The sequence below is a fragment of the Cervus elaphus genome, chromosome 12 (genome assembly GCF_910594005.1).
Source record: "Cervus elaphus chromosome 12, mCerEla1.1, whole genome shotgun sequence".
Classification (NCBI taxonomy): Eukaryota; Metazoa; Chordata; class Mammalia; order Artiodactyla; family Cervidae; genus Cervus; species Cervus elaphus.
In genome coordinates, this window is record NC_057826.1 from 79,641,239 (window position 1) to 79,779,526 (window position 138,288).

A 138,288-nucleotide genomic window follows, 5' to 3' on the forward strand; every position below is an offset into this window, starting at 1 on the left:
GAGCCTCTGCTTGCCTTTCAATTATGGGGTCTGGCCACTCTGTCCCAAAAGATTCCCCTCTGGCCTGTGTTCTCAAAAATCTCAAACCACTCTCACTCACTGAACTCAAAGCTAACCGCTTAAAGCAACTCTATACACAGATTTGGCCTCAATATCAATTAGGCAATCAAGACCGCTGGCCTGAGGTCGGCACATTTGACTTTAACATTCTCCAAAATCTCACTGACTTCCTTAAACGAAATGGCAAGTGGTCGGAGATCCCCTATGCCCAAGCCTTTTGGGCTCTTCGGAGCAGGCCCTCCCTATGCCAGGCCTGCTCCACCCACGAAGTCCTTCTATGCACCTTGCCTCCCAAGCAAAAGAGCTCTTCTTCCTCAACTAACCGCAGACCGCAACCTTCTGCACCCCTAGAGTTCGACCCCGCGGACGAGCCCCCTCCCTACCCGCCACCCCGCCACCCCTCTCCTTCCCCTTCATCCAACTCACCTACTGGCACTGAAACCTCTCCTGACTCTCCCTCAACCCTGCTACCCCATCTCCCCGACTCCCCCTCCCCGCTTCCTTCCCCCCTGCCACACGGTCACGGTACCCAGCACATGTTTCCCCTAAGAGAGGTTGCAGGACCAGAGGGCCCCACCCGAGTCCATGTGCCATTTTCATTGTCAGATATGAGCCAGATAAAAAAAAAGTTAGGATCATTCTGAAAAATAGATACAAAAAAAAATTCCTGAGACTCTCCCAGGCCTATAACCTCACATAGAGTGACGTATATTATATCCTAAATGCCACTCTCACCCCAGATGAAAAAGACCGTATCTGGCAAGTGGCAAAAGCCCATGCTGATCATTTACATAACCAAGACCGGGACAGCCCAGTTGCTGATGAGGCTGTGCCTCAGTTAGATCCCCACTGGACTTACCAGCCCGGTGACCCAGGTATCAGGAGACTTAATCATATGATCACCTGCATTCTAGAAGGAATGCAGAAAAATACTCATATCCATGTCAATTATGATAGAGTCAGAGAAGTCACCCAAGGGGCAGACGAAAATCCAGCCTTATTCTTGGCACGCCTCACAGAGGCAGTCCAAAAGTATACCAACCTAGATATCACTACCCCTGCTGGGTTACTGTACCTTCATGTTCAGTTCATCAGCCAATCTGCCCCTGACATCAGACGCAAGCTTCGCCAACTAGAAAAGGGCCCTGAGACCCCCCAGAGAGACCTTCTAGAAGTAGCCTTCAAGATGTTCAATAATAGAGAGGAAGAGGCTAAGAGAGAAAAAGAACGTGAGAGAAAAGCTAAATATGCCCTTTTGGCAGCAGCAATTAAAGAAAGAAATCAGCCTGGCCCAAGTCATCCCAGAACGGGTCTTAAGACTCCCCCTGGACCCTGCTTCCGATGCAACCAGTCAGGACACTGGGCAAAGGCATGCCCAAACCCGCGGCCCCCGACAAAAGCATGCCCAACCTGTGGCCAATGGGGACACTGGAAGATGGACTGTCCCCGGGAGTGCCCTGGCACCCCTGGGGAGGTCCCCACCTCCCAGACCTGGAGAGTGGAATGTCCACAGGGACGCCCTGGCGCATCTGAAGAGATCCCCACTTCTCCCCTGAACCCCAGCCCAACTCTACAAGAATTGTTCCAATGATGGGGCCCGGGTTCCAGCCCCCCGGCCCGTGTCTTGAACACGAGCTCGGAACTTAGGGTAGACGGGGTAGTGGCCGGAAAAAAGACCTCTTTTATAATAGACACTGGAGCCACTTTCTCTCTCTTAACTTCCTACTCTGGCCCAACTCAAGACTCAGAAATCACAATCAAGGGGGTCTCTAGAGTTCCCCTAAGGCCAAAAATCAGCCCTCCATTACTCTGTCAATTTAGAAAATCAACCCTTATACACTCATTCCTTATAATGCCTCAGTGCCCAATGGCACTTCTAGGGAGAGATTTGTTATCCAAATTGGGGGTCTTTATTACCATACCCCCCTCGATATAGTCTCTATATTCTGCATGCAAATGGCACCTGGACAGTCCCTATCCCTCACCCCTGACCTTCCCTTAGATCTACCTGCCTTAGACCCCCAAGTCTGGGACACTGATCACCCCTCAATAGCCAAACATCATCCCCCAGTCCACATTACCCTAAAAGACCCCTCGACTATAATCACCCAACAACAGTATTCTCTCACCCCAGAGGCCCACAAGGGACTTAAGCCTATCATAGACTGTCTTCTTCAAGCCTCTATCCTAATTCCTACCCATTCACCACACAACACCCCTATTCTGGCAGTAAGAAAGGGACCAAACTCTTGGAGACTGGTCCAGGACCTGAAAAAAATCAATGAGGCTATTATGCCGACATTCCCAGTAGTCCCTAATCCTTACACCCTTCTGTCTACCATACCCCCGACTGCAACCCACTTCACAGTATTAGATCTCAAAGACGCCTTTTTCACCATCCCCCTCCACCCCCTCTCCCAACCTCTTTTCGCCTTCACCTGGCAAGACCCCGAGACTCACGTTTCCCAACAGCTAACATGGACAGTTCTCCCCCAGGGGTTCAGAGACAGTCCCCACTTTTTTGGACAGGCTTTACAAAAGGACCTACAGACTCTCAACCTAGCCCCGAGTCATCTCCTCCAATACGTAGATGACCTCCTCCTTTGTAGCTCAACCCAAAAACTCTGCCTCCAACATACTGCCAAACTCCTTGGGGCCCTAGGATCCTGGGGTTATCGGGTATCCCAATCTAAGGCCCAAATAGTCCAGACAAAAGTCACCTACCTGGGACTTTCCATATCCCATCAACAAAGAACTATTCCCCCAGATAGAATCCAGGCCTTAATTAACTGTCCACTTCCAAAAACAAAAAGAGAACTCCTGTCTATCCTCGGCCTCCTAAATTTTTTCCGTATCTGGATCCCCAACTTCTCCCTCATTGCAAAGCCGCTCTATGAGGCAACTAAAGGATGTCTAGATGAGCCCCTCTTTAATCGTTCCTCGCTGGCCAATCCTCTTCACCAACTCACCCAGAGCCTCCTCCGAGTGCCAACTCTCCACCTGCCAGATCACACCAGACCATTCTTTCTCTTTACACATTCCAACCAAGGACAGGCCCTGGGGCTTCTATGTCAGCGGGCTGGAGACAGCTGGGCTCCCACAGCCTATCTGTCAAAACAGCTGGACATGGTGACCAAGGGGTGGCCTCCCTGCATACAGGCCATGGCTGCTATCGCAGCCCTCGTACCCGAAGCAAATAAACTCTCTAGACATGCCCCTTTAACAGTCGGTTCTCCACACACCTTCCGAGACTTGCTGTCACATCGGGCTTTCCTCTCCCTTCCCCCTTCCAGGGTACAGGTCCTACATGCCTTTCTCCTCGACCCTCAGCTCTCATTCTCCCCCTGCTCTCCCCTTAACCCCGCCAGCTTATTACCCACGTCCTCTACAACAGACTCCCTCTTACATACCTGCAGTCTAACAGTAGATCTTACCCAAAACCCCTTCCAACATGTAACAGATCAGCCCATCCTAGACCCAGACACCCCACACTGGTTCGTTGATGGCAGCTCTCAAAAATCCCCGCCGTTTGCAGCAGGATATGCCATCATCCAGGGAGACCTTCGTCACAATCATAAAACACAGACAATTGAAGCTTCACCGCTGCCACCTCACACCACCTCCCAACAGGCAGAACTGATAGCTCTCACCAGAGCTTTAACTCTGGCTAAAAATCTAAGAGTTAACATACACACAGACTCCAAATATGCCTATAACATACTTCACTCAAACATCCTAATATGGAGAGAAAGAGGTTTCCTAACCCAAAAGGGATCCCCTATTATTAATTCAGACCTGATTCACAAACTTCTAGAGGCAGCACTCTTAACAAACAAAGCCGCTGTCCTCCACTGTAGGGGACATCAAAAGGGAAGTCTCATATCAGCCTACAACAATGTTGCAGACCAGAAGGCAAAAGAGATAGCACTGTCCCATCCTTCCCTCCAGTCCCCTGTCATCTTAGCTCTGACTCCACCCGACCCTCCCACCACCAGAGAAATCCTCTCTTATCTACACTCACTTTTCCATCCCTCATCCAAAACACTCCAGCAGTTCCTCCGTAACCACTTCCCCATATCCAATGCTGACCAACAATATTTAGATAACCTTACCCGCTCCTGTCAAACATGTCAACGTACTAACCCCAATTCCAACCTTAAACCGACATCCTTTCCAACCCATCAAATGCGAGGCAGCCTCCCAGCACAAGACTGGCAGATAGACTTTACTCATATGCCCCCGGTCCGGAGAGTCAGATACCTACTAGTCCTTGTAGACACCTTTTCGGGATGGGTAAAAGCATTTCCCACTACAAACAAAAGAGCCCACACAGTGGCCCAAATTCTCCTCACAGAAATTATCCCCAGGTTTGGGCTGCCTTCATCCCTACAGTCTGATAATGGCCCAAAATTTACATCCAAGGTCACCCAACAACTTGTCCAATTCTTACAGATACCCTGGAAATTTCACATTCCATACTGTCCCCAGTCCTCAGGAAAGGTAGAAAGGATGAATAGAATAATCAAAGAAACCCTTACCAAATTAACCCTCGAGGTACATCTGGATTGGACTAAACTTTTACCAATTGTTCTCCTCAGAATACGGGCTTTGCCCAGAAAGCCCCTCGGGCTGAGCCCCTTGGAGGTGATGTATGGAAGGCCCATGCTCCCTCCTGGACTCCCCCCGGACCTCCTCCCATACCAAGCTTCCTACACTCCCCTCTGCTGGCGCAACTCCGCAATGCCCTCTGGAGAGACGTCAACCACAATCTGCCTGCCCCTGACCCCCAAGCCTCCCTGCCCCCTTTACAAATTGGGGACATGGTCTATCTGTCTGATAGTCCCCAGGGTGACCTAACCCCAAAGTGGCAGGGACCATTCCAAGTCATCCTCCTTACCCCAACTGCAGCCGAGAAGGTCACCTCCTGGGTACACCTCTCTCTTCTAAAACGGGTCACCTCCAATCCTGCGCTACCCTCCTTAAATGACACCTATCAAGTCTCCCTCACAGGACCCACCTCCTTAAAATTCACCCGGCGACAACCCCTGTCAACCATCGGAGAGGACACTGAATGACCTAGACTCTCTTCAACCTACAACTGTTCCTGACCCAACTACTACAAGACCTCTGGATCAGCGCCCCGACAGGAACCTCCTTCAAAGACCTGACTACACTGGTGTCTCAACTGTGGCTCCAGGGAACCTTCTATAACCTGACTCCAGACAAAATTGATTTCTTTACTCTCATTCTCTACATCATTCTACATCCTAATGAGCACTGTTCCTCCTCAGATTCAAATAACCATCAACTTGGGGCCTTCTGCCCCTCGCCCTGACTGGCCTCTCCCTGTCTCTCTAACCATAACTGCACTCCTAATCTTAATCCTTGCTATAGGCCTAGTAACTGTCTCCCCTCAGGATGTTCTCACCGCAAAAAAGGGAGGGACCTGCCTTTTCCTAGGAGAAGACTGCTCCTATTTTGTTAATGAAACGGGCATAGTCCAGGGCCGAGTCAAAGAACTTAGAGACAGAATTGAACGCCGCAGGAAAGAGTTACAAAACCTTTACATTCCCCAAAACCTGTTCCAACAGATACTCCCTTGGTTGCTCCCTTTCCTGGGACCATTGGTACTTATCATTCTATTCCTCTTATTTGAACCCTGTCTCTTTAATCTCTTTCAAAGGTTTCTCCAAGAACGGATTCGGGCCATCTCTCAAAATCAGGTCAAGACCATTCTTCTTCTCGAGAGCCTCACCTCAAGCTCAGAAAAAAGAGACTGTGGGCCCTAGGACGATCCTCCATTCCAGACCCAAAACCATCGCCCCTATCCAGCAGGAAGTAGCCAGAGAGATACGGCGCCCTTTTTCCCTTTTTTTTATGATTTCAGGGTCTGAAATAAAGGAGTCTTTTGGGCCTAGAAAAGAGAACAACAGTCTCAAAGGCCCCTTGCTGAATCATCTAACTTCGGAGAAAACAAAGCATAACTTTAGTTCCATCCTGATGCTCCAGGCCAGCTGCATCTATCTGGGACTTATCACCCCCTGTCCGGAAACCTACCACCCCCTACACCCGCCCAGAAGACTTATCACCCCCTGCCCAACTACAAGTGTCATCTCAACAAAAGAATACTCAAAATATCCCACTTGATTGACGTTTCCCTTATCGCTTCCACAAACCTCCCTATAAGTATGAAGCCTCCCTGATCCCTTTCGGCGCTCAGCCTGGTCATTAGGCCGACTGTCGCCCCTCCTTGCCTGAATAAAGGTAACCTACTTCTGTTGAGGTCGTCTTTCCTTTTCTGCCTCGCTGGAACCATGCCTTACAGATAGTGAACATATGTATCACATCCGAAACGTCCCTGTACCCCCTTTCAACCTTTCCCTCTGCCTTTCTATGCTATTTTCCCTTTCTTGGCAACCACTAATCTGCTTTCTGTCACTTTAGATTGGTTTGCCTTTTCCATTTTATATTAATATAAATGGAATCACATAGTATGTGTTCTTTGTTTATCTGATCTCTTTCACTTAATGTGATTATTTTGGGATTCACCTCTGTTGTTGTGTGTATAAATAGTTTAGGGCTTCCCAGGTGACACTAGTGGTAAAGAACTCACCTGCCAATTTAGGAGACATAAGAGACATGGGTTTGATCCCTACATTGGGAAGATCCCCTAGAGGTGGGCATGGTAACCCACTCCAGTTTTCTTGCCTGGAGAATCCCATGGATTGAGGAGCACGGTAGGCTACAGTCCATAGCGTCACAAAGGATTGGGCATGACTGAAGTGACTTAGCATGCATGCATAGTTTATTCCTTTTTATTGCTGAGTAGTATTCTGTTGTACTGCAATTTCTTCATCAGTTCATCTGTTCGTGGACAATAATTTTTGGCTCTTACAAATGTACATGTCATGTACAAGTCTTTGTATAGGCCTATGTTTTCAGTTCTCTCAGGTGAATATCTAGGAGTGGAATGTTCAGTCATATGATAGGTATATTTAACTTTTGAAGAAACTTCTAAACATTTTGTCAGTGTGGTTGTACCAATTTATACTCCTACAACTGATGAGTGAGCCTGCACTCACAGGGGATGGTCCACCACAGAGAGTCCCAAACAGACCTACACCAAGACATATTATAATAAAAGTTGCAAAAATTAAAGGTAAAGAGAAGATCCTAAAGGCAGCAAGAAAAAGAAAAACATTTAATAACTAGATAACCCTCATAAGACTGTCAGCTGATTTCTCTACAGTAACACTGCAGGGCAGAAGGGAATGGCAAAATATATTCAAAAGTCTTAAAGGGAAAAATCTACATCCTAGAATACTCTACCCAGTAAGATTATCATTTATAATAGGAGAAATAAATAATTTCTCAGATGAGCAAAAATTAAAAGAATACAGCAACACTAAACTTATCCTAAAAGAAATATTGAAAGGTCTTTTCTATATAGAAAAGAAGCAAGAAGATATAGGAAGAAATAAATCATAATTGGAAAGTAAATCACTTAAATTAGCCAGTATAGAGATCAAAGGGAAAAAAATACCTATTTGTGAAAGTTATGATAAAAAAAAAGGAACAGCAAAAGGTTAAACAGGAAAATGTGAGAAAAAAAAAAAGGACATCAAAATCATAAAATGTAGGAAAGGAGAGTCAAAACATGCAGATTCTTCTTCTTTTTTTTTTTTCCAGAATGTGTTTGAGCCTCAGACAAGCAAAAACTAAAAGAATACAGCAATACTAAAGGCTGTATGACTATCAGCCTAAAGCAAACAGATACAGGAAGGGGTTAACATACTTGGAAAACAGGGCAGCCACAAATACAAAGCATACAGTAGATTGACAAATGCCAAAAAGAAGAGAAAACAAGCATGAAATAAAAGGAAATGATCAAACCACAAACAGAAAAAGAAAGAAGCAGAAGAAGAAACAAAGAATCAACTGGGAAACAAAGTTTAAAATGGCAATAAATACGTATGTATCAATAATTACCTTAAATTCAATGGACCTAATGCTTCAATCAAAAGACATGGAGTTGCAGACTGGATAAAAAAAAAAAACCACGAACCTACCATATGCCGTCTACAGGAGGCACACCTTTGGGCAAAGGACACACATAGGATAAAGTGAGGGAATGGGGAAAGCTATTTCATGCAAATGAAAATGACAGGAAAGTGGTAGTTATAATACTCACATGAGACAAAATAGACTTTAAAGCAAAAGCTATAAAGAAAGATAAAGAAGGACAATATAGAATGATAAAATGACCAATCAAGAAGAGAATTTTATTAATACACTCATCAATATAGGAGCACCCAAGTACATAAACAAATACTAACAGACATAAAGGGAGAAACTGATAGGAATACAGTAGTAGAAGATTTTAACATCAAAGGACAAATTTTTTTTTTCAGGACAAATTTTCTAAACAGAAAATCAATCAGGCAACAGAGATCCTAAATGATACAATAGAACAGTTAGACTTAATTGATGTTTTCAGGACATTACACGTCCCCCCACCCCCCAAATCACATTCTTCTCAAGTCCACATGGAACATTTTCTAGGACTGACCACATACTAGGCCACAGAACTAACTTCAATAAATTTAAGAGTATAGAAACTATTTCAAGCATCTTCTCTGACCACAATGGACTAAAACTAGAAATCAACCACAAGAAGAGAAAGGACAAAAAAGTCCAATTTCATGAAGACTAAACAACATGCTACTAAAAAACCAAAGGATTAACAAGGAAATTAAAAAATACCTTGAGACAAATGACAATCAAAATGCATACAAAATATATGAGATGTAGCAAAAGCAGTTCTTAGAGGGAAATTCGTAGTGATACAGGCCTTCCTTTAAAAAAACAAGAAAAATCTCAAGTAAACAACCTAACCTATCACCTAAAAGAATTATAAAAAGAAGAAAAACAAGACCTAAAGTCAGCAGAAGGAAGAAAATAATAAAAATCAGGGAGGAAATAAATAAAATAGAGATTAAGAAAACAATAGAAAAAAATCAATAAAATCAAGAGCTGGTCCTTTGAAAGGGTAAACAAAACTGACAAACCTCTGGCCACACTCAACAAGGAGAAAGGAGAGAGAACCCAAAAAAAAAAAAAAAAAAGAAATGAAAAAGGAGAAATTGCAACTGGTACTACAGAAATTAAAACAAACAAACAAAAAAAGAACAATTATGTGCCAACAAATTTGACAACCTAGAAGAAATAGACAACTTTCTAGAAACATAAAGACCAACCAAAACTGAATCAAGGAGAAACAGATAATTTGAACAGACCAATCACTAGAAAAGAAGTAGAATCTGGAACTTAAAAACTCCCTACAGGGACTTCCCTGATGGTCCAGTGGTTGAGTCCATGCTTCCAATACAGGGGCTGTGAGTTTGATCCCTGGTGGGGGTACTAAGATCCTATATGCCATCTGGCACAGCCAAAAAACAAAACAAAACAAAAACTCCCTACAAACAAAAGTCCAGGACCAGATGACTTCACAGGTGAATTCTACCAAACATACAAAGAAGACCTTATACTGATTCTTCTCAAACTCTCCCAAAAGATTGAAGAGTTGGGAATACTTCCAAAGACATTCTATGAAGCCACTCTCACACTGATACCAAAATCAAAGGTACCATCAAAACAGAAAATTGCAGGCCTATATCTTTGACAAATATAGATGCAAAAATTCTTAACAAAATATTACCAAACAGACTCCAACAATATATAAAAAAGATCATATACTATGACCAAGTGAGAATCAACCCTAGTTCATAAGTGAAGAAAGCAAAAGTGAAAGTCGCTCAGTTGTGTCCAACTCTGTGACCCCATGGACTATATGGTCCATGGAATTCTCCAGGCCAGAATACTGGAGTGGGTAGCCGTTCCCTTCTCCAGGGGATCTCCCCAACCCAGGGATCAAACCCAGGTCTCCCACATTGCAGGTGGATTCTTTACCAGCTGAGCCACCAGGGAAGCCCCAAGTTCATAAGGATTCTCCTTTTCTCTTAGTTCTGCTCTCTCTCCTGTCAAAATGTTCCTCTTTTGCTTAAGTTATACGGAAGCCAGATTCTGTTGCTTCCAACCCATCATCTCTTATGGATAGAATTGTTTTGTTACATCGCCTGAATTATTGGTTATTGTTAAACTTTCTTATTAGTTTACAACTTTCACCTTTACATTTTATCTCCCAATTATATAACATGTAGCTGGAAGGAACCCCTACATATCAGAGTGGTTTGTTACACAGCATCTGCCCAGGCTTGAGGTCCAGGACCGAGGTGATGAGATCTGGGCCCTCGTGCCTGAGCTAGTAGCTGTAATGGAATGAGACTTTAAGGTCTTATGGGGAGAGGATGAATGTGGGAGGAATGTGGATTGTTACGACCAGATGGTGACTGATTTAATTTTCTAAAGAAGACCATGTGTATGTGTTTACTGCATTCTATGTGCTCTTCTTCCAATGTAACTGATACTTCTACCCAGAGATGGGGGGTTTATGTTCTCATCCCTTGATTCTGGCCAGGGGCTTGTGACTTTCAAGACTAGGACATGGGCTTCCCTAGCGGCTCAGTGGTAAAGAATCTGCTTGCCAATGCAGGAGACATGGGTTCAATCCTAATCCCTGATCTGAGAAGATCCCACATGTCACAAAGCAACTAAGCCCATCTGCCACAACTGTTAAGCCTGTGCTCTGGAGCCTGGGAGCCTCAACTCCTGAGCCCACATGTCAAAACTACCGAAGCTAGAGCACCTAAGAACACTTGCTCTGCAATAAGAGAAGCCACTGCAATGAGAAACCCACGCACTGCAACTAGAGAAAAGCCTGCACAGCAATGAAGACGAAGCACAGCCAACAATAAGTAAATAAACGAAAAAAATTATATATATAAAAAAAAGACTAGGTCATGAAAAGAATGTAGCTTCTACCTGAAGCATGCTCTCAAAGCTGCTGTTTTGTAAGGAAGCCCAAGCCACACCGAACAGTCATATGTATGTGGTACAACCAGTTGTTCTGGCTAGTTTCATCCAACAGTAAATGTCAGTAGCTAGACATGTGACAGTCACAGCTCCTAGCCTTCAAGTCCCTCACCAGACGTTGTGGAGCAGATTAGCAGCCTTCCTCGCTCCTGAATTTCTTACTCATAGAAAACCATGAGAGATAACAAATAATCATTGTGGTTTGAAGGCACCCAGTTTTGAAAGTGATTTGTTATGCAGTACTAGAAACTATTACAGTAAAAATGTGAAGTGTTTGTATTTAAAAATTTTCAGTGAAGGAGGCACCTGAAAGCTGTTAGCTTCAAGGAGAAATAAAAACATATTGCAATTTTTGGAACTTACTGTGAAATGGGATTGTTAATGAATTGTGCCAATCTTTTCCTTAGATTTTTTTCTATCTATTGCTTTCTGTGAAAAATATTTTCAAATTAAATATTTAGTCATGCTGCTGCTAAGTCGCTTCAGTCGTGTCCGACTCTGTGCAACACCATAGACGGCAGCCTACCAGGCTCCCCCGTCCCTGGGATTCTCCAGGCAAGAACACCGGAGTGGGTTGCCATTTCCTTCTCCAATGCATGAAGGTGAAAAGTGAAAGTGAAGTCGCTCAGTCGTGTCTGACTCTTAGTGACCCCACGGAGTGCAGCCCACCAGGCTCCTCCATCCACGGGAGTTTCCAGGCAAGAGTACTGGAGTGGGGTGCCATTGCCTTCTCCAATATTTAGTCATAAAAAGGAATAAATACTGGTATGTACTACCAGTGGATGAACTTTGAAAACATTAGGCTAAGTGGAGTCAAATTTATAGGGACATTAAAGTGAATTAGTGGTTTCCAGGGAGAAAGGGAAATGGGAAATTCGGAGTAACTGCTAGTAGGTACGGCTTTTGGGGGTTATGAAAATATTCTGGAATTAGATATGGTGATAGTTGCACAGCCTTTTAAATACACTAAAACCTACTGAGTTGTACATTCCAAAAGACTGAATTTTATGGTATATGGATTATATCTCAAAAAATTAAGACTATTAGAGTTTTCTTTGATCAGCCATAAGTGAGACAGATCAACAAATCTAGCTATACTGTCTACATGTGAAGATCAATTTTGACTATCATTGACAAATTTGTAAAAATTAAGACCTGGAACAGAAATTGTAATGTTATAATTCATTCTTATGACAGATAAATATGTAAGTATATGTATTTCCTTTATATTTAAAATAAAAATTATATGCACAAAATTACATTAATCTGTTGCTTTTTTCCTGTCTTGTACTGCCATATATATATATATAAATGTAGATAATCTGTAACTATATGCCATGTATATCTATATGCCATATATATAGATATATTTAATTGCCTTATTAAACATATGAGCATATGAAGTCAATAAAAGAAAATTATTCTCCATTTTTTCTGGTTATTATTGTTTCATACATGATTAATACTGAAAATCATATAGATAGGGTTTAAAAATTATATGCTTCAGTTATCAAATGTGTAAAGTATGTCATTGATGTTAATACTGTCATTGAGAGTCTAAGAAAAAAATCAAGGTCTACACTGGAATGGCAATGAAGGGAATGCAAAGGAAGGAGATAGATAAGTAAATATAGATAGATAGATAGATACTCTGTAAATAAAACAGATAGTTCTGTACAGTTGGGGGCAAGGAAGAAGAAGATGTCAAGTATAAAATGTATTTCCAACCTGATAATAACCAACAATTCTTGGAGGCTTGATCTATAAATATAGGCACCCAATGCCTAGAAATGCCTCTACACGTAGAAGTTCCTCAATACATATTTTTTGTTTGAATGAAAGACCTTAGATAGGACACATCTTACTTACCTCACCGATTCTCCATCCATCTTTTTACTCCACCTATTACTATGGCAACCAACTGCTTGCCCCTGTCACCTGAGAGTACCAGCTTGCAGGTATAGCTCCTATTTCTTATGGGGCTTCTTTGCTGCAGCACTGTGGAATACCTACCGTTTTCTGACACTTGTGTAAAGCTGGAAGAGTGAGGGAACAGTCAAAGGGGGAACTTTTGACCATTGGGAGTGAGGGTGAGTGAATGAATATCCTGTCTCTGGAATCACATACTGTATGGCTCCACAGAAGGTGCTCAGTGGGACAATGTTCCAGATGTGGATGGCTTTTCCGCTTTCCCATTTCACTCTTCCCAATTCCCCATTTTTGTCCCCTGTGGTTGCTCTCCCCAATAACCTACCTGCATCTCATTCTTTTTTAGGGGGTTGATTTTTTGGGGGAAGGCCACTCTAAGACAGATTCCTACATAAAATGTGGTATAGTAGAATTAGCACTGGACAAGGACCCAGAAAACCTGGGTTCCAGACCTAGCTTTCTCACTAATCTCAAATGAAGAGGGGTGTTTTTATTACTATTTTCAGATGTACATGTACTGACAGGAAAAGATCTCCAAGTCATTTGTTAACTGAGAAAAAAAAAAAAAAAGCAAGTCAAGAAAAATGCTTGCAACATGGTCTGACATACACAAAAAGGGCAGGCATGCGTATGTGCATGCTCAGTCGCTAAGTTGTGTCTGACTCTTTGGAAACCCAGGGTCTGTAGCCCACCAGGCAACTCTGTCCATGGGATTTTCCAGGCAAGAATACCAGAGCGAGTTGTCATTTCCTCCTCCTTCCCAACCTCGGGATACAACCGGGGTCTCCTGTGCCTCCTGCATTGATAGGCGGATTCTTTATCACTGAGCCACATGGAGAGCCCAGGCATGTGTGCATATACAGGCTGACAAACTTAGACAAAACGGCGGGGCAACACAGCTTCCTATATATTTTTGTATGGCTTGAATCCTTTACAAGGAGACTGTATTTTTGTGTAATTTAGAAACAACAACAACAAAAGTCCACTTCCAAGGCCGTTGAGTCACGCTTGTGAAAGTGGAGGGCAGAAGTCAACGCTCCAGGAACACAAGGTGAGAAAAAGGAGCTGTGCTCAGATGTGCGCGCTAGGGGACCGCGGATCAGGGACCAAGGCCCGGCGGTCGAGAAACCGGACCCGCGGGAGGGAGGGCTGCTGGGTCTTTGTGGTCGCCAGGGGGCAGATGTGCGGAGAAACCCAAACCTACAACTACCCACTCTTTCCCGAGCAGGGCTTCGCAGAAGTCATAAATTCCATCCCTTAGCTGCAGTTCAGACAGATCCGAGGGTTTTCAGAGTCGAGGGGAGCCCCCCTCCTCTGCCCCACGAGGAGAGCTTGGCGCGCTGAGCAGTCTGCAGGCTCGTTCATACCACATTTACGCGCAACTCTTTTCTCCGCCCGCACCCCACCTCCCGGCCCCCACCCGCAGAGGGGAAATTGAGTCACTGGAAGGCGAGGCCAGAGTCTCCAGGGGAATGGGCGCCAACGCCAGTCCTCAGGGCCTTCCAGATGCTGGGAGGGGAGGGAGGGACCTCAGCAAAATACACAGAGTCGGGTGAGGGCGGGGGGAGCGGCTGGCTGGGCAGGAGCTGAGCCAGACACATGGAGAAACGCTGCCCAGGATCAAAGGAAATATGACATTTGAAAAGAATGCGCACGTCTGCTAGTGCTGCGGAGCGGAGCGGGGGGGTGGGAGGCCGGGGAGTGCGTAGGCGGCGTGTCGGGGATGGCGAGCTAGAGCCGGGGCAGGGTCTCTACCCCTGCCCGCCTTGCCTCTGCTTCCCACGGCCCTCGGTCCGACTCTTAGGTGCGGGTTGGCAGTCCGTCTCAGGATGCTCCTCACTGTCTCTCTCCTAGGGTCTCTCCTTTCTTTATTTCCATGATGAAGCTGGAAGGGAAATGTAACCTGAGGCGACAAACCAAAGCGGGGGAAAAAAAGAAAAAAAAAAAAAAATCAAACCAGGCCACCTCCCCGCTCGGCCTCGCAACATTCTTCTCTCCCCGCCGGCCTGGCTTCTCCTCCCCGCCCCTCCGGCGTCGCGGTCCTGGGCTCGCCGCCGGGGCAGCTCCGCACGTCACTGGGGTCCCCCGGGGCTGGGGGGTCCCCAGGGCGGGCCAGAGGGAGGGCGGGAGGGGAGGGGGGCGGGGAGTCGCCTCTGCTGCGGCGGAGCTCGGGCCGGCCGGGCCAGCCCTCCCCTGCGCCCCGGCCCCGCCGAGCCTGTTTCTCATTAGAGTAGCGGGCGCGGTCCCGGCCCGGCTCCCGAGTGTTTGTAAACGTCTGAGCGGAGGGCGGTCGCTTAACCCCTTCGGTGCGGGGCCCGGGCGCAGCTGCGGGCTGGGCCCTGAGCTGGAGGTCTTTAGACTACAGGTAGCTGCGGCCTGCTTGCTGATAGGTTTGTAGCCTAAGGTCTGCGTAGGGGGCATGGTGCCGACACCCAGGCCCCCACCCTAACCGACCGGCATCTGAATAACTAGTTTCGACTTAAATCCCTCTCACACAACAGGACCCCATTACGCCTGTCCTTTCTAGGAACTCCAGTCCAAGTCTTTCTTCCTTCTCCCGCCCAGGTGACAGGTGTCCAACCCAGGGGCCCACCCGGTCTCGGGACTGCGGGGCGCCGGTAAACCTGGCCAGGATTATCAGGAGAGCCGGAGCGGGATGCCATCGGATCCGAGATTCATTCCCGACTAAGGTTCTAGGGAGGAGAGAGCCGGCTTCCCTAGGAGGCTAGTTAATGGCCCCTCTGGGTGGCTGGGACTAGGGCAGCAGTAAAGTCCGGCCTGGATTGTCGCCCATCAGGAGTCATGGACCTCTGAACAGTGCCTCAAGACCAATAACTCTTCCTAATTTTGGAGGGACGAGGAGAGATGGACCGGTGGAGGGGCTGGTTCGGCCAGGCAAAGGCTTCCTTCCAGAAGGCTTAGGCGGGGCGGCCTCAGGCTAGGGACTTCAAAGGAATGGCCTTCTCCACTTCAGAGCAGCCTGGAGCCGTTCTGCACCCCAGAGCCTGGTTGGCCTTAGACGGAGGGAAAGGGGAGAAGAGGTGGTGCTTTCTTGCTAGTTGCTGGCTGCACAACTCTTCAGAAAGGGTCTTCCGTGGGCCGTCTACACTGTGGGCTCAGGATGTGGCCCCTTTAAGGCATTCGGACCCAGAACCCCCGAACTCAGACTAAGTTGGGGATTGCGGTGGGACTGCGCCCTGTAGGAAATGATTGTCACCACTGAGGGCCAATAGGCATCATTATGGTCCTACCAACGCTGGAGAGACCGTTTTCCAATTCAGTTTTGTTCTTTTCTTTCTTTCTTTTTTCTTTTTTTTTTAAGGGGGAGGGACTGGAGAGAGGACAGAGGGAGGGAGAGAGGGAGGGTTGCGGGAGGGAGGGGGCACAAGGGGCGCGTGGTTTTCCCATCTCATCCCTGGAGGAGGGGCTGGAGCATCCCCGGCAGCCAATCAGAGACAGGTTGGGGGGGCACTTTGAAGAAGTTTGGGGAAAAAAGTTTGGAAAAGTTTCTATAATAACGAGGGGGCGTCCGGAGGGAGGCGTCAGCGGCGGAGGAGGGGGCGTCTCAGAGAAGGGAGGGAGGGAGTCGCCGGTCAAGACACTGCAGCCTCCAGAGATCCCCCCTCCCGCCCAGACCGAGACCTGGGGGCTCCGGCCGGACCCATGGGGGCAGCGAGCTGCGAGGATGAGGAGCTGGAATTTAAGCTGGTGTTCGGGGAGGAAAAGGAGGCCCCCCCGCTGGGCGCGGGTGGGGCGGGGGAAGGTCAGTGCGGGGCTGGGAAGGGGTCTGGGGCTCCGTGAGGGCGGGAATCGGGTGTCCTGAGTCTGGGGGCTTCAGGGGAGAGAGCCTGGGGTGAGAGATGAGGGGGTCAGAGGTTGCGGGGAGTCGCGGGGCTCGGGGGGATCTGCGGACGTGAGGCTGGGGGCCCGGCACCACTTTCTCCTTTTTAGGTCGTGACTGGGGTGGGGGTGGGGGTGCCGTTGGCTGCGCGCCGCCTCTCGGCAGGGCCGACTGTCACTGGGATGGGGGGCGGGCGGGAACAGCGGTCCTGAGAGCCCAGGGCGCCGCCAGGGAAAGGGGACGTTGCGCTCTGGAGCCTGCCCCTCGGGGACGGAGCCCTGGGCCCGCAGACAGGACGCCAGGGGCTGGGGGCGCTCTCAGGCCCCGCCAGGGCGCCCCTCCCCCTCCCCCGTCTGGCCGCAATGAGAGGCAGATGGCTGGGATTGAGCCGGGGGCGGCGGCCGCCGCTCGCACGGAATCCGCGTAACCAGCGCCCCCGCCCCCCCGCGCCTCGGCGGGCCGGCGCGTAGCACCCCCTTCGCTGCACCCCCGCCCCCGGATTGGGGGGAGTGAGGGAGGAGCCACCTTCCCTCGTCATCACAGCCCTGGAGCCCCCCTTCCCCTGGCCACCGTTGCGATGGCAACTGGGGCTCCTGCCAGCGCCGTTTGGGGGTTTGGGAACCGCTGCTAATTGGGTTCATGTGTGAGTCGCCCCCAGCCCAGCCCAGTGCTTCCCTAAACACGCCTCCAAACCCAGCTCCAGCCCCTCTCGACCCGCCTCCCTTACCTTGAGACCCGCCCCCTGTCTGGTACCCCAGGTCCCAGGGCCAGAGCCCTGAGGTTCTCTGAGTAGGAAAAGGTCCGGCACTTCTGGATCTATCTTCTCCACCTTCCCAAGTCCAACTCTGCTTTTGTCTTTGTGGCTCTGAAGGGCATCTCAGAGACCTCTCTTTGATGAGGCGGGGGTAGCACATCGGCTGGGGGTGGCTGCCCACTCAAGGAACCTAGACATCTCACCTGCCTCTTTCTCTGCCCGCCTTCTGTGTCATCCCTGTCTCGGTCTCCTATCCTTTCCACAGAACTGGACTCAGAGGACGCCCCACCATGCTGCCGTCTGGCCCTGGGGGAGCCCCCTCCCTATGGCGCTGCTCCCATTGGCATTCCCCGGCCTCCACCCCCTCGGCCTGGCATGCACTCCCCACCACCCCGCCCGGCCCCCTCACCTGGCACTTGGGAGAGCCAGCCAGCCCGGTCAGTGAGGCTGGGGGGGCCGGGAGGGAGCTCCGGGGGGGCTGGGGGAGGCCGTGTTCTTGAGTGCCCCAGCATCCGCATCACCTCTATCTCTCCCACTCCCGACCCACCAGCTGCGCTGGAGGACAACCCAGATCCCTGGGGGGAGGGCTCCCCCAGGGACTACCCCCCACCGGAAGGCTTTGGAGGCTACCGAGAGGCAGGGGGGCAGGGTGGGGGCCCATTCTTCAGTCCAAGCCCGGGCAGCAGCAGCCTGTCCTCCTGGAGCTTCTTCTCGGATGCCTCGGATGAGGCAGCCTTGTATGCGGCCTGTGATGAGGTGGAGTCTGAGCTAAATGAGGCAGCCTCCCGCTTTGGCCTGGGCTCCCCACTGCCCTCACCCCGGGCCTCCCCGAGGCCGTGGACCCCCGATGACCCCTGGAGCCTGTATGGTCCAAGTCCTGGAGGCCGGGGGCCAGAGGATAGCTGGCTACTCCTCAGTGCTCCTGGGCCCACCCCAGCCTCCCCACGACCTGCTTCTCCATGTGGCAAGAGGCGCTATTCCAGCTCGGGAACCCCATCTTCGGCCTCCCCAGCTCTGTCCCGCCGAGGCAGCCTAGGGGAGGAGGGGCCTGAGCCACCTCCACCACCCCCCTTGCCTCTGGTCCGGGACCCTGGCTCCCCTGGCCCCTTTGACTACGTGGGAGCCCCATCGGCCGAGAGCATCCCCCAGAAGACCCGGAGGACTTCCAGCGAGCAGGCGGTGGCCCTGACTCGGTCTGAGGAGCCTGCCCCGTGCAATGGGAAGCTGCCCTCGGGAGTAGAGGAGGCCGGGGCTCCTCCTGGGGGTCCTCGGAAGGAGGTGGCTGGCATGGACTACCTGGCGGTGCCTTCTCCACTGGCTTGGTCCAAGGCCCGGATTGGGGGACACAGCCCCATCTTCAGGTGAGGGTTGTGTCTGATATCACCACTGTCTCCAGCCATCCCACCCAGAGAGCAGGAGAGTCAAGGGATGAATTGAGAAAAAGATCCTAGCGCACAGAAAAGAGAATCTGCTACCAGCTTGGCTGCTGCCATTCACTCAGTTTTAGGAAGAATTTTTTAACATGCATCTCCTTTGGACAGATGATTTGCCAAAGGTCAGTCACTCCCTGTATGTTAATTAGAAAAAGCCCCTGGAGCCCTAGAAGGACCACCTAGGTAAAGGAAGAATTCCTCTAGTCGTCCTCCACCCCCAGCTTTGTGCTGGATCCTGGGCTGAAATTCTACCCTGCAATAGGCAGCAGGAAGTCCCCTTTCTCTAACTCAATTTCTTGGGTCTGACTTGTGGCTTAAAAGTATATCTGCAAAATTTGAATGAAGTAGCATGTGTTGCAAGTCAAAGAATTCATGTTAAAACAAGCAGTTCTTACTGCCCTTCTACACCTCTCACCCTCAAAGAACCGTGTCTATTTCAATAATCCTAAGTCTTGGATATCAGATTGAGCTGGTTTCATCCAGAAAAATTTCCTGGGGGAAAGAAACCTTAACACCCATTCCTCTGGGTTCTTTTTTTTTTTTCCCTCTGGGTTCTTGTAGGGCAGGGTTTCTCAACCCCAGCACTCCTGATATTTTGAGCAGAGTAACACTTTGTTGTGTCGGTTGTGCTGGACATTGTAGGATCTTTAGCAGCATCCTGGCCTCTATCCACTCTCCTAGTTGTAACAACTTTTTAGTTGTTTCCAAACAATGCCAAGTATCACCTGGGGGGCACTTACCAGTTGAGATCCCCTGGCCCAGAGTGTCTGGGTGCTCACTACAGGGAAGTTACACATCTGTATCCCCCTGCTCTCTGGAACCCACCTGTCCAGCTCCAACTAGTGGAAAGTGCGCTGGCCTGGGAAGGGATGCGATCAGTCCCGGCTCTGTTAGTTGCTGGCTTGCTTAGCCCCCTGTGTTCTACTTGAAATGCAAGATCTTAGCTCCTGATTGCTAGACCAGGGATGGAACCTATACCTCCTGCAGTGAAAGCTTAAGAGTCCTAACCACTGGACCACCAGAGAATTCCTTGAAATTGTGCTTCTTTATTTGACTCTTCCCATCCAGGCCTGGGAGGATTAGACTGGGCTTGGGGTTCCTCTGTATCCAGGGGAACCCTTGCCCCACCCCCACCAGACCCAGTGTTCAGAGCTGGGAAGAAGGGAGTCTCAGTCCTGGTGTCCCCCACTCCCCCATCTCGAGGGCCTCTGAGAGGCCTGTCCCCTATCGCCCCTGCTTCTAGGCTTGTGGACCGTTTTACCGCCGCTCTGACTTCCTTTCTCTCAAACCTACCCCCGCCCCTTCCTCACACCCCTGGGAGTTGGGACCCAGGGTTGCCCTGATTCAGGTCTGAGGCTGCGGATGATCAGTGCTCTTCTCCGGGTCTCTCTCCAGGACCTCTGCCCTGCCCCCGCTGGACTGGCCTTTGCCCAGCCAGTATGAGCAGCTGGAGCTGAGGATCGAGGTGCAGCCCAGAGCCCACCACCGGGCCCACTATGAGACAGAGGGCAGCCGGGGAGCTGTCAAAGCAGCCCCTGGTGGTCACCCTGTAGTCAAGGTAAGTGGTAGAAGCCAGGCCGGATAGCCTGTCCCTTCTCCAGTCCCAGGTCCCTGCAGATTGGCCCCAGCTGTGCAGACCCATGGCACTGCCCTTTCCCACACTCCCTCTCAGCAATGACCCTGCAGGCGGCCTGGGGGAGGGACTGGTGCTGGGGGAGGAGGGGTGTACTTCAGGGACCCGGATGTACTTTCTACTCCTCTGTCCCTCCACCCCCACTCCATTCATCCCATGGGACACCAGCCTCCAGTCTACTCTGGAAAATGGTGGGCTGCCAGATGTGGGGGAGGGGTTAGGCTGAGGCCAAAGTTCACTGGGAGTTAGGTTGTCTCTGTTGAGTTGGGCCAGTCTCTCTTGGAAGATTTTCCCCTTCACCCAGCCCAGTTTGGGCCTCATTCCAAGAATAACACTGTGAACTCCAGGCCACATTTTCTCCCCAACTGGTGGAGAGTTGGTGCCCAATCCCCCCTGGGAATCCCTTCCAGGATATCCTTTATCTTTCACTCCTTTGGGTTGGGGGGGTGGGGGGGTACTGAAAACTTAGGGGTGGATGAAGGATGAGACAGGGGAGATTTCAGTTGGGTGGCCTCTGTCTCCCTCCGCCAGCTGCTAGGCTACAGCGAGAAGCCACTGACCCTGCAGATGTTCATCGGCACCGCAGACGAGAGGAACCTGCGGCCTCATGCCTTCTATCAGGTTCACCGTATCACCGGCAAGATGGTGGCCACAGCCAGCTATGAAGCTGTAGTCAGTGGTACCAAGGTGTTGGAGATGACCCTGCTCCCTGAGAACAACATGGCAGCCAAGTAGGTTCTCACTCCACCTCCTTTTAGTCTTTGGGCTTTAGGACTAGCCTTTTCCATGGGGCCTAAGCTAGGCCAACTCTTCCTCTCCCCAGAGGAGCTAGACATCATCCCTAGGAGGTGTCAGGCCCTCTTATTATCTAGGGTTAAAACAGCCACCCCCATAATCTCCCAGAGAAGGTCATTTAGGGCTTCAGATGGAGGGTGGGGACTCCTCTCTCGGGAGGCATCCCCTTCTGGCCTCAGATGGGAGGGCTTGCCTTCTGTTCTTTGGCTTCAGCATTGACTGTGCTGGAATCCTGAAACTTCGGAATTCGGATATTGAACTGCGGAAGGGCGAGACGGACATCGGGCGCAAGAACACACGCGTGCGGCTGGTGTTCCGGGTACACGTGCCCCAAGGCAGCGGCAAGGTTGTCTCCGTGCAGACAGCATCAGTGCCCATCGAGTGCTGTGAGCAAAGAGGCCCTGTGCCATCCTTTCTGTCTCTGGCTAACGTCTTATCTGTGTGTCTGTCTGCCCATCTCCTCCGCAGAGTATGCCGTGCCTGGCTGGTCCCCTAAGGGACCCAGCCTTTATTTCTATTGTGGATGGGCTGGGGGGAAGTGTTCTATTTTCCCCCGGCTGCAGATTCGGCCCCTGGGCTGGACCAGAGCAACCCTAGCCTCCATCTGCCCCTGGGCAGCCCCTTGTTGGCCGCTCTCTCCGCCCAGGAGGGGTTCCTTACCTGGTCTGTGTGACCCCAGGAAGACTGTTGTTTTTCTTGTGTGTCTGCCGCTGAGGAGGGCTCCTCCAGGCCCTGTGGCAGTTATCCTAGGCAGGGTGGGGGCGCAGGAACCTGTCCCCTCCATAGCAGCCCAGCCAGGCCTCTCCTGCACTGCTCTGCAGCCCAGCGATCAGCTCAGGAGTTGCCCCAGGTGGAGGCCTACAGCCCCAGTGCCTGCTCTGTCAGGGGTGGGGAGGAGCTCGTGCTGACTGGCTCCAACTTCCTGCCGGACTCCAAGGTGGTGTTCATCGAGAGGGGCCCCGGTGAGTACCCAGACTGGGAGGAAGAGCTTGGAACGGGGAGGGTGAACAGTCTCTGAACTAGCAAGTGGAGCCTCAATTTCCTTATCTGTAAAATGGAACGGAAAGACTGCCCTTCCTCTTATACTGTCTGCTTCCCATGCATATGACAGCCATCTGAAATGCTCAAGATGGCGAATAAATGTAAGAAATACACATTCTTTTTATTAAAGATGAGTCAGCTGTGGGCTAATTTACCCCCATGTGGACAGGGAAGATGAGAAAGGAAGAGGTGACTTATACCCTCACTGCCAGACCCTGAGCCCCTCCTTAGTTTCGGGAATGGCAGCAGAACTATGACGACAAGAGCCTGTGAGGCACCCCAGCATAGAGCTGCAGGGGTGGAGAAGGGAAGACTGAGGGGTCCAGGTACACCCCGCCCCCGACCTGAGGCTTCAGCTCCCCCCTAACCCTGCCTGCCCAGAGCCCCAGCCTCTGACTTCAAGTTTAGCACCCTAGGACCATATCAGAGCGGAGTCAGAGGTTCTGAGTCCTGAGACTTGGAGTTTTATTGACTCCCTTCAAGCTGAGACACTTTCCTATGCTTGAACTTCCTTCCAGCTCTATCATGGGAGGGGATGTTTGGAGTTGGGTGGGAGGGCTCAGGAGTTTTTGCTGGTCCCTGGACTGGTCCTGCCATTTCTCTTGGCTCAACTGATGGCTTGCGATCTTGGAGACAGTTTTAAACCCGGCCTGTTCCATTCGATTGAGTAAACATGCAGTGGTCCCCTCTGTGAGCCAGGCTTTGTTGGGGCCTTCCGAGTCTGGCCTTAGCTCAGCAGGAGGGGAAATGGCAGAGGCCTGGGCAGTGGGCAGGGACTGTGGGGCTGGGCTGGAGCTCCCTCTTCTTTCTGCACAGATGGAAAGTTGCAATGGGAGGAGGAGGCCACGGTGAACCGGTTGCAGAGCAATGAGGTACCCAATGTTCCTAGGATCTCTACCCTGGGGGGGTGGGGGGGGGGGGGGGAGAAGTCAGGAAATTCTCAGCTGACTCCCTTACCTTGGGAGTGGACTCCAGAAGCTACCTGTTCTTTGCTAGAGGAGACAACCTGGCCATTCTGGAAGCAGGGACACCTCTGGGGGATGAATTTTGCTCCTTTGCAAATGGGAAAAGCCAGGAGGTGGCGTTTGGGCTGAGCCTAGATCCCAAACGGCTCCCTGCCTCATCCTCTGCTCCTCCCCAGGTGACTCTGACCCTGACCGTCCCCGAGTACAGCAACAAGCGTGTGTCCCGGCCAGTCCAGGTCTACTTTTACGTCTCCAATGGGCGGAGGAAGCGCAGTCCTACCCAGAGTTTCAAGTTCCTGCCTGGTGCGTTCGGGCACAGCCCGTGGTGGTGGGATGGGGATGTGGGGGTTAAGGCAGGGACAGAGGGGTGCAGTGCCCCGTGGGGAGGGGCTAAGGGGTGGATGAAACCCGGGCTGGAGAGGTGGGGTTGGCGGGTGTGTGGTGGGGAGGCTGCCAGCCCTCTCACCAGCATGTCCTCCTGCTTCCCCTCCATCCAGTGATCTTCAAGGAGGAGCCTCTACCGGATGCATCTCTCCGGGGCTTCCCCTCCGCATCGGGCCCCCCCTTTGGCTCTGACATGGACTTCTCACCACCCAGGCCCCCCTACCCCTCCTATCCCCATGAAGACCCTGCTTATGAAACTCCTTACCTGTCAGAAGGCTTCAGCTATGGCACACCCCCACTGTACCCCCAGACGGGGCCCCCACCATCCTACAGACCTGGCCTGCGGATGTTCCCTGAGACTGGGGGGACCACAGGTTGTGCCCGCCCACCTCCAGTCTCTTTCCTTCCCCGGCCCTTCCCCAGTGACCCCTATGGAGGACGGGGCTCCCCCTTTCCCCTGGGGCTGCAGTTCCCTCCTCCATCCCCCTTCCGGCCCCCACTGCCTTCATCCCCACCACTTGAAGGCCCCTTCCCTCCCCAGGGCAGTGTTCGCCCCCCACCTGCTGAGGGATACAGTGAGGTAGGGCCAAGCTACGGCCCTGGGGAGGGGGCTCCGGAGCAGGAGAAATCCAGGGGTGGCTACGCCAGCGGCTTCCGAGACAGTGTCCCTATCCAGGGTATCACGCTGGAGGAAGGTGGGTGTGGGACCCGGGGCTGCGAGTGTGAGTGTGTGCAAGAGATTGCTCTGCATGTTTACTGAGGGCTGGAGTTTGGCTTTCCAGAGACTGGGGCCAGTTGGAGGGCCTCAGGAGGCAAGTGCCTGGTGCGTGTGGCCAGCTGACTCCGGCTAACTTAATTCTGAAGGGGGCAGGGAGTACCCGCCCCACCCTTCTCCTGCCTAGGCCCCCGACCCCAGATCACAAAGACACAGGGCTAGAAGTACTTGCAAGACCATTCAGTCTAGCTCCCTCAATTTGCAGATTCAGGCACTGAGTTTCAGAGAGGGGCAGTGGTTTGCTGGTGTTCCAGTCAAGTTTTCCCTTGTCTCACCTCCCCCCAAGCGTGGTGACTGTGGTCTTGAGTGGCAGTGAGGACACTTATTTCACCTCCTCTTCTTCCCATCGGCTACACCCACTTCCGGCCCTGCTGACAGTGCAGGCTGGGCCAGCAGGAAGGGGCTGGCATGAGGGCCCGAGAGGCCACGTGGACGGAGTTGAGCAAGATTTGATTGAGAGCAGGTGTTAGGACACAGCGGGGAAACTGAGGCCCAGTGGAAGAGAAGCCAGCCAGAGCAGGAGGAACCTAGAGGCATCCTAGAGGGAGGCCTGCCTGGAACGGATTGGGGGTCTCTGGAAAAGGAGGCGACCTGCCCCGCTCCCAGTCTCTCAACTGCCCCTCCTTTACAGTGAGTGAGATCATTGGCCGAGACCTGAGTGGCTTCCCTGCACCTCCTGGAGAAGAGCCTCCCGCCTGAACCATCGCCTGGCACCCCGCCCCCAGCCCCACCCACTTTCCCTTGTCCTGGGGCGGTGGTTCCAGAGGCTTGGGGGCCAATCTGGTTCCGTTTTCCCCAACTCTTGCCTCCTCTCCCTGGCCCTCCCTCCCCTCCTCTAGCTGAGGTGTGGCCCCCGGTCTGGTGCTGCCTTGAAGGGGTGGGAGCAGGAGAGTGTGGAGGACTGGGGTGGGGGTGGACGCTGGGTGGGGCCCGCACACGAGGACTGGAGGATTGCCAGGAGCGAAGGCCCTGTCTAGACTGTACAGGCCTCGGCGTGGGGAGGCCCAGACAGGCTGGTGGCTAATAAACTGCTCGCTGACTAGTGCTTCCGGCTCCAGAACTCTTTGGAAAGAGAGATATGGGGCAGCTTACTCTAGCCCTGGCTGGAGGAAGCTTAGAACCTGGTAAGGGGTGGGCTGTGGCTGGGAAGACCACATCCCAGAGTCATGATGCAGGGGGCTGGGGAGGTTTGAAGGGTCCCAGAGGCTCCTTAGGGGGTTTCTTGGGTGGTGAGTGGTAAAGAATCCGCCTGTCAATACAAGAGACACTGGTCTGTCCCTGGGCTGGGAAGATCCCCTGGAGAGGAAACGGCAACCCACTTCCATCTTCTTGCCTGGGAAATGCCGTTGGACAGAGCTGCCTGGCGGGCTCTAGTCCATAGGGTCGCAAAGCATCAGACACAACTTAAGGACTAAACAATACCAACAACAGAGGCTCCCTCTAACCAGTCAGAGCGAGGTTGGGAGCAAGAGCTTGTAAACCTCTCCTCCCTGGGGATTCAGATTCCTTTAGGAGCTTTGGGAAAATCTATGTATTTTCAAGTTACTTTCTCTTACTACCACTGAGATGATTCTGATTCATAGCCAGGGTCAGGAAACACTCATCTAGTCCCTCTCCCTCATTTATCAAGGAGGACTCAAAGGTTCAGAGAGGGAAATGGACTTGCCCTTTTCACACAGATAATCAATAGCAGGTTGAACGCTACACCCCTGGGCTCCTGCCCCCAGCTCACCCTCAGATGTCCTAACCCATGGGGGTCAGGCCCCTGAAGCTTATTTCTCTGGAGCAGAGTAGGGGCTGAGGGAGGGGCATGGGCCCATCCATACTCTGGATTCTCCCCTCTTTGGGGACTGTGAAGACATTTGGGAAAGATCTATGCTTCAGAGGCAGATTGAAGGAAGCTAAGTGGCTCCCCAGAAGCCCTGGCATTGCCTGAACTCCGGCCCATTCTATATGTGCACCTATCACACTGACAAGCCCAGCCTGGGAAACCTGGATTGCCCCCTGTCTTGATAGCCTAGGGGGCCCAAGTCCCAGTGAGTTGGGGAGAGCCTGGCACACAGCAGGGGGTCATGCCCTAGAGATATTCAAGGTATTAGGAACATGTCTTGCCTCAAGGCTGGTGACGCCTCTCTATGTCCAGTGTGTCCAGACAGGCCTGGCAAGTCCCCATGTGTTCAGGGGTGGGTGTGACAGAAGCTGGCTCTGGAATGGAGGACAAGAGAACCAGGGTGACCTCTGGTCTGGTCATTGCTGTTTTGCAATGAATTTCCTTTATCTTCCTGAACACAAACTGCTGCGAACCAGACTGACATCAGGTGATTGCCTTGCTGGGGCGTGGCTGCTCCTCAAAGGTATCCTCCAGCAGGGCTACTGTGGTTACCCTGAGCTCCCACGGCAGGAGGGACCCAGGGCATGCGTGTCCTAGCCAGCACTCTTCAACTCCCCCTGCAAGATCTCTGACAGGGGATGCATCAGCCTCTGTGAATGAAAGGCTTTAGCGATGAGGGCTCATTGCCTCCCCAGGCAGACTGTTTTACTCTCTGCCAGGGCACTGCCATTCATTCACTGCCAGGCATTTATTGAGCAGCTACTAAGTGCCAGCTAGTGGGTCCTGGAGGACCCCATATCCTCATGGGTGACAGATTAAAAACAGTGCATTATAACTCAACAATTCAACTCAATAAAGTTTTCTTATACAGACAGTATGTCAGGTGGGGGTGGGAATAAATAATTTTAATATGGGATACAGAGAGTAGGGATGCTCCATCCAGCTGTGGGGGTCAGAGGGAACTTTGGAGGTGACTTCTTTTTTTTTTTTTTTTTATTCCCCCATCCCCAACTCCTGGAGGTGACTTCTAGACCGAGTTCTGAAGCATGACCTGGGGGTTGACTGGGCTGAGAGTGGGGCAAGGGCAGGCCAGGCAGTACCCCCAAATGGACTATATCTGGAGGGAGGGCCCACAAATCAGGGCTTTGGCACACTCATAGAACTGGTGAAGTTCTAGAAGTTGGGGTGCCGTGAGTCGGGACCAGGAGGAAATAGCAGCTGGATTCTGGGGGGCTTTGTAGCCATAGTGGGAAACCTATCCAAAGGAAAAGGGCGCTTTTGCACTAGATGGTTGGACTTAGGCTTTTCCAGTAGTCATGTATGGATGTGAGGGTTGGACCATAAGGAAGGCTGAGCGCTGAAGAACTTATGCTTTCGAATTCTGGTGCTGGAGAACACTCTTGAGAGTCCCTTGGACAACAAGGAGATCAAACCAGTCAATCCTAAAGGAAATCAACCCTGACTACTCGTTCGAAGGACTGATCTGAAGCCGAAACTTCAATACTTTTCCAGTGAGTCGGAAAAAACCCTGATGCTGGGAAAGATTGAAGGCAAAAAGGAGAAGAGGGCGGCAGAGGATGAGATGGTTAGATAGCATCACTGACTCAATAGACATGAATCTGAGCAAATTCCAGGAGATGGTGAAGGACAGGGAAACCTGGTGTGCTGCAGTTAATGGGGTTTCAAAGAGTCAGACCTGACTTAACGACTAAACGACGACAGCGACAGGTTGGGGTTGGTACAGTAGATTTGCCTTACAGTTCTTCCTTCTGCTTCCTTGTGACTGCCGTGCCAGGGCATTGTTCTGCCCTCTGGGCCCACAATTTAAAGGGCCCACAATTCTAACCCCTCTTCCCACTAGACTCCTAAAGTAGGTCAGCTCTCAGGGTCATTGTCTCTTCCCAGGTTCCTACAGACATCCAGCTCCCTGAGGCTGGAGTTGGGGGAGAGAGGAGAAGGAGGGTGGATCTTCGGTTGGTGCCAGAAAACATTTTCTTGGCCAGGGTTTCTTGAAGTGTGGTCTGAGGATCACTTGTGTTTGAGTCATTAGGGAGGGTTTTTGGTTTTATTTATTTTTTCATTTTTGTTCTTCATACAGATTCCTAGGCAACCCCTGATCTATTCTGTTGTGTTCTCTGGGGGCAGGCCTGGGTTTCTGCCTTTTAAACAGAACCCTAGGTGATTCTCCAGGGCAAGGAAGTTTGAGAACTAGAATTGCTTGTCAATTAAGGGTCATTCCTTCCCACTTCAGGCTCTAAAACAGCTCCCTGCCCCCTCCTGGGGCAGATCTAGTCTGGCCGACTCTGGGTGGAAGGTCACCCAGAGAGGTGTACTGACGGGAGGAGAAAGGCACAACATTCTTGACGTCGCAGCTCAGCACTCCCCTCACCTGGCTCTGTCTTGCTCCTTGGACAATCTGAGATGGTCTCTGGGCAGCCTGGAGTTTTGGTGCAGGACGAGCTGCCCTAGAACTTTCGAGTCTCCTTTTCTGGCTGGATGTCTGGACCTCTAAGACATGTGGGGAGGCAGGCTGGGCAGGCTTCCAGGTGGGTTTGGGCTCTGCTTGGAGCACCCCTTGCCAGACTTGGGAAGTGTCGGGAAGAAGGCTGCAGAGGAGCAACATCTCACACACCTCCTGGAAACTCCAGACGCAGTTTGGGAAGTGTGCAGGGGGTTGGTGTATTTTTGGGAGATGGTTTTAATGGCATCATCATCTGGTGGATTCCACAAAACATTTCAAGAAAAGAAAAGGGAAAAAAAGGAGATGGGGAAGGAAGCTCTTGACTATACAAGATGTAAAGATATAACAGTGTGGGTATTCCTTATAACATTAAGCATAGACTTGCCATGCAATACCTCCAGCAATCTCTTCCCTACATATTGACCTTGGTAAACAAAACAAAAAAAAATGTCCATACAAAAATCTGTTCCCAAATGTGTATAGCAGTTTTATTCATTAACAATGGAAAGAACCGAGATGTTCTTCAGTGGGTAGACAGATGAGTGTAGTATGTCCAAGTGGTGGAATGTGTGCGTATGTGCCAAGTCACTTCCGTCGTGTCCAACTCTGTGTGACTCTATGGACTGTAGCCTGCCAGGCTCCTCTGTCCCTGGGATTCTCCAGGCAAGAATCCTGGAGTGGGTTGCCACGCCCTCCTCCAGGGGATCTTCCCGACCCAGGGACTGAACCTGTGTCTCTTACATCTCCTGCATTGAGGCAGGTTCTTTACCGCTAGCACCGCCTGGGAAGCCCCATACAGTGGAATACTACTCAGCAATAAAAATAAATGAACTACTGATTCATGCAGCGATATACATAAGCATTAAATGCACTTTGCTAAGTGAAAGGAGCCACACTCAAGTGGCTGCATTTTGTGTGATTCTAGTTACATGACATTCTGAAAGAGGCAAAATGATAGAGACAGAAAACAGATCAGTGATTGCAGGGGAAATACTTAGAGAACAAGATGTTGTTGACTACAAAGGGATCGCACATGGGAATTTTCAGTGTGATGGAACTGTTCTGTGTGATATCATGATGGTGAATACATGACTCTATGCCACTTTTCTATGTCAGGATCTATAGAACTCTACAAAGACAGAACTTAATTGGATACAAAACTATAAAAAGTCATTCAATCCTGGATAGAATACAAAATGTAATATATGAATTTAAATGTATTATGAATATAAATGGAAAATGTGGGGGAGGAGCTAAACAAATAGTTTTGGAAAGCAATGTTTTGACTGGATACTGTAAGACAAAAGGAATCATACATAAAGATTGTAGCTGGTAAATGTATTACAGGTTAACAATTCTGAAACTACTTAACTTGTATACTAGTGTTGAACAATAAGTAAATAAATTGTAGTGAGATAGGTTTTTCACTGTCAGAGAAAGAAGGGGGTGGTTAGCTTGATGTGGGGTGTAGAAGGCCAGAATAAACTTTGCGGTGCTGGATTCAAGTTGGAGATATCAGTATGAACTCATTCTCATTTTACATATATCTATATCTATGTCTATCAGCATAACATTATACATGTTATAGAATATATATATAATAGAGCTATATAAATATCTACATAGACCAATAATTCATAGGTACCTCTATGATATATATGTACATATTACATACACATAAACACACAAATAGATGCAGAGATAAATATAGATATTGTGTGTATATCGAGGTTAATATACACACATATATTTGCTAGCTTTGTCTGCCAGGAAAGCCTAAGATGAGTGGCACTCCATTAGCAATGGAGACACCTAGCATCCAGTTTTTGGCTTCTAAATACCATTCTCCAATAAAAGGAACCAGACTTCTTTGGAAAAATGGCTAATTCTAGAACTGGGACAGGGAAAATACAAGATAATTCTGGAGCAATTTACATTGCCAGAGAGTAAGTGCCAAAAAAGCAAGGCACCTATTCAAAAGACACAAGAGCCAACTCAAATGATGTTCCAGTGGCCAAAGCTGAAACAATTTGAGCAATGTAAAAAGTAATGATAATATTAGATTATAATTCAAATAATAAAATAAATCTCTGTAAGTCCACACTGCTACAAATAAATGATTGACTAAATAACTGAGAGAAGGGACAATCTTTTCAGAAAAAAATTTCTCTTAATATATGTAGAAGGAATAAGGGAAATAGGAAATCACCATTAGACCATGGTAGTAATAATTGCTATAGGCAAGATCCATTGATGAGTGCTAAAATCAGTAGGTAAAACTTTAAGGAAGACCAGGATATTTGTAAAGCCTCAAAGTATCTGCTCCAAAATTAGCCCTGCTAATTACTGTGAGGGTTTTAATGTACTGTTCCAAATTCTTTGATATCCCTTGCTCTAGAAGATGGAGCTTAATACCTCTTGCCTTGAATGTGGTCTGGACTTAGTGACTTGCTTCTAACAAATAGAATATAGAAAGGGAAAAATAAAAACTTCACAGTAGAGAAACCAGGCAAATACCACCTTAACCAAGCAATCAAGGTTAACATCACCAGCAATAAGTCATTTGATATCAGGGGTCCCCTGATATGATGCGTTAAGAATCTCACATAACCTCCATGATATTCTTTCCCCAAACCCATAACTTCAGTCTGTTCATAAGAAAGCACCAAAAAAGCCCAAGTTGGCAAGCATTCTACAAAATATATAACTGTGAATCTTGAAAAGGGTTGAGATGTTTATCTTTGTTATAAGGAAAAACACAAACATGTTTATACACTGACGCCAGTGAGGGAGTGAAGCTGAAGCTCTAGTAAGAGGAGGGGCAATCGGTTCTCACGCGTCATAATTTTCTCACTTTTGTAGACACAGCCCCTTTGTCTGCTGCTCCCAGGCCTTGCAGCCACTGGATGTGTCGCAGGCACTTTGGATGCACTTTCCACTGAACAATAAATGCCTGGTTTCTTCCCTTCCCTCCCTCTAGACAGTTGCTGTTTGTGTCCTTGTCCAGGCTGGAGAACCTGAAGAAAAGAGATCCCTTCCTTCCCAGCGGGTTTCCCTGGTGGCTCAGATGGTGAAGAATCTGAGACCCAGGTTTGATCCCTGGGTAGGGAAGATCCCCTGGCGAAGGGAATGGCTACCCACTCCAGTATTCTTGCCTGGGGAATTCCATGGACAAGGCTACAGTCCATAGGGTCGCAAAGAGTCGGACACGACTGAGCAACTAATACTTTGACTTTTTTCATTTCCTTCCCAGCAGGACCTAGCCGATCTTCGAGTCCAGAGTCCCGCTTGGCTGTGCCCTGGGGCAGGCGGTGGCCCTTTCCTCCTAGTGACCCAGGAGTGAACAGCGCCCAGGAGCGCTAGGAAGGTGACAGACACCAGGGGGCAGCAGTAACAAGGGGGAGGGTGGGTGGGCAGATGGGAGGAGGAAGGTTAGAAAAAGCAAGACCTTGTTCCTGTTCCTACCAACTTCCACGCTGTATCATTTTCTTCGGTTTCTCAGACCATCCCTTGAAGATCAATTCCCCTTTCTAAGAATTTACGGTCATGTGGCCCCTGAGAATCATAGATTTGCCTGTTAATTGTGTTTTTTAAAGAGAGCTTTCCCTGTTTTCTCTACTAGATTGTAAGGTCCTAAAGAGCAGAGTCAGTGTTTATAACTCTGTCTCTCCTTGCACAGTGAATAATAAAAGCTGCCAGTTTTGTGATGCGTGTTAGGAGGATACATTATATGTTTTAACTCCATGCTTGCTGCAAACAAGGTTCAGAAATATGTACAAGAACAGCAGCAATAGAAGTAGATAACATATGGGGAAGGCTCACTCAGCACCAAGCATCTCATCAAGCCCTCAAAAAGCCCACCTCATTTAATCCTCTCCCAACAATCCCAGGAAGTTGTTCTTATTACTATTACCCATTTCACAGATGAGGAAACTGAGGCACAGAGGGCTTAAGTAATGTTGAGAGTCACACAGCTCCTGGGACAGAGCTGGGATTCACAGGTTAGCTTGTAACTCCAGGTCCAGCAATGTTTTCCACGACACTGCAGCTGGTTTCTTATTACATGGGTGAAATCAGATGAAAAGTAAACATGCAGGGTTGCCTTCAAATGAGGCAGACAGACAGTCCAGATATTGAACTTCAGACTTGGAACCAAAGGCCCTGGGATTCATGCTCCCATTAGGATATCACTCATTTTTTAAGTAGTGAAATGCAGAAGTTGGGCTGGTCCAAACAGTGTCTGAGATTGCTTCCAATTCCAATGTGCTAGAGTTTTATGGTATGATGGGAATGCCAGACCATCCCACCTGCCTCCTGAGAAACCTGTATGCAGGTCAAAAAGCAACAGTTAGAACTGGACATGGAACAACTGACTGGTTCCAAATTGAGAAAGGAGTATGACAAGGAAGGAGTATGCTGGATATTGTCACCCTGCTTATTTAACTTACATGTAGAGTTTATCATGTGAAATTCTGGGGTGGATGAAACACAAGCTGGAATCAAGATTGCCAGGAGAAATATCAATAACTTTAGACATGCAGATGACACCACCCTTACGTCAGAAAGCAAAGAAGAACTAAAGAGTCTCTTGATGAAAGTGAAGGAGGAGAGAGAAAAAGCTGGCTTAAAACTCAACATTCAGAAAACTAAGATCATGGCATCTGGTCCCATCACTTCTTGGCCAATAGATGGGGAAACAATGGAAACAGTGAGAGACTTTATTTTTTGGGCTCCAAAATCACTGCAGATGGTGACGAGAGCCATGAAATTAAAAGATGCTTGCTCCTTGGAAGAAAAGCTATGACCAACCTAGACAGCATATTAAGAGACAGAGACATTACCTTACCGACAAAGGTCTGTATAGTCAAAGCTATGGTTTTTCCAGTAGTCATGTATGGATGTGAGAGTTGGACCATATAGAAGGCTGAGCATCAAAGAATTGATGCTTTGAATTGGAGAAGACTCTTTAGAGTCCTGCAGACTGCAAGGAGATCAAACCAGTCAGTCCTAAAGGAAATCAGCCCTGAATATTCATTGGGAGGACTGATACTGAAGCTGAAACTCCAATACTTTGGCCACGTGATGTGAAGAGTTGACTCATTAGAAAAGACCCTGATGCTGGGAAAGATTGAAGGCAGGAGCAGAAGGGGATGACAGAGGACGAGATGGTTGGATGGCATCATCAACTCAGTGGACAGGAGTTGGAGCAAGCTCCGGGAGATGGTGAAGGACAGGGAAGCCTGGCGTGCTGCAGTCCATGGGGTCGCGAAGAGTTGGACATGACAGAGCAACTGAACAACAACAAGAACAAGAGCCTTATGTAACAAATGGCAGAGTGCAGAGGAGACTACAGAAGGTGACCTTCCTTCTCAAGATTGCTAGATAAAATACAGGGTATCCAAGCCCTGCCCCCAACCCCCCAGTCCTTCCCTGATAGGGTGGAGTGGGGATGGGTAAACAGGCTGGGTGTTTGTAGAGATAAGGGGCAGAACTTGCTTTGAACCTTCACTGTGCCCCCTCCCCATCCATTCTTATGTCCTTTAAGGACATTGCTCAGTCTCAGAGAAGTCTTCTTCATCCCTTATCCCTCATGGTGGCAACAGACAGAGGAAGAAAGCTACAGAGGCATACCATTTAGATTCAACCAGGTGCTGAAACATCTTATCACCCCTAACATGAGTGAAAATACAGAGCATGAAAGGTTTTTCCAAGGCCAATGAGGTTAAACTCCAATGCCATTTTAGGTCGTTTTGGTATTATTTTCTCCATTCTGAAAAATGTTAGCACTTCCAACTTAGCACCCCACTGGCTACTGATGATAGCCTCACCTGATTTGGGGGGTCCCCCAATTTTGAGTGGCTCTGGCTACGCTCTATTTCCTGCCTCCATCAAGACTCCGCATTGTTTCTCTGAAGTTGTAGTACAGAGAGTAGAACAAGAGGGTGATCTCTTGTTCTCCGAAACGTGACGCTGTCATAAAAATTTGCTCTGGTTTCATTGTTCATTGCTGTGCTGTGCTTAGAAGCTCAGTCATGCCTGACTCTTTGAGACCCAAGGAACTTCAGCCTGCCAGTCTCCTCTGTCCATGGGGATTCTCCAGGCAAGAATACTGGATGGGTTGCCATGCCCTCCTCCAGGGAATCTTCTCGACCCAGGGATCGAACCTACATTGCAAGCAGATTCTTCACCATCTGAGTCACCAGAGAAGCCTTCAGAAGGAAGTGGGAAGTTGTATTTGATTGAGACCTCAGACTTCAGATAGGGTTTTGACGGGTAGAGGAAGTGAAAGAATAACATGGACAAAAATTCAGAGTCTGTGTTATCTTTGTGCAAAGTGGATGATCAGTATGGTCTGAATGTTGGGAAGGTGAACAGTGCATTTGGGGGTGGAAGGACATCAGACTGGGCTGAGTGATTAGTCCTGTAAGCTGGGTAGAAACATGATGTTCAGATAATATGCACTGAATTTTATATCTCATATTTTAGACTTCCTTTAAGATTTACTATGAGCAGTAGTATTAACAAAACCACTAAGAGCTAATGATTGTCAAATATTTGCTATACATGCTAGTAAGCACTTCGGACTTCCCAGGTGGCACTAGCGGTAAAGAAACTACCTGCCATTGCAAAAGATGTTAGAGACACAGGTTCAGCCCTTGGGTGGGGAAGAGCCCCTGGAAAAGTGTATGGGAACCCACTCCAGTATTCTTGCCTGGAGAACCCCATGGGCAGAAGAGCCTAGTGAACTACAAGTCCATAGGGTCACAAAGAGTCAGACACGACTAAAGTGACTCAGCATGCATGCAAGCACTTTATGGTTTTTATCTCCTTTAAAGCCCCATAATCTCCCATCTCCTTGACAAGTAGTATTATCATTGTCTCTTTAAAGATGAATTTGGGATTCTTAGAGCTAGGATGTCATCTCTGGACTATAAATATCAGAGCCTATGCTTTTAATCATTATATTCTGCTGCCATCACCAAATGGGTTCCAGGGATAAGAATACTGGAAAACCATTGGTAGGAGTTACTGTAAATGTCTGAGCAAACTCATGCCACAGAGAAAGTGGCATTCCTCTGTAACCTGGAGATCTGGATTCCGAGTCAAATCAGGGCTGAAGGTGGGGGGACGGCCTGGTGACCAGCAGACTAGTGTAAAGGTCACTTCCATAGCCTGGGCAAATGGTGTCTGTGGCTTCTAAACCAAATAAATATCAGAAGATAAGGGCACATTCATGGGTCAGATAAGAAGAAGCAGTGAACGAATTGTTTGCAGAACACTAATGTAAGCATGCCACTTCCTTTTTAGAAAGCTTGTAGGCTCCCTACTGCCTGAAGCTCTGAGTCGCAGCGTTATTACATTACGGTATACACATATTTTTAAACAGGGCCCTAATGTGGCCCTAATGTAAACTGTGGACTTTGGCTGGCACTGATGCATCAGTGTTGACACATCTATTGTGACAAAAGCATCACACTGATGTGGGATGTGGCTAGTGGAACGTATGTGAGTGGAGGAGGCATGTGGGAACTCTGTACAGTACTTTCCACTCAACTTTGCTAAGAACCTAAAACTACTCCAAAAATCAAGTCTCCATGTTCAAAATAAGGGGGAGTGTTAATTTCTGAGGTCAGTTTAGGAAACAGGCAAATAAAGTTAATTTCTTAAAGAAACTGCAGGACTTACAGCATTCCTTTCTTTCCTAACGCTTAATACAATTACAATGAAATACTTAAGTTGTCCTTTTTGTTCAGTGCTAGAGATAGGCTCCATGAGAGCAGGGACCATGATCACTGATGCACCTCTCGTACTTAGAACACCATTTGGCACACGGTGGGTACTCACTACTTACTGGATGAAGAGAAATCCATCTACCAGACTTGATGACAGGCTGGATGGGAGAGGCCAGGGAGCAGGAGGTGAACATAGCTTTGGAGTAGCTTTAATTAGTCATAGCCTTGTTAGAGATCCTGCTCCAAAGCTCCCCACAGCCTATCCTGCTTTGTTTGACTTGTGCTGGCCTCTGACCTCTGGAGCCCCGCTTGGGCAGCTGGGCCCCCCACCATCAGTGGCCTTCAGGAAGCCCACATTTGCTCCAGGACCCAGTGTGCTGTTTCCCCCACCAGACCTCCAGCCTCTCCATAGCTATTCACCCTAAAAATCCTTCCACCCAGCCTCAAAGCCCCAGCCCCACACCCACAGAGCTCTGAAATATTGCTGGTCTTGGTGTTTTGCAACAATTACCCAAAGTGCACCAGTGTTTCATGGCCATAAATACAAGGAAAATGTGGGAGGGGTCCACGGGTGGCCCTGGAAAACCAGGGAGCGGATCCTCACAAGCCCCGCCCCAGGCTTGTTCTAGGGAGGGCTGGAAATCTGCCAGGACTGAGGCAGGCAGAAATGGCCCTATCTGGAATGATGTCGGGGACAGAGACTCTCTTTGCCAGCTCAAGCCAAGATAAACAATAACCCTAAAACCCTAAAGCTGGTCTTTGTTTCAGGAGAGTTCAAGAGAGATGTCACTGAGAAAATTCTCAATAACAGACAGAATCTATTCTTTAAGTAGTGATATATTTGTATAATATCAGCTATGCCTTCTTCCTGTTAGCATTAAAAAACTCTAAAGGCAGTGTGTGCATGCTCAGTCGTGTCTCTTTACAACCCCATGGACTGTATGTAGTCCACCAGGCTCCTCTGTTTATGGGATTTCCCAGGCAAGAATACTGGAGTGGGTTGCCATTTCTTTTTCCAGGGGAACTTCCCAATCCAGGGATTAAACCCAGGGCTTCCCTGGTGGCTAAGGTGGTAAAGAATCTGCCTGCAATGCAGGAGACGTGTGTTTGATCCCTGGGTCAGGAAGATCCCCTGAAGAATGGAATGGCAACCCACTCCAGTATTCTTGCCTGGAGAATTTCAGGGACAGAGAAGCCTGGCGGGCTATAGTTCAAGGGGTTGAAAAGAGTTGGACATGACTGAGCAGCTAACACTTTCACTTGCAACACTCCCACATTGCAGGAATATTCTTTACCACTGAGCCGCCTGGGGAGCCTATACTTGTTCATGAAAAAATATTTTTAAAATGTAGAGGACTCAAGCAGAAAGTGGAACTCTCTTCCAATACTGCCTACCCACCCCCACTACCCTCACTTTAAAATCAAGTTCTATGTCTTGTTTTGCAGCCTGTGCCCTGCTCCCCCACTTTGAGGAACTGGTCAATCATCTCCCTTCTTATTTTTATTGGCCATGTAATTTTCCATGGTCTGAGAGCACCATAATTCTGGAGAACAACCTAAGCAGGCACAGCCTTTAACACAGCAATTCTATTTCTAGGAATCTGTCCTACAGAAATGCCAACACCCGCTGAAAGTCTGTATTACCTGAATGTTTGCCAGCAGTGAAACATGGGAAACAGTTTGTTAATTTGTCTTATAATTGAGGAGAGACAGGGAGCAAATGTTTTAGGTATGAGAAACTTGGCTTTGGTAACTCTGTAGAAGAGATAAAGGGCCATTATCAGATAGAGGACATGGGTTTCCTACAAATAAAAGTTTCCTTTAGGGGGAGTCCAAACAGATAGTATCAGGCTACCTAGACTCCTGAGGTCTAAGCCAATGGAAGGGACATTTCAGACAGTAGACAATTTTTTTCCCCAAAAGATAGAGGGTAGCAAGGGATTTGGCATTTTGTTTATTATTTTTGGTATAAAGCATAAAAAAATCAAACTAAATTACATGTTAGGAAAAGCATAAATGTCACAAACACTGTAACATCCAGAAAAATATCATGGTATTTAAAAATTCTTACTGACTGCTGTGCAGTTCATATGACCTACACCTCGGTGTGACCAGCCCAAATGTGGTGATACAGTGGGCAACAGGAATATTTCTGGAAGCCATTTCGACACAGGGACCCCAAGCAATAACTTGGTTCTGTGGGGGAGGTTACTCTAGGCCATATAAACCCATAACACCAACCTGTAATTAATGTGTCTCCAACCCACCTTCCACCTGGCCAGGAACCCCAAATGCACTTGGCTGCTCTGATGCCACCTGACACAAGCGGACATGTGACAGAGGGGAGTGTGAAAGGAAAGACACAGTGGTCTTATCAATTGGGGTTTAAATATCTTTTGCAGATTTTACAAAAACACAAGACCTGAGCACACCTGGCCAGGGCCTGTCCCAGGGCCTTAGCAGTGGCCTATGCGAGGGAAGAGCCCAGAAGCCTCAGCTCCCTTAGGGACACAGTGAATGAAGCTATGGGTGTGGGTCCTGGCAGATGGATTAGGGCAGCCAGCATCTGATGGTACGCTCAGCCCTCCTTCCCTTGAACTTGGCTTCACAAAGTTCATCATCAGATGTCTTGGACATACTTCCATATTAGGGCAAGTAGAGGACCTTAATTCTCAGTTCAGTTCAGTTCAGTCCCTCAGTCGTGTCCGACTCTTTGCGACCCCACGGACTGCAGCACGCCAGGCTTCCTTGTCCATCACCAACTCCCAGAGCTTATTCAAACCCATAGAGTCGGTGATGCCATCCAACCATCTCATCCTCTGTCATCCCCTGCTCCTCCTGCCCTCAATCTTTCCCAGCATCAGGGTCTTTCCCAATGAGTCAGTTCTTTGCATCAGGTGGCCAAAGTATTGAAGTTTCAGCTTCAGCATCAGTCCTTCCAATGAATATTCATTGGAGTGAATGGAAAGGAAGGAAGGAATGGATTGGAAGGAAATCAGGAGTGATTTCCTTTAGGATGGACTGGTTGGATCTCCTTGCAGTCCAAGGGACTCTCAAGAGTCTTCTCCAATACCACAGTTCAAAAGCATCAATTCTTCAGCGCTCCGCTTTCTTTATAGTCCAACTCTCACACCCGTACATGATTACTAGAAAAACCATAGCTTTGACTAGACAGACCTTTGTTGGCAAAGTAATGTCTCTGCTTTTTAATATGCTGCTAGGTTGGTCATAGCTTTTCTTCCAAGGAGGAAGCATCTTTTAATTTCATGGCTGTAGTCACCATCTGCAGTGATTTTGGAGCCCAAAAAATAAAGTCTGCCACTGTTCCACTGTTTCCTCATCTACTTGCCATGAAGTGATGGAACCAGATGCCATGATCTTAGTTTTCTGAATGTTGAGTTTTTTTTTTTTTGAATGTTGAGTTTTAAGCCAACTTTTTCACTCTCCTATTTCACTTTCATCAAGAGGCTCTTTACTTTTTCTTCACTTTTTGCCATAAGGGTGGTGTCATCTGCATATCTGAACTTATTGATATTTCTCCTGGCAATCTTGATTCCAGCTTGTTTCATCCAGCCCAGCATTTCTCATGATGTATTCTGCATATAAGTTAAATAAACAGGGTGACAATACACAGCCTTGATGTACTCCTTTCCCAATTTGGAACCAGTCTGCTGTTCCACGTCTAGTTCTAACTGTTGCTTCCTGACCTGCATACAGATTTCTCAGGAAGCAGGTCAGGTGGCCTGGTATTCCCATTTCTTGAAGAATTTTCCACAGTTTGTTGTGATCCACACCGTCAAAGGTTTTGGCATAGTCAAAACAGAAGTAGATGTTTTTCTGAAACTCTCTTGCTTTTTTTGATGATCCAATGGATATTGGCAATTTGATCTCTGGATCCTCTGCCTTTTCTAAATCCAGTTTGAACATCTGGAAGTTCACATTTCACGTACTGTTGAAGCCTGGCTTGGAGAATTTTGAGCATTACTTTACTAGCGTGTGAGATGAGTGCAATTGTGGAGTAGTTTGAGCATTCTTTTGCACTGCCTTTCTTTGGGATTGGAATGAAAACAGACTTTTTCCAGTCCTGTGGCCACTGCTGAGTTTTCAAAATTTGCTGGCATATTGAGTGCAACACTTTCACAGCATCACCTTTTAGGATTTGAAACAGCTCAACTAGAATTCCATCACCTCCACTAGTTTTGTTCATAGTGATGCTTCCTAAGGCCCACTTGACTTCACATTCCAGGATTTTTGGGCTCTAGGTGAGTGATCACACCATCGTGGTTATCTGGGTCATGAAGCTCTTTTCTGTATAGTTCTTCTGTGTATTCTTGCCACCTCTTCTTAATATCTTCTGCTTTTATTGTTGTTGTTGTGTTAGTCACTCAATCGTGTCTGACTCTTTGTGACCCCATGAACTGTATCCTGCCAGGCTTCTCTGTCCATGGAATTCTCCAGGCAAGAATACTGGAGTGGATTGCCATTCCCTCCTCCAGAGAAACTTCCCAACCCAGGGATCGAACCCTGGTCTCCTTCCTCACAGGCATATTCTTTATTGTTTGAGCTACAGGGAAGTCTCATACAATTTCTGTCCTTTACTGTGTCCATCTTTGCATGAAATGTTCCCTTGGTATCTCTAATTTTCTTGAAGAGACCTCTAGTCTTTCCCATTCTATTGTTTTCCTCTATTTATTTGCACTGATCACTGAGGAAGGCTTTCTTATCTCTCCTTGCTATTCTTTGGAACTCTGCATTCAAATGGGTATATCTTTCCTTTTCTCCTTTGCCTTTTGCATCTACTTCTTTTCTCAGCTACTTGTAAGGCCTCCTCAAACAACCATTTTCCTTTTTGCATTTCTTTTTCTTAGGAATGGTCTTGATCACTGCCTCTTGTACAATGTCAGGATCCTCTGTCCATAGTTCTTCAGGCACCCGTCTATCAGATCTAATCCCTTGAATCTGTCACTTCCACTGTATAATCATAAGGGATTTGATTTAAGTCATACCTGAATGGTCTAGTGGTTTTCCCTACTTTCTTCAATTTAAGTCTGAATTTGGCAATAAGGAGTTCATGATCTGAGCCACAGTCAGCTCCCTGTCTTGTTTTTGCTGGCTGTATAGAGCTTCTCCATCTTTGGCTGCAAAGAATATAATCAATCTGATTTCAGTATTGACCATCTGGTGATGTCCATGTGTAGAGTCTTCTCTTGTGCTGTTGGAAGAGGGTGTTTGCTATGACCAGTGCATTCTCTTGGCAAAACCCTGTTAGCCTTTGACCTGCTTCATTTTGTACTCCAAGGCCAAATTTGCATGTTACTCCAGGTATCTCTTGACTTCCTACTTTTGCATTTTGACCTTAATTCTACTCTCCACCTTTTTTTTTGGATAATAATATTTCATTATGTGAGTCCACATTTTGATTTTTTCCAATCTGCCATAATAAATGATGCTGCAAAGAATATCTTTGGTCATATATATTTTTAAAGTGCAAGTGAGAATACATTTGTAAAATACTATCTTAGAGTGCAGTTGGTGGGACACAGAATATATCCAGTTAAAACACCGCCAATTGATGGATATTACCAATTGCTGTCTTTGGAGTGAGGTCATACCGGCAGGATACAAAAGTGGCTAACCCCATGTGTTAACAAACATTGCTGATGCTTGCCACTTAGTAGGTGAAAAATGCTGTCTTGCTGTGGTTTTAATTTGCACTTCTCTTATTTGGAGTGAAGAGGAGCATCTTTTTAATATGTTTAAGAACCAATTTATATTTCCCCTTTTGTGGACTTTTTATAGCCTTTGTTCATTTTTCTGTTGAGTTAGACTTTTTCTTATTGATTTGTAAGATCTGTTTAAATACCAAGGAAGCTAGGTCTTGGTCTGTGACATAATTGGCAAATATGTTTTTCCAGCTTTTCATTTTGTCTGTTGACTCTGCTTAGGGTATTTATTTTCCCATGGGAAAAAGTTCTATATTTACGTAACTGAATGTATTGAACAAGTTTTTAATGACTTCCACTGTGGTGTCATTCTTAGAAAGTCATGCTTCTCCCAAATATAACAACAACAACAAAAATTCTCCCATAGTTTGTTGTAGTATTTTCATGATGTTATTTTTAAAGTTTTATTTCTTTTATTATTTTTGGCTGCATGGCACTTTGATGCTGCGTGAGGGCTTTCTCTTGCGGCAAGCAGGGGCTACTCTCTAGGTGCGGTGCTCTGGCTTGTCATGGCAGTGGCTTCTCATGTTGCGATATGTGGTCTCTAGGCATGCGGGCTTTAGTAGTTGTTGTCCATGGGTTTAGTTACCCCGTGGCATGTGAAATCTTCCTGAACTAGGGATTGAACCCATGTCCCCTGCGTTGGGAGGCAGACTCTTAACCAGTGGATCACCAGGGAAGTCAATGTCATTTTGATATTTAAATATTTGATTCTTCAGGAATTTGTTTTGTTCTATGAAGTGTGGTTTTGTTTTATCTCAGAAAGCTATCTCATTGTCTCAAGATTATTTATTAAAAAATACATGGCATTTCCACTGACTCAGGGGCTATCTTTGCAATTATACTAAATTCCGAGATGCAGTCTAGATTCTTCTTTTCTAGATTTTTAGTCTGTTCCATTGAACAACATGTCTATTCATGTACCAGTTACATATAGTAGCTTCATATGTTTTGTTTAGGGACTTTCAGCTTCCAGAACTTTGAGAAAATACATTTCTGTTGTTTTAAGCCATGCTAGGGAAATTAAAATGGAGGAAGTCTTGTTCATGCTTCAGAAGCAGGAAATCAGGCCTCTGACCTGCTTCTGACCTGCCTGGATTCCATGTTTGCCGGCAAGCACAAGTCAGGTGGCACTTTAGATAAGATTGGGAGTGGGTCTCAGAATTTTCTTGAGCCCTTGAGGGTCTGGCTAACCCCCCAGGGTCTAAGAAGTCTTGTGACCTTTTCCCACTGGGGACTCCAGATTATTGTTAATAAGGGACCTACCAGCTGTTGTTCAAGTCTGGATGTTGGTCAACATAATTTGGCGATGTATGTGCTGTTACTTTTCTCTGTTGTTTCTATTTCTCTTCTTTTAATGACTGTATATTGAAATTAAAATGAATAATCCTCTATTAAATATTGAAATTTTTTGTTGTGTGTGATGAATGTTTCTTTTGTTAATGAATCCCTCAAAACTAAAATGAAAGTAAAACTTTCAGCAAAACAAGCCACCCAGTTGGGGTAATTTGTAACAGCAGCTCCTCAGAAAGTGATACAGTGAGAGAGCTGGGGTTTGTACACAAGTTTTTGTGAGTCCTGTGTTCTGAATAAGAGTGCAAGGGTATTCTTCCCTGTTCCTGAGAGAGTGCTGGTGAGGGGAAGATCAGTAAAAATTCAGCTCCCTGGGACCTCATTAGCTTGTGGTTGTTAAGGGATGAAGGGGTATGCTGACTGTTCTCTGTCCCTTCCAGTCTTCCTCCTTGCTGTTCTCCAACCTTCCCTATGTCCTGGAGGCAGACGTCATGGCCAGCTTGACCCCACTGCCTTTGTTTTTTTATGGAGTTTGGCCCATGCTTGACTACTGGCAGGATGTTGAAAGGTAGCTCCCTTTCACGGGTCCAGCTTGTCAGTGGCTCTGCATCTTTCCTTAAGACCACAGATCATATCTTGTGGCCTTTGGCAGCTCCAGCTCTGGCCCGTTGTTTGGTTCCCCTATTCCCTTTAAGGCTTCCAGGTATTCAACCTTTTTCCCTAAACAAACCCTAGAGTACTACTGGTTTTCTTACCAGGCTCTTACTGGCTTTTCTTAATCCTGCCCACATCCTCATAAAAGACCCATTCTTAAAACTTCCTTTAGCCTTGCCTTTTGAGGGGATCATGTGTTTCCTACCCAGATCCTGACCAACATGGGGAGCCCCTGCTTAACCCCAGTTTCCTCAGCTCTTGTCTCCACCTGCTCATTTGGAACCACCTTAAGTGCTGTTCTTCCACGTGCCTTTGGGAGGTCATTTCTGCCCTGATGGAAGCCTTCTAGGCGTGCCAACTGCTCGGGCACTCTGGCAAAGTTAAAGAAAATCCTGTCTCCCTCCTTGGTCACTCCCTCACAAAGGTCCCAAGCAGGCTGACTGGGTCTCAGGGCTCCCCACCTTCCATCCCCAGGAACTGGGCTAGGTGTAGATCTGGGCTAGGCAGGGAAGTATCTGAGAGACAAACCTCTTTTCCCACTAGAGCCTTGGAGGGATAAGAAAGATTCTATTACTCTGTCAGTCTCACAGAGCAGGCCCCTCCTTTAACCAAGACAGCTTTCTCCTCTGAGGCCTCTTATTTCTTAGGCAAACAGGCTCCTGGCAGGGTGTGCTATCCTATTGTCAGACATGCCCAGACAGACCTAATTCTACTTACACTTGGGCTGGATGCTTGTGTGGAAGGTTGAGAAGGTAGATTTGGGCTTAAGGGAGGAAGGGTTCCAATGCAACAAGTTTTAACCCAATATTCTAGGCAAGAAACCACTAAATGTATTTGCATTGGAGAGAGAGTGAGGTCAACGTTGGGAAGAGTCTAGTGTGTTGTCTTCTCAGTGTCTGTGCTCTTGTGCTCCCTCTAGCTGAAATATCTCACCTGGGAGGATCCCTTTGGGAACTCTCCACCATCACACCTTGTTTTATTCTCAGCAGAGCATTTCTTATTCTCTGAAATCACAGCTGTTTTCGTCTTTCTTCACCCATTCCATAAGGGCAGGATGCTATCTTTCTTAGTCAATGCTATACTCCCAGGGCCCGGCTCATAGTAGACAATCAATGTGTGTTGAATTTGTTGAGTGAATAAATGTGTTTGACCCAATGAATGAATTTAGATGAGGAAGACTGGAGCGATCAAGGGACTTGGTTACCTGCTAAGGGTACATCAAGTTGGGACTAGAACCAGGCTATATAACTATATCTGCTATATCTAAGGGAAAAACAGGAGTGGGGGATGGGTTTGCAGGAAGGATGAGGAGAGCCCCATCTAGGCGATGGGCTGGTGGCAGTGAGCTGTAAAAGGACAGAACGGGACTTCCCTGGCAGTTCAGTGGTTAAGACTCTGCACTCCACCGAAGGGGGCACAGATTCAATCTTTGGCTGGGGAACTAAGGTCTCATATGCCATGCGGGGCGGGCGGCAAAAAAATAAAAGGCTGGGAAGGAGGGGATCTCTGGGAAGGTATTATGATGTACTGGCCAGAAGTGAGGTGGAAGAAAAGACAAGATCAAGGTAGGGAAAATGAAAATGAACTGGGTGTCTACTCGGTGCCTGGTGATGTACCAGGTATGGTACCCATGTGATCTAATTTACAATCCGTGGCATAGGTATCATGGTTGTTGTTGCTCAGTCACTAACTTGTGTCCGACTCTTTGTGACCCAGGCTTTCCTGTCCTTCACTATCTCCTGGAATTTGCTCAAACTTGTTTCCACCGAGTCAGTGATGCTATCTAACCATCTCTTTCTCTGCTGCCCCCTTCTCCTTCTGCCCTCTGTCTTTACCAGGATCAGGGTCTTTTCCAATGAGTCAGCTCTTTGCATCAGGTGACCAAAGTATTGGAGTTTTAGCTTCAGCATCAGTCCTTCTAACGAATATTTAATAGGTATCATTATCCCTATTTAAGGGAAATGGAGATGCAAGAGTTCAAATAAATTACCCTCTTTTTACCCACTTATCAAGTACCTGATGCCGAAGTTTGACCTTGTCCTGCCCTCTGCATGGCCCCTTTGAACATAAGATGAAACCTGAGAGTTTTCCTTCAGGATGTCACTGTGCCTGCAGTTCACAGTCAGTTGGAAGAGGGCAACAAGAAATAAGTGTTTATTCAGGGAAGGAAAGGGTGGGGCATAGGTATGAGGCTGTCATTTGCTTCAGAGGAGAAACTGAGGCACAATAAAGCAGGGGCTTCTTCTGATAAAGGGAGAGCAGTTAGAAGTGGGAAGAGTGGAGAGAGATGCAAGCTCCACTGGAGGGTCTTCTGCTGCAAGGCGCTCTGGAGGGGCAGCCCAGGGACAGCAGACCTGGCAGAGCAGAAGGCCCTGGAGCCAGAGATGACATAGATCCCCTTTTCTGGATTCCAACCTAGGGATGAGTAGGAGCAGAGGTGTGGCACAGGAGGGGCTGAATCCAGACCAGAGCACTGGGTGTGGGCCCCTCTCCCCTGCCCTTTCCTTGCAGTGGGGGTGCCCCTGGCTCTTTGCCCGTACAGAAATGTGCCGTGGCCCCTGAGCCCAGACGTCCCAGGGCAGGCCTAATGTCCACTGCCCTTTGTCCCCATAGGTACGCTCACGTCTGTCAGACAGAGGCTCTGGGTTTGGGGTTGGAAAAGGAAGTTCCCGGAGGCCCAGGATGCAGACTCTGCCCTCCACAGAGCCGGCTTCTGTTCGGGCCACGGGGCTGCAAAGGTGTTCTTTGTGTCCGGAATGCCTCCAGAGAGGGATGTTGGCGGCAGCCCCCCAGTCCAGGGCTGGTCCCTGACCACCGAGGCCTAGCAGCTGTCTGGCTGCAGGTCAGGGGATGAGGGAACCCTCGGAGGTTGTCAGCAACCAGACCCTCACTCCCATCCTAAAGCTTCCCCTCTCGGCTTAGCTCAAACTTGCTCAGAAAGGCTTTCACAAACAGCGCAAGTCTGAAAACTCCCGAAAACTCGGGCGCTCTCCCCGCCCCTCCAGCCCTGGGGGCTTCAGGAGGGTCTGGGCTGCCTGCCAGCCCCAGGCTGTCCCCAGACTTAGGGGAGGGGGGGTGCGGAGGCGGCGCTTTTACCCTCTCCTTCCTGCTCGGTCTCCGGCCCGGAGTTTTCCTCAGGCCCCAGCCTCCCAGGCTCCCCACCCTGCTCTCCTTTAACCCTTTCCTGCGAGGGAAGGAGGGGCGCGGCTCTCGGTTCTCTAGGGAGGCCCAGGAGGCGGCAGGGCTGGCCGGAGGAACGCAGAGAAAGGCCGGGTCCCCGAAACCAAGCCCCCTCTCCCCCACCGGGGTGCCCTTCCTTCCTCCCCCTCCCGCTGGGGAAAGGGGAATGTGGAAGGAAATTAACTTTGACCCCCGGATTCTGGCTCTGGGCCCAAGGCTTGAGTGGAAGGCAGAGGCTTTCAGGACCCCCGCCCCCGCCCTTCCCTCCCCGCCTTCCCCCGCCCCGCCGCCTCCCTCCGCGCCCCTTTAAGCTCCCGGGCAGACGCAGCTAAAGTTCATCCTGGAGGGACTGGCGCGGCGGTGAAGCGGGGGAGGCTGGGGGCGGAGGGAAGGGCGGCGGGAGCCCGATCGGTCCCACCCCCGTTGCAACCCCTGGCAGGAAGAGATTGTCGCGGGAGCCGCCGCCGAAAGGCTCGGAGCTCCGGGGGAAGGGCGCCCGAGCCGCGGCGGGTGGGTGCGCGAGCCGGGGGTGGGGGGTGTGTGTCGGGGGGACCCAGGCCGAGGCGGGGGCGCGCCGCCCGGAGGAGGGGGCGTGGCCTAGGCGCCTCCGGCCCGGGGACGCCGGTGACACTGTCGGCTCCTTCTTCCAGGGGCGGGCGGGGCAGCCATGCTCCTGTCCGGGGGCGACCCTCCGGCGCAGGAGTGGTTCATGGTGCAGACCAAGTCGAAGCCCCGGGTGCAGCGGCAGCGGCTGCAAGTGCAGCGCATCTTCAGAGTCAAGCTGAACGCTTTCCAGAGCCGCCCGGACACCCCCTACTTCTGGCTGCAGCTCGAGGGACCCAGGGAGAACATGGGCAAAGCCAAGGTAAACAGCGTCTGGCCTCCTATCACTTCCAGCCAGACCTTTCTCCCGCCCTTCGCCCGCCTTCCCTCCCCCTCCGCCCTCCCCCCTCCCAACCCGGGGAGACAAGGGTCCCCAGGGGCGCCCCGACCTGGACCGGGCAGTATGGCGGGCAGGTACTGGGCCATGCCCTGCCTCTCCACATCTGCAGCCTTGGGTCCTTCCCTCTGGTTCCTTCTTTCTTTTCTGCCCCACCCCTCTGTTGCGTGTCACTTCGGTCCCTCAAGTGTGTTGAGAAAGGCTCTGCGTCGCGTGTCCCCCCAGGAGCCTTCTCTGGCCAGAGGCCCGCGTTTACAGACTATTCCTCCATCAGGGGAGCAACTTAAGGTCTGGTATTTCTGTAGTCTGTGCAGCATACCTCTTTGTTCTCCACCCAGAGGCTGGAAGGCCCAGGTCTTTCTGCCTTCTTGTAAGTCTCCTTAAATCCTGGGTTGCGCCTCGGAGCCTGAGTGCTGGGACTGGAGGGGCCATTAGAGACTCCGCTAGAGAAATGCTGGCATTTTACTGATGAGGTCCTGGGGACTGGAAAGCGTCAGGGGCCTCCTGGAACACTTCGGGTCGGGTAGGTGGGGGTGGCAGGGGCTCTGGGCTCAGAGCCCCACACTCTTGATGCCCTAGGCGGCCTCTTGCAGGGGCTCAGGGGCAGGGGTGCAGCTGCTCTGGAAGGCAGCAGGCTTTGGGGATGGGTGGGAATCCTCTGGGAGGAGGGCTGTGGGCTTCAGATGAAAGGGCCTGCTGTGTGGGGCTGGATGCTGGGCAGGCCAGGTCACCGTGTGCCTTTCTCGCGTCGGCTCTAGCTTCTCTCCCCCGCTTCTCCTCCACTTGGGCCTCTCAGGTTCCCTCTGACCCCCAGTCATGGCCAAGGTCTCCCTCTTCGCCCAGATTCCCTTATCTTATCTTTTCCCGGTAGAAATACTGCAGCCTCCCTCAGCCCCAGACCACCCTTCCCCTCCATGCACCCCACCCCACCCCAACACACTCCCCTTCCCCGGCTGGGTCTCTGCCAGTATCCTAATTGGTCAAGGCCATGGGTGGGGGAGGCCCAGAACACACTGGCCAGTGGACAGGCAGGCTAGAAAGTTCCTGCCTCAGCCCCTCCGCTGAGCTGCTTCGTCAGCAGTTTATCCAGTTCTAACAGAGGTGCTGGGGGAGGGGAGGGTGTCTGCCCACATAGCAGATGTGCAGGAGCTCTGGAGATGCAGACTTTTCAGTAGCTGGGATAGGCGGGTTAGCACGAGGAGCCTTTGGGTTGTTTGGGGGTCTTAATCTTTTTGTTAATTTGAAAGACACCCACTCACCCTTTTGTGAGACTGGGGGTGTCTAGCTGCCCTGACCCCTGCTTACATCCTTCATCAGCTTCTCCAGGCTCAGCTCCTCCTGCTCCCACTGCTGCCTCAGGGTCCCTGGGGCCACTGACTTTCCCTCACACCCCAGGCCCTGCTAGTGTAGCCAGTGGCTTTCTCCAATCCCCCCCACCCCGCCCCCGTCCTTTCATCTCTTTCCCACCTGTTTTCTCCTGGAGAAAAGCACAGTTTAAGATGGAAACAACATGAGGGGTTTTGGATAACTCCCTCCCTTATTGTAAAGAACGAGCAGAAAGAAGGGATGAGTAGAGCTTTGGAGCAGGAGGGCAGGGAACGTGGGGAGGGTGAGGTTTTGTTCTAGAAGTAGGAGATCTGGGCTCAGTTTGCTGTCACCAAGTTAACTGCTGGGACAGACGGGTGTGGTGGAAAGAGCTGGAGATTGGGGTTTGCTACCTTCTAACTGGCTGACCTGGGTCAAATCACTGACCTTCTCTTGAGTTTATTTCCTCATCTATAAAACAAAGTACTAATACTCACTTCATGGAAGAGTTGTCAAGAGTCAGCTGAAATAATGCACGCTTATTTTTGCAAATGTGGAGAGTTACAGGGTAGAGATGTCAGTAAGTGTTGTGGTTAGCTAGCTGTATAACTTTGAATGAGTTCTTTTCCCTCCCTGAGTCTGTCTCCTTGTTTGTGAAGTGAGAGGCTTGGATGAAATGCTTTCTAAGGTTCAGCGATCTGCTGCAGAAAAATTTCCCATGTATAAGGATGTCTTGAGCGGCTGATTGGTGGCTTAGTGATAAAGAATCTGCCCGCAATTTGGAAGACCTGGGTTCAGTCCCTGGGTTGGGAAGATCCTCTGGAGGAGGAAATGGCAATCCACCCCAGTATTCTTGCCTGGAAAATTCCATGGACAGAGGAACCTGGCGGGTTACAGTCCATGGGGTCACAAAGAGTTGGACATGACTGAGCACGGAAGAAGAAGGCTGTCTCGGGGTTTCCATGTAGAGGTGCTGTGGCTGACCCCAGTTCCAGCTGTAAGGACACAGAACCATGCACCTTGACAGTGAGTTGATATACACAGCCAGCTGGCAGAGAGAGCTCAGTGAGACTGAAGCTTGTGGGATGGAGAAGGGGTGATGGATGTCCTGTCAGTGAGGGGAGAAGTGGTCAAGAAGGGTACGGGCTTCTTTGGAGAAGAACTCGGGTGTGTTTATTATATGCACTGGTTTTCCAGGAAATCTCCATAGAACTCGAAAGTACCTTTAAGTAGTTTTCTTGTGGTGGGATTTAAAAAATAATGAAGGCATTGCTGGAAATCACATTCCTAGACAGCAAAAACAAGCCCTGGGGAGGCGTGGCCTTTCTGAGGTGAAATCAGCAAGTAGAAAGGAGAGTTTTTAGTTAATGATCCCAGTCTCTCAGCGATAAGCCCTGCTCAGCTCTTCTGTCCTCCTTGACAACGGTGTGAAGAAGGGTTGGATGCTGAGAGGACAGGGGACAGTTCGAGGCCACTCTTTTTGGAGACAATGGAATGAGGTGATGGGGAGCTCGGACTGAGATGGGGAGCCGAGGGACAGGGAGTGGTCTGCTGACTCTGGGCTTGGCTGTCAGGTACGAGTTGGCCTGTCCTGTCCCACAGTGACTGTGAGCCATGAAAGCGGTGGTGGCCAGGGGTGTGCTGAACCTGGCTCCTGCTGACCCATTGTTGAAAAGTCTTGAAAGTTTTTGAGCCAGCGGAGTCCTATTGACAGTTTGAAGTCAGCCAGGATGGGAGTAGTTACATCACGGAAGTTGGAAAATGCTACAGATCAGGACTGCCCTCCCCACAACTGGCTCCCCACAACTTACCAGCATGCGTTAATTGTGTTGTGAGCACCTGATCCTTCTTCTTTAATTATTTGTTTTTATTTATTTTTTAAAGAAGATGCTTGCACATATATTTAGCTCTCTCCCTCTCGAGCTTCCCTCCCACGTCCTTCCCATTCAATCCTTCTGGGTCATCACAGAGCACAGAGCTAAGCTCCCTGTGTTGTACGGTAACTTCCCACTGGCTGTCTATTTTACACGTGGTAGTGTATATACGTCAGTGCACTCTCTCAGTTCTTCCCACTCTGCATATGTGTAGCTGATTCATGTTTTGTACATCAGAAACGACATTGTAAAGCAATTATACTCTCATTTTAAAAAGATGCTTATTTACATTTATTTTTATTTAGTTTTTGCAGCATGCGGGATCTTAGTTCCCTGGCCAGGGATCGAAGATCCCCTGGAGAAGGGATAAGCTACCCATTCCAGTATTCTTGGGCTTCCTTGTGGCTTAGTTGGTAAAAAATCTACCTACAATGCAAGAGACCTGGGTTTGATCCCCAGGTTGGGAAGATCCCCTGCAGAAGGGGAAGCCTACCCTCCTGTAATGGAAGCAAGGATTCTTAACCACTGAACTGCCAGGGAAGTCCCTCCTTTATTTTGAACTTAATTTTTCTTTATCAAAATAATACCTAATTTAAAAGTCCAGCAGATTTGTAAAAGTCCACAGGATAATGCAGTGATTCCCTGCTTTGTCCTGCCAACTCCCTCTTCTGTGCTCTTCCTTGTGGAAAATATCTGTTCTGGCATTTATACATCTCCACATTCCTAAAAAATACGTAGATCCTGTATCTTTGGATTAATTTTAGAAACCTTTTTACTTCCTATTATTGTAGGTGGGGCTTCCCTGATAGCTCAGTTGGTAAAGAATCTGCCTGCAGTGCAGAGACCCTGGTTTGATTCCTGGGTGGGGAAGATCCCCTGGAGAAGGGATAGGCTATCCATTCCAGTATTCTTGGGCTTCCTTGTGGCTCAGTTGGTAAAAAATCTACCTACAATGCAAGAGACCTGGGTTCGATCCCCAGTGTGGGAAGATCCCCTGGAGAAGGGAAAGCCTACCCACTCCAGTATTCTGGCCTGGAGAATTCCGTGGACTGTATAGTCCATGGATCGCAAAGAGTCGGACACGACTGAGCGACTTTCATTATAGGTGAGGATTTAGCTCCTTTATATTGCCATCCCTTTTTTCTTCCCAATATGGCTATATTTCATTTTCTGTTAAATCTGTATTTATTATTTGCAACATTATGCCCATCCAAATATCACTCACATCTAAACATTGAAGTGTACTCTGATTAGGTTTTCTATCTTACTTTTCAATTTTTCTGAGGTAAAGAGCTCAACACCCTTCCTGTTTGTTTGTTTTCCTTTGTACCGATTGCTAATTCTTATAACTTTCAGTAGCTTCTCACTACAATTTTCTGCACGGATAAGGTTTTGATTCAAGGTGGCCTGTTACAGATTTTTTCCTGGGGGTGTCCTTCTTTCTGTCTGGTCAGGCTTGCATGGCTATCATCCTGAGACTCCTGTTTGCTGTCATTTTCTTGGCATCCTCTTGCCCTTTTTCTTTGTTAAACGCTGTGTTTCCTGAACGCTGTGTCTTTGTCTTGGGTTGGTGGGGCGCGTCTGTCAGTAGCGTCATTAAGTTAAAAAGATGGTGCTGTGCTAAAGATCATGCTGATAACTTAGGTCAACCTTCCTGTTTCTTGAATTCCACTCTTCAACCTGAATTAGTTGTCCTCTGTGCCTCCCAGAACAATGCTTGATACATATTAGATGCTCAGTAATGATTTCTTGAATGGATGAATACATTCTGAAATTTCTCTCCACAGTCATTCTGGAGATTGTCTTTGCTTTTTCGCTAAGTTGGGTCTCCTTTCTTGGTTTTTCCTTTCTTGATTTGCTGGAAAATGCTCTTCAGTAGCGTCCTGAGAAAGGCTTTAGAGGAAATAAATTCTTGGGGTTGCATATCGGTGTATCTCCATTGCATATCTGAAGGTCACTTGATTGACAGTTTGGCTGGTATTGAATTATACATGGAAGATTATTTTCCTTCAGAAGTGAGAAGGCATTAATCTATTGACTTCTTGCTTTGGGGACATCTGAAGCTATTCTTGGTCCCTGATCCTTTGATGTGAAGCATTTTTTTCTCTCTGGAAGTTTGTAGTTTCCCTCACTCTTCTGAGACGCCCCAGAGAGACCCTTTTGTGTGGGTATCTGTCTTCATCCATTGTTGGTTACTGTGGCTGAATCTCTGAAAGAGAAGAAGGAGTTTCTCTGCACTCATTGCTCACTGTAGACCTCACTGTTGGCCTTCCTCTCTTCCTCCATGATTTTGTGTGGTACCCACACTCTCAAGTACACTCATCAACTTCTGCAGAACAAACTTCAGTGGGTAGGGTGGTACTTGCTCAGTGTTTGTGCAGTGGGGTAGGTGGGCTCCCAGATCTAACTGCTCCTCACACAACTTTATCTTAGTCCACCTTTTATTTATTTTTTTTAAATTTACTTGGCTGCACTGGGATCTTCGTTGCAGCTTGTGGGATCATCAGTCTTTAGCTGTGGTACGTGAACTCTTAGTTGCAGCACGGGGGATCTAGTTCCCTGACCAGGGATTGAACCCAGGCCGCCTGCGTTGGGAGCATGGAGTCTTAGCCACTAGACCACCAGGGAAGTCTCCTAAGTCCACTTTTTAAAAAATGTTCTCCTTCACTCCTAATTCTGGAGTTTTTTGGTGCTGCCATTTTTATTTATTTATTTATTTATTTTTAGCTTTTTGAGTATTCTGCAGTGTAATTTGGTGTGCTTCTAAAAAGCAGACAATGAATGGCAACTGGCTTATGAGAAAGAAGAATCCTAAGTCAGGACTGATAAAGTATACAGCAGTAGTAAGCTGTCTGGTGGTATTATTTTTTATTTAACTGACACATTGACCGATGACTCACAGGACACTGGGCAATATATTTTAACAAATACACAACATTTTTCTGTGTGTACTTTGTCCCTGCATCTTCTCTACTTCTTCTCCTCTTGGAGAAAAAGGTCTGGGTTGGCTTAAAGCAGGAAATTTGCTCCAGATATTTTCTGGATGTAAATGCCTTTATCTGTTTTTTCTCTAACTCGCCATTGGCTTCCTTAGTGGCTCCATGGTAAAGAATCCGCCTGCCAGTGCAAGAGATGCAAGAGACTGGGTTCTATCTCTGGGTCAGGGAGATCCCCTGGAGTAGGAAATCACAACCCATTCTAGTATTCTTGCCTGGAAAATTCCATGGACAGAGGAGCCTGATGGGCTACAGTCCATGGGGTCGCAAAGAGTTGGGCATGACTGAATGACTGAGAACACACACATATATATAGACAGCATCATGGTTAAGACCTCAGACTTTGGAGTCAGAATGCCTGAGTGTCCCAGCCTCTGTCTGTGTGACCTCAGACATGTGTCCTTTCTTGCTCACCTAAAACGGGGAGGATAGTAATTTCCACATAGGTCTGAGAGAGGAATCAACGAGTTAATGTATGTAAAGAGCCTGGCACCTAGCAAGTACTCAATAAATATCAGTTCAGATTTATTATTTTGAAAATTACCTCATTTCCAATATATATTTAAATTTATTTATTTCTTTATTTATTGGCTGTGCTATGTGCAGGCTGTTCTCTGGTTGTGGCGAGTGGGGGCTAATCTCTGTTTGCAGTGCGTGGGCTTCTCGTTGCAGTAGCTTCTCTTGTTCCCAGGAGAACAAGGTGGCTCTAGGTGTGCCAGCTTCAGTGGTTGCAGCCCCCGGTCTCTAAAGCACCAGCTCAGTCGTTGTGGCACATGGGCTTAGTTGATCCGTGGCATGTGGGATCTTCCCGTGGCCTGGGCCAGGTGGAAGAAGTAAGCGCAGACCTGAGCAACCTTGCTCACCCGCCGCCTGGGAAGGGTGAGCCTGACCAGGTGGGATAACTCTTATAGGTCTGAACACCGTGAACCCCATGTGGTCTTGGGGATGGCTGTTGGAGATCCAAAATGGAGATTTGCTCCTTATGGATCTGTCAGGGGGAGACAGGGCGAGGGATGACTATCAATGACACAGGGGTGAGGAGGGGCTTGGGGATGAATGCAGTCATCAGGGCTGGCCGATTAAGAGGGAATTCCCATGGTTCCTCGGAGCTCATGGGGTCATGCTGGTGGAACTCAGTCAGAGAGTGGAAGAACCCAACCTCTTCCATCCCAATGCCCTCTAAAGACTGAGTGTGTGAGCCCTGGAAACATGAGGATCTGGTGCCCAGACAGCCAGAGGCCTCCCTTCCGGCTCAACCATTGTGTATATCTGTGGGGATCCCTTGGATACCAGACCAGGGACTTATCTTCTCCTCTGTCTCCTCTGAGCAACAGAGTTACCATGGTTACAAGTTACAGGTTGTGCCAGAGACCTTCTGCAGGGGGATTAACAAGAATCTCACAGGATTACCCCGTAGTCACTTGTAGTCAACCCAAGGAGGCAGAAAGAGCTCTGATTTCAGAGTCGGACAGATGGCAGCTGTGGTCTTCACCCAGTCATCCGCGGACTGTGTGTCCCTGGGTCAGCGATATGGCCTTTCTGAGCCTGCAAAATGGGAATAGTCTGTACCAGGCTCAAGCGAAGCACTTCCTTTGTGTTAACTCACTGAAACTTCCTGATAGCCTAATGAGGGGGGAAACCATTATCCCCATTTTACAGATGAGGAAACCTAGGCACAGGGAGAGTTAATAACTTGGAGGGTACTCAGTCATGTGCCATCTCCCTCCCCTCAGCTATTGCACAATTCTAGAACACCAAGGTAGGACTGGCCCTTGGGAGTGTCTCATTTAATCCAGCTTTTTACAGGTAAGGAGTCTGAGCCCCTGAGAAGGTGATACATTTTTCACAGTAACCCTAACGTATTGAGGTCAGGTTGGAACTAGAACCAGAACCCTTGTCTCCAAGCCCAGGTACTCCCCTCCCCCATCTGTCAAAGCTCCCTGGAAAGAGAGGAGAGTGTGAGAAGGGAGGACTAGGGAGAGAGGGCTGGGCCCTGGGCAGGAGTTGGGGGGGCGGGGATGGGTCATTCGGCTCATGGTGAGCAGGGGGAGCGCACGTGCTTAGTGAGGGGAGTGAGCTCTGGTGACGGGCTGGCTTCCTTCGTGTTCTCCCCACTGGCTGCAGGAGTACCTGAAGGGCCTGTGCAACCCGGAGCTATGGAAGGAGGTCCGCTACCCGGCGGCTCTGCACTGCGCCTTCCTCGGGGCCCAGGGCCTCTTCCTGGACTGCCTGTGCTGGAGCACCCTGGCCTACCTGGTGCCCGGCCCCCCGGGCTCCCTAATGGTGGGCGGGCTGACCGAGTCTTTCATCATGACCCAGAACTGGCTGGAGGAGCTGGTGGGGCGGCTGCGCTGGGGCCCAGCCCCTTTGCTCACTCCCCGCGGCATCTGGGAAGCCGAGGTGACCCGGGCCTTCGGGGCCCTGGTCTGGATCCGTGGTGACCAGTATGCCGGGGACCTGCTGCAGCTGCCCCCAGCAGTCCAGGAGCTGCTGCTGAGCCTGGTGCGGGATGCTGCAGGCAAGGAGGACATCATCCAGTGGCTCAGCCGCATCGGCACCTCCGACTCCCACTCAGACCCTGAGCTCCTGATCTGCCCAACCCACCAGCAAAAGGAAGGTCCAACCATGGCGGCCGTGGGAGATGGTCCTGGCCCCTTTCTGGAGATGGGGAGCCCAGAAAATTCAAAGAGATTAACCAGCCTGGGAGCGACAGGGGCCCTAATCTCGGGTACCCCAGGCTCGAATACCCAGCAGGAGACAGCCAACCAGCTGGTCCGGTAAGTTCTGGAGAATCAGTTTGGCTTATCTCCTGTTTCTGCACCCCAACCCCAGGGAAAGAGTTCGGGACCTAACTCACCTTCCCACCTTTCCAACAAACTCGGGTTTCCTCCAGGGTCACTTCCAACAACCAAGGTGGTATGGACTGTGCTCGCGAGGAAGGGTCAGTGCAAGCCGGCAGCAGCCAGGACCCCGTGGATCACACCCAAGCCTCGTCCCAGCAGAGGCAGGTCCGGAGAGGGGAAGACAAGCTCCCTCTCCAGCCTCCAGTATCGGCCCTGAGTGTGTGCTCACCCTGGAAGGCCTGGACCCCAGGGCCAACCTTTGCACCCCTGTGGCCAGGGGCTATTGCTGCTACCTTCTGGAGGATCAATGAACTGCATTCTCTTCACCTGGCCTGGCTCCTGTCCCAGGCATGCTTTAGTTTCCCTTTCTGGCAGAGGCCACTGGGCCCCATTCAGTTCAAGCTGCCAGGGCAGAATCCTTTGCCCTTAAACCTGGGATGGAAACAGAAGGAGCTGGTTCCTCTGCCCAGTGTGGAAAGCTCAGATTGTACACCAGACGGCGGGCCGGGAGGAGAGGCAGCCCTACAGAACTGCCCAAGGCCAGAGACCCCTAAAAACGTCATGAGTTTACTGGTGGTCTCAGGAGGCTCAGGGGTAAAGGATAAGTCCATCCCAGGACTTCCACAGATAGGGCCACCTTTGCCCTCTACACCCCAGCTCCAAGCCAGAAGTGAGCTGGGGGATCAAGAAAGTATGCCCTGGGATTGTAAGGGGCCAGAAGAGGAGCCCGTCCCAGTTCCGCCCCCTGGGCAAGGCGTGCCTGCTGCTCCAGGGGGGCTGACAGCTCCGTCGGGACCTGACTCTAAGACAGTGCCTGAAACTCTCAAAGTGCCCGTGGCTGCCGCAATGCCCACAGCTCAAACCCCACCCACAAGTCCAGTGCTGCCTGCAGCCCCCAAAGTGCCTGAAACCCAGATGACGGCGGCAGTCCCTGAGGAACGTGCAGCCTCCAAAGTGCCTTCAGCTCCAACAAAGCCAGCGGCTCAAGTGGGGCCCACAGCACAAAAGGCAGCTCTGGGTGAACCAGCGCCCGCGGCTCCCCAAACTCCCACAGCCCAGAAAAGGCAGGCAGCAAAAACATCGCCTGCAGGTCCCCAGACATCCAGAGCCCAGTCTGGGCCTGCCCCTAAAACCGGACCTACAGCTCCCAAAGCCCCTGCTGCCCCCCAGACTTCCAGAACTCCGAAAACACCGGCGGCTCAGAAGGCACCCACAGGTCCGGGGTCCACCCTGGATGCAGGCAAACCCATCAGTGAGGGCCAGCCTCCGTCCAGGGGCAGTGCTTCCTTCCTGAAGGGCCAGGGGCAGGCTGGAAGTCAGGGGCCACCATGCAGTGGCACTTCGACTCCCAGTGGCAAGCGCCAGCCTCAGGTGGAGGGGCTCCTGGGGGCTTCTTGGGAGGGGACCCCAAGGCAGCCGACTCGCCACCCACAGGCCAGCAACACAGTGACCAGCTTCCAGAGGTACCACGAGGCCCTGAACACACCCTTCGAGCTGGACCTGTCAGAAGAACCCGGGAACCCGGAGTTGCGGCGGGTGGTCATCGACGGCAGCAGCGTGGCCATGGTGTGAGTAGGCATGGGCCTGGGTGGGCTGGGACTGCCGGGGAGCTCAGGCAGGGCATCCCTGGGGTGATAGACTGCGGGCTTCCTTTCTCGATCTCTGTATACGGGTGACATGGGGTTCAAGTGGGGGAAAGAGGGGAGGGAAAGGCACATGTTGAGCAGCTACCGCATGCTGGGTGGTGCTTGCGAAATCGCAATAGCAGCCTTCCAAGGCGGATTTCTGTTCTCCTTCCTTGATAGAGGCAGAAACAGGCTCAGGGAAGTGATGGATCTTGCCCAAGCTCCCAGAGCCAGTAAGGGACCCTTCCGGCCTTTGGGTTCAGATCTGCCCAGGCCTACAATCTTTCCCTTTCAGCCTGCCTCACTCACATAGCAGGGGGCCTGTAAACCCTAGTTTTCAAATGTTCAGCCCAACCCTTAAGGCCCAGCACTGATCTCTGTGAAGATTTTCCTAACCGTGCCAACCTGTAGAGACCAGCTCCCTGCACAGCACTTCCTGCCGTATATATATGTCAGCATAAATACATGCAAGGTGTCTTCATTTGCCCATGTCGTAGAATAGTTATTATCTGTGCTGAGAACATTGCCAGCACACGGTCATGGTCAGCAAATGTTTGTTTGCTTCCAGCCCTAAACTGAGCTGTTTGGTTGTAGAGGTTGCCCTCTTCCTTTTGCCCTGGAGGCCCCTACACACACACACACACACACACACACACACACACGAGCAGGTGAGTGGACCCAGTAGGTGCTCACTGTTTGATGAGGGAGGGACGGGGGAGGGCACTGTTGGTGCTAATGCTGGTGCCCTGGCATTTCTGATGCCCTGTGCTGTCCCGGGCTGGCTCTGAAGGAGGGGTGGAGAGGCCGGGCCATTCCTAGGGCAGAAAATTGCTCCCTCACTGGTACCCCTGACCCCTAACCCACCCCTAGGCACGGTCTCCAGCACTTCTTCTCCTGCCGGGGCATTGCCATGGCGGTGCAGTATTTCTGGAACCGGGGACACCGAGAGGTTACCGTGTTTATACCCACCTGGCAGCTGAAGAAGAATCGGAGGGTGAGAGGTGAGCTGTCCCCTGCCCCCCAGCCCCTCCAGTGTCAGCACGCCTTCTTTCTCCTTGCCTTTCTGTTCCCATCAGAGCCTTTTCCTCTTAGCGCTTCCTCTGACCATTGCTGTCTTCTGCCTTTCATCTCCAGAGAGCCACTTTCTGACAAAGCTACACTCCCTCAAGATGCTTTCAATCACCCCCTCCCAGCTCGAGAACGGCAAGAAGATCACCACCTACGACTACAGGTGTGTGGCTTTGCAGGCCTTCTCTTGTGGGGCCCCGGGCTTGGGCTGCACTGATGTGGGAGGCAGAGTCTTGCTTCATCTGCTCTGGGGAGATGGAGGCAAACGTGTCAGAGGGTCATGTGAGAGAGGGAAGTGTGGTGCACCGGCCCTCTGTAGGCAGAGGGGAGGAACACAGAGAGGAAATGGCTCCAAGCTGGTTCTATTCAAGTCCAGGGACTGTTCCTGAATTTGGGACTCGGCAATCCCATTTCTGTGAGTTAATAGGCTTTCCTCCCCCATCAACTATGGGCTGAAACCCTCGACTATCTTTGGATGGGACTAGCCCAAGTGACTCCTGGTGCTTCAAGCAAGCTGCTTCCCCCCAGCAGCTGATTCGGGTGCCAGTTTGGGTTGAAGCTCAGGTTTTCTCAAGGAATTGCTGCAGTCTTTTCCTCCCACCACCCTGGCTCTGGGAGGAGGTGTGTGTGTGGCTGGAGATTCGCTCTCAAAATGGAGTCAGACTGCCCCTGCCTCCTAGCTAAAGGCCGAATGACTCCCTATTTGTCAGTCCTCGGCGCACACTCAACATCCCTGCACGTCCAGTGTGCACAGGGGAGCCTGTGATGCTGCCTCTGTTGGGGGCAGAGAAGGCCCTCCCAGCTCACTGGCTCTGGGCTGGAGTCGATGCCCAGCAGGCACAGGTCTTGGCTTCACTTAGACACCTCCCATGCAGGGCAGGGAGAAGTTCTGTTCCTCCCTAAGACATGATATCCACTCAGCCTTCAGGTTTGGGTGGGCCAGTTCAAGCATCCTTCCTTCAATAACTGGTCCCCTGCATAAGGTCTTTAAGTGCTTTTAATTCAGGCCTGGCTTTGAGGGAAGACGGCTTTTCTGTGGGGCTTCCCAGGTGGCGCTAGTGGTAAAGAACCTGCCTGCCAACGCAGGAGACTTAAGAGACACGGGTTTGATCCCTGGGTCGGGAAGATCCCCTGGAGGAGAGCATGGCAATCCACTCCAGTATTATTGCCTGGGAGATCCCCTGGACAGAGGAGCCTGTCTGGTCCCAGTCCATAGGGTTGCACAGTATCGGACAAGACCCGCGACTTAGCACGCACGGCTTTTCTGCAGAAGGGCCCTCTGCTGGGCACTTTTGGAATTGCATGGTCGGGGTTGCCAGAATGGCTCGCTGCAGCAAATGCTGAGAAGTAGGTAGCCTTTGCTTTCTTTCCTGGTCACAGCCCTCTTTCAAGAAGTGATCCTTGGAAAAATGGATTTGTTTACTCAGGTAGGTATTTTTACATGTGTATAGATGCATACATATGTATATAAGTGTGTCTTGGCATGTACATGAATGTTGTCAATTGGTGAAGAAAAATCATGGAGTATTGGGTATTAATATCTGCTGTGTAGCAGGCACTGAGCTAGACACTTAAGTGTATTGTCTCATTCAGTTTAATTCTCACAGCAATCGAGGGTAGGTACCTTATGTTTGATCAACAGGTATGGAAACCGAAGCAATAAAGAGGTATGTGTGGATGTGGACAAGGCGTGGGTTTCTGTGTGTGTGTCTAAGCATGTGTATGTGAATGCCTATGTGTAATATAGGGGTCTTTGTTTGCATAGACAGTTGGGGGATGTGCATCTCAGGTTGCCTTTCCAGGGGCTCATGGCCCTCCAGCTAGCTGCATAGACGAGGGTGGGCTCTCAAGCCCTGGCTATCAAGGGCAGTGTTTTTGTCCTACACTTCTCAACAGGAAGCTACAAATTTAGTTTCTCAGAGGACTGGGGAGGTGAGAGGCTGGGCACTGGGTCCATAGCGACTCCCCCTCTCCCCGCAGGTTCATGGTCAAGCTGGCGGAAGAGACAGATGGCATCATCGTCACCAATGAGCAGCTCCACGTCCTGATGAATAATTCCAAGAAACTGATGGTCAAAGACCGGTGAGGCAGCTTCCATGGGATTGGGCTGTTCCTTCCCCGTGGGTGCCGGACAGCCCCTGGCAGGGGGGTTGGAGGCAGGGAGACGGGCCTTGGAGCGGTACTCACCAGCACCTGCTGGGAGGATATATTGGTCTCAGTTCTTGTGGAGATGCCAGCTGGCAACAGGGTGTGGGTGGGTCAAGGGCTCCGTAGTGACCTTTCTTCCTCTGTCCCGGGCCCAGCCTGCTGCCCTTCACCTTTGCGGGGAATCTCTTCATGGTGCCGGATGACCCCCTGGGCCGTGATGGCCCCACCCTGGATGAGTTTCTGAAGAAGCCAAACAGGTAATGGGCTGGACCTCCCCAACCCCCTGCCACCTCCCAGCTCCTCCTGGGACTGACTGGAAGCTTCCCCATGGTGCTAGCCAACATTTGTTTAGTGCTTAATACTGAGCAGAGCGATTTGACTTTTTCAGGTTCTTTGTACTTCCACCCACACCTGCGCATCCGTAAACTAATTACAGAATGGTTTTACAGTTTCACAATCTTGCACACATGCTTTACTACTGTACGTATCCTTCCCCAGCTGGCCTCTGTCCCCATTTTTGATTGTTTTTCCCAGGTGCGCACCATGTTAGTTCATGTGGCTGGCTTTAACGTCCATTCTCTATTCCGTTGCATGAGTGCCCGACAGGTTTACGGGGTGTCTGATGGGAGGCCATGTGACAGCTTCCGTGTTATGCTGTGGGCACCCGTGCTGCGGTGAACCACCTTGTTCTTCTTTCGTTGCATGCAGGGGGAGCTGTGTCTTGAGCATATACCAAGAGGAATGTTTTTCCACGTGTCTTTCCCCCTTTGACCCTCACAGCTTGAGTTAGACACATGTGATCACTATCCTTGTTTTACAGACAAGGAATCTGAGACTCAAGTACTTCCCCCAGTTCACTGTGCTGGTGCCAGCAGAACTGATTTGTAGTAACTCCGTTCCTCTGGCTTCCGCCCACTCTGAGCCTCCCAGTTCCCTGGGTCCAGCAGGGGACTGTGGTCAGCACCTTCTGGGCGGGGCACTGCTTCCTGGGTCAGGTGCCCCAGTCCCGTTCCCCATTTTGAGGAAAAGTGCTGCGGCCAAGGTCTGTGTGTTGTGCCCGCCTAAGCCCCTTGTCAGGTCTCCTTCCCTCTCTTGAGCTCCCCTGGCTTGCTCACCCTAGAGTCTGGTTGGAAGGACCAATCATCTAATTCTTATCAAACCATTGGCTTAAAACTGCTTGGAAATGTCACTTGGTCAATGAGATTTTGATTAAATAAGCCTTCAAAGCCCAGATGAATATCTGACATTGCAGTTTAGTGGACGCTGGGGCTGGAGGGAGTATCTGTGGACAGGTTGTGCTGTGTGGGAGGCTGACCTGGCCTCAGGGGCACTCAGCCATTTAGTTTCACCACAGGTGGCCTCTCAGGCAGGCTGGCCCCCACCTCCTCCAACAGACCCTTCTGCCCTGCTGTTTCGGTGTAGGTTGGACACCGACATTGGCAACTTCCTGAAGGTGTGGAAGACCCTTCCTCCCAGCTCGGCCAGCATCTCTGAGCTGAGGGATGACACGAGAGAGTCTGGCCCCCTGGAAAGTCTGCAGAATGTGGAAGAAGTCAGGGAGGAGGAGGAGGTGGAGGAGGAGGAGGAGAGAGAGGACGAGGAGCAGAGAGAGGAGCAGGAGATGCAGAAGCCGGCTGAGGAGGAGGAGGAGGACCTGGACTCTTCGCTGATGTCCGTGTTCAGGGCTGAGTGCCCTTCCCTCTCAGAGGAAATCCTCAGGTGCCTCAGCCTCCACGACCCCCAGGACGAGGCCCTGGACATTGATCTCCAGCCGGCGGTGGCCTCTCCCTCGCTGGGCATCCCCTGGGATGGAAAGGCTCCCTGCCAGCAGGTCCTTGCCCAGCTGGCCCAGCTGACCATCCCCAGCAACTTCACCGCCCTCTCCTTCTTTATGGGGTTCACAGACTCCCACCGGGACGTCATCCCCGACTATGAAGCCCTTGTGGCGCCCTTGCACGGCCTCCTCAAGCAGAAGCCGGACTGGCGATGGGAGCTGGAGCATGAGAAGGCCTTCCTGGCCCTGAAGCGAGCCCTGGTGTCCGCTCTCTGCCTGTCCATCCCCAACCCCCAGCTGCCCTTCCACCTGGAGGTGACGGTGAGCCAAGTGGCCCTGACGGCCGTTGTATACCAGGAGCACTCGGGGAGGAAGCACCCTGTAGCCTATACCTCAAAACCCCTCCTCCCCGACGAGGACAGTGAGGGCCCACAGTCAGGGGGAGACAGCCCCTACGCCGTGGCCTGGGCCCTCAAGCATTTCTCCCGCTACATTGGGGAGACCCCCGTGGTCCTGGACCTTTTCTACGCCTCCCGGACCTCTGTGGACCCTGAGGCGTGGGATGGCCGCAGGGTTGCCAAAGCGTGGTTGATCAGATGGGCCCTCTTGGTACAGGACAAGGGCAAGAGAGCGCTGGAACTGACCCTTCTCCAGGGCCTGCTGGGGAAAAACCGGCTGCTGACTCCCACGGCTTCCATGCCTCGGTTTTTCCAGGTTCTGCCTCCTTTTTCTGACCTGTCCACTTTTGTCTGCATCCACATGTCGGGGTACTGCTTTTATCGGGAGGATGAGTGGTGTGCTGGCTTCGGTCTCTATGTGCTGTCTCCCACCAGCCCCCCTGTCTCCCTCTCCTTCTCTTGCTCCCCTTACACCCCGACCTATGCCCACCTGGCGGCCGTGGCCTGTGGCCTGGAGCGTTTTGGCCAGTCCCACATGCCCGTGGTTTTCCTCACGCACTGCAACTGGATCTTCAGCCTCCTCTGGGAGCTCCTGCCCCTTTGGAGGGCTCGGGGCTTCCTCTCCTCTGATGGGACCCCACTACCTCACCCAAGCCTGCTCTCCTACATCATAGACCTCACCTCTGGCCTCTCGTCCCTCCCGTTCATCTATCGAACCTCCTACCGGGGCTCCCTATTTGCTGTGACGGTGGACACCCTAGCCAAGGAGGGTGCCCAGGGGGGCGATCAGTGTTGGAATTTGCCAAACGACGTGCCCGCCCCTGTAGTGACTCCCCGTACCCTGTGCAAGCGGCCCGACTTGGTGGCGTTGCAGCGGAGCGACAGCACCCTGGCCGATATCATGGCCAAGCTGCAGGCCGGGCAGAAGGTATCCAACTCCTCACCCTTCAGTTCTGCCTTTAGTTCCCTCAGCCTCGACAAAGAGAGCGGCCTGCTTATGTTCAAGGGAGACAAGAGGCCCAGGGTCTGGGTGGTCCCGCGGCAGCTCCGGAGGGACCTGATTTTCGCTGTGCATGATGGCCCCATGGGGGCCCACCAGAGGCCCGAGGAGACCTATAGGAAGCTGCGGATGCTGGGGTGGTGGCCAGGGATGCAGGAGCACGTGAGACATTACTGCAGGAGCTGCTTGTTCTGCATCCCCCGGAGTCTCCTAGGCAGTGAGGTGAAGGTCATTGAGTCTCTGTGGCCCCTCAGGTCCACCGCCCCCTGGTCCAACCTGCAGATTGAGGTGGTGGGCCCGGTCACCGTCAGCGAGGAGGGCCACAAGCACGTGCTGATCGTGGCTGACCCCAACACCCGGTGGGTGGAGGCGTTCCCGCTGAAGCCTTACACGCACACGGCTGTGGCCCAGCTGCTGCTTCAGCATGTGTTCGCCAGGTGGGGCATTCCCGTGAGGCTGGAGGCTGCCCAGGGCCCCCAGTTTGCCCGCCACGTCCTGGTGAGCTGTGGGCTGGCCCTGGGAGTTCATGTGGCCTCCCCGAGCAGGGACCTCCAGTTCCCCTGCCTGACGAGCTCCGGGGCCTACTGGGAATTCAAAAGGGCCCTCAAAGAGTTCATCTTCTTGCATGGCAAGAAGTGGGCGGCTTGCCTGCCTTTGCTGCACCTGGCCTTCAGGGCCTCCTCCAGCCAGGCCTCGCCCTTCCATATCCTGACAGGGGCCGAGGAGAGGCTGACCGAGCCCCTGTGGTGGGAGATGAGCAGTGCGAACATTGAAGGGCTCAAGATGGATTTATTCCTGCTACAGCTCACAAGGGAGCTGCTGGAGCTCCACTGGAAGGCGGCCGAGAAGACCAGCGAAAAGGCAGAGAACAGGCGTTTCAGGCATGAGAGGCAGGAGAGGGAGTGGAACGTGGGGGACCAGGTCCTCGTGCTGTCCCTCCCCAGGAACGGCAGCAGTGCCAAGTGGGTGGGCCCCTTCTATGTCGGGGACCGGCTCAGCCCGTCCTTCTACAGGGTCTGGGGCTTCCCCACCCCGGAGAAGCTTGGCTGCATCTATCCTAGCAGTCTGATGAAGCCCTTTGCCAAGAGCGTCACCCCGCTGTCCTTCAAGGTCTTGGAGCAGTGAGCTGGAGCAGTGGGGGAGCCCCCTCCCAGGGTCCTGGGCTGCTGCTGCTAGGTCTCCCCCTGCCCCCAGGCACGCTCTCACAGCCTCCCCACCCCTACCCCCGGGACTCTTCACTGTGCCTTTTATAGAGAAGTTACTTCACAAAGCTTTGCTGAACTGCCTTGAACTGGGGACCAGCGTCCCGATGAAACATCTCCCCAGTATGGGGTACTGGGAGAATCTGCTGAAGGCTATCAGATGTGGGCCTCTGGCAGTTCTACCCTGGGGAGCAGAGAGTTCCTTTCCCGAGGTAGGCCGGGTTCAATGTCTCTCCCCAAGTGAGAATGTACACACACGTACACACACAGCCCGGAATCTTACTCCTGGCTGTCCTTACCATGAAATGGTGTGGCTCTGGACCTCAGAATTGAAACCACATTCCCCTGTCAAACAGAAACCCCGGATACGGGCTCCTCCCCCATCTGTCCATTTGGGGAACCTTTGCCCTTGAAGCCGTAACAGCTGAGACAAATCCATGCAGTCTAAGGAGAGGCGCCCATCCTCGGGCTCATGGACCGCCTTCTCAGGCCAGGCTAGGCCTGCCCATTGATCAAGGAAGGACTGGGAGTCCTGGGCCCCGAGGTTTAGAGCCTCAGGGGAGGCTAGGTGGGAGGATGCCAGCCAGGTGGGCTCGTACTGCCCGTCGGCTCTGGAAGGGCAAGGGGGAGAGAGTCAGCCTACCTCATTTGACTCCAGCCAATGGAGACACTCCCTGACCCTGGCTTTAAGGACATGGACCCTACAGGAGTCAAGGATCTCGATGCCAAGTGTGGCATCTCTACCTGAAGAGCTGCTTTGACTAGACCAAGGGGCCCAGGCCTCTGTTTTGGGTTGGCGGGGGGTCACTGAAATGAGCAGTCTGGCACAGTGTGGTGCTGGTGTGGCTCTTCATTCCAGCCCCACCCCGAAACCCACAGCCCCCTCCTCCCACCGCCCCTGTGCGCTGCATCCCCGGACCCTACAGAGTATGGCTGCTTTGTCTGGGTTCTCCCATCCCGCCCCAGTCCCCTGGATTTGCCTTCTGTGTAGAGACAATCCTGGCGCCCCCCCGCCACCCCCCAGCCACTCTTTGCAGAGATCACTCACTGGGAGAGTGCGTCTCCCACAGGTGTGTGCCTTCACTCACCCTCTGGATTGCTGCTGTCGCCAACAGAGAGGGTTCGAGGTGGGGGCCAGCACTGTCACTCTGGCTGAGCCTCTGTGCAGTTTCATTTCTCCGAAGCTGAGCCGGCCTCCTTGCCTAGCTCACGTTGCCAAAACACTTGATATTGTTGGAGCCAGAGTAGTACTTGCCATCAAGTCCAATTTGCTTGTTTTACAGCCAAAGAAAGAGGCCCAGAAAGGGGAAGTGACTTGCCCAAAGTCATACAGAGTTGGTGGCTGAGCTGGGACCAGGATTAAGCTTCTTAGTTTGCTGTTCACTGTAGGTGGGGGTTCAAGTGAGAGAAGCTCTTAAAATCCTGTACCCATCTTCCCTCCCAACTCCCCATCTCCCAAATCTTGTAGGCAAACTACTTAGGTGTTGCCCTTAAGCCATTTCTAGCTGTTAATTCTGTCCAGGAAAGAATGATTGGGTGACAGCTGAGACACTGAAAGGTGAGCCGTGGGGTTTTTAGCTGATACCTCTCTCCCCCTCCTCCTCCCCTGCATGTCCCCCTCTTCTTCCCTTCCTCGTCCTCCCTCTGATGGTCTGTTCAACCTCATTCTCCCTCCCCAGTGCTGTACCCATTCCCCTGTTAACCACATTTATGATATTATACCTGTTTGTGACCTTTTTTTTTTTCCATTTGATTTGTCAATAAATGGATCAAAATGGAGCTCATGTCCAGGTTTTTTGTTTGTTTTAACTTTAGACTCAATTATGGGCTTCCTGGTGGCTCAGATGGTAAAGAATCCACTTGCAATGCAGGAGACCTGGGTGGAGAAGATCCCCTGGAGAAGGAAATGGCAACCCACTCCAGTGTTCTTGCCTGGAAAATTCCACGGACAGAGGAGCCTAGCGGGCTACAGTCCACGGGGTCACAAAGAGTCGGACACAGCTGAGCAGGTGGGAATGAAGATGAATGAAGGCTGGTGTAAGAATGGTATCCATACTGAACCAACTTGGCTATGTCAGAAACACAGCAGAACTAGGTTTGAATACTGACTCCATGGCTGCAACCTATGTGGTCTTCTCCTGAAGTCTTGGTCTCCCCATCTGTCTACTGCAGGCTAACAATTTCTAAATTACGGGTGGTGCAAGGATCTTATGAAATAATCCATGCAAAGATTGGCTCCTGTGGTGCGGGGTATGGTGTAAGCCTTAATCACTGGGATGGACTGGGTGTTTGTGTCCCCTTAGATTTATAAGTTGAAATCTCAGCCCTTAGTGAGATGGCATTAGGGTGTGGGGCTTCGAGGAGGAGGTAATAAGGTTTAGATACGGTAATGAGGGTGGAGCCCCCAAGATGAGATTAGTGTTCTTGTAAGAAGAGAAAGAAATTGGAGCTCCTCTCTCCACCACTTGAGGATACAAAGAGCAGATGGTCATCTGCAAGTGAGGAAGTGGGCTCTTATTAGACACCTGATTTGCCAGCCCCTTGATCTTGAACATCCAGCTTCCAGAGCTGTGAAAACTGAATTTCTGTTGTTTTTGTTATAGCAACCACAACAGACAAAGGCAATTACATAGCTCATATTTCTCTTCTTCCTGTCCTAGAACACTGGCTGTTATTGCCCCTCAGGCTCAGAGACCTTCCTAACCCTGGCCAAGCTTCCACACTTCAGGTGTCTGCTTCTTGCTGCTCTTCTCACTTGTCCACTCAGCACTGGTGGGGGGATCGAGGGGCAGGAAGAAACCGTCCTTCCTGAGAACTCCCCGGCCCACGTGGTATTTATAGAGCATCTACTGTGTGCCAGGCCCTGTCTAGTGCGGAGTGAGTGGAGGCAATGGGAGTGGCATGGTCTCTGCCCCTTTGGGGCCCACTGCCAGGTCAGGGAGGCATTTCAGCAAGCAAATACAGTGCAGAGTGGTAAGGGAAGTAGCGTGGTGTAGGAGCCCACAGCACAGGAGCCTGAAGCCTCCGCTCACACATGATCCAGAGGGGTCTTGTCTTCCCTGACCCCCTTCTCTGAAAATAACGCATGTGCTCTTAGGACGGGGCAGCAAGAGAAAGGTTCATAACTCCTAAGAGGAAGTTGATCCAGAAGGGGCTTGGCAAAATCACTACTTTCTATTCAAGAAAACTTTAAGCAATACTCCTATTTTACACACATCGGCTTATATGCCTCCTGTTGGTGAGATTTCCCTTCTTTGCTGTTGAACAATTTACAAGAATCTGATTTGAGATTCCCCCTATTTTTAGAGGAGCAAATAAAGAAGATGGTTCCACAGTTGACCACTGTGGACACTGCAGACCACTAGTCACTGCTTTTCTCCTTTATACCATCACAATTTCCTTTTCTCATTTTGGGCACTGGCAGCTGAGTTTCCCAAGTCTCAACCACAGAAATTACAAAGCCAACAGACAGTCCCAGATATAAACAAAATATAGAGAACATTCTATACTGTATCACATTAAAAAATACTTAAATTACTAACATAACATTGTAAATTAACTAAACTACAATAAAAAAATTTTTTTAAATACATAACTATCTGGTGAGATGGGCACCCCCTAAGCCTTGCTATACTGTGTTTTCCTAGGGACTCTTTATGATATCCTTGTGTTTCTGGGTAGAAGTAAACACATCTGAAAGAAAGAAGCATTATAACAGGTAAATGGCAACAATAAAACAATACAAAAATCCTACCCACTGTAAAACGATTGTCCAAGAATCCTTGGGACATGCATCAGTTTTGACTTGTTTCTTAGTTCCTATGGTAACAGTAACTTACATATATTAGATACTTGGTCAGTGCTTTCCAATCCTGTGGGATAGATACAATGTTTCCTCTGTTTTGTAGAGGAAGATAATAAGGCAAAGGGAAGTTGAATAATTTGCTGAAGGTCATGTGCAGCTACTAAGTGAGAGGCTCCAATGCCCACCACCTTCACCACCATGTTCACTGTTTGTCACACAAGTATATTCATTTTGTTGCTAGAGTTACTTTCTCCCCACTAATCTATGGCCTCTCCATCTTTTGTTAATGTATTCTAGTAATATACATTCGTATAATGTATATTAAGATTTCTCCATTTCAGTTTGGTCCAGATTAAGACAATTTACAAATTAAAACAGAGCTGGTCTACTTAGTTGGGTCCAAGAACAATTCTCTTGGCCCTGATCAATTTTGACTCAAATGTCATGCCCTTGATTTCTGAGCCATAATGAGAAAAAAAGCTATTTCGAGTTGCTGTTTAGGCATTTTACAGTATAATGACCCAGAGTCTGGACATTTGGATAAGGACTTGAGTTTAGGATTCCTGTCCCAAATTACCACTTGCTTTTCCCGGGGTACCTTGGAAAATGACCATTTAGAGTTGAACCTGTGTAAAGTTAGTGACCTGAGCCCCAACCACCTTCTATATAATACGCTCTTGCTAGCCTGTTCACATGTGAACCGGGGTCAGAGCACTGCCCTTCCCCTTGCTCGTCGCCTCCCTTTCCCTGCTCCTGGTTTCTGGGATCTGTAAGTAATAAGTCTTTCAATTTTACTTCCTTTGTGGATTGTACTGTACCTTCAAGCAAAACGACTGCAGGTTTTTACTTCCCCAGCTGGGCAACCGAGGGAGTTACTTGCTGATCCTATGTGGTGGCTTGTGCCTCCTCATTTAGCAGATCATAATCTGCATATCCTTAATTTAATGTACCAGCTACATGTCCCCCAAAACATAAGGGGTGCCATTTTCCCTCAGTTTAATAAATGGTGCTATTTTGTAAGTTTCTACATTCCTGTAGATGGAGAAAAATGAATCAAAGGAGACTGCAGTGTCTGGATTGCAAAGGACCTAAAAATATCTCATTAAGGAATATGGATTTGATCCTAGACCCTCGCCCTTCCCCCACAATCCCCTAAAGGGCTTTAAGGCAGTGAAGTTCTTCTAACTAGATCACTATGGCAACCCCAGAGTGAAGAACGGATTCACTAAAGGCCAAGGGGCCAGTTAGGAAGCTTTCCTAGAACTCTATCTGGGATTTCAGTAGTTTGAGCCAGGATGGGTGGGAAACAATGGATGGAACTGATGGAGCTGAGTGACTGGATGGGGGTTGTGGGAGAGGGAGGAAGGATTGTGGCTGGTATTTCCTTGGGGCAACAGGGATGGTCCATTTTTGGACACAGAGAATAAAGGAGGAAACAGATTTAGGGATGAAAGACTAATTTTAGCAGGTTTACTTTAAGGTGGGATAGGCAATGTACAAGTCTGAGATTTAGGAGGGAGGTTCTGGAGATAAAAAAAAAAGTGGAAGTTCCATAACGAGTCAGATGGAGACTCCTGCTTTTGAGATTGTGTCAGGACAAGAGGAATTCTAAGACAGAACCTTGAGAGAAACTGACATTTAGGAGATGGGCCGCGGTACAGGAGCCTGAAAAAGGCTTCAACAGAGTTGGAGGGAGAGGCCAGAGCGTGTGCAGTCAGGGAAGTGGGGGCAGGGGAGTGCTTCTAGAAGGAGCGGGTGGCCAACAGGGTCAAATGTTAGGGAGAGCCTGAGCGACAGAGGACTAGATGATAGTGACATTAGTGACGTGGGAGTCCTGAGTGACCAGCTGAGGGCAGTTCAGATAGAGCAGCAGAGGCCACAGTTGACTTAAGGGGTGAGCAACCTGTGCACATAGATATCTGGCTCTAAAGGGGAGGAGAGGTGACGCTCACTAGCATATAAAGCTGAGGGTAACTACACGTCTACCACTGTTTCCACATCCATCTCTTTCTGTTTTAGATTTAAGAGATTCGAGTCTATTTAACAGCTAAACAGAAGGAGGAAGAAGGGAGGGAGACATCGAACCTACAGGAGGGAGGAGAGGAAAAGAAAAGGCTATGTTTGCAGGAAAGAGAATCCACGACTGGTGGATGGAGATAGCTGCCTTGACGGAGAGAAGGACACGACTTCTACTGAGTCAGATAGGAAGGAGAGATGAGGAGGACGGTGAGTTTCTGTTTATGCTGGTGGGAGGGTCTCTCCTGGGGTTTCTGCTTTCTCAGTGAAGCAGAGTGAAGAGTCTGCTGCGGGCGGTGGGGGCAGAGTTGGAGGAGTAAGAGGTTTAAGGACAGAACAGAAGTCTTCAGCTGGATTCTGGGGAGGATGAGAAAAGAAGCTGGCAAAGAAAACCACAGAAGAACTGCTGGGAGGATAGAGGACCAGGGGCAGCTAGAGACCATGGATTTAGAACCACAGCATATCCTTCAGCAGGACTTTTCTTGGTAGCAATCAGCTGCCAGGGCGTGGGTGTGGAGAAGGTGGACAGTTGGATTCTATTCTTAGGTTCCTTAAAGTCCTAGGAGATTTTTGTGCCTGAAGAGGAACACTAGCCACCATCTGTGCTTTATTTGTTGTCTAATTTATTTACTTCACAAAACTACTTATGCAAAAATTGTCTATATATTTAAACACTATTTATATAACCAAGTCAAAATCTATACATTTTGCAAATCAAATTATCTAAACATTGACCACAAATTTAAATCTTCCTACACATTTCAATAGAATCATCATTATAAAATGTCAGCTTCTCTACATGCTTCAAACATTTTGGTAAAGCACATGTATAAGGATTATAAACTTTTTTACACTTACACTCATTATAAAACTGGGTTTGTAAACCCAAGAGGACATTATCTCAATTCAGACCAATTATTGAATTTAGATATCCAATAGAAGAATATTTTCTCAGTGAGATGATGTTTTGAATTGTTAATCAAATTATTAATTATTATCATTAATTATGAATTCTTGGTTGGGACTTGGGAACTACTTGACCTTCTAAGATGATGAAAATATGAGCCAGTGTTTATCTTATACATCACTGGAACTTTTCAAGTCCACACTTTTCCCATGAATTAGTGTAATGTAACTGGATACTTTCTCTTTAAATTATTTCATGTTTAAGTGTAATGATTATAACATGCAGATGTCTCAAAGATGTCCACACCCAAACCTCCTGTGTTTAATGGTAAAGGGACATTTTCTATGTAATTAAAGTTAAAGGTCTTAAAATACAGAGATTTCCTGGATTATCTGTGTGGGCCCAACCTAATCATATGAGCCATTAAAGTTAGAGAATTTTTAAAGTCAGAGACATAACCTAAGGGTAGGTCAGAGAAGTACTGTGAGAAGTACTTGGCCTGACCTTTTTGGCCCAAAGATTGATGGGTAGGAAACTCAATCCTACAACTATGAGGAACTGAATTCTAAATGAGCTCGGGAATGGATTCTTTCAGTTCAGTAAAGATGGCAGCCCTGCCTACGTGACCTAATGAAATCCCGAGCAGAGAATCCAGTCATGCTTTGCTGGACTTCTGACCTATAGAAACTGTGAGATAATAAATCAGTCAAAGTGTGTTAAGACACTAACTTTGTGGTAGTTGTTACAGGGCAATAGAAAACTAACACAATAACTTTACTGACATCATTTACAAATTTATTTAGCTCATTTATATTTTTACAAACTCCCCCAATACCCCCAATATTGCTGTTTTCCCCAATATCCAATCTCCCCTTTTTTCTTATTATATAACTCCTGACATTTAGCTGGATATGGCTGCCTGGAATAAGGACTTATTTTCTAGCCTTTCCACCCCTACCCGATGTGGATATATATGACAAAATTCTAGCCAATGAGATGCAATCAGAATTTTTGGATGTACCTCTCAGAAAGCTTCTTTTAAAGGAAATGGGTGTGTCCTTCCTTCCTCCTTCCTGGGGACTGTAAGGCTGATATAATGACTGGAGCTCAAAGAGACATCTTGGGTCAGAAGGTGATATGCTAAAGGCGGTGGAACAGCAAGAAAGGAAATGGGGCTGTGATGATCATACAACTGCCATCCACTCCGGGACTCTTTATTTGCAGATTCTCCTATGTGAGGCAGAAATAATCTACCATTTTGTTTAAGCCAGTATTATTTTGGGTTTTATTGTTACTGTAATCTGATTATAATTAGTAGGGTAGTATAGAGGCTTTCTTTCCCAAGAAATGAAGGATCATGTTTGAGCAGTGAGCAGTTATCTTTTGGATGTTTGACTAATTCATCATCATGTAACACACTGCTGGAATTTCTTCCTTCCTAGTTGTAATATATGACCAGATGGTGCCAATCAATCTCTTTCATTTTTGGTGCAGTTCCAATTTTTTCTGGAATTACTCAGAGCACTCTTGATCCACCCATCCCTACTTATGCAGATAAGAAAAATAAATGTGCCTTATGAATAAATATAATATCTGCTATATTTATACTCTTCTACTTATCAAAATTAACTAAAAATATCCTATTATGGTCATACTTCTTCACTCAGTATATTAACTACATTTTTGCACCTTGTATAGTTGCTTTTTTCTTTTTGAAAATCACAACAGAGTTGTGGATTTTAAAAATTCACCTTGTTCCAATTAACTATATTATTTTCCTTTTGATTATCAAATTGTCACAAATTCCACAAAGGTCAATTTGTGGAAGCCTATTAAAATTGGCTCCTTTGCCTTCGTAGATCTACCCTATACATTAAAAAAAAAAAAATCTTTGCTTTTCACCTTCACCAGTAGGTTCAAGGTCTAGAGTTATTCATGGCATGGAACTATTCTCTGAGGGAGCCTGAATCCCTTTAAAGCTGAATAATATTTGAGGCAAAGATCCAGGTGCTAAGAATGCACGTCAGATTTTTCCCTGATGTTGTTTCACGCTACTTTAGTGATAAAGTTTGAAAAAGTAATTTCTTTTGGAAAACCACAACTTCACATTGGTATTTCCTATTTAACTCAAGCACTACCAAATCCTTTTTTATTTGACTCTAACATACAATTTTGCATTTACTGTCTCTACAACATACCTTCTTGTATCCTGTAATCCCTGAACCTAGCTGAAACAGCATCTTCTCTCTTTAGCGATCCTATAGCATCTCACCGCCCATCATTCTCTAACTACTTTACTGATAGGGTCGTCCATGCTGGGCCAATGGGACAGAGAGGTGAGACAGAGTTTATAACACTGGCAGGAGAGTGGCTGAAGAGACGCACCATGGAGCCCAAGGTAACAGGAAGTCTGAGAAGGAGGATAAGATGCCATAAATCAGGAGAAAGAAGAGAGGTTGTGGGATGTGTGAAATAGGAACAGTGAAGGTCAGTGAGAGAGCTGGGAGGAAGGAGGTGGTGGTCAGAGCATGAAGTGATCGAACTTCAGACTATAAAGGTAGAGCAAGGCTAGGAGGCAGCCACAGTCACTGATGTGTTCCATGCCTGGAGACCTACCCTGGCCTGTGTGTGACCCACCTCTATCTCCAGCTGCCAAAAGAAGCTCTGTATACCTGCTCTCAGCCAAAGCAAACATACACACCCCATGTCTTGGGTGGAGAGGTGAGGGCCAGAGTCCATCTGGGATCTGCCACAAATAGATGCCTGGGTTCACCGTCTCCTGGCTGCCCCAGTGTACATGGAAAGTGTGTACTGTGTTCAGGCTGGGTGCATGCCCCCTTCCTGCTGCACCAGTCACGGGCTCTCGGCTGCTCTGCCGCCCTCCCTACACTTCTGCTAGTGGCTGAGCCTCCCTCCTGCCCTGGCCCACGCAGTGCTGGCTCAGCTTCTGACTGCAATGGCTGAGACCTGTGATGCTGGCACTCCTCACAGGAAGGAGCCTGCTGGGTATGCTAAGGCTGGCCCATCTGGTCCCACGCAGGGGCCTGTCAGGCTCACCTGAACCACCTGTTCCCAAATAGCACCAAGCAGGAAGCAGGGGTTGGGGGGTGGGGGACAGAAAGAGCAGAGTCTGCAAAGTAGCACAGGTCTCCCTACCTGCCAAACCCTGCCCTGATCCGAGGACTGCAGTGGGAGGCTGGGGGGGCAATTGTGGGGGTGGAGTAAGAAGGGCAGGTCCTGAGACACCAGAGCTCTACTCCTCACCTTGGATGTCTGGCACAGGGTCCCATGCAAGCAAGTGGAATAAAAATGCAGCCAGAGAGCATCTCTCTCCTGCCTTAAAGACACTACTTCTGGGGCAGAGGGCAGAGGGCAAAGGTCAGGGGCTAGGTTTCCATCCTTGAAAGGCTTGAGTCCTCAGAGTGGGAAAATAAGGAAGCCAGAGAAGCTTGAATATTTCCAGCCACCCAGCAGGTTCCCTCTACGCAGGCGCAGAGATACCCGGTCTCCAGGGTCCAGGGGCAGCAGCACAGAGCTGGTGGCCGCCTCCCGGGTCACATCTGGATCGTTGGCAAAGGCCGAGACGACAGGCCATGTGTTCAGCATCAGGCTCACCTGGGGAGGGGAATCCAGTTAGCACCTCTCCCTGGCCCTCATCCCAGGAACTCCACTCCCCTCCTTTACTCTAGCCCCAGAGAGACACTCTGGAACCTGGGGCTCAGTGCGCCCTCCTGGATGGCTGAGAGGTGGCCAGCACTGGACTCTGTGCCTCCTTGACAGTCTCTGCTAAGCAGGCCCTGCCCCCACTTGCTCCTGGCCCTCCAGGATGTAGGTTAATGGAGGTCTGCCTGGGGGTCCCCTGCGCTCCCCTCCTCCCTTCCCCTCTTGAGCCAGGGATGGGACAGGGCCTAGGGTTCAGGTCACCTGGACAGTTTGGCGGTTGTACACCTTCACCACATGGAATCGGAAGCTGTAGACGCCCCGCACAGGGGCCACGAAGGAGCCAGAGGTGCGGTCAAAGCCACCTCCCTCGTTCACCAGGACCTGTGGGAAGCAGACCCTGCTGAGTGGGGCTCGGGGATGCCTGGGGCTCCGAGAAGCCACGGCATTGGGGGAAGGGGCAGTGAGTAAGGAAAGGAAGGGGTGGTAAGTAGACTAAACAGGAAGAATGGACAGATTGAAAAGAAATGATGAGAAAGGGAAGAAAGGTATGGTGGGAGTGAAGGGAAAGCAGACAGGCAGCGGGCCCCACAGCAGGGCCATTTCCTTAGCAGCAGAGTGGGTTTGGACAGTGATTCCAGGTCTTTGCCGGGTAGGGGCGTTACCTGGTCGAAGTAGATGGCTCCACTGGTGCCATTGCTGATCTCCCCTGCGGGCTCGTGGTGGTGGCTGCGGACTGCAGCAAATGCCACTCTTCCAGGGGGCCCCTCTCCCAGGGCTGCTCCCCCTGGCCCTCCTGCAGCAGCTCTGCCGGGCTCACAGACCACCAGGCACTCGCCTTCCAGGAGGACTGGCTCTGTCCCCTCCTGGGCCCACCCGGCCCTCAGGGCCAGAAGTGTGAGGGCCAAAGGCAACCCCAGGCTGAGGGAGGGACGTGGCGGCCAGGGTCGCTTTGTTCCCAGCATGGCTGAGTGGCTCTGTGACCCACAAACCTTCTCTTTCTGCTCCTTGGTTCTTCCTGCCTCTCCCACAGGCTCTCACCACCCCTCAACCTGCTTCTCAGCACTCTCTCTGGGACTCCTGGTCACCTGGTCTTGGCGTCTCTCTCCATCCGTCTCCATGCCCCACGACTCGGTCCTGCCTCTCACTCCTGCTGTCACTGCAGTTCCCTCCTCCTTGGCCGGGCACAAAATAACAGCAGCTGGGCTTTGGGAGGGAGAGGAGAAATGAGACAGCCAGACAGGAGGGCTGCAACCAGAACCCCAGGGCAGCCCCCTCCGGAGAGCACTGCAGGCTGGAACTGGGACCACAGAGAACATGGGTGTAAGATTGTGAGTGCACGTGTGTGTGTGTGTGTGTGTGTGCCCGCATATCTGTGACATTCCCTTCCTCTTCACTCCTCCCCTCTTCAAAATCCTTCACAAGTCAGCAGCCCTCTTAGCAGTATCTTTTCCACTGTTGGAAGAAAGGGAATGTTCTTGTGTTTTCCCCCTAACTGTTTTGGTGGAAAGTGCTTGGGTCAAGGGGTGTCACTATCCTGTGACCCTGGGCCAGTCTTTTTCTTTCCCTGGTCTTCTATATTGTTATCCGAAGGGACTGCATTCGTCCCTTTAAGGCCCTCTTCACCTCCATCTCTCCATGAAGTGGTTCCTCATTCCTGAGAAACAACTGCGCGGAGCGACTCAAAACTGCGCGGAGCGACTCAAAACTCCGAGGAGCGCGAGGAGCGTTGACCCGGCAGGCTTGCAGCCGCGGCGGGCGAGGGGGCGGGGCGGGGCGGGCCGGCGGGGGGCGGGGCCGGGGGCGGGGCCCCGATTGGGGCCAGGGCCGGGGCCGCGGCCGGGGCTCGGGCCGGGGGCGGGGAGCAGCTGGCTGCTGGCGGCTGGCGGGGGCGGGGGCGCGCTTCGCGGCTCGGTGCTGGCCCAGCCCCGGGAGGGGCCCAGCTGACTCCGCCCCTGGCCAGGAAGTGACTCAAAAAACTGTTTGTGATGTGGGGAAGAGAGGTCCCCGTTGGGTGAGGAATCGGAAAGGCCCGCCCCGACTCGGGCCCCCCGCCCTTCTTCCCTGGGCCGGGGGCGCGGGCGAAGCTGGGGCCGGCGGGCACCGAGCGGCGCCGGCGGGACCGAGGCTGCAGCGGGCGGCGAGGCGGGTAGGCGCGCTCTCCCCCGCGCCCGGGCTGCGGGAGCCAGAGGGCGCAGTGCCGAGCGCAGGCGGGGGGCGGCAGCCGCCAGCGGCCGTGGGCGGGGCCCGGCTCGGCCCCTCGGCCCAGCGTGGGGCGCGTGGCGCGACCGAGGGGGGCAGCAGAGGGAGGGGGAGGGGTGGGAGTGGCCAGAACCTCGGAAATGGCCGACGAGGGACCCCAGAGGAGAACCCAGTTCAAGCCCTGGTGAGGATTCATCTCTAAAAGGCCGTCTTGGACCCGGAGGTTGCAGAGACCTGGAGGAGAAGGGCTCTTTCGTCACCTGTCCACTCCTTCTGGCCTCCAGACCCAGCTGGATCCTCCTCCCCGTTCCTGCTCAGGGCCGTGGTCGTCATTTCCCAAAGGCCACACGGCCATCCCAGATAGACAGTCTTGTTTATCCGTGACTTCGTCTCCAGGGAGAAGGCCCCCGTGTCCAGATAATCTGACATTCCCTCCCTATTTTAACTAAACTGAAGTTTTGGTTACCTCCTGGGTTGTTTACAGGTTTGATAACTAGGTGCGACCTGTTGATAGCTGGTTAGGCTAGGAGACCAAGATTTGGGCTGAGGGGACATCAAGGCTCTGAGCTGCTTTCCCTCTTTTCAGGGTTGGGCGGCCAAGCAGCCATGCCTACCTGGGGGGCCGGCTCCCAGTCCCCTGACCGCTTTGCGGTGTCTGCGGAGGCCGAGGACACGGTGCGGGAGCAGCTGCCCCACGTGGAGCGCATCTTCAGGGTGGGGATGAGCGTCCTTCCGAAGGACTGTCCTGAGAACCCTCACATCTGGCTGCAGCTGGAGGGCCCCAAAGAGAACGCCAGCAGAGCCAAGGTGAATGCCTCTCCTTGACCCTTCCGGGGAAGCAATGACTCCCTCCCCCGTGGAGGCAGGAGAGAGGAGGGGCTGGGGAGGATCTTCGCTTCTTGCTTGTCTCACTGGCCCTGAGCTTTGAGGAACTTGCACGTTCTCTGTCCATAGTTTTGGTTTCATTTCTGCTGTAATGACCCAGGTTCTGCCAGGGCTTGGAAATAAGTGATTCAGGTCAAATCAGTTTGTACTCTTTGGGAGAACAGAGATAATCTGGTTGGGCAAGCAGGCCCCACCTAGGAATTCACTGTGTGGTGGGAGGCCACATTGCTTCCTCTGGAGTTAGTCAGGGCTTCCAGTAAGGCACCACCACTGAATACTATCCTTGTAGTCCTAGTTTCAGTTTCCTTATCTTTAAAGTATGAATAATAACAGTATCCACCTCACTGAACTTGCTGTGAATGAGATAAAGCACGTAAGGCATAATGCATGACTTCTGTAAAAGTTAGTGTTGATGATCGTTGTGATGGAAATATGCAACATACGTACACACACATAAATGTTTAGAAGAGACGGCCTTTTAACCAACAATATCTTGAGTTGAGTTCTAAATGGAAATTCAGCCCCAGGTTGTCACCTGAAAAGAGAAAAAGTGAGTTTCTCTATCCTCTTTTAATCCCCACCTTTTTCAGGATCTATAGGGCTCCATTTCTCTGCCCAGGCATCCTGGAGCTCAGGAGACAGCAGTGGGCCTGCAGGGGCTATCGGACCATTTAAGATTCCAGCAATCTCCTTTTTCTTCCTACTTCCCTTCCCTCCCTTTTCCCCCAGGAGTACCTGAAGGGTCTCTGTAGCCCGGAGATACAGAATGAAATCCACTACCCACCCAAACTGCACTGCATCTTTCTGGGAGCCCAGGGCTTCTTCCTTGATTGCCTGACTTGGAGCACATCTGCCCACTTGGTGCCGGGAGTGCCCGGCTCCCTGATGGTCAGTGGCCTGACTGAGGCCTTCGTCATGGTCCAGAGTCGAGTGGAGGAGCTGGTAGAGCGGCTGAGCTGGGACTTTCGTCTGGGGCCATCCCCTGGAGCCTCTCAGTGTGCTGGAGTGCCGAGAGAGTTCTCTGCCCTGCTGCAGGCCAGGGGGGATGCCCACACAGAGGCCCTGCTGCAGCTGCCCCAGGCCATCCAGGAGGAGCTGCTGAGCCTGGTGCAGGAGGCATCCCGGGGGCAGGGGCCCCAAGCATTCCCATCCTGGGGGTGGGGCGGCCCAGGTCCGCTGGGCGCTCAGCAGCAGGGAGTCAGGACTCCCCTGGGTGACAGTGGAGTGTCTCTGGACACGGGACCTACAGGGTGGCAAGAGTCAAGGGGAGAGAGACATGCCGTGGAGAAGGAGGGAACAAAGCCGGGTGGTGCCAGGGAGATGGATTTGGGGTTGAAGGCGTGGTTCGGGGAAGAGACCTGGGAGAGACTAGTGGCCTTCAGGCCACAGTCAGGAGGAGGAGAGGCCGGGCAGGCAGGGCCTCTGAAGGGGAAGGCCCTGGGGAAGGAGGGAGTTCCCCAAGAAAGAGGAAGGCTTGGGGTCCAGGGCCAGCCTCCTGGTACCCAGGGCCTCTATCAGAGGGCATCTCAGCTCCGGGGAGCCTCCCTCCTCCAGCGGCTCCATAATGGGGAAGCCTCACCTCCAAGAGTGCCCAGCCCCCCACCTGCGCCTGAACCCCCGTGGCACTGTGGGGACCGGGGGGACCGCGGAGACCGGGCAGACAAGCAGCTGGTTGTGGCTCGAGGCCGGGGGTCTCCGTGGAAACGAGGCACCCGGGGGGGCAACCTGGTGACTGGCACACAGCGTTTCCAGGAGGCTCTCCAAGACCCTTTCACCCTGTGCCTTGCTAACGTGCCGGGCAAGCCAGACCTCCGCCATATTGTCATCGATGGCAGCAACGTGGCCATGGTGTGAGTACCTGGTGGGGCTGAGGGTCCCAGGGAGGGGGATGAGGTAGAGATGGGCAGTTGTGTTCATCTTGGGGACATGTGCCAAGCGGCGGGCAGTCCAGCCAGGCTGCCAGGCCTCCACTCTAGGGCCCTTGAGTGCTGACCCCTTCCCACTGCAGGCACGGCCTCCAGCACTACTTCTCCAGCCGGGGCATTGCCATTGCCGTGCAGTACTTCTGGGACCGAGGCCACCGCGACATAACTGTTTTTGTGCCTCAGTGGCGTTTCAGTAAGGACTCCAAGGTCAGAGGTGAGTTGGGCCTGGTCTCTTGTGTCTGCGGATGGGCCCCGCGTTCACCTCGGGGGTAACCCCAGTGTGCTCCTCTGTTTCTCTAGAGGGTCACTTCCTGCATAAGCTGTATTCCCTCAGCCTGCTCTCCCTCACACCCTCCCGGGTCTTGGATGGCAAGAGGATCTCCTCCTATGATGACAGGTACTTGCTTCTCTCTTATCCACAGACTCGACATTCAGGGAGCCTGGTGGGAGACTGAGGGGGAGACAGAAGCTCTGGCCCCTTCACACTGTAAGACTTGAGTCGTGGGAAAAGGGCCACTTCTCCATGTGCCCCTATGATTGGGGAGGTAAACCTGCCCTGCAGACAGGATGAGATGGATGGTGGACAACTCTGTTTCATCCTTCACTTTTTCACTTATCAAACTAAAGGATGCTTCGTATTTATATTAATAGTACCATCTTAATGGTACTATTTTCTAGATGGTAGTACCTTACCATCTAGAAAACACTGGTTTAATGGAGACATGGGAAAGCCGGTGATAGGAATAGCTAGCTGACAAATGCCTCTTACAACCTAGATGTCCAAACACATAGAGAAATTCTCCAACCTTCTGGAAAAACCAGAGTAAACGATCCAAATAATGATAAATAAAGAATGGATTCCATGCATAATACGGCTGTACAAAACATGGTATTTAAAAGAAGATAAGTGAAAGATCAATGGTCTTAGAATTTGAAGGTCTGAATCTGAGTTTCCTTGCGTAGTCATTGTGGATTCTCTTAGTGGATTAACCTCTTTGTCTCAAGTTCCTCTTCCATTCATTCATCCTCCTTGTGAATGTCAAAAGAAGCTAAGGTATGTGCTTGCCTCACTCAAGGTGCTCTGCTGGAGGACAGTGATATTCTTTAGTTTTTCACAGACTCAATCAAGTGTGGCAGCGTGTCTTATCTCCATTGTACAGAACTGGAGACAGTGGGTCGGAGTAGTTAATTCTCTTGGCAAAGGCTATGACGTGGCAAAGGAAGACCGAGAACTTAAAGCTGCTAGATGGCCGAGAACTTAAAGCTGCTAGATGGTTTACTTGAAGAACACAAGACACATGTCCTCCCTGGTGTACACAGTGTGGGAGACAGGTGGATCTTACCTATTATTATTTTTTTTAATAGACTTTTTCCCCTCCCTTTGGCTACACTGGATCTTTGTTGTGGCATGTGGGGTCTTAGTTCCCCCAACCAGGGACTGAACCCTCATTCCCTGCATTGGAAGGTGTATTCTTAACCACTGGACCACCAGGGAAGTCCCATGGGTGGATTTTAAAAGCTAACTAACTAATTTGAAAAAATTATGGTGGTTAAGTTCTTTATTCTCTAGGATTCTCAGTTTTAAATTAAAAAAGAGTTCCCAAGCTGTACTGATTATATATTTTGTTTTTTCAAATGCTTAGCTTTTACTCCCTAACAGGTATTCTACAAAAAAGACAGTTCACATTCTCCCAATGCAGTTCTGTTTTATGCCTAGATTTCACAGGTTATCTGAAATAGAGAACCTTCTTTACATGCCAGCATTGACACAATTAAAACTGAAGGTTGAGTCACTTGTAATAAATTTTGAAGACATGTGTCTGTACAGTTGTATAGGTCCTGATAGGCAGAGGTACAATATAAATTTTGTATTTTGCCTAGTTACAGTGAAAAACACAGTGACATGTAGCACAGACCTACTGAATACTGTGGAACAACATACGATCTAATGTGATAATAGTACAATTATCTTTAATCTGAAAATACATGTTGTGTATTATATGATACCATATATAATGTTATCTCTTTAATTTGTTTCCCAGACAGAAGCTCAGCCAGACATCTGTCATACTGAATCCTGATTAATGTCCCCTCTATACCACACTAGGGCTTCCCCGGTGGCTCAGACAGTAAAGAATCTGCCTGAAATGCAGGAGACCCAAGTTCCATTCCTGAGTCAGTAAGATCCCCTGGAGAAGAGAATGGCTACCCACTCTAGTATTCTTGATGGGAGAATCCCACTGACAGAGGAGTGTGGCAGGCTACAGTCCATGTGGTCACAAAGAGTTGGACACGACTGAACGACCAAGGCTATACCACACTGTTTTTCAGATACTGACTGCCTGTGTGGTACTAGGTGTCTGGCCTACCGAAGGAGGCAGGAATCAGGGAAGACTCGATTCGTCACTTCAAAAAGCCCAAAGAAACTGTAAATCAAACACTACAGAATTCAGAGGAAAGGCATCTCCCTTCTGGCTGGGGTCTTGTGGGAAGGGAAGGATTTGAGAGTTTTTGCTGATTGACAAGGATATTGGATGCATTGGATCTCTTGGTTTCTAAACCTGTTAAGGACTCATCTCGTGAGTTCTACCCCAGTCCTGTGGAATCAGAATTATAAAATGGGGCCCAGGCATCTGTTTTTTTGATGCTCCCCTTGAGATTCCTCTCATCAGTTAGGTCTGGTTTCCTTCCAGATGGAGGGAATAAAGGGAACAGTTTGAGAAACATGAAAATCAGACAGCGCAGGGCATGTTTGAAGAGCAGGGTGAAATCTGATCATTGATTTTTTCAGGAGCTGTGAGTGCCTTAGGGAGGGAGAGAGGAGATAAGGCCTTAACAGTGGCTTGGAGCTGGTTGCTAGGCCTTAGCTGCCAAGCCTGGGATGTGGAAACATTTGCTGGATAAAGGGCAAGTTTGGAAGACTTGTGTAGGGGAAGAGCAAGTTCTCTCAGGGGAGGAGAGGCTGGAGGTGGTAAACGGCTGGGGGCAGGAGACCCCCTTATCAGGAGGCTATGCAGTAGTACCTCAGTTGCGTTGTCCAAGTAGCTCAGGTGGTAATGGCAGGACTGGAAATGAAGGAAGCAGAGTGGAAGGCCTCAGGGGAGGCACATGAGGGATCTGTGACTGATTCAGGGGGAGCGGGGAAGAAGACAGAGCAAGGGCTAGGTCTTTCTGTCTCATATTGACAAGGCACAGAGTGTTGTGGAGGGTTGTGGTGACTGGAGGGGTTGCTCTTGGGAGACATGGAAGGGTTCATCTTTGTTTTCTTCCTAACCCATGGCGCCTGTATCCAGTCAGTCATCTGGTGGCTGGTTCAAGGTGAGGGGCCAGATCTCCATCACTAGAAGTGCGTCATGGGCGTCGATAAAGTGCTCTGGGGTGGGACCTTGTTGAATCCCAATATGGCTGCTGTGGTTTTTGAGACAGGTTCATGGTGAAGCTGGCTGAAGAGACCGACGGGATCATTGTCTCCAACGACCAGTTCCGGGACCTGGCAGAGGAGTCTGAGAAGTGGATGGCAATCATCAGAGAGCGGTGAGGGAGCCCTCCCCTGAGAACAGGGCACAGACTCAGACCTTTCTCTAGAACCAGCTCTGATCTGCCACCGGGTGAGGACTCTGGGAAGGGGCTGACACCACTTTGCGAAGGATGGTAGCCGGCAGCTTCTGATGGTGTTGGTCTTAGCTGTCCGGGCAGTCGGCAAGGGCCGCTCTGTGACCACACATTCTCTGTGCCCATCCAGCCTGCTGCCCTTCACCTTTGTGGGAAACCTCTTCATGGTGCCGGATGACCCCCTGGGGCGAAATGGCCCCACCTTGGATGAATTCCTGAAGAAACCGGTCAGGTAATGCCCTGCTCTTGCTCTGCAGGGGCCTAGCAGGCCTGGAGAGTCGGGTGAAAAAATGACTCAATCCAGGGCAGCTTTATTCTATAGTAGTTCAGGTTGCCTGGGCTCTGGCCCAAGGAATCCTGACGGCAGACCCTTCAGGCTGGGAAGGAAGCTCCCGCTTCCTGTTTTCCCTGATCAGTGTGTTGAACGGAGTTATTTGGTAAATGGTTGCTTTTACTCATAGCTGGTTGCATTGAGTACGCCCTCTGCTGGACAGAAAGTAATTATTAGACTAAAGCGAGGTTGACCATCTGGTTCCAAAGGAACCATCCATCTTCCCTGCAGAAGAGGGTTGATACTGCCACTCGGAGGTCAGTTTCTAGAACTTCAGGCTCGCTCACTCTAGGATGCTTCTCAGCTCATTCTGTTCTCTCTGCTTCTTCCCAGGGCACCGGGGTCTTCTAAGCCTCAGCCTTCTGCCAGGGGCGTCACAGAACACAGTCATCAGCAGCAGGGGAGAAAAGAAGAGGACAAAGGCAATGGTGGCATTCGGAAGACGCGGGAGACAGAGCGGCTCCGGCGCCAACTGCTGGAGGTGTTCTGGGGCCAGGATCACAAGGTGGACTTCATCCTGCAGCGTGAGCCGTACTGCCGGGACATCAACCAGCTCTCTGAGGCCCTGCTTAGTCTCAACTTTTGAGCCTCACCTGTCTGAGTGGCCGCCCCCCCGCTCAGCTCCAGTCTTACCCAGTTCAGCTCATCCTGAGGGTCCCTCTGCTGCTCACACCCTGCCCCAGTACCCCCCCCGCCCCCCCGAGTTGGTGCTCTGTGTCAGAGGTTCTGAGGAGGAGCATCCGTAGGTGAGGAATGCTCTTGTGTGGAGCACTTTGGGGACAGGTCCGTGACGTGACCTGATCTCATCTTGAGTCAGGACCTCGACCAGCTCTCAGGAGGTTCTTCTAAGCCTTAATTTCTCAACCTTGCCTTATGCAGGGTTTCTGTAGGGAGCGGGGGCTGCTGCAAGGGGTGGATGCCGGAGACTGGGACTGCTGGCCCCTCCTCCATGCCGAGCTGGGGGTGGAGGCTAGGCTAGGGTAGGTGGGAGGGGAAGGGAGAACAGGTGGCCGGGAAGCTGAGCCTTTCCTCCTTGTGGCTGCTGCTCTGAAGGCCAGAGGACAGGAACGCTTCCCAGGCCTGGCTGGGCTCCTGGGTGCAGCAAAGGGAATGCTGGCCCCTGGAAAGGCTCATGTTCCGGGGTCTGGGTCACAGTGGGGCAGCAGCGAGCTGGTGGAGAAGGCAGAGGGAGACTTGGCTTCTGGTCTCAGCTGTGCCTGCCTGTGACCTTGACTGATCTTGGTCTTTACTTCTGCCTACAAGTCGGGGGTAAAAACGCCTGTTGGGAGGAGAGATGAGAACGTGGAGGAAAACCATTTGGACGAAAGGTACTTGGACCAAGTCTCAGGTGTGTCTGTCTGTGGTTGCACAGGCTTCTTAACCAGAACCTCACTTTCAGAGAGCTGAGGGTCCTCTGTCCCCAGGGCCTGTGTCCTGGATTTTAACACTGCATCCTCAGTATAATGTGCCCTGTAATGGCTGCGTCCCTTTTGGGCAACCCTCCCCGCCCAATCCACATTTACAGAACAGGTAATTAGGGTGACTGCATTACCAGTAAACTCTCAGGGTTTGTTCCTCTCAATGGCAGCTCTCCTGTTGCATCCAGGTGTTTGTTTACAGATGAACGAATGTGTTGGATAGTCCCAGTCTCTGGTTAACGCACTTGCTCGAGCGCGGAGCAGTCACCAAACTGATGAAGCCATGTTCTGTGAGGACAATGACCACGTGACCTGACCCTAGCATTTCCTCTACAGAACAGCTATGTCGCATAAAGTGAATCCCACTTCTGCTCCATGTGTGCGTGTATGCGGATGGGAAGGGTTTATAGAGGTTGTACCTAGAGGAACTAATCTGGAAAACGAAAACGGAAGAATCAGAGTCGGACCAACTGCTGTCACCTCAGGACTTTCTCTGTCCACCTTGGTTCCTACATGTCATTGTCCTGTATCTGCTTGAGGTCCTCCCGTGCCAGGGAATCTACGACCTCCGAGGCAGCACATTCATCCATAGCCAGTACTAGTCAGCCCTTCCTTTAGCGCAGCCCTAAATATGCTTCTTTGAGGCCAGTCATTCCCTCAGGAACAGTACAGAGCCAGGCAACTTCCTAGAGTCCAAGACCAGATAAAGAAGTAGGACAGGTGCCTCTGGCTTCAGTGCTTTCTGAGCCCTATAGCAAATCCCTGGACAAGGCTCTCTTTTTAGGCTCTGACTTCTGCTGCCTGAGTGATACAGGGAGTTGAAATCACCTGAGATTCTCATACCAGCAACTAGCATGTGGAGGTGAATGATGGAGGAGGTCCTTGGGGCCCTGTGTTGTCACCCCACCCCATGGGTGAGGTATACCCCACTGAGCAGGGCTGGGGGGCAGTCGTACTGGGGAGAGACTAGTTGGGGCGGTGACTGATTCAAAGACAACCCACGGTCCCCTCAGAAGAAACAAAATTGGTTAACATGGTCTGAAATGGGGGCTAGGGGAATTACATCTAGTCAAACTCTGGCAGAAATCAGGGTTGATAGAGGGAGATGGTCCTCGATGAATACTTGGGACTCTTTTCCCCTGAAATGTTTGAGTTTGTAGTTTTTGATAGGTTCTTTGTACCTTTCACTTTCAATGCTGGTGGATGTGCAGTGGGCTTGAGGTAACGTCTGCCCTCTGGTTGACTAAAGTGGCCTGAGATGAGAGGCAGGTCCTTAGCTACTGACAGCCCTAAGCTTTGCACAGCTTTGTCCTGCTGCAGCTTGATGAACAGGCTGGTGTGTGGTTGTTTATCAATTCACCGCTGTCCAGTGACAGACCAGAGGCTGTCCTAGCCTCTGGCCTTGTTTCTTCCCCTGCTGGTATCCTAACAGCATTGTGTGAACAAGGAAGTGTGCAGGGTGACCACAGAGCCCACTGGAAATGGATCACTGTTCCTCTTGCCTTCTCACTTCTACCTTTGTTATAACCTTGTGCCTCAAATTTGTTGCCAGCTCTTTTGGCAGTCAAGAGATCAAGAAGGGAGATGTTGCCTGTTACCATTTTCAAAACTCCACGTAAAGGAGAGGGTCATCTTGGATGACATTCCTTGAAATAAATTTCAGGAGAATCTAGAACAAAGAGATGAGCTGAAGCTAGTCAGTTAATTTGTCTTTATTGCCTAAACTGCAAAACATTCTCTGAATACCAAGGAGGAGAAATGGGGCAGGAACAGGACACACAAGGAGACCAAACTTGGATATTTATCTATAAGAAGTTGAAGAAGTTAAGGTCCCAACATAATGCGACTGTAACCCTGAAATAGCAGAAATCTCTCAGTTAAATAAGGTGGGGCAGTGGGACAGTGAGCAAGAAAGAGGGCTTAAGAACCAGATAGCTTTCAGTCTCGAGGAGAACCCGAGCTTATGCAGTCTCTCACCAGTAAGCCCCTGCTGAGGAACAGGCCTCAGGCCCTGCCTTGAGCCTCCCCATTTAGGCTATGATTTCCTTCAAGGCGGCTCCCAGCTCTGGGAAAGAATACTGGTAGCCAGCAGCCAGTGTCCGCCGTGGGACCACCTTCTGGCCCTCCAGCAGCATGACGGCACGTTCTTGCCCAAAGACAGCTTGTACCACGGCACTGGGGAGAGGGATGAAGGCTGGGCGGCCCAGGGCTGCACCCAAGGCCCGGGCAAACTCAGCATTGGTAGTGGAGGAGGCGGGAGCCACTCCGTTCAGGATCCCCTGCACATGGCTTGTTTCAAGGGCATGGGCCAGGATTCCCGCCAAGTCTCTGATGTGAATCCAGGGGAAGAACTGGTGGCCTGAACCAATGGGGCCCCCCAGGCCCAGACGGAAAGGCAACAGCATATGACCAATGGCACCGCCTCCACGGCCCAGCACAACCCCTAGAGCAGGCAAGAAGGATGGTACAGGGAGACCCCTCGACCTCCAGGCACCCCCAGTGTTCCTCTCCGCTTTCCCTTCATCACCCTTCACCTATACTGACTCTGCTCTGTGGCAGGTGAGGGCTCTGGCTCTCTTTGGGATGTCCGTCCTCCCACCTGCAGGTCAGCCAGAAGTGGTGGCATCTCCTGTGAGCTCAGCTTCCCTTATCCCCAGCCCCTCCATGAAGACATTCCAACCCCATCTGATACCCAGACCCCTTGTTCTCACCAGAGCGCACCACCACCTGGCGTGTAGAATCTCCAGGAAGCCTGGCTGCAGCTTCCCATTTGGTTACGAGGTTGGAAAAAAAGTCGAAATCCCCTCCTGGGCTGTCCTCATCGTACTCTGCAGTCAGGCTGGGCTGGTAGTAAGCTGCCGGTGGAACAGCACTGGTTTGCCCTGGGTGTCCTTTGTCCCATCTGGTCCTTTGCAGTCAAGGCTCCCCTTACCTCACCCTCCTTGGCACCTTGGGAATCTCTCCATGGGTAGTCAGAGCCATGGATATTTTCCCCTACAACTTCTTCATGAGCTGACCTGTTCCTGCCTTGGAGTCATTCTTATCTTTCATTAGAGGGCTAAGCTGAGACCGCCAGAGTGTAGAAGCTAAGAACAAAGACTTCGGTGCCAGGCTGCCTGAGTTTTAATCTCAGCTCCAAAATTATTGTTACTTTAGGCAAATTACATAACCTCTCTGTGCAGAATTTTTACATCTTTAAAATAGGAATAATACCTATCACATAGGTTTCTTGTGAGGATTATGTGGAATATGTGCAAAGCACTTAGAATAGTGACTAGCGTATATGTATATATAGTGTATATAGTATATGTGTGTGTGTAGATATATATGTCTACCCTGGTGGCTCAGCGGTAAAGAATCTGCCTGTAATGCAAGAGACGTGGGTTAAATCCCTGGATTGGGATAATGCCCTGGAGAAGGGAATGGCCACTCCAGTATTCTTGCCTGGAGAATCCCATGGACAGAGGAACCTGGCAGGCTACAGTCTGTGGGATTACAAAAAGTGGGATACAACTGAGTGACTAAACGTGTGTGTGTGTAAATTTGGTCCCGGAGGCAAAATACAAAAACTGACAATTCTGTTCCTAAAGCTCTCTGCTATGAGAAATAAGGGACCTGGGAGTAGGTGGGGCTTTCTCAGACACTGGGAGCAGTGCCACTCCTCTCACTTTCTCTGAGGTCCCCATTTCTCAGTGAAAGTACACAAAAGTCAGGAGAAATATGTGTGGAATGAGGGCCTAGGTAGAGCTTGTGCCTGGAAAAGACCAGCACTCTGCAGCCTGAGCTACCCCTCACTGGACTGCCTCCTTTCCTGGGCTAGTCTAAGGGCTGGTGATTTGGGGGGGCGGGGGGGAGCCTACCTACACCTGTGACTAAGACCCAGGCCTGGGGGGGTTCTGGGGCCTTGGCTATGGCTCCAGCCAGCGTTTGGGTGGTCTCCAGGCGGCTGCTGAGAACTTCTTTTTGAAAGGCTGCATTCCACCTGCAGGAGAAACATGCGTGCATGCATGCTCAATCATAGGAGAAACACGGGGGAATAAAATACCACTAAATACATGCACATACCCTTCCTTCCCTCTTTCCCTGGAGCCCATCTATATCCACGCCTAGTAAAGCCCTCATTGCGGCTTAGAGAAACGGTCCATCTCTCCTGTAGAGGGAAAAGGCACAGGTACTTGGGGGCATCCTGAATGGGGAGTAAGGTCCACTGACGGAGTGGGAAACAGGGCAAGTGAGTGTGGAGAGAGGGTGAGGGAACGAGCAGTTCGGAATATGGGTTGAGTTCTCCATCTGCCAGCCCCAATCTCCACAGCTCACAAGTTCCCATCAGAATTGGCCCTCTGCTCTAAGAATGTCAGTTTCAGGGCCCGGCTGACCTGCGGAGAGGGTTGAGGATGTTCTCTCCTGCCAGGTTGACTGCAGCATCGCAGCGGGGCAACCCCGACGTCGTGAGCTCATCCTGTGGGAGAAAGCACACAGTGGCCTCGAGGCCTCGCTCGGCGCCACCCAACTAAGCCTTCTTCCCATGTCTCCAGAATATGGACATACCCACGTGATCCGATCTGGCCCTGGCTTTCGGGAGATCAACGTCACTTCGTGGCCCCTGGCCTTGAGCAGCTGGGTTAGGGCTGTCCCAATGAAGCCCGTCCCGCCACCTGATCAGAAAATGCGAGGTGTTTATCCTCCCGGGGGGGCCTTCCGTCCCGCATGTTGCCCCCTTCTCTGGTGCCCTCCCATCTGACTTCAGCTTTCTCTCCTCCTTGCCCCCTCCCCGCGATGCGTGCAGGGTGAAACACAGGGTCTAGGGAGATTCGGCCCCTAGGGCTTGGAGCCAAAGGCCAGGTAGCCTGTGTACGAGACGGTGCCCTTTCTCAGAAACAGTCTCCTAAGCCCTCAATTTCTGGGTGTATCTTCTTTTACAAACATGCCCCCTCCCGCCCCCACCCCCTTCCGGCCCTCCCTCACCCACAAGAACTCGCATCGCGACCACGACCTAACGCGCCTGCGCAAGGTTTAGAGTGCGCCTCCTCTAGGACGCCGCTATAGCCTTTTGCGCATGCGTTTTTCCGGGAAGCGAGCTCCGGTTGTAGGGTGGGCCTGATTGGGGCTGGGCGTGGCCCTGCCTGGCGACCCGGAAGATTTCGTAGAGAAGGCGGTATTTTTCATTGCAAGGCGTGGCTGGGACCAGGCAAGGAGGCGGGGACGGGGAGTAGACTGAGGGGACGAGCCAAAGAGAAGAGGCGGAGGAGGGAAGATCTTAGCGTAGAAAAAACCTTTGACCTAAAGCCCGAAGCTACTCAAATCGCCGAATTCTGTATGTCCACTCCAGTGTTCTTGCCTGGAGAATCCCAGGGATGGCGGAGCCTGGTGGGCTGCCGTCTATGGGGTCGCACAGAGTCGGACACGACTGAAGCGACTTAGCAGCAGCAGCAGCAGCAGCATTCAGTTAGATAGATCAGTAGTCCAAGAGAATCTGTCCAGCGGTACAATGGATTTCTTTCTACCCAGCCTATTATTTTACCTTTTCTTCTGCCTGTTCCAGCTCCTTGCTGTCGGCATTTAAACGTCCTCAAGTGCTCTTCTACTTAAAATAATCCTTCTCCAGCACTGTTCTTCCTCTGCTAATGTCTTCATAATCAAACTTTTAAACTTTAAAGAGTGGGGTCTGTTCTCTACTTCTACTTCACATCCGCTGGCTTTGCCTTTAGCATTCTCTGCCCCGCTCATCAAAACTAATGCCTAGTTTTCGTTTTTCTTGACCTCTGTATTGCTGGACACTTGCTGACTCGTCCCTCCCTTTGGAAATGCTTGTTTCTCAGCCTCAACAAAAGTCTTACTCTCGGTTGGGTCTTTTGCTTTTCTTTTTCAGTCTCTGTTGCTTGCTGTACCTCCAGGTCTTAAAATGTTGATATTCCTCGAAGCTGGGGCCTAGGATCTTCATCTCTTCCCATTTTGCACTTTCTCCCAGGTGTGTATCTCTGGGAACTCAGTTACCAATTTTTAAACATAAGACTTCCCAAATCACCTGTGAACCATAGAGCCTGAGAGGTACTGAATTCTATAAAAACTTCCCATTAGATATCTCTTCTTGGATATCTAAAACTCTGTTGACTTTCAGTTCAGTTCAGTTCAGTCCCTCAATTCAATTCAGTCGCTCAGTCATGTCCGACTCTGTGACTCCATGAACTGCAGCACGCCAGGCCTCCCTGTCCATCACCAACTCCCAGAGTCTACCTAAACCCATGTCCATTGAATTAGTGATGCCATCCAACCATCTCATCCTCTGTCATCCCCTTCTCCTCCTGCCCTCAATCTTTCCCAGCATCAGGGTCTTTTCCAATGAGTCAGCTCTTCGCGTCAGGTGGCCAAAGTATTGGAGTTTCAGCTTCAACATTCCTTTCAATGAACACCCAGGACTGATCTCCTTTAGGATGGACTGGTTGGATCTCCTTGCAGTCCAAGGACCTTTCAAGAGTCTTCTCCAACACCATAGTGCAAAAGCATCAATTCTTTGGCGCTCAGCATTCTTTATAGTCCAACTCTCACATCCATACATGACCACTGGAAAAACCATAGCCTTGGCTAGACGGACCTTTGTTGACAAAGTAATGGCTCTGCTTTTCGTGTCCAACTCTTTGCGACCCCATGGATGGACCGCAGCACACCAGGCCTCCCTAACCATCACCAACTCCTGGAGTCTACTCAAACTCATATGTCCATTGAGTTGGTGATGCCATCCAACCATCTCATCCTCTGTCGTCCCCTTCTCCTCCTGCCCTTAATCTTTCCCAGCATCAGGGTCTTTTCCAATGAGTCAGCTCTTTGCGTCAGGTGGCCAAAGTATTGGAATTTCAGCTTCAACATCAGTCCTTCCAATGAACACCTAGGATTGATTTCCTTTAGGATGGACTGGTTGGATCTCCTTGTAGTCCAAGGGACTCTCAAGAAACTTCTCCAACACCACAGTTCAGAAGCATCAATTCTTTGGTGCTCAGCTTTTTTTATAGTCCAACTCTCACATCCATACGTGACTACTGGTAAAACCATAGCCTTGACTGACAGACCTTTGTTGACAAAGTAATGTCTCTGCTTTTTAATATGCTGTCTAAGCTGGTCATAACTTTTCTTCCAAGGAGCAAGCACCTTTTAATTTCATGGCTGCAGTCACCATATGCAGTGATTTTGGAGCCCAAAAAATAAAGTCTGTCACTGTTTCCATTGTTTCCCCATCTATTTGCCATGAAGTGATGGGACTGGATGCCATGATCTTAGTTTTCTGAATGTTGAGCTTTAAGCCAACTTTTTCACTCTCCTCTTTCACTTTCATCAAGAGGCTCTTTAGTTCTTCTTTGCTTTCTGCCATAAGGGTGGTGTCATCTGCATAACTGGTTATTGATATTTCTCCCAGCAATCTTGATTCCAGCTTGTGCTTCATCCAGCCCAGCATTTCGCATGATGTACTCTGCATATAAGTTAAATAATCAGGGTGACAATATACAGCCTTGATGTACTCCTTTTCCTATTTGGAACCAATCTGTTATTCCATGTCCAGTTCTAACTGTTGCTTCCTGACCTGCATATAGATTTCTCAAGAGGCAGGTCAGGTGGTCTGGTAGTCCCATTTCTTGAAGAATTTTCCACAGTTTGTTGTGATCCACACAGTCAAAGGCTTTGGCATAGTCAATAAAGCAGAAATGGATGTTTTTCTGGAATTCTCTTGCTTTTTTAATGATCCACTGGATGTTGGCAATTTGATCTCTGGTTCCTCTGCCTTTTCTAAAACCAGCTTGAACATCTGGAAGTTCATGGTTCATATATTGCTAAAGCCTGACTTGGAGAATTTTGAGCATTACTAGCATGTGAGATGAATGCAATTGTGTGGTAGCTTGAGCATTCTTTGGCATTGCCTTTCTTTGGGATTGTAATGAAAACTGACTTTTTCCAGTCTTGTGGCCACTGCTGAGTTTTCCAAATTTGCTGGCATGTTGAGTGCAGCACCTTCACAGCATCATCTTTTAGGATTTGAAATAGCTCAACTGGAATTCCATCACCTCCACTAGCTTTGTCCGTAGTGATGCTTCCTGAGGCCCACTTGACTTCACATTCCAGGATGTCTGGCTCTAGGTGAGTGATCACACCATTGTGATTATCTAGGTCGTGAAGATTTTTTTTGTACAGTTCTTCTGTGTACTCTTGCCACCTCTTCTTAATATCTTCTGCTTCTGTTAAGTCCATACCATTTCTGTCCTTTATTGAGCTCATCTTTGCATGAAATGTTCCCTTGGTATCTCTAATTTTCTTGAAGAGATCTGTTGACTTTGCTTACTAAATATCTTCTAGATCCATCTATTTCTATCTGTGCCACCATTACTCACCTTCAAGTTATTAATATTATCCTCTTTGATCTATTTTCTGCAATAGTTTCTTTAACAGGTCTCTGTTTTTGCATGTTTTTTTCTCTCCAAACTGTTCCACACACTGAAAAGCTGAATGAGTTTTTAAAAATATGTGGGAGGAACACTGTGTGGCATAAATTCCTGTTACAAAGTTCCTGAATGTGCTGGATAGACTTGAACTCATCTTCACTTTAATGCGTTGTTGAGTTAACTAAAAAATAAATCTCCAGAGACCAAAAACAAAGTGTTCTTTGCGACTGAGGCTACCTTATGGGTTGCCAGACTATCTTTGTAACCCAAAGGCTTGGTTGCCAGACAGTGCTGGGGAAGGGGCAAGGGTGAGGAGCTGTGGGGAGAAGCGGAGGAGTGTTTGCTGAATCAGGTACCTTTAGATCACAGATTCAGGAGGGTGGAGGTCCATCAATAGCCTCATGGAGGTGAGGTGGGAATCTCCTAGAGCTTTGTGCTTCTTGTAAGAGGGGATATACATACAGAGTGGGACAGCACTCTGATCCCAGCCACCATTCCTCCCTTGGGAGGCTGATGGAGAGCAGGCGCTTAATGCCTTAAAGATGTTTTTGTTTGGGGTTCTGGGGATTGGTGGGTCAGCTTCTCCTTCAGCCTCTGCTTTTTCAACTGACGTAGTTAGATTAAACGGTTCGCAGATCTCACAGTCTGTCTGACACATTGGCAGTTAAAACGTTCAAATCTGAGCCAGATAACAAGACATGAGAAATTTCCATCTGCACATCTGGGTGGAAGGGGAAGTGCAGCTGGTGCCCTTCAGGAAGACAAGGGTCCCTCCTGAGTCTGTTGTAATCATAAGGACTTCATTCATTGAAATGGAACTGTTTCCCCCACAGTTGCTTCCTGAAACAGCAAAAGGAGCTGACCACAGTCCCTCTGGGTAGTCAGGCCATCACTGTGGGGCAGGACAGGAAGCCAGGACGCAGGGAGGTATCCTTCCTTTAGCAGGGGCTGGGGCAGGACAGGATGGGGTGTTTGCTGGTGACTCTGCATCTTCCCCCATGCCAGCTCTAACTGTGTGAATGCCCTCTTCATTTTGTTTGGGCAACTTCTCTCAGGCTCTGGGATATGACTTGTTAAATTCTATTCACATCATCACTTTTTTTTTTTAATCTGCACTTTCTCTCAGGCTCTTGGATATGACTTGCTAAATGCTATTCACACTATCATTTCACGTACTTTCTGATTAAAATATGATAGAGCCAATCAACCAAAATCCTTACATGGAGACCCAACAGATAAAGGACCCTGGAACCCCTCTGGCCTCCCTTTTTAACACAGTCTCAGACCCTAGAGTTTGTGGTGATAGAAACAATGTCGCCTGAGCCTTACCTTCTGTGGAGATGCCAACTCTTCTCCTCTTCTCTTCCCTCCATGAAGATTTCTAGATGTTACTCTCTCCAGCCAGACCACGATCCAGGCATCTATTCCCAGTGGGGCCTTACTCTGGAGTTGATACTTTCTCACCTCTGGCATCAGCCCTGTGTCTTTCTGCTGTTGCTCTGGCTCTACCATGAAGACGAAGTGCCCTTGAGATCTGTCTTTTTCTTTCCAGATGCTCCTGTGTGTTTGAGTACTGGAGTGTGTGTGTGTGTGTGTGTGTGTGTGTGTGTGTGTGTGTGTGTGTGTGTGTGTGTGTGTGTGTGTGTGTGTGTGTGTGTGTGTGTGTGTGTGTGTGTGTGTGTGTGTGTGTGTGTGAGGGATTGACCTTTGGTCAGTCTGAAGGGAAATGTTTAGCATGAGTCGCTCTTGTTGCACCACCAGAGGTCTCAGTAGCCCAGAAATTCCATTTCCTAGCCATTCAAAGGAAGGACTATGTTGTGATCTGAGCCCAGGTTGGAAAAGAATTTCCAGACATGAGGAAGAATGAGAAATGAATAGAGTTTATTGGAATGGGAGAAGACATTTGAAGAGCGGGCCACGTCAAGGGAGAACTGAGCCTTTTAAGGGTTAAAGCAAATTTTTATAGCCTCAAAACAGAAAATTCCTGCTGCATTGGTGGCATTAGGTCATTGGTTAGGGTGCTATAGGGTGGATATTTTTATATACTATGGAGTCAGGGAGCTGGCCGGTTAAGATTAGGGGCACTCATGGCAACAGTTGCTAAGGGGCTTGGTCAGTTCTGGAAATAACCTTGGTCTAGAGCTCCACATCTGTGACCTTGGTACAGGGCTCCACAGGCTACAGGCTGCAGATTGTTTCCAGGGTTCTGGCTCTGGGCTGTAAAACAGCCATCGGGAGACTTTTCCTGGTTTTGTTTCTCCCTGACTGATAGTACAGCAAATAGACAAAGGCAGGAAAAGCCAAGCCAGGTGAGAGATATGGTCCTGCTAGTTCATTGCTGAATTGTGAATCTTTTTATTTCTTTGGTAATTTACTAAATTTTGCTAGATGAAGCACAAGCTGAAATTACGACTGCCGGGAGAAATATCAATAACCTCAGCTATGCAGATGACACCACCCTTATGGCAGAAAGCAAAGAAGAACTAAAGAGCCTCTTGATGAAAGTGAAAGAGGAGAGTGAAAAAGTTGGCTTAAAGCTCAACATTCAGAAAACTAAGATCATGGCATCTGGTCCCATCACTTCATGGCAAATAGATGGGGAAACAATGGAAACAGTGACAGACTTTATTTTTTGGGCTCCAAAATCACTGCATATGGTGACTGCAGCCATGAAATTAAAAGGTGCTTGCTCCTTGGAAGGAAAATTATGACCAGCTTAGACAGCATATTAAAAAGCAGAGACATTACTTTGCTAACAAAGGGCCGTCTAGTCAAAGCTATGGTTTTTCAAGGATATGAGAGTTGGACTATAAGGAAAGCTGAGCACCAAAGAACTGATGCTTTTGAACTGTGGTGTTGGAGAAGTTTCTTGAGAGTCCCTTGGACTACAAGGAGATCCAACCAGTCCATCCTAAAGGAAATCAGTCCTGAATATTCATTGGAAGGACTGATGCTGAAGCTGAAACTCCGATACTTCGGCCACCTGATGCGAAGAGCTGACTCATTTGAAAAGACCCTGATGCTGGGAAAGATTGAAGGAGGGAGGAAAAGGGGATGACAGAGGATGAGATGGTTGGATGGCATCACCAACTTGATGGACATGAGTTTGAGTAAGCTCCGGGAGTTGGTGATGGACACGGAGGCCTGGCGTGCTGCAGTCCATGGGGTTGCAGAGTTGGACACTACTGAGCGACTGAACTGAACTGAACTGTTAAATCATAATGCCTAGCATGTCATTAACCCATAAACATTATGTTTATAATAAGAATAGTACTTTCAACATTATTCAGTCTCTAAGTGCTTGGCACCACATAAGCAAAAGAAAGTGGAAATCCATTCTATTTAATTATTATTATTGAGTAAAGCACTTAAAACAAAGCTTGACCCCCATTGTTGTTGTTCAGTCACCCAATCGTGTCTGACTCTTTGCGACCCCCACGGATTGCAGCACACCAGGCCTCTCTGTCCCTCACCATCTCTCAGAGTTTGCCCAAGTGTATGCCCGTTGCATTGGTGATGCCATCCAGCCATCTCATCCTCTGATGCCCCCTTCTCCTTCTGCCCTCAATCTTTCGCAGCATCACGGACTTTTCCAGTGAGTCAGCCGTTCGCATCAGCTGACCAAAATACTTAAGTTTCAGCTTCAGCATCAGTCCTTCCAAGGGGAGTATTCAGGGTTGATTTCCCTTAAGATTGACTGGTTTGATCTCCTTGCTGCCCAATGGACTCTGAGGCGTCTTCTCTAGCACCACAGCTCCCTCATGGGTCCTACTGCCTCCCATGGTCCTAAATAAATAATATTCGGGGCGATGGACCTTAATTCTGGGAATCCCAAACCGGAGCAACAACCCACCCCCTGCGGCCTGGCAGCCCCGCCCCTGCGCCAGAGCCGCGCCTGCGCACTGCCCGGCAGGTGTTCCGCGAGCTCAGCTACCGGCTGGCCGCCGAGCGCGCTCTGAGCACAGCCGGCAGGCTCGCTGTGTGCTTGCTCGCGTGCCACGCTCTCGCTGGGCACCACGGCCTCGTCTTCTGCCTCCGCCACCCTAGTCTGCACACCCCGGCAGGCAGCCCACTTGCTGTATTTCAAGGGGATACAGCATTCACGCCTCCCTCCGCAGGCGGCCTTTCATTGCTGTCCAGGCCAGAGGTGCCCGGCCGCCCAGAACATGGCGAAGTGGGAGCAAGTCCTGATCCTCGAGCCGCTGCTCAAATCCTGAGGAAACGGCCCGCCTCCCCGCCCGGGCTGCGGGTTGGGTCACGAATTTAAAACGGAGGTTTGAAGCCCTCTGTGGCAAATGAGCGGCATAAGAGGGCTTATCTGATTTACCGGGACAAAATTCCAGAGGAAAGGACATGGATAGGCATATAAGAGTGTAGTGGCCCTGTATGTGAGGAAGGCGTAGATCTTGAAGTGAAAACTTACCAAATGTCTATGGGAGGAAATAACATTCTTATGTGATTCTCAAAATCACACTTGCTTGTAATGTCTGCTGATTGTGTGACACAATATAGTCTTAGAAGTTACTTTAGAAGACAAATCATTGCCAGATGAATAAAACTTTATATATTCATTGGCCTTCTAGAACTATTTGGCATCCTTTTTAGGAACTCTGGAATGAGTGGGTGAGAGTGAGAGGCAAAGTATACTTTTATGATTCAGGGTGGATGGAAGAGGGGAATGGGGATGTGGAAAAGCAGACCACTCTCTTTTGTGGGTCCCCTAACCAGACCAGAGAGTGCAAAGTGAGATTAGAGAAGCTGTTAATTTAACACAGACTGGACGATTTGAGGAAACAAAGGATGGAAAATGCCTTTTTAGGGTGGAAATTAGAGGTGATGTTTTTACACAAGATTTTAGGTTTTAGAAATAGACTGCAATATAAACCATACCAGGTAATGGTGTTTACACTCAGTTAAGTGAAACATCCTTGTGGGAGAAGGGAGATAACTGAGATACAATAAGAAGATTAGTCAGTGAAAAGTTGAAAGATACAATATCAAAAGGCAACAACCCATAAGAACCCTACAAATTAAGAAATAAATTTCTGGGTTACTGTTTTCAGGCACTTAAATTTTCCTTGGTGGTTAACCAGCCTAGTCAAAAAGGCTGCTATAGGTAAAAATACCCCTTTTAAAAATATGGTGAAATTGGCTGGTTGGGGAAAAAGAGAAGTCACTGAATAGTAAGAATTAGATGGTAACTAGAAATAAGGCAACCAAAACACTTGGACTCAAAACCAACTTAACAAAAAACCCTCCTAAACCTTTAATTACAGTCTAATGCTGACATAACTCAGTGTGAACACATCTATGTAACCACCACCCCAGTCAGGACGAGCACATCCACACACCCCCCCACCCCCAGAAGCTCCCCTATTCCCCAACCTCGGCCACTGTCTTGAATCCTGCCTCATTGATCTTCACCAAAGGTAGGTGTCTATTTTGACTTTTAATACCATAGATTAGTTTTGTTACTTTCTGAGTTTTATAGAGATGGACTGACAATAGGTCTTCTTTTAAATCTGCCTCTTTTCTTCCCCTCAACATTATGTTTGTGAGATTTGTCCAGGTTATTGTACATACCAGAGGTTAATTTTTATTGGTAGTATCCCATGAGATATTACCATTCCACAGTTGTATTTTTTCCTCCTACTGTTGATGGACTTTTGGGCTGCTTTCAAATACACTGTTGTTTTGAGCATGCTTGTTTATGCTTTATGATGCAGATATTTCTTTAGGGCACATTCCTAGGAGTGAAATTGTTAGGTGAGGGGATATGCAAGTTTTCAGTTTCCCGATTGAGGCTGTCAAAGTGGTTGACTCAGTTTACACTCCCTTCCTCACTAGAAGAGTTCCTGTGGCTCTCCTTCCCTAAACTTGTATTATCAATCTTTCTAAGCCATTATGATGATTGTGTAGTGATAACACATTGTAGTTTTAATTTGTATTTTCCTGATTACTGATAAGATTGGGTGCCTTTCACGTGCTCAATGGCCTTTGGGATATCTGATTTTGTGAATGTCCTGTTCAAGTCTCTTGTCAGTGTTTCTTTAGGGTTGTTTGATTTTTTCTTATTGATTGATGGACATTACCTATAAATTCTGCACATGAGCCCTTTGTTGACATATGTGGTGTATAGATCTTCCTCTGTGGGGTAGCTTGCCTGTTCACTCTCTTAAAGGTCTCTTTTGATGAGTGGAAGTCTTTCTTATAATCTGATTTATCAAATAATTTTCCCTTTAAGACAGTAGTTCTCAACTGGCGGTGAGTTTCAGGTGAAATACAGGACCCCTAGTTAAATCTGAATATTAGATAAGTAGTGAAAAAATTTATTGCCTAGGAAATTTTTGGGACACACACTATTTTTGTTGTTGTTGTTGGAGCTGAGATTCAGTTTTACCAGGGTGTTCTGTCCCCCTCCGCAAATGGCAGCAGTTCCCCTGCAGGAGCCATTTGGCAGTGTCTTGGAGACATTTTTGATTGTCATGACTGAGGCTGTGATGGTGGTGCTTTTGGCATCAGTAAGTAGAGACCAGGGATGCTGTGAAACATCCTATAATGCACAGGACATTCCCTACAACAAAAGCTTATCCTGTTCCAAATGTCAGTGGTGCATGGTTGGGAAACTTGCTTTAAGTTTAGTGATTTTTGTGTGCCTCGAAGAAATCTTTCTAAACCCCAAGGTAATAGAGATACTCCTGTCATGTTGTCTAAAAGTTTTATTATTTTACCTTTAATGTGTGGAACACCTGGTATTGATTTTTGTGTGTGTGTGAGATGAGGGTCAAATTTCACTTTTCTCAATAGATAGTCACTTGGCCCAGCAATATGCACTGGAGTGAGTGTCCTTTCCTACTGCCCTGCACTTCCTCCTTTGCCTAAACCAAGTATCCATGGATGAATGTGTCTTTTTTCTGGACTCTGTTTCATTGCTCTAACTGATTGTCTGCATCATCACATTGTACTAATTACAGTAGATTTAATAAATCTTGATTTCGAGGGATAGCTTAGATTGGGTTTTCTGAGAAACAGACACTGATACAAAGATTTGAGCACAAGTAATTTATTTATGATGTGATTCTTGGAAGGGATGTGGCTTTAGGACTGTCAACCAAAGACATGAGAGACAGAACAGGCCAAAGGACTCAATGGAAGTTTCTCTTAGGAACTGGGTGCAGACAGGAAAAAGCTCTATTTTCCACTCACCTCCTCAGATCCACCCTCCACCTTGCTCTGGGACCCATTTTTTGCCCTGCTTCTAAAGTCCTCCTTGGCCTTTGGTTTTCAATTTGGATTGGCAAGCGGGGGCACTGACAGGAATTGGGGGGCAAGGGAAGAGTGAGATGGTGGAATTTTCCACTCAGCCCCTTTGTGCCAGAGCATCGGTTGTGAATCCTCCCACAGCCCACGGCTCCTGTGCTGCAGCCCCAGCTGGAGCTAGCGGAGGCAGAGCTTCAACTTTCCTTCTGAAGTCCAGGAACCTCTCCTCCCCCAAGTCCGCTCATGGCCAAGGGCAGTGGTGGCTTCTCCCTCTTGCCAACTCTGGGGTGCGTCACCACCTACTATTGCTTTCCTGTAACTCTGCTCCCTTTATAAATAGATCCTCCATTAAACTTTTCCTAAATTATTCTGGGCAACTGTGCTGTTGAACAGACACACCTGACAGACACACGCTTTGAGGCTGCTGCTGCTGCTGCTAAGTCGCTTCAGTCGTGTCCGACTCTGTGCGACCCCATAGACGGCAGCCCACCAGGCTCCCCCGTCCCTGGGATTCTCCAGGCAAGAACACTGAGTGGGTTGCCATTTCCTTCTCCAATGCATGAAAGTGAAAAGTGAAAGTGAAGTCGCTCAGTCGTGTCCGACTCTTCGAGACCCCATGGACTGCAGCCTACCAGGCTCCTCCGTCTGTGGGATTTTCCAGGCAAGAGTACTGGAGTGGGTTGCCATTGCCCTCTCTGACTTTTTGAGGATAACGGCCCAAAGAACAGATTGATGTGGTTGTTCCACAGCCCAGAGGTGGAGCTGGTGACGGAAACATTCATTTGGTTGTGGTGTGCTTTTCAGAGCCAGTAGCCCCAGCAAAGATAAGCTCATGTGTGAGATGAAAATCAGGAGATTTTCATCAGGAAAACCATTATGAAAACTAGGAAAGAGCTTATTGTCCTATCTACCCTTGCTAATGACACAGTTATTGATGAGAAAAATGAACCCGAAGTGATGCAGGCAACTCCTCTTCTGGGGAGCCATGGTTTTGGATAGCCCTAAAGCCATGCAACAGAAACAAATTTCCCAAACTACAGAAACTTCCAAATAAACTGAAAGCCCTGAAAGGTTGAATAAGGACAGAAGCTGTCCATCATTTAATAAAAGACATATACTTAGTAAATAATAGCTCCAGCTGCGAACCATGTAATCTGGCCAGAGATCTGTTATCTTCTCCATCTCTGTCTGGCCTGGTAGACTGAGATGAGATGTTCAGTCATGTGAGAAGAGGAAAAGTCCAGGGTCTTCCCAGGAAAAACAAACCCTGCCTTAGAACCCCCATCAGTTCAGTTCAGCTCAGTTCAGCCGCTCAGTCGTGTCCGACTCTTTGCGACCCCATGAATTGCAGCACGCCAGGCCTCCCTGTCCATCACAAACTCCCGGAGTCTACTCAAACTCATGTCCATTGAGTCGGTGATGCCATCCAGCCATCTCATCCTCTGTCATCCCCCTCTCCTCCTGCCCCCAATCCCTCCCAGCATCAGGGTCTTTTCCAATGAGTCAACTCTTCTCATGAGGTGGCCAAAGTATTGGAGTTTCATACTAACACAAATTTCCCCCACCCTTACAACATACTCAGTGCTGGATCTTGGCACATAGTCAGAAAAAGCAGTTTTGTTTTTTTTTTTAAGTTTTATTTATTTTGTGGCCATGCCTCACAGCCTGTAGTATCTTAGTTCCCTGACCAGGTATCAAACCAGTGCCCCTTGAGGCAGAAATGCAGAGTCTTAACCACTGGACCGCCAGGGAAGTCCCTAGTCTCCTGACTTCTGTCCCTGCCTTTTTGGTAGAACCCAGGGTAAATGGCTGCTTTGGACTCTGACTGTTAGTGTTTGTCCTGGGTAGGTCCTGGGCTGTTCTTTTCCATGGCATGGGGAAATCCTCTTATATCTGAGCTAATTCTACTCTAGATGTTGTAACATTTTCCTTCCTCTTATCAGACCCCAGCATCTGATATCCGGAGCAGTGGCTTTCTCTGCATCTCTGAATCAAGTCTACACTGGTTGATCTTGTTTTTTCTGGGTAAACTAGTTGATTAGTGTGCCATCAACAGCTTTTTCCACACTGTGTCCAAGAAGAGCTTATTTTTTCTGGACTCACGGCCCTGCAGAGCAGCCCTGGAAGAGGCCAGAGAGCTGGCCCATGATCCTCACTGAACAGTTCTTGGACTGCGCTGCCCTGGGCAGGGGATATGGCCTTGGACGAGAGCAGCTCCTGGGGAGGGACTGTGGGCCCCCAGCAGGCCATGCTCACCCTGACCCTGCAGGGTTCCTACCGCTGTGCAAGCACACCTCTCTGAGCCTTCTTCCGAGGGTCCCCAGGCCTGGTGCTTGGACACCTTTCTAATATCCTGAACTTCCTCATCTACTGGGGAGCTCCATGGTGTGTCCACATCTCTCTCTGAGCAAGAAATGGAGGCTTTAGGTCCCAGTTTCTAGAACTGTCACTAAGTACTTTACATGTGCTGCTGACTTTAATTCTAGGAGGGGCATTAGCTGTTATCCCCATTTTATGGATGAACAAACTGATATTCAGAAAGGTGAAATGAATGCTCAAGGTCAGGGTCAGGATGTACCCTAGGTCTGCCTGGTACCTTTACTGCCCTGTGACTTTGCCTCTCACCATCCACCATTTTCTTATTAGCTGTGTCATCTTGAGGAGGTCGCTTAACCTCTTTTGGCCTCACTTTTTTTGAAAATAAATTCTAGTCTCTGTTGTGACTCCCTCTGAGGATTGTTTCTGTCTGACTTCCAAGGAGACAAGACATAGTAGACCTTGTGCCTGGGCCTATGACCCTGCTTCTCTGACTCCCTGGACCCAGCCAGCTTAACCTCACCTCTGTTCCCCCTCATCCAGGCCCCTGGTATCTCTAGGCCCCTGATCCAGAAGAGGAGGAGGAATGATGGGGGGTGGGGTGGGGAAAGATCTCATCTCTGGCTGCTTGTGGTTTTCAAGATTGACTTGTCACCTTTGTAGTTTCTCTTAATGCTGGGAATTATGCAGGACTGCTGTGAATGATCATATGGTGTATGTGCTGGGGCTTTGCCAAGGAAGAAGTGGGGGGTTGAAATCCAGCCCACGCTGGGCACCTCTTGCCTGGCTCAAAGGCACCATCTGCCAAGAGGATGCATCTGCCCAGAGGGGACAGCCTTTTAAAATTCTTACAAAGGCCACACAGAGGTTCGCTGTGGGCTGGGAATGTGTTGGCTTTGCAGGAGCCCAGGGCTTGCAGCTCAGCCCTCAGACCCTGGAATCCAGATGGAGAAGGGGAGTGAGGAGTAAACCCCAGATGCAGGGGGTTTACAGGAGCAGTTCCAGAAGCCATTGGAATCCCTCTCTGGGAGCTGCCCAGCCTCCCAGAGACATGCAGAGGGATTCTTAAAGCCTTCGGCTCACTTCTCCCTGCAGACCTCTGCACGGAGGGCCCCATTCCAGACTGAACTCCCTAGAGCAACCACAGTCAGTCACAGACTATGTTTTTACTTGCTTCAGAGAAGTTACTTCCTTATTCATCTCTCCCTTCCCAGTCCTTTCTGTATGGCCTCCAGACTAACATGCCTCAAACCCAGACTTCACTACATTCCTTCCTTCCCTGGCTCAGAAACTTGTCCAGCATTCAGTGTACATGATCTCACACACTCACACACACACACACACACACACACACACACACACACACACAGAGCAATCTCTCCAAGGCCAACAGCTGCTTTCTCTCAGCGCACATGATCTCACACACACATAGACACACACTCTGTCTTTCCAAGGTCAACGGCTGCTTTCTCCTCCCTAATTTTAATTTCCCTTTGACCTACCACCTCCTGTCCCCAGGTCTCACCTTCAGACCTTTGCCTCCTGGATCTGTATCCTCACCCACTCCTTTTCACTCTCTAAATAGCGGCTTCCCCTATGGGCTGCACAGAGCCCCCCTCATTCCGGGCAGAGGACCACTGGCTTCAGGGGGTGCTGCAGGCCAGGTAAAGCAGCTCCAGGGTGCAGCTTGGTGCCTCAAGTGCCTTGAGGACTGGATTTGAAGCAGGTGCTCTGTGGGGCCTGCACCAGACAGTAGCTTCCTGTGTGATGGGGGCTCCCTGGCGGGACTTGGGGGCCTGAGGGTGCTAACAGCCTTGGCAGGGAGGCCAGAGGTCTCCAAGCAACAGGAGGAAATAAACTACAAGTGGCAGACTTTATTCCCTTCTCTGTTGACACCTGGTTCCTCCTGAACTTAACTTTTCTTAAACTTTGAGCTAACCAATGCAGTTTTTCCTATGGAAATGTTTTTCTTACATTAATGAAACTATGTATTTGCTTTGGAATCTGCCTTTCTTCAAATCAGTTCCACCTAAGGCTATCTTTTTTTCTTTTCTCAAACCTTGGGCTGATAATGGCTCAACAAACCAGTATTCATGTGAATTGTTTTATGGCCAGGGATGACACATCTTGTGCTGCTCTATCTCAAAAGTGCATATTGTGGGAGAGGGGCCTGGCGAAATTCCCTCAGCCTTGAGGTGTCTCTCATCTGATTAGCAGCTCGCTAACAGACATAAAATGGGCCTTGCTAAAAACTAGCAAGTGGGCATTCTTTCTGCCGTCTTTTGATGTCTATGTCAGAAGCTTTCTCTATCTCTATCATACTTTAATAAAACTTTGCTACACAAAAAGCTCCGAGTAGTCAAGCCTCATCTCCGTCCCCGGATCGAAATCCTCTCCTCTGGAGGTCATGAATCCCGGCGTAGCACATGGCTCACAACTGCAACCTTTCAGGCCCTTCTAGCTGTGAGTGGGCTCCAGGTCCCCCAGAGGCGCCCAGGACCCCCTGTATGGGAGGATGAAAGGTGGAGAACTTGCAGTTCCTGGGGCCCCTTGGCCCCTGCTGTTGTAGGATCCCCAGGAGACCCCAGCCTGTAAGCCAGACGGCACACTTCTAGAGCCCAGAAGGTAACAGGGGCCGTGACTAAACGCTGCTCACCCCCTCCCCCTATGCTCCAGTCACTGGCCACGTGTGGCTACTGAGCACTTGAAATGTGGCTCATCCCAGTTAGGATGTGCTGAAAGTGTAATATACTAGTTCGTAATAATATTATGGATATATTGGGTTAGATAAATCTTTTCACCTTTTTTTTTTTAATAGTTTTAATGTGGCTGTACTCCTTTTCCTATTGGGAATCAGTCTGTTGTTCCATGTCCAGTTCTAACTGTTGCTTCCTGACCTGCATACAGGTTTCTCAAGAGGCAGGTCAGGTGGTCTGGTATTCCCATCTCTTTCAGAATTTTCCACAGTTTATTGTGATCCACACAGTCGAAGGCTTTGGCGTAGTCAATAAAGTAGAAATAGATGTTTTTCTGGAACTCTCTTACTTTTCTGATGATCCAGCGGATGTTGGCAATTTGATCTCTGGTTCCTCTGCCTTTTCTAAAACCAGCTTGAACATCTGGAAGTTCACGGTTCACGTATTGCTGAAGCCTGGCTTGGAGAATTTTGAGTATTACTTTACTAGCGTGTGAGATGAGTGTAATTGTGCGGTAGTTTAAGCATTCTTTGGCATTGCTTTCTTAGGCATTGGAATGAAAACTGACCTTTTCCAGTCCCGTGGCCACTGTTGAGATTTCCAAATTTGCTGGCATTTCACAGCATCATCTTTCAGGATTTGAAATAGCTCAACTGGAATTCTATCACATCCATTAGCTTTGTTCGTAGTGATGCTTCCTAAGGCCCACTTGACTTCACATTCCAGGATGTCTGGCTCTAGGTGAGTGATCACACCATTGTGATTATCTAGGTCGTGAAGATCTTTTTTGTACAGTTCTTCTGTGTATTCTTGCCACCTCTTCTTAATATCTTCTGCTTCTGTTAGGTCCATACCATTTCTGTCCTTTATTGATCCCATCTTTGCATGAAAAGTTCCCTTGGTATCTCTAATTTTCTTGAAGAGATCTCTAGAGACATTACTTTGCCAACAAAGGTCTGTTTGGTCAAGGCTATGGTTTTTCCAGTGGTCATGTATGGATGTGAGAGTTGGACTGTGAGGAAAGCTGAGTGCCGAAAAATTGATGCTTTTGAACTATGGTGTTGGAGAAGACTCTTGAGAGTCCCTTGAACTGCAAGGAGATCCAACCAGTCCATCCTAAAGGAGATCAGTCCTGAATATTCATTGGAAGGACTGATGCTGAAGCTGAAACTCCAGTACTTTGGCCAGCTCATGTGAAGAGTTGACTCATTGGAAAAGACCCTGATGCTGGGAGGGATTGGGGGCAGGAGGAGAAGGGGATGACAGAGGATGAGATGGTTGGATGGCATCACCGACTTGGTGGACATGTGTTTGAGTAAACTCCAGGAGTTGGTGATGGACAGGGAGGCCTGGCATGCTGTGATTCATGGGGTCGTAAAGAGTCAGACATGACTGAGCGACTGAACTGAACTGAACTGAATGTGGCTGTTAAAATATTAGAAAATACAGTCACATTGTATTTCTGTTGGACACTGCTGGTCTGGGTGTAAAAAACATAGGAGAGGACCTTGGATGGCTGTTCACACTGTGAAACAGGTGATGTTTAGGTCTAGGTTAGAGGAAACAGGCAACACATGGAGCCCAGACCATCACAGGTGCCAGGTGTGGCCCCAGTGCTGCTTTGGGGCGGGAGGGCATGGCTGGTGCAGCTGCTTCCTGCTCTGGGTGCATCTCGGAACCGAGCCTCTGCTGGTGGGAATGGCAGCATCCTGGGTGTCTGAGCGCATGGTGTGTGCAGACGAAGACCTGTGAGTCTGGGGAGGAAGCTAACAGATCCTTTCCAGGTGGATCTTGTTACATTCTGAGAGGTGACTCATCCAGACCCTGCTCCCCTCAGGCCACCCTGCATAAATGACCACCACCCACAGCAAATCACTCTGAACCAGTGTGGGGAGACTAGGGGTGGGGAGGAGGGGATTCCCAGCCAAGAACTGGGGCGTGAAGGAGGCCATGGTGCTCACTGCATCCACCCACGGGGCTCTGGAGCTGTCAAGAGATGCTTTCAGGGGGACCCTGATGGCTTTTCTGTCCTAAGCTAATTGTCAGTTCCCAGCAAATCTGCAGCCAGAGTGAAAGGCTTAGGACTTCTGAGAACCACCACCAACACCAGATTCCTTCCACCACCCTGTTCAAGTCCCCCAGAGTGTCTCTGGCCTAGCTAGAGGCTAGGCTTCTTCCCCTGCCATCCCTCCACCCCAGCCAGAGCACAGGGATTGCAGAATGACTCTATGGGCTGGCAAGGTGCCTTCTCCCTGGGGCAGCCGGGCCTTCCAGTGGAGTCCTGGTTTGTGGAGGAGGTGCGCCCTCTGCAGGACTAACGTGCAGGCGCAGGTTCCACAGCAAGGAGGTGTGGTGGCTGGTTCTAGAGCCTATACCTTGCAGCTTTGGGAAGACACAGTCTTGAAAAGGCCTTTCCTCCTGTGGCTGCTGCTTCTTGGGTTGCAGAATAAATGATCATTGTTGTTTTTGTTCAGTCGCCAAGTCGTGTCCGACTCTTCTCGACCCCGTGGACTGCAGCATGCTAGGCCTCCCTGTCCCTCACCATCTCCTAGAGGGTGCCCAAGTTCAGGTCCATTATATCAGAAATGCCATCCAACCATCTCATCCTATGTCAGCCCCTTATCCTCCTGCCCTCAGTCTTCCCCAGTATCAGGGTCTTTTTCCAGTGAGTCAGCTCTTCGAATCAGGTGGTGGAAGTATTGGAGCTTCAGCTTCAGCATCAGTCCTTCCAATGAATATTCAGGACTGATTTCCTTTAAGATTGACTGGTTTGGTTTCCTTGCTGTCCAAGGGACTCTTGAATCTTCTCTAGCACCACAGTTCAAAAGCATCAGTTCTTTGGCGCTCTGCCTTCTTTATAATCCAGCTCTCACAACCATACATGACTACTGGAAAGACCATAGCCTTGACTAAATGGACCTTTATCAGCAAAGTGATGTCTTTGTTTTTTAACACACTGCCTAGGTTTGTCATAGCTTTCCTGCCAAGAAGCAATCATCTAATTTCATGTCTGCAGTCGCCATCCTCAGAGGCTTTAGAGCTCAAGAGGAGGATATGTTACTGCTTCCACCTTTTTCCCTTCTGTGTGCCATGAAGTAATGGGGCTGGATGCCATGGTCTTGTTTTCTTTTTAATAGCTTTAAGCCAGCTTTTTCACTCTCCTCCTTCACCCCCATCAAGAGGTTCTTTAGTTCCTCTTTGCTTTCTGCCATTAGAGTGGTATCATCTGCATATCCGAGGTTGATATTTCTCCTGGTAATGTTGATTCTGGCTTGTAACTCATCCATCCTGACATTGCTCATGATGTGCTTGGCATATAAATTAAATAAACAGGGTGACAATAAACAGCCTAGTCGTATTCCTTTATCAGTCCTGAATCAGTCAATTGTTCCATACAAGGTTCTAACTGTTGCTGCTTGACCCACATCCAGGTTTCTCAGGAGGCAGGTAAGGTGGTCTAGTATTCCCATATCTTTAAGAATTTTCTACAGTTTATGACCCACACAGTCAGAGGCTTCAGCATAGTCAGTGAAACAGAGGTAGATGTTTTTCTGGCATTGTCTTGCTTTTTCTATGATCCAGCGAATGTTGGCAATTTGACCTCTTGTTCCTCTGCCTTTTCTAAACCTAGCTTGGACATCTGGAAGTTCTCAGTTCATGTAATGCTGCAGCCCAGCATGCAGGATTTTGAGCATGACCTTACTAGCATGGGAAATGAATGCTGTCCGGTGGTTTAAACATTCTTTGGTACTGCCCTTCTTGGGAATTGGGATGAGGATTGACTTTTTCCAGTCCGTGGCCACTGCTGGGCCATAGATGTTCATGGTGCACCTGAAGCCTGCAATATCTGCCCAATAGTTACCAGTTCTTTGAGTTGACATTTGCTGGACTAAACACATTTTTAGTCATCTGTGTTACAGTCAGTAAAGTAGGTCTTTTTATTGCTAATTTATAGGTGAGAAAACAGAGGTGCAGAGAGGTTATATGTGTTGTCCAGAGGGCCACACAATAGTTACCTGGAGTCTGACTCCAGAGTTCATGGACTAAACCAGTTTACCCTGCAACCTGCTTAGGGTGTGGCCTCCCAGGAGGGAAATAGGGCAGACAGCTCTGGTGACTGTCATTGTGGTGACCTAAATGAGGGGAGGGTGATGGAGAAGTGGAGGGGACATGGGCCCAGGGGTAGGAGTGACACCAGGCCATTTCTGAGTTCTCCTGAGAAGAACATGTCAATCGCCTAAGCCCCAGCAGCATGTGGTATGTCCCCCCGGCTTTCCTAACCCCTCACCGAGACAGCTTCATTCTGCTGCACATGCTCTGTGGTCAGCCACAGGGTCCCTGTGGAAGAGAGAAAAACTCACCCATTCATTTGGTTTTCATACTTCATCCCATTTCACAGAGGGAGAAACTGAGGCCCAGCTGTGGGCAGTGTGATTTCTCCAACCACAGGTCGCCCCACTGGTCGCTTGCAGCCCTCAGGCCTGCTTCTGTCAGTGAGTGGGACTGAGTGGTGTAGCTGAATCTTTGCTGAGGAGAGAAGTCAGGAGTTGTCGCTGAGTTTTTTTTGGGTCTGTGCTTGGGAACCTCGCCCCTCCTCTCCCCATCACAGCAGACCTTGCGTGTCTTCTAAAGATTCCTTCCCTCCTTCCTCCTGCCTTTGTTCTGATAGGCTAACATCCTCCTCTACTGAACTTAAGAGTTTTGAGAACTCATCTTCCCCAGTTCCACCTCGTCACTTCTGTGTCGCTTCTGCATTGCTCTCATCTCATGCTGCTTGTGACAGTGACCTTCACCAGGCCCACCTCTCCCCCCACCTCTGTTTCCTGTACCCCGCCAGCCTCTGCTCGCACTACCAGCACCTGCCATTGCCAGCGGCATCGCCAACAGCACTGTCTTCCTCCTCATGACTTCCATCAGTCTCCCCTCCTTGTCGCCATCTTTTCTGCCACAACCATTGTCAACATTACCTCTAGCATCCGTAGCATTACATCCTATATCACCCCCATAGTTACCATCACCATCACCACCGCTCCTGTTACCTCCATCACATTTACCATCACGTCCGTCACATTTGCCATCACCTCCGTCACATTTACCATCACCTCCGTCACATTTGCCATCACCTCCGTCACGTTTACCATCGCCTCCGTCACATTTGCCACCGCCTCCGTCACATTTGCCATCACCTCCGTCACATTTACCATCGCCTCCGTCATGTTTACCATCGCCTCCGTCACGTTTACCATCGCCTCCGTCACATTTGCCATCGCCTCCGTCACGTTTACCACCACCTCCATCACGTTTACCATCACCAGCGCCGTGGCCACTGTCTCCTCCAGGCCCATCTTCACCTCTGTCATCGTCACTGTTTATAGGAGCTTCACCCTCCCCTCCACCTGTCGTTTTCTCAGCCATTCCCAACCCTGCCACTTCCACTGTCATCTCCCATTACCTCCATCACCTCCACCACCCCGTCAACATTGCTCTTTCCCCCAGAGAGAATGACCGGCAGTGCACCAGGGACTTGGGTAAGGAACCCTGGCAGAGAACAGCCTCCTGCGGCTCCCAGATTTCTGAGAAGACCGTCAGCAAGTGGGTGTCAGAACAATCCTTCCTCTTGACCCTTCCTCAGGATGCCTCTGACAGGAGACAGCTCAGCCCTCCGTGTCAGCCATGCCTGTACCTAAAGAGACAGCTGCTGTTTGGATGAGGGATCAAGGCCATTAATCTGGGACTGCCCTTGTTTGCATAATGATTGCATATATTTGCATCCCATTTGCTCCCAGCTTCTGAGCGCAGCACTGTGGGTGTTTAGGTGCCATTTGCATATCACTGCAGGTGAGGCTCAGGCCTTTGAGATGTGGGCACTTGTTAATTCCCTGTTCTTTTATGTGCTGGTTCAGAAAAGAACTTGAAATGCCTAATTCTAGAGTCATTCAGATGCAGGGTTCTGAGGGTGGGGGAGTTGGGAAGGTCCAGTTAAGAGCCGGTGGGGAGAGGGCAGCTGGAGCCTTTGGTGTGTCCAGGGTGGAACCGATGGTGGGGTTCAGAGACGAGCTGCAGAGGCAAGCTCTGGTTCTTCGTATCAGTTTAGAACAGTGGCCTTCGGAGCCGCTCCTGTCCTCCCCCGCTATGATCCCTTCACTGTGTGACCTTGGGAATGTCTCTGCCCCATCCTGTGTGGAAGGCATTAAGCCTCTAAGCCCAGTCCATCCAGTGTCTGCTCTGAGCGCAGGGGTTCTCCTAACTGCATACTGGAAGTAACTGAGGGGCTGTTTAAAAATACTGGTGCCCTGGCACTGCCCCCTGAGATTCTGATTTCATCAGTGGGCCCCGGGTACGGGTTATTAATAAAAGCTCCCTGGTGACTTTAATGTGCAGCCAAGATTAAAAGCTACTGCCTCTGGCTGTATCCTTCCACCCTGCTCCCAGCCCCCCACAGCCTCCCAAGACCCACCTCCCTCATTTCCAGTTGCTGCTAATCTTTCACTATAGGCTTACTTAGCCCCAGGGTCTGGCAGGACCATTTGGTTGTTAGTGTTTCTGTAGGAGGCCTCAGAAATAAATCCCTTCCCCCCACTCCCCTCACCCCCCCCCCCCACGTGGCTGATGGCCCACATGTGGCAGGATGGCACTTGGCAGCGGCTGGAAGCTCCTGTCTCCACCTTGGCCTTGCCCAGTCTCAGCTCCCTCAATCTCATTACTCTGCCTGTGGCTGGTCCAGAGAGGGGTCTGCAGGGGCCAGGAGTGGGGGGTTTCTTCTGTGCAGCTCCCCTCCCCACTCCTCTCCCAGCCTCATGCATCCAGTTCATCCCACCCGCCCAGACTTGGTTGTCACTATTTCCCCGCCCCCCAGAGAGGCCTGGTAGCCCCTCTTGGCTCCTTACCCTCAGCCCTGTGCAGTGGTCTCCCTGTAACCCCAGAGCCCCAGCCCAGCCCCCTCCCCTCTCCCACCCCACTTCCCCACCGCCTGCCCTCAGACCCATCCTAGAGAAGGAATGTCCGGGGCAGCCTGAGCTTTATTTCACACCGAGTTGTAGTAGATGTGGCTGTCATTTGGCCTTCCCCACACTTGCTGGGCTCCTAACAGGCGTGTCCTGCGCGGGGCAGGATGAGAGAAGTAGAATGGAGCCTCTGTACATCCCCCCCCACATAGTCCAGCCCTGGAACATCCTGGCCCACCTGTGGGTCCTCAGTTGCCAGGGGCCTGTGAGATGGAGGTCTGCCCACAGAGGACCAGACAGAACACCAGGCAGATGTGTGCCTCCGGCGAGATGGCAGACCTTGAGAGAGACTATGGGCAGGTGAAGATGTGAACGCGGGGACCGAGGCTACCGGTGTGGGCCACGGGGTTTGCTGTCAGCGCTCACATTCTGACTTTGCCGTCACTGGCTGTGCAGTCCACTGCCTTGGGCTCCTCACCAGTAAGAAGAGTGTGACGCTGGCATCTGTCTTCTGAATTTGAGGATTATGGGAGAGGAAGACTGTGATGTGCTTAGCATGGGGCTTGAAAGAAAAGTGAAAGTGTCAGTCGCTCAGTGGAGTCTGACTCTTTGCAGCCTCATGGACTGTAGCCCACCAGGCTTCTCTGTCCATGGAATTCTCCAGGCAAGAATCCTGGAGTGGATAGCCATTCGCTTCTCCAGGGGATCGAACCCAGGTCTCCTGCATTGCAGGCAGATTCGTTACCATCTGAGCTGGGCTTGGGACGTAGCAATTGCTCAGTAAGTGCTGTTCTGATTACTGTGCTCTCCTTCCTGACCTCCCGGAGCTCCAGCCACTCCTTATGGCCACAGTCCCCTCTCCCTTGGGTTTTAGGCCCCTAAGCGGTTAGTGGGAAAGTGGGATTAGGGAAGACTTGTTCCCTTGCCCTTTGGGGTGGGGACTTCAGCTCCACCTTCTGGGGCCTGAGGCTTCTCATCGGGGCTGGTGGTGACAGTAGCAGGAGCACCAGAGCTGGGGCAGCCCCTCCCACCTACCAGGATGCAGCTCAGTTCCCGGAGTTCACAAGCTTTGTTCCTGCAGACCCTGGCCTGAGTCCACCCAGAGGGAGGAGGGTCAGTGGGCTTGGTCAAGCCGTATTCCCTCCCCAGCAGTGACAGAACTGAGCAACTGGCCTAAGTAGGTGTAAAACTGGCGGAACTCGGTGATCGATTGAAATGTGTACGTGTGTGTGCATGGAGGGGAGCTGGCAAGTGCAGAAGGGAGGAGGAGTAGAGAGTTCCTTTAGTCGGAATGGACCTGAACATCCTTCTTCTGAAAGGTGGACAGAAAAGACATTTCCAGCTTAGTTATATCTCAATCAGGTTGAACAACAAAACCACCAGGGATACCCCGGGGCCGCAGTGTGGGTGTGTAGAGTGTGTGTGTGCACATGTGTGTCTGTGCACACATGTGTATTGTGGCTGGGATGGGGCAGTGGCCTGGGAAACACATCTGTGAGAAGCATCAGGCTTAAGGCTCAGCACACAAGTACCATTTGTCACTTTGCCATGTTCTGCCAACACTAATGTCTCTGTTGATGGTCACTGAGATGATCGCTAGTTGAAAAAGAAACCTTACATTCCCACCTATTTCACTGCCTCCCCCAATGTTCTAGCACTTCTCTTTTTCTTTCCTTAAATTCCTGTTCATTCTCTTTCTTCCCTCCATGTCCACTTGAGAAGCCAGTGTTCTATCCTCAAGCCCAATCACGTTAGTGCAATTGAGTCCTGGGTAATGGAGGCTCCATCCACCAGCTATGTCCTTCCGCCTGCAATAGGTAGAGCCGTTACCCCCCAGACAAAGGTCTGGGCTTCAGCACAGGACTAGGCTCTGCTGGTCACCGCCCTTTTCCTTTATCCCTCTCTGAGTAAAAAATACAGATTCTGGGGCCCAGAGAACTTGAATTTACACATGCCACGTCTGTGAAGCCTTAGCTGGATAGAACCATTTTGGTTCCAGGAACAAAGAGTGGGCTTAGGGTCATTCAGGGAGAAAATGAATAACCTCCAGGAAAGAGGCTTAGAACAAGAGTGAAAGGAGGAGAGGTGGGATGAGATCATAGAATGGATATAGCCAGTCCAAGCATTCATATGAGGCTCAGGACCAAGTTTTAGAAAGCTTGGATAGGGCCTGGGTGCTTCCATTTACTTTATCTCTATGCTCATGACCACTATCGCTCTTTTAAAATATTATATTTAGGTATTCCTCACGGGAAGCATGTAGACACTAGTCTTTCCAGAATGAATTTGTCCCTGTTTTCATCTCCACCATGACTGCCATTACCACCAACCCCATCACCAGTATCAGTACAGAAATGGCCATTGTAGACAGTTTTTGTTGGCTGAATGAAAGCCAGCACTACCATCACCACCACTGACATCTTCATCTCTTCCACTGCCAGAATCAAATCATCCCTACAGCCACCTCCACTGTCATCAATTAATCACACTTTCTGCCACCAACCATCCCCCACCGCTGATACCAGCAATATTGCTAACAACCGCCGTTATCACCAACATCCCCACCATCATCACCCAAACTTATATTGCCACCTCAGCCACCAATACTACACCAGTTTTGACATCAACTCTACCACCACCGTCATGGACATTACCACTGTGGTCCTTATTGACATCGCGACTACAGCCATTCACCACCGTCATTACCAACATTGCAGCTTCTCCCACCACTGTCCTCCCCATAAACGTCATGCCTGCATCACCACCATTGTCGTTGGCACCATCATCCCCACCATTCATTGCTATCTTCTCTCCTAGAACCATGTTCTTTCCTTCAGGGCACAAAAGGAATGTGCAGTTATACACACTTCAAGGTTAATTGTCTGGTTCCCACTCAGCTGTGAGTGCCATGGAAACAGGGATTGTGTCCTTCTTTTCCACATGGTGGAATTCTCAGTGCCTGACAATGCCTCGCAGTAAGTGAAGTGAAGTGAAGTCGCTCAGTCGTGTCCAACTCTTTGTGACCCCGTGGACTGCAGCCTCCCAGGCTCCTCTGTCCATGAGATTCTCCAGGCAAGAATACTGGAGTGGGTTGCCATTTCCTTCTCCAGGGGATCTTCCCGACTCAGGAATTGAACCCCGGTCTCCCGCATTGCAGGCAGACGCTTGACCCTCTGAACCACCAGGGAAGCTCACAGTAAGGACTCCATGAATATCTGTTGAATTAGCAAATTATTTAGACCCACACAGTCTCTACACTGAAGGGAACTTAGTCTCTTGGATCTGAATGCTCCCCATAGTTCTACCTCAGCAATGGACTTTACTAGAGAAAAAAAAAAACACTGGGTGATAAAAGTGATAAACTAAGAGAGGAGAAGCCTGTGCTGGCTCCATGATGCACACAATAACAGTGTGGGAAGATCTTAATCTATAGTCCATCAGCCAGGAGCACAGCAGGTGAGCTGAGAGATGTTCAGTCCTCTAAGATCTTCATTTCCATCACTGTATCACTTGGAATTTATCTGAGCCTGGATCAGTTCAGCATCAAGACTTAATCCAGGTCATCTTGAAGACAAACAATGGTGTTCAGACATGCTCCCAGTAAGTCAGAGCCTCCTTGGAGGTAACTTGGAGGAAATGATGAGCTCCAAAAAGGGGTCTGAGAGAGAGATCACAGACAGACAGGCTCTGGACTTCCCAACCAAATTTCAACCACTGAACTCTTAGTGTAGATTTTGTAATAATGGAGCTCCAGCAATTTTAAAATCAGGTTTGAAAACCACTGACCTAGAAGGCAAGTACTTGAATTGCTTAGTTGTGGAGTAGATGTTTGTCATTGATGTTCCAAGCAAAAATCGTAAGCCAATTAATGCCACTAGGCCAAAAAAAGCATTAGAAGATGCACACCTGATGTTTCTATGGACTCTTCCCAAGGCCACAGTTAGCTCATCTTTTATTCTGGTTCTTTTTTGAAGTAGAAAACAGTTTTGTTCTTTGTTCAGTGTATTCCACACAGGATCCTTATTTAAATAAATTGTCTTGGGAACAGAAGCTTGAGGAGCTGCACAGTATATGAATTTACTCATGTACCCTCTTGCCCAGCAAATGCTGGTTTGTTAACCTTGCAGAAAAGACCCTGGGGTGGGGGGGGGAGCAGGACCCCACTCTTCCGAGTAACCCGCTCCAGCAGAGGCACAGCAGGCAAGAGACTCAGAGCCAGCCACGGATGGGAGATTGTCACCTGAGGGGAAGAAGACCAGCCACTAGAGGGGACATAGTGCCTTTCCAGTGATGGTCACTGGGAGTGACAGGTGGGAGCAGGGGCGTGGCGGTGATGGTCATGCCTCACCCACTAGAGCCAGGTCCACTGCGAGACCACAGATCCCTCCCGCCCATCCATCAGCCCCCGCTGAAAAAGTGTAGCCGCTGGGCAGGGCTCATGTGTATGCATACACATGTACATACACACAATAGGTGTACACGCTTGCCAAGCAGCTGTGGAAGCATCTGGCCAGACTCCTGTCTCTCTGCAGGTTCAGCTTCTTCTGGCCAGTCTTCATGTCTGCCCTCAGGGTCACCCTCAGAGCATGGGCAGGCTGGGTGGGGGGCTTGGGGCAGGTGCACACTTTGGGGAGAGCAGGTGGCAGGAGCTTCTGCCCTCAGGGAGAGACTGCTTTGCCCGAGTCAGGGAAGAGATGGCACTACCTGGAGGGATTAAGGCTGAAAAGGGGAGTTTAGTTTGAGGTGGCATTCCAGGCTGAGAAATGAAGGTGCAATTGTGAGGGGCTTTGAAACCAAGGAGGGAACCTCTTGCTAGCCAGAGATTTGTGCTGTGTCCTTCCACAGGCTGCTGGGGGGGTTCTGGAAAAACAATGTCATATATGATTCGTGTGTGGGGAGTATAGAAGAGCCATGGGGTGGGAAGCCCTGGGCTCGGGCCCCCTCTCCGGACCAGGGATTGAGCAAGCGTGTTGGACGTGTCCATCTCTTCCACAGGAGGCAGTCCGCTCACAGAGTCGGTTATGCCCTCAACCTTTTGCTGCCTGGTGCAGAACCACTGCAGCCTTGGCAAACCCTCAGCCCCTGAGGAGTTGCTGACCAGCAGTCTCCTCCCACTATGTGCCCTTTCTCTAGCCCTCCCATCTCTCTTCTCATCAGACAATCCTGTCTCTGCCCTCACTCCCCACCCCAGGAAACACACTGCTCACCGCAAACCATGACTCCAGAAGGCTGTTGTTATCACAGATGTATTACCTACACCCTCACCCGAATGGCCCATTGGACTTCATCCTGACCTCACAGCTGAAGCACCACCTCCTTCTGTCCATGGAGGGCGTCTGTCCATTGTTAGCAGTCTCAGAGAAAGAAATCCTTTAACGACTGAGGAACCTGGGGGAGAGGAGGGTTCTCACAGGTAGGGGTGGACAGACATTGGTCTGTCGCTCGCATCCTTCAGTTCATTCAGCCAGTAATGTTCCCCTGAGCCCCTGGGTGCCCAGCCCTGTGCCCCGATCTACCCGGATGGATGCAGGGAATGAGGGATGAGGGCTGGGTTCTCAGGAAGCACAGTCTTCTCGGTGAAGCACGAATTATGCATGCAAACAGTGAGAAGTCTGTGCAGAGCAATCCCCGTGGGTTGGTGGCAGAGAATACAGCACAGGCTATGTCTCTGAAGTTGAATTACACCTGCCATGGACTGGGCTTGGGTGATCGGAGGAGGCCTCTTGGAGGAAGAAGGGAAGGAGGACAAATAATCAGAGTGACTTACATCCTTCTGGATGAGCTCAGCGTAAACTATGCAGGCAGCGGAGATCAGCTCGTCGGCATCGAGGTCAATGAGGTTGTTGCAGGCCTGTGCCGGAAGAAGGTGGGCGGAAGCAGGTCTCCCTGGGCACAGGCAGTGACCTGCTGCTTCACCGGGACGAGGCCGCTGCTCACGGCAGTCACTTGGGGCCACCCAATCTCTTCTCAACTAGCTTGGCACAGTGCCTGAATTTTACCCTCGGAATTTTATATATTGGAGAGATGGGGAATGCAGCTTTCATTCTTGGCCCTAGAGGGTCCCCAGGGTTTCCCCGAGTTTTTCATGGGATTCTGGGAGGACTTGTTTTATGATGGGGGTGCCATCTAAGATGTTTTGGATCAAAGACTTCAGCTGCTTTTCAGAATTGTTGGAAAACTCTAGGTCTTTTGTCACAGGAGGACCCTAGGGCCAAAGAGTTAACTGTCAGTCAATCCAGCCTCAAGGTTAAGAACCATTCAGGACCTCAGCTCCCCCAGATGCTAAACAGGGGTACTGGTGATGATGATGGTTATCATGCCTCTGTGTCAGGCTTGTCTGGAGGTTTACATGAGCTGGTCTATACAAGCACTTGGCACGGTGTTCGGAGTATGTCAGTCTCCCCACTGTTGCCCAGGGGCAGCCAGGGCCCCTGAGTCTGTGTCAGGGGTCTCCGGGAGCCGGTGGGGCTGGGCTGGGCTTTGCAGGAGGCTGCTCTCACCAGGAGGATGTCGTCGCCCGTCATGCTCTCCTGTAGCACCTGCTGGCGCACCATCTGCAGCATGCTGTAGGCCACCAGCACCTGGAAGTTCCTGCAGGGTTTCCCTGTGAGCAGCACCTGCAGGGGCCAATGAGCCTCAGTCTGGCCTGGGCCTGAGACTGCAGATGCCCTTAAGGATGGTGTGGTACCCACCAAGCCCGTGACCCATCAGCCATGCCTGGGCCTTGCTGCCCGTGTGCTCATTCATTGACTCTCATTCATTCATTCAACCTCTGGGGTTCTAGGCATTGTGCTTGCTGTTGGGGGACTCAGGGAAAAAGGCTTTAGGGAATTCATCAGCTAGAGGGAGAGAGAGAGAAAGAAGGAAGAAGGGAAGGAGGAAGGGAGGGAGCAGGAAAGAAGAAAGAGAGAGATGGGGGAGAGAATGCCAAGAATGACTGGGTAACTCTCTCTAGCTTTGAGTGGTGCTTTGGCAAAACAACAGTTGATGGAAAGTCAGCAGTCCAGGGGTATCACTAAAGGCATGGTGGTTGAGCACAGAGATCAACAGGCCAGGAGTGAGGAGTGAGGTAGGGGGAGTTGACTTGTGGGGCACTGAATGCCAGGTTGAGCCGTAGGCCCAATCCTGCGGGCAGCAATGGCCATGGGGTAGGGCGGTGGGTGTGTTCCCGGGGGAGTGCATCTTGCCCTGGAGACTGGGGTCAAAGAAGTGCAGGTGTGACCTGTCCTTGGGGGGCCCCTCCTTCTCCAGGAGTCAGGTGTGGGCACTCAGGTGGAGGGGAACGCCAAGGAAGAGGCAGCTGGGAACGTGAGAGCAGAATGAGGGCCCTTGGGCAGGCTGGGTGGCAGGGAAGCTGAATACCAACCAGACTTCTGCTGCACGAGCCTCGAGGCCCCTCCTGCCTGCGCTGCCCTGAGAAGGTGCAGTGGAGGGATAAGATGAACAGAGGGATCAGCTGATGTTCTCACACCTCTCAACAGGGCAGGAGCAGGGTCACTGGCCCAATAAATCCCACTAAACTGTATCCAAAATGAAGTGAAGTGAATTGAAGTGAAAGTTGCTCAGTTGTGTCCGACTCTTTGCGACCCCATGGACTATACAGTCCATGGAATTCTCCAGGCCAAAATACTGGAGTGGGTAGCCTTTCCCTTCTCCAGGGGATCTTCTTAACCCAGGGATGGAACCCAGGTCTCCTGCATTGCAGGCGGATTCTTTATGAGCTGAGCCACCAGGGAAGCCCAAGAATACTGGAGTGGGTAGCCTTTCTCTTCTCCAGCGGATCTTCCCCACCCAGAAATCGAACCCCTCCAAAGCCGGCAGTAAAGAGAAACAAGGACAAGGGCCTCCCTGCCGCCTGCCCCAGGGGGAGGGCCTGTCCCTCTGCCCCAGAGCAGCAGGCACCTCACCTCCCAGAGCCTCCAGACATCGTCGAAGGTCTTGAAGGCACGTTGAAAGCAGAGGCAGAACCAGGGGAAGAGGGATGGCACAGCCCCCGCACCCTTCCCTTCTGTGGGGAGAGAAGCCGGGCACCAGCCCAGGGGCCATGGTCAGGGGATGGGAGATAAAGCAAAAACACATGGGCGAACAACTGAGTGTGGAAACACACTTGGGAAATTAAAAAACCCCAGGCTGTCACATTTCCATCTGCCCTTGGAGAGTGTTCAGGGTGGATTTTCAACTGTCCAGATTCTAACCCCCATTCAGATGAACCCTCCTCTCTGGGCTGAAGAAAAGACCAAATGATCTCACTTCCTCTCCCATGCTTGGGAGCTGCTGCCTTGGACCGGGTCCAGGCCCCCTCCCACGCCTTCCCTGGGGTTGAGGGAGGTGTATGGTGGCAGAGGGGGCCACTCACTTAAGTGCTCAGCGAACACGGGATCCAGGAAGTTGATCAGGGTGTTGAGCATGTCGAGGTTCTTGCCTACCCCGATGTTGATGACACAGCTGTGCTCCTGGGGGAGATGAGTGGGCGGGAGGGACCCCCTTGAAACCACCAGATGAGTCAGCCTTGCTCCATCAACTTCCCAATGCTGGAGGCCCTGTGTGTGTCTGGCTGGGCCTGGCCTGAGTCTCTGTATGTGTCTGGGTGTTGGAGTATGGGTGTTCATAAACACACATCTTGTCTGTGTGATGTGTGCATGTGTGTGTGTGTGGTGGGGATGTAGAGGTGGACCGGGCATGGCTTACAATGCAGTGAACTCAGATATTCTTCCAGACACATACCATGGGTCTGAACCAATCAGGACAAGGAAAGAGCAGTGGCACATTGTTTCAGGGATGGAGAAGGGGATGAGGGTGGGTTCTGGGCAGCCTCTCACAGATCATGGGGAAAGGGAGTAACAGGGAGCAGCTCCTTTAAAGCTCTCAACCTCACAGTGTGGGAATACCGAGTCCCTGCAGGGCCTGGATGCAGGTCAAGTAAAAGTAGCAGTGAAGACAAGAGTGAAGACAAGAGGCCTGGAATGTTTGGCTGAGGTTTTGGGATTCTATTACAGAGCCTGTAGGGAGCCATGGAGGATTTGCAGGAACAGAGCCATGCTTGGGGCAGGGGGAATGCTAGGGGAAAGTTGCCCTCATTGGGCCTTTCCAAACCTTTCAAGGTTTGACAAGAGCTGGACCCAGTGCATCGTTATCCTCGTTTTCTCAGTTCCAATGCTTCCACCCCCCAACCCAGAACAAACCCCACTGGGGCTGACATTGCCTTTTTCTGGGAGAAGCTCCTCTGGGACTCAGAGGGCTGTTTCAGGGCTGGAGGAAATGACTGGGGCTGCCAATGCCTGCCTAACCTCAAGGGGTCATTTGAGGAACGCGGAGGTCCCTAAGCCAGGCCCAGCTCTCACCGTTTTCTGTAGGAAGAACTGGAAAAGCCAGAAGGTCTCATGGTCATGTTCTACCATCAGCTGGAAAATCATCACCATCTCATGGAAGCCCTGCTGGTACTCTGGAGTGGATGGGGGACCAGTGAGGAGGGGCCGGCGTGGGGGGAATGACGGGGGGGGGGCGGTTACGGCAGAGCCTGGGCTGGGGCAGGGGCACTGTCCCAGGAAGGAGTTGAGAAGGGGGAGCTGAAGGGATCCCCAGCTCTGTGGTGCACCTGCTTGAGTGTTGCAGACATAACTCAGGAGCAGGATCTTCTCCAGCCTCTTCTTATCGATGAGGACGTTGCCCAGGGGGTCTTTGTCATAGAGTTTTTTAATGTCGTATGCTAGGTTGGGGGCAAGGGACAGGTGGGCGTCACCAGATCACGTCTAGCAGAAGGTCCATGGGTGAGTTTATTACCCCCAATCCAAGAGGGTTGGACCCAGGACATCCTGGGAAGGGGGCTATGAAAAAGTTTACATTGGGAACTTCCTTGGTGGTCCAGTGGTTGAGAATTCTCCTGCCAACGCAGGGCACATAGGTTCTACCCCTGGTCCAGAACCTAAGATCCTACGTGCTGCGGAGTGACTGAGCCCAAGTGCCACAAGTACTGAGCCCAGACGCTAGTACTGGGCTAGAGCCCATGCTCTAGAACAAGATGAAGCCACTGCAACGAGAAGCCCATGCAGTGCAACAAGAGAAAGCCCATGCGCAGCAACCAAAAAAATGAAATGAAAAAAGATACATCAGACCACCAAGCTTTACCCTTCACCACAACCTGAGCTGCCTGGAATTTCTCCTGCCTCCAAATCTTTGAGCAGTCTGTACCCTTTGTCCTGCGTTCCTGCAGTTCAAATCCAACCTAGTTCAAGGCCAAGAGGGGAAGAGATGTAGACAACCAGCGAAAGAGCATACACCCAGGGACACACGCTGCTGGGCCACTTGGGGCAGCCGGCGGAGCCGGGCTGGTAGACTAACCGAGATTGAGCCGGCAAAATTCGCAGCATGTGTCAAGGTAGCACCCAGGAACCAGGGCACAGACGTGACATAGGAAGAGCCGGGGAGGAGGGCTTCCAACCCTCCCCTCCCGGGCCCAGCCCACCCTCCTCGGCTCACTGATATTGTTCCGAGTCTCTATGAAGTTCCGGTGCAGGTTTTCCAGAAGAGGCTGAATCTTTTGGTACATCTGGCATAAGGCCTCATAATTCTTCCTGTGAGGACAGACCCAGGCTGAAGGAGGCGTCCTTCCCTCCAGGCCAGGCGGGGGAATTCCGAGCAGTGCCCTGACCCAGGCGGTGCGTGCCCCCTGTGCTGCCCCCCATCCCCCCAACTTGCCCAACCCTGACCATCCTCTGATGGGCGTCTGGAGTGCAGGGGAGGTGGCTCTGCAGTCTGACCACTGCACCTGAATCCTGGATCCATAATTTAAGAACTGGGTGTCTGCCATTAGGGGATATCAAGACTCGGGGATATCACTGACCCTCCCTAAGCCTCTGTTTCCTTGTCTGTAGAGTGGGCTAACAGTAGCACCTGAGCCTCAGGATTGGAAGGACTGGATGAGGCAGGGTTTCATGCCCATCATTGGAATGAGCTTGGGTGTGTAGTGGGCTGAATGGTGACCTCCAAAGATAGGTCCATGCCCTGGAACTTGTGAATTTGACTTTCTTTGGGAAATGGATCTTTTGCAGGTGTGCTTAATTAAGGATCTTGAGCTGAATTATCTGGGGGCCCTAGATCCCCAACTGTCCTGGAGTGTTCTCTGGCTGGCCCCTGAGCGTGTGGATATTCCCTACCTCAAGAAGGCCGCACAGGCCTAGGGATGGCTGGGCTGGGCAGGGTGGAGGGGCAGCGCGAGGAGGTGCTAGGGTCGAGCTCAAGTTGGCAGGGTGTGGACTGGTAATCACGAGCAGGCGGGGCGTGCAGGGTCCAGGGTGCGGGTGGGGGAGGTGCCTATGCCCCCTGAGTCAGGAGAGCCTTGGGGGTTTTGCCTCTTGAAAAGAGAAGTCCATTTGAAGGAAGCAGCATGAACCTAGCAGGCTGCGGTGGGCACCCCCTCCCACCCACGCTGTCACCTCCCTCCCTCGAAAGGATCTGAGACGTTCTACCTCCTTGTGCTGTCCACCGTGAGCCGCTCATCCTGGGAGCTCTGCCACGAGTAGTAGCCCGTGAGGAACTTCCAGGCTTCTGTCCTCACCGTGGGGTGCAGGCCCTGGGTGGGGGCAGAGGTGAGAGGTTGTGAGCCCCCTGAATGCCTGAAAGAGCCCCTTCCAATGCCATGCCCGCCCCCTTGCCCACCCACGCCCGCAGTTCCAGGGTGAGGCCAAGGGTAGCTTAGGACTGTACCCTTTCCAGGATGTTGACACAAATGAAGTCTCGTGACTTGGCCAAGTGACCGTTCTCGTCAAAGAAGCCATCCCATTCCGTCTTGTCAATGGGTGGTTTTCTCTTCACCTGGCAAGGACAACCACCTCAGCCCTCGATTAGGAACTTTGGCTTTTCTTTAAGAGTGAGTTTTAAGTGATATACTCTGGATTTTGCAACATGAATCAAAGTTCACAGCCTCTGACTCACTTCTGAAAATTTTAACCTGAGGAAATTACTGAAAATATATAGAAAAATGCTGTATGCACAATAGTTTTCATTGCACACTACTTACTAGAATGAAAAATGCAAGCACTCTCTAAATGTTGTGCAATAAGGGAATAGTTAAATAAACTATGGTTTATATGCTCAGTGGAATATTGTGAAGCATTTAAATCGATACGAGAAATGAGTAATAATCTGGGAAAATACAAATGTTAACGGAAAAAAGCAGAAAGCAAAGCTGTATATTCAGTCTGTATTCTGTCTATGTACAAACTCCATAAAGTTCTGTTACATACTGTAAAAACCACACCTTATATACTCTTAAAGTGAATTAACCACTATAAAAATCCTGTTTGAAAAAAGACTGAAAAAAAAAACCCTGAAAAAAACCACCTAAAAACAAAACAGTGATTATCTTTGAATGATAGGATTATAAGTAATTTTCCCTTTTGCTTGTATTTTCAAGCTTTTCTATAACTATAATGTATCCTTGCCTTGATAATGGAAAAATAAAATAAGTACTAATTGAACACAGCTATGAGATCCATTTTACCTTTTCGAGAAGAATAAAATGGTACATCATAAGGGATGGTTTCTGTTTACATAAAGGGTGTGTGTGTGTGTGTTGGGGAAAGGTGAGTACAGTACATGCAAAATAATTTAAAATGCTCATAAAACAATAATTAGGAGTTGAATTCCTGTTGGAATAGGGGAAGATGCCTAGAGGAGTCTTGCATTGAAGAGAATATCTTGAAGTGCCACATCTCAGTCTGGAAAGTATGCTGATAGAGAGCTTGGCAGGTGACTAGACATGTCTGATATATATATGCCCAACTTCCCATTAATAGATACCCGAATATGCATAGATGTGACTCAAACTTAAATTTGCATACAAGTCACCTGAAGATCTTAAAATTCTGATTCTGACTCAAAAGGTCTGGGGTGGGGGCCAAGATGACACGTTTCTAACAAACTCCCAGGGCACTGCTGATGCTGATCTATTGATCACAGGTGTAGAAAGGTGTCAGAGACAAAACAGCACTGGAAATTAAGAATTACAGCCCACAGGCCCAAATGTGGGGTAATTTCCGCTAACTCTGTTTGGTAAAGATGGATCAAGCAAAATACTTTAATGACACCTACATACTCCATCTTCTAAACCAAAATAGGATATATGGGCCTAAGAAGGTACAAAAAATCTTGGCCTTGGCCTAACCTTGGCAAGCAGGGTCTGCCCTGATGCCACGTCCCAATTGTATAGACACTGTCGTCTGAGCTGATCAGAGCCAGGCTTCTGCCCTCTGATAGCCGTCATGTTCTCACAACCTGTACTCAGAAACTGCAACTCTGGGCAGGAAGTAGAAGGGAATAGGAAGAGCTGGGCTGTGTCCTGGGATCTTTCATTATAAAAGGGAAAGACTGAACTTAAGGAATATATTTCCTTATGAATTTTAGTCAGTTGTTCAATTTCTACAAAAAAAAAAAGGCAGCTGTGATTTTGATGGGGATTGCATTGAACCTATAGATCAATTTGTGGAGAATTGATAATACTATTGAATCTTCTGACCCATAAAACATAGTATATTTCTCCAATTTATTTCGGCCTTCTTTAATTTCTCTCAGCAATGTTTTGTGCATTTTGGTATGTAGGTTATTGATATATTTTGTGAGATTTATTCACAAATATTTCATATTTTGGATGGTGTTGTAAAAGGTGTCATTTTTAAACTTTCAACTTCCAACTCCTCTTTGCTAGTATTTACAGATATAGCGGATTTTTATGTATTGATGTTGTATCCTACAACCTTGCTAACCTCACTCATTAGTCTTAGTAGCTTTTTTGGTGGATCAATAGGGCTTGTTATATAGGCCAGCAATCAGCAAACTATAACCCATGGGCCAAATCTGGCCTTCAAGCTGTTTATTTTTTTTTTCAAATAAAGTTTTATTGGCACACAGTCATGCCCATTCACTCATTTGTTGTCCACAGCTGCTTTTATGCTACAATGGCAGAGTTTAGTAGTTACAACAGAGATGTATGACACACACAGACTAAAGTACTTACTACTTTGACCCTTACAGAAAAAGTTTGCCAACCCTGACATAGATGGTCATGTTTTCTGTGAATAAAGGCAGTTTCACTTCTTCTTTTTCAAGCTGGATGTCTTTTATTTCTTTCTCATGTTTTATGCACTGACTAGAACTTCAAGGGCAATGCCGAATAAAAGTGGTGAGAACAGACGTCTTTGCTTTGTTCCTAACCTTAGAGGGAAGGCATTTGGGCTTTCATGTTTCGGTGTGATGTTAACTGTAGGCTTTTTGCAGATGCCCTTTATCAGGCTGAGGAAGTTCCCTTCTGTTCCTAGTTTGGTGAGAGTTTTATCAGGGATGGATGTTCTGCATCAATGGAGGTGATCACATGGTTTTTCATTTTTGAGTATGTTAATACAGTAAATTACATTGAATTATTCTGAATGTTGTCATTCCTTGGATAAACCCTCATGGTGATGTATTATCCTTTTTAGACATCATCGGATATTATTTGCTACAGTTTGATTTAGGATTTTTGCATCATTGTTCATGAGAGAGCTTGGTCTATAATTTTGTTTTCTTGTAATGTTTTTGATTTTGATATCAGGGCAATGTTGGCCTCATGGAATAAGTAGGGACCTATTCTGCTTTTCAATTTTTTTAGAATAGTTTGTGTAGAATTGGTATTATTTCTTTCTTCAGTATTTGGTGTAACTCACCAGTGAAGCCAGCTAGGTCTGGAGTGTTCTTTGTGGGAAGATTTTTGACTACAAATTCAATTTTTTATTAGATTGAAGGATAGTGTAAGAAATTATTTTATTTTTGACTTTTTAAAATTAGAGATTTATCAGAATAGTACATTTTCCTTCTAATTCACTTTAAAAAATAAACAATACAGGAAACAGCAAGGAATCAATAAATGCATAAAGCATAAAATGATTGAAACCCAAATAAATTATGGAAACAAATGCTTAAGTTTCCTTAATAGTAAACACTTTAAAAACACTGATTTTATTTATTTTAAGCACTTTATATTTACAACTGTTTAATCTTCACAACCACCTATGAGGCAGGTGAAATTGTTACACTGCTTTATGTGTTAGGGAACCAGAGGTCTAGAGCGTTACTTAGTATATCTGAAGTCACACAGTAAATATCAGAGCTGAGATTTGAACCCAGAGTTGTTTGGTGCAAGAGTCAGGGTGCTTAGCTCCAATGCCATGTCACCAGGGAGTGTAAAAGGCAAGGATTTTCAGTTTAAATAAAAAATATACACCCTACTTGAGCTGTTAGGCTTTCTGGGTGTCTCAGTAGCAAAGAATCAGCTTGCCAATACAGGAGTCTCAGGAGACACGGGTTTGATTCCTGGGTCTGGAAAATCCCCTGGTGGAGGAAATGGCAACCCACTCCAGTATTCTTGCCTGGAAAATCCCATGAACAGAGGAGCCTGGCAGGCTACAGTCCATGGAGTCACAAAGAGTTGGATATGATTGAGGGACTGAGCTGCTAACAACAGGGGTACTTTAAAATTAAATGCCACAGAAAGATTAAAATATAAATGATGAACAAAGACATGAAAAAAGGGTTAAACATAATGAAAGTGGCAAACTAATCAAAGCTATATTCACAGAACACTATAATAAAAGATATGGCATCAACATAATAAGGCAGAGATAATTAGAAACATCACAAGAAGGCATCTGCTGAGTGCTTGGAGAATCTGCGTCACTAAATCTCTACCTGCAACAATTGGCCATCTGCCTACTTTGCCTTGGCTGAATTTGTTTTTAAAAAGCCACTGACTTCTTCCAGTAAACTGTACTTCTCTCTGCCCATCCTCTTCCCTGTATCTCCCTGGACCCAAGCAAACTACCGGGCACTCACAAGAACGTGTAAGACATTTGCTGGCAAGCCAAAGTGAAATGTGAAAGTGAAGTCGCTCAGTCGTATACGACTCTTTGCGACCCCGTGGACTGTAGCCCACCAGGCTCCTCCGTCCATGGGATTCTCCAGGCAAGAATGCTGGAGTGGGTTGCCATTTCCTTCTCCATAGCAAGCCAAGGACAAGCTCAAAAAGCCTGACCACTGCAGAGGTCTACAGTTTGGTGGGTCGGGGTTGGAGAGGTAAGGGGGATGGCGATAGGAATTTCCACAGAAGTCCCCTCCCTCTCTTCACTAGTACATCAACACCGCCTGTCTATGCCAGAAACCATAGAATCTGTATCTGGGGTTCTTCAAAATAATGGAGTGATCTCAATTTGAGTGAACTCAACTCCATCTTCATCCTCCTATATTCCTCTATTCCTTGCTCTGCCAACCTGTTAACACCCTGCCCACTATCTGGGTACAAGGCCCTGGTCTTCCAGCAGGAGACTTTGGTAGTCCGTGAGGTGCTGCAGTAACACCTTTCCTAGTCCCAATAACACCTTTCCTAGTACTCCCTAGAGGAGTACTGCTAGGCAAAGCATGTGTGGAAGTCTCTTCCCGCCTTTGTGGTGTACCTCAGCAGGGTGAAGCTCTCTACCGGCAAACCTGGGGAAAGCTGGGTCATGCTCCCCCAGGAGAAGGGGGCCAGAGGTGGGAGGATAAGAAAACTTTTCTTTAAGGGTTTTTGGATGCCATGTTGCTCTGAGTCCTCATAGCAACGGTTGTTGTTTAGTCTCTTAAGTCGTGTCCGACTCTTTGCGACCCCATGGTCTGCGGCATGCCAGGCTCCTCTGTCCTTTACTGTCTCCTGGAGTTTGCTCCTTTAGCCGCCAATCTTTCCCAGCATCCGCGTCTTTTCTAATGAGTCGGCTCTTCGCATCAGGTGACCGAAGTATTGGAGCTTCAGCTTCAGCAACAGCCCTTCCAGTGAATATTCAGGGTTGATTTCCTTTAGGATGGACTGGTTTGATCTCCCTTGCAATCCAAGGGACTCTCAAGAGTCTTCTCCAGCACCATAATTTGAAAGCATTGATTCTTGGGTGCTCAGCCTTCTTATGGTCCAGCTCTCACATCCCGCGCAGCAACAGAGCCCCCAGTAAAGCCTGAGGTCAACTGTGGGACAAGACATACTCCCAACAGCAACCATAGCCGTGTCGGTGACTCCTCCCAAGGAAAGAGGGGGTTCCCAAGGAGGGCAGGCATATTCAGAGTAGACAGTTTAGGGGGGATGTGTATGACTTGAGAGTTATCTGGGTGATATTTATCAACCCAGGTGTGGAGTGTGCATCATCAGAGTAGTATAGTTATCTTTAAAAAATGGCTTAGGGACTTCCCTGGTGGTCCATTGGTTAAGAATCCACCTTGGAAGGCAGGGGATGCAGGTTCGATCCCTGGTTGGGAAGTAAGATCCCATATGCCGCGGAGCAACTGGAGATCCGTTTGATGCAAAGAAGAAGTTAGGTGCATGTCAGAATCACCCAGAGGGCTTGTGAAACTATAGATCGATGGGCCCCACGCCCAGAGTTTCTGGTTCAGAAGATCTGGGACTCAAGAATCTGCATTCCTTATTAGACCGAAGTTGATGCCGATGCTGCAGACTCAGTCACCACGCTTGGAGAATCACTGATTAGGAGATGGACTCCACAGCTTGGGTTTAAATACCCACTCAGCCCCTGACTGGGCTTCCCAGGTGGCGCTAGTGGTAAAGAACCCGCCTGCCAATGCTGGAGGAGTAAGAGATGCAGGTTCGATCCCTGGATCAAGAAGATCCCCTGGAGGAGGGCATGGCAACCCACTCCAGTATTCTTCCCGGGAGAATCCCATGGACAGAGGGGCCCGGTGGGCTGTGGTCCATGGGGTCACAAAGAGTTGGACATGACTGAAGCTGAGCAGAGCACACCGCCATCTACTAGCTGTGGGTCTGTAGGAAGTTGCTTAGCCCCCCCGGGCCCAATGTTCTCATTTATAAAGTGAATGTAATAGCTTCATCCACCTCACAGTGTTATGATGAGACTGACTGTAAATAAATCATTTACAACAGTCATTGTACATAATAAATGCCATATGACAGTTTGTTATTTTATTATTATCCTTCTCTAAGTTTAGAGAAATGAAGAGAGATATAAAGAAAATTCAAATCAAGGCCTGGTGATAACTTGCAATAAAGCAGTAACATTTAAAACTAGGGAAGAGAGGTACCCATTTTGCATTTCTGCTTTTCTATGTATCACTCTCTAAATCACAATGATTCATGAGACTTGAGATTGGTTAAGGTCATTATAATTAGTCACTATGATTTTGAAAAATATACAGTGTGGAAAATTCTATGACTGAGGCTGAATTCAAATGAATAGCTTCTCTTATTAATTGGACGTGGAACCACCTGCTAACAAAAGCATTACTGCCACCTGGTGGCAGCATGCCAAAATTGTTGGCAAAAACACCAAGGAAAATTCAGCATCTGTAAGACAACTTGCAAACCAGGAACTCGTTAAAGTTAGAATGTCACTAATAGGGGAAAAGTAACACTGGCTTAGATAGAAGGGTAAAGAAAGGACTTGTGTTTTTCAGTCCTGTTGTCGGTGATGATGGTGAGACCAAGGTTTAACTTACCCTGCTCCGCCTTCTAGGCCAGCTCAGGGTTCTGGTCCTTCCCACCCAACAGGGGAAAATAGCCCTAATGCAAACCAGAGATTGGGGAGGCAGGGACTCGGAGCTGATGAAGAACACCCACCAGGATGAAGGAGGCCGACTGCCTGGCAGAGAGACTGTTTTCGGGAGAGAGGGTGGTCATGGCCCCTGCTGGCTGTCTTCAAGCAGCCTCTGACTGGAGCTTACTTGGAGCCCTAAGTGATGCTTTAATTAAGCAGGGGAAGGTGGTCTTCCTTTTGGGGGATGAGGTGCTTTCCCAGGAGGAACTGGGCCTCTGCTAATCTCCTGTACTTGAACAGAGCCAGCCAATGTGTCATAAAGCCCCTGGAATGCTCGTCACAATGGCCTTGGAACATGGGAGCACTCAACTTTAGAGGTAAGACACACCCAAGAACCAAGAGGACTAAACTTCCCAGTCACCTAGAAAAACTAGTACTCACAGGATGTGTAATGGGGGCTGTAGAGGGCATGTAGGGGTCTACAGAGGACATGTAGACCAGTGTGCTGGGCTGATCAGGGAGGGCTTCCTGGAAGAGGCGAACCAGGAAGTCTTTCCATCTCTGGCAGTCCCTCTTCTGGGCCCCCTTCACTTGTTATCCCACCAGACTAGCACTGAAACCTGGAAAGCACCTAGAATAGGAGATTTAGGTCTCTTGAATATAACTTTCAGAGATTCAGAATCAGAATGTCTGGGCTGGGGACATGGGGAACTGTATTTTGAAAAACTCCCCGGGTGACTCATATTAGGTATTTGGATGGTAACTTCACGGGGGAAAGATCAGTTTCATTTATCTTTATATCTAGAGCACTAAAGACAATGGCCAAGTGACTGAACAAATAATTGAAGAGAAGAGTAAATGAAGCCCTTGGATCTCCTCTTACTTTCCTCTATGTATATATTACAGAGGTTTCTATATGTGCCCCATCCCCCCTCCTTCCCTGAGTTCCTTTGGCCAAGGTCAATGTCTGATCCTTGTGTTTTCCCCTCCCAGTGCCAGCCCCATCTCCTGGCACTTGGTGGGTGCTCAGTATTTGCTGAATGAACCTGAGGAGCTGGCTTCTCTTGGCTCCAGCATCAGTTCTCCACCTTAAGCATCACTTGCATTCCTGCTCAGGTCTCAGCCGTTAAAGCCATCTGGCTCTAAAGCATCCTTAGTCATTAGGAGAGGATAGTAATTAGACCAACCAAATTGAAATCAGGAGTTTAGAGCTGGAGCGTGGACTCTGACCTCAAATTTGGATGTTGCCCCCTTCTGAGCCATGGATCCCCCAGCCATGAAATCAGAATACAGTCAGCCTCTGGCTTGCACTTCCTTATTAGCATAATGAATCAGCGTCCATATGGAATTCTTCAGTGGACACAATTCACTGTCTCATTTACTGTTACTGTTCTGCTCTCTTGCGGCACTGTAGGAAGCCTTTTAAATCAAAACGCTTTATTCTCTGCCTCTCTCCACTACTCCATCCCACCCTAGGAAAGCATGACAGCCTCTTCCTCTTGATCTGTTGCTCCTAGGTCTTCAAGGAGCAGGAGGTGGGGCAGCTTGGAGTAGGGGAGGGGTGGAATAAGGACAGGGCAACCTCTAACAGCAGGATACCATCCTTCTGCGCCTTTCAAAGCAAATGTCCAGAGTGGGAGGCTTGGCAAGGGCATTACTCACCATTTGGGATTATCTATGCCTCTGTTCCTCCACATCAACGATGTCGACAACTGAGAATTAACTATGATTTTGCCCTGAGAAGCTGAGGATCAGGCAGGGAGTTGGAAAATCTGAGTGCTAAATCCGATGTGGCTTCTAAAATGAACATGACGGGCATAGATCATCTACTGAACTTCCTTTCACCTCTGGCTCCTTATCTGCAAATTGCAGATAATAACCCTTCCCCAATTAGCCAGTATAGTTTGGTCATATTACAAAAGCCTCATAGCAACTGCATGGAGACTTAATATTCAAACAGGATCCTGCGCTGAAGTGAGAAGGATTTTGATCCCATTTTCCCCTCTTTCTGATTCTTATAAGGGATTTACATGTGTCAATCTCATTTTCTCTAGGGCTGAATGGTCCTTCCCATGTCCATTTATTTGCATGTAGCTCAGCTGGTATAGAATCCGCCTGCAATGCGGGAGACCTGGGTTTGATCCCTGGGTCAGGAAGATCCCCTGGAGAAGGGAACAGCGACCCACTCCAGTATTCTGGCCTGGAGAATTCCATGGACTATATGGGGTTGCAAAGAGCCGGACACAACTGAGTGACTTTCACTTTCCAAATTCTGTAGATTCTCCGGCATTACACTCCCCTGCTCCCTGATGGGGGCCCACTTTTCTGCTTTAAATTCCTGTATATGGGGATTCTTCAGGGCACAAGAACCCCAGGTTTTAAAATATTATTCTTGGTATTAGAGTGTGGGTAAAGGTTGGCGAGATGGAGCATTTGTTTTTAGAGGAGTCCTGGGAGGGAGAAAACCTCCCAGTCCATCTTTGCTCTGAGGACTCTGGTTGTCCAGGGGCTGCTGGGACAGTGGCGGGGAGGCAGACTCAGAAGAGAGAGTGGCTATGGGACTCTCTTGGTCATAACTTACCCCCACCCCCACCAGAGCCTATAGATCCATGCCTGTTCCACACTGCCTATTTATTTGCTATTTGTAATGCCGATCTGGGTTCGATCCCTGGGTGGGGAAGATCCCCTGGAGGAGGGCAAGGCAACCCTCTCCAGTATTCTTGCCTGGAGAATCCCATGGACAGAGGAGCCTGGCGGGCTACAGTCCACAGGATCGCAAAGAGTCGGACACGACTGAAGTGACTTAGCAGGCACACACGCAGCGCTGATCTGTGGTACAGTTTTTCTGAACCCCAATGAAACTGAAACATGCCTGTTTCCTGTGTGGAAATGGTGAGAGGTGCCTGGCGGAGTGACCGACAGTGCTGGTGCCATGAGAAGGCTCGTGGGCTTTGATGCCAGAAAAACCCAGGTTCAGATCCTGACCCTGCCTCCCAGCCCCCAGCTGAACTTGGTCCCACTTGTTGGGAAAGACCACTGCGTGTGTGCTGTCTTTCCACCCCTGCTCGGCATGTAAGAGTGGGCCTTAGGCCTGGGGTGCTCCCTTGCCAAGAGCTAGGGAGCCCTTGCAGGCTCTGCTGGACTTAGCGCCTCGTGTGGGGTAGTCTTTCCCTGTTGTAGATTCAGTGTGTGCTCCTTTGTTCTGCTTGAGTGTGTGCATCATATGGCCCCTGGCCAATCCTACTGCTGTATCTCCACCGGCAGGGAGGAAAGGGGTCTTTTTGGGGCCCCGGGGCACTGATGCCAGCTACTGAAGCTGATTCTGCTCTGTCGCTTCTCTGAGTAAAGCAATCTTCCCTCCCGTGCCTGTGTGAGTCGTGTCTTTCTTGGTGACCCTGACACTCTTGCAGACCACGGAGCAGGTTGACATTCTGGGCTGCTGGTGGCAGGCATTACTGTGCTCTTTGCTCTCCTCCATGCAGTGGGACACCCCCCACCCCCACCGCCCCAGAGGTGGTAACAGGTGTCATTTGCTTGACACCATCTCTTAACCTTACTGAGTCTCAGCATCATATGTCCTGAGGCAGGGGAATGATAGCACCTCATGGAACAGGTGGGTATGAAGCAGCGTGTGTTGAGAGCTGAGCAGGGTCCAAGAGCCCAGGGCACGGGCGTGGTCAGGAACCTCAGCATCACCGTTAGTATTACCAGTGCCCAGGAAACGTCTGTGAAAATCCCTGTGAACTAGACTTGAGTCAAGATGCCGCCGGCTTCCACCAGGCTTGCAAGAACATCAGTGCAGAAGTTCAAAGAGCTTGTGAAACAGACAGTTCCTGTTTCTCTGCCTTTCTCCAGGAACCCGAAGACCACGGTTGCTATGAAAGCGGGGTGAGGCCTGTATTAGCAACCAAGTTCACTCCAATTCCCTTCATGTCAATGCAACATGACACGACTCTGTGAAATGAGATGCGCCGGGTCCCTGTAACAGTTATCAGGTAGCCTCCTTCAAAGGACACCTACCCATGACTGTCGAGTCTGGGGCATGCTACCTCTTGCTGTAAATCACATGCATTCTGATTTGATTTCACTGCGAAGTGCCAACAACCTTTTATGCTAAAGCTGTGCTTTTCTCTTTGCCCCTCCTTGTGGGGAACCAGGATAAGTTTAGGTTTTCAGCAGCAGGTTTTCTGCCCTCGCCCCCATGGAGTGCGGTATTTCTGATAATGCTGGAGACAGCTGCACCTCATATGTCACTAGCGGGAGGGGAACAGAGGGCTGGGGGTTGGGGGTGGAGACAGCTGTCTTCTGAGCGTGTGATGTTGGAATTCCCCAGAGCAATAGCCCGCCCAGCCACCTGAAGTCCCTGGAGCCAGTTGGGGTGTCCCGGGTTATTTGCTGCACTGGGGTCAACCTCATCATCTTGGGGAGCCCTCCCTTGCTCTGTCCTTCCCCTTAGTTAAGTTGAAGATGACACCTCTTGTCACCTTCAATCCAGCTGTCATGCACGCCAGAAATAACTCATAGGAGCAACTCTAGGTAGAAACTACCACAGTCAGCGAAGAAGAGGTGCTTTCAGCCCTGGCAGCTGTCCCCACAGGCTCTCCCCTGCTCCGAAGGTGATTTTGCTCCTGAGGGGGTCCTCATCATGGTTCTTCCTGACTCTTGCCCTCCAAGCCCTGGG

General features: G+C 49.7%; 7 protein-coding genes across 15 annotated transcripts; 3 read left to right on the forward strand and 4 right to left on the reverse strand.

Annotated features, from left to right (window-relative positions):
• Positions 1-13,873: 13,873 nt before the first annotated feature.
• LOC122705096 (collagen alpha-1(I) chain-like) lies at positions 13,874-15,838 on the reverse strand. 2 transcript variants are annotated; one of them, XR_006344035.1, is made up of 2 exons: positions 15,606-15,838; positions 13,874-14,866 (listed from the first exon to the last, which is right to left on the reverse strand). XR_006344035.1 is itself a non-coding variant. In XM_043920305.1 (2 exons), exons 1-2 carry the CDS (start codon positions 15,400-15,402, stop codon positions 14,642-14,644), a joined length of 681 nt encoding a protein of 226 aa, XP_043776240.1. In that variant the 5' UTR covers positions 15,403-15,506; the 3' UTR covers positions 13,874-14,641. The 2 variants fall into 2 exon arrangements, 1 of the variants encoding a protein (XP_043776240.1); XM_043920305.1 differs by lacking the exon at positions 15,606-15,838 and adding an exon at positions 14,947-15,506.
• Positions 15,839-16,434: 596 nt separating this feature from the next.
• On the forward strand, positions 16,435-25,647 carry NFATC4 (nuclear factor of activated T cells 4). The gene is made up of 10 exons (XM_043920303.1): positions 16,435-16,744; positions 17,842-18,937; positions 20,405-20,567; positions 21,174-21,373; positions 21,651-21,823; positions 22,259-22,399; positions 23,295-23,350; positions 23,620-23,746; positions 23,941-24,522; positions 25,234-25,647. The coding sequence occupies exons 1-10, from the start codon at positions 16,645-16,647 to the stop codon at positions 25,299-25,301; spliced, it is 2,706 nt and encodes a 901-aa protein (XP_043776238.1). The 5' UTR covers positions 16,435-16,644; the 3' UTR covers positions 25,302-25,647.
• A 21,805-nt stretch (positions 25,648-47,452) lies between these two features.
• On the forward strand, positions 47,453-68,434 carry NYNRIN (NYN domain and retroviral integrase containing). Of its 3 annotated transcripts, XM_043919628.1 has the most exons (10): positions 47,453-47,987; positions 48,128-48,342; positions 48,643-48,705; positions 56,717-57,369; positions 57,486-59,003; positions 59,931-60,061; positions 60,195-60,291; positions 62,109-62,210; positions 62,432-62,533; positions 63,699-68,434. In XM_043919628.1, the coding sequence occupies exons 2-10, from the start codon at positions 48,145-48,147 to the stop codon at positions 66,571-66,573; spliced, it is 5,739 nt and encodes a 1,912-aa protein (XP_043775563.1). In that variant the 5' UTR covers positions 47,453-47,987; positions 48,128-48,144; the 3' UTR covers positions 66,574-68,434. The 3 variants fall into 3 exon arrangements, with proteins under 3 accessions (XP_043775563.1, XP_043775565.1, XP_043775564.1); XM_043919630.1 differs by lacking the exon at positions 48,643-48,705 and having other exon boundaries at positions 47,455-47,987; XM_043919629.1 differs by lacking the exon at positions 47,453-47,987 and having other exon boundaries at positions 48,008-48,342.
• Positions 68,435-72,276: 3,842 nt separating this feature from the next.
• Positions 72,277-87,782, forward strand: KHNYN (KH and NYN domain containing). 3 transcript variants are annotated; one of them, XM_043919631.1, is made up of 8 exons: positions 72,277-72,681; positions 79,827-80,047; positions 80,855-81,975; positions 82,134-82,264; positions 82,351-82,447; positions 85,477-85,584; positions 85,793-85,894; positions 86,327-87,782. In XM_043919631.1, the coding sequence occupies exons 1-8, from the start codon at positions 72,573-72,575 to the stop codon at positions 86,577-86,579; spliced, it is 2,142 nt and encodes a 713-aa protein (XP_043775566.1). In that variant the 5' UTR covers positions 72,277-72,572; the 3' UTR covers positions 86,580-87,782. The 3 variants fall into 3 exon arrangements, with proteins under 3 accessions (XP_043775566.1, XP_043775567.1, XP_043775568.1); XM_043919632.1 differs by lacking the exon at positions 72,277-72,681 and adding an exon at positions 78,893-79,187; XM_043919633.1 differs by lacking the exon at positions 72,277-72,681 and adding an exon at positions 79,300-79,424.
• CBLN3 (cerebellin 3 precursor) lies at positions 74,152-78,586 on the reverse strand. The gene is made up of 3 exons (XM_043919636.1): positions 77,704-78,586; positions 77,303-77,422; positions 74,152-76,993 (listed from the first exon to the last, which is right to left on the reverse strand). The coding sequence occupies exons 1-3, from the start codon at positions 78,001-78,003 to the stop codon at positions 76,796-76,798; spliced, it is 618 nt and encodes a 205-aa protein (XP_043775571.1). The 5' UTR covers positions 78,004-78,586; the 3' UTR covers positions 74,152-76,795.
• A 1,321-nt stretch (positions 87,783-89,103) lies between the features above and the next one.
• On the reverse strand, positions 89,104-92,472 carry SDR39U1 (short chain dehydrogenase/reductase family 39U member 1). 2 transcript variants are annotated; one of them, XM_043919634.1, is made up of 6 exons: positions 92,377-92,472; positions 91,960-92,066; positions 91,788-91,870; positions 91,272-91,393; positions 90,123-90,266; positions 89,104-89,854 (listed from the first exon to the last, which is right to left on the reverse strand). In XM_043919634.1, exons 1-6 carry the CDS (start codon positions 92,390-92,392, stop codon positions 89,442-89,444), a joined length of 885 nt encoding a protein of 294 aa, XP_043775569.1. In that variant the 5' UTR covers positions 92,393-92,472; the 3' UTR covers positions 89,104-89,441. The 2 variants fall into 2 exon arrangements, with proteins under 2 accessions (XP_043775569.1, XP_043775570.1); XM_043919635.1 differs by lacking the exon at positions 92,377-92,472 and adding an exon at positions 91,477-91,561 and having other exon boundaries at positions 91,960-92,348.
• Positions 92,473-120,283: 27,811 nt separating this feature from the next.
• On the reverse strand, positions 120,284-133,876 carry TBC1D21 (TBC1 domain family member 21). Of its 3 annotated transcripts, XM_043920599.1 has the most exons (11): positions 133,691-133,788; positions 126,757-126,864; positions 126,519-126,622; positions 125,530-125,624; positions 124,649-124,759; positions 124,395-124,495; positions 123,410-123,506; positions 122,961-123,061; positions 121,554-121,670; positions 120,821-120,904; positions 120,284-120,441 (listed from the first exon to the last, which is right to left on the reverse strand). In XM_043920599.1, exons 1-11 carry the CDS (start codon positions 133,748-133,750, stop codon positions 120,409-120,411), a joined length of 1,011 nt encoding a protein of 336 aa, XP_043776534.1. In that variant the 5' UTR covers positions 133,751-133,788; the 3' UTR covers positions 120,284-120,408. The 3 variants fall into 3 exon arrangements, with proteins under 3 accessions (XP_043776534.1, XP_043776536.1, XP_043776535.1); XM_043920601.1 differs by lacking the exon at positions 124,649-124,759 and having other exon boundaries at positions 133,691-133,876; XM_043920600.1 differs by lacking the exon at positions 126,757-126,864 and having other exon boundaries at positions 133,691-133,750.
• Positions 133,877-138,288: the final 4,412 nt, after the last annotated feature.

Excerpts from the sequence above, each read along its gene's own strand:
- LOC122705096 (XM_043920305.1), bottom strand. The coding sequence starts at position 15,402 with ATGCCCCCTACGCAGACCTTAGGCTACAAACCTATCAGCAAGCAGGCC. Across the intron at positions 14,867-14,946 it reads TTGCGAGGCCGAGCGGGGAG|CTTCATCATGGAAATAAAGA; the intron begins GTGGCCTGGTTT and ends TTTCCCTTCCAG.
- NFATC4 (XM_043920303.1), top strand. The coding sequence starts at position 16,645 with ATGGGGGCAGCGAGCTGCGAGGATGAGGAGCTGGAATTTAAGCTGGTG. Across the intron at positions 22,400-23,294 it reads GTTCATCGAGAGGGGCCCCG|ATGGAAAGTTGCAATGGGAG; the intron begins GTGAGTACCCAG and ends CTTTCTGCACAG. Across the intron at positions 23,747-23,940 it reads GAGTTTCAAGTTCCTGCCTG|TGATCTTCAAGGAGGAGCCT; the intron begins GTGCGTTCGGGC and ends CCCTCCATCCAG.
- NYNRIN (XM_043919628.1), top strand. The coding sequence starts at position 48,145 with ATGCTCCTGTCCGGGGGCGACCCTCCGGCGCAGGAGTGGTTCATGGTG. Across the intron at positions 48,343-48,642 it reads AGAACATGGGCAAAGCCAAG|GAGCCTTCTCTGGCCAGAGG; the intron begins GTAAACAGCGTC and ends GTGTCCCCCCAG. Across the intron at positions 60,062-60,194 it reads GAAGAATCGGAGGGTGAGAG|AGAGCCACTTTCTGACAAAG; the intron begins GTGAGCTGTCCC and ends TTTCATCTCCAG.
- KHNYN (XM_043919631.1), top strand. The coding sequence starts at position 72,573 with ATGTTTGCAGGAAAGAGAATCCACGACTGGTGGATGGAGATAGCTGCC. Across the intron at positions 80,048-80,854 it reads AGAACGCCAGCAGAGCCAAG|GAGTACCTGAAGGGTCTCTG; the intron begins GTGAATGCCTCT and ends CTTTTCCCCCAG. Across the intron at positions 85,895-86,326 it reads TTCCTGAAGAAACCGGTCAG|GGCACCGGGGTCTTCTAAGC; the intron begins GTAATGCCCTGC and ends GCTTCTTCCCAG.
- CBLN3 (XM_043919636.1), bottom strand. The coding sequence starts at position 78,003 with ATGCTGGGAACAAAGCGACCCTGGCCGCCACGTCCCTCCCTCAGCCTG. Across the intron at positions 77,423-77,703 it reads GAGCCATCTACTTCGACCAG|GTCCTGGTGAACGAGGGAGG; the intron begins GTAACGCCCCTA and ends TGCTTCCCACAG. Across the intron at positions 76,994-77,302 it reads ACAACCGCCAAACTGTCCAG|GTGAGCCTGATGCTGAACAC; the intron begins GTGACCTGAACC and ends TCCCCTCCCCAG.
- SDR39U1 (XM_043919634.1), bottom strand. Across the intron at positions 91,394-91,787 it reads ATCCTCAACCCTCTCCGCAG|GTGGAATGCAGCCTTTCAAA; the intron begins GTCAGCCGGGCC and ends TTTCTCCTGCAG. Across the intron at positions 89,855-90,122 it reads CCAGGTGGTGGTGCGCTCTG|GGGTTGTGCTGGGCCGTGGA; the intron begins GTGAGAACAAGG and ends TGCCTGCTCTAG.
- TBC1D21 (XM_043920599.1), bottom strand. The coding sequence starts at position 133,750 with ATGACCACCCTCTCTCCCGAAAACAGTCTCTCTGCCAGGCAGTCGGCC. Across the intron at positions 121,671-122,960 it reads ATGTCTGGAGGCTCTGGGAG|GTGCTGCTCACAGGGAAACC; the intron begins GTGAGGTGCCTG and ends TGGCCCCTGCAG. Across the intron at positions 120,442-120,820 it reads CTGAGCTCATCCAGAAGGAT|GTTCCTCAGTCGTTAAAGGA; the intron begins GTAAGTCACTCT and ends CCTCTCCCCCAG.